The 142908-nt window shown below is 36.2% G+C and overlaps 12 protein-coding genes and 2 long non-coding RNA genes across 17 annotated transcripts in view; 8 read left to right on the plus strand and 6 right to left on the minus strand.

The window, feature by feature from the left end:
- Nucleotides 1-12403: 12403 nt before the first annotated feature.
- Nucleotides 12404-16380, plus strand: LOC125474983 (probable cinnamyl alcohol dehydrogenase 1). 2 transcript variants are annotated; one of them, XM_048579283.1, is made up of 6 exons: nt 12404-12656; nt 14408-14521; nt 14616-14846; nt 15239-15524; nt 15692-15842; nt 15930-16380. In XM_048579283.1, the coding sequence occupies exons 1-6, from the start codon at nt 12562-12564 to the stop codon at nt 16124-16126; spliced, it is 1074 nt and encodes a 357-aa protein (XP_048435240.1). In that variant the 5' UTR covers nt 12404-12561; the 3' UTR covers nt 16127-16380. The 2 variants fall into 2 exon arrangements, with proteins under 2 accessions (XP_048435240.1, XP_048435241.1); XM_048579284.1 differs by lacking the exon at nt 12404-12656 and adding an exon at nt 12717-13176.
- A 12588-nt stretch (nt 16381-28968) lies between these two features.
- On the plus strand, nt 28969-30446 carry LOC103951817 (cytochrome P450 724B1-like). Its single transcript, XM_048578743.1, has 4 exons — nt 28969-29375; nt 29490-29814; nt 29932-30084; nt 30378-30446. The coding sequence occupies exons 1-4, from the start codon at nt 29155-29157 to the stop codon at nt 30444-30446; spliced, it is 768 nt and encodes a 255-aa protein (XP_048434700.1). The 5' UTR covers nt 28969-29154.
- Nucleotides 30447-39547: 9101 nt separating this feature from the next.
- LOC103951786 (probable cinnamyl alcohol dehydrogenase 1) lies at nt 39548-42808 on the plus strand. Its single transcript, XM_048579285.1, has 6 exons — nt 39548-39790; nt 40831-40944; nt 41039-41269; nt 41662-41947; nt 42115-42265; nt 42353-42808. Exons 1-6 carry the CDS (start codon nt 39696-39698, stop codon nt 42547-42549), a joined length of 1074 nt encoding a protein of 357 aa, XP_048435242.1. The 5' UTR covers nt 39548-39695; the 3' UTR covers nt 42550-42808.
- An 841-nt stretch (nt 42809-43649) lies between these two features.
- Nucleotides 43650-46089, plus strand: LOC103951815 (probable cinnamyl alcohol dehydrogenase 1). Its single transcript, XM_048578744.1, has 4 exons — nt 43650-43708; nt 45177-45407; nt 45617-45902; nt 46048-46089. Exons 1-4 carry the CDS (start codon nt 43650-43652, stop codon nt 46087-46089), a joined length of 618 nt encoding a protein of 205 aa, XP_048434701.1.
- A 6095-nt stretch (nt 46090-52184) lies between these two features.
- On the plus strand, nt 52185-65368 carry LOC125474767. The gene is made up of 2 exons (XM_048578745.1): nt 52185-52340; nt 64961-65368. The coding sequence occupies exons 1-2, from the start codon at nt 52185-52187 to the stop codon at nt 65366-65368; spliced, it is 564 nt and encodes a 187-aa protein (XP_048434702.1).
- A 10013-nt stretch (nt 65369-75381) lies between these two features.
- Nucleotides 75382-79147, plus strand: LOC103951781 (cytochrome P450 724B1-like). Of its 2 annotated transcripts, XM_009363232.2 has the most exons (9): nt 75382-75656; nt 75775-76099; nt 76217-76369; nt 76654-76908; nt 77077-77163; nt 77682-77760; nt 77903-78009; nt 78433-78563; nt 78808-79147. In XM_009363232.2, exons 1-9 carry the CDS (start codon nt 75439-75441, stop codon nt 78899-78901), a joined length of 1449 nt encoding a protein of 482 aa, XP_009361507.2. In that variant the 5' UTR covers nt 75382-75438; the 3' UTR covers nt 78902-79147. The 2 variants fall into 2 exon arrangements, with proteins under 2 accessions (XP_009361507.2, XP_048434667.1); XM_048578710.1 differs by lacking the exons at nt 78433-78563; nt 78808-79147 and adding an exon at nt 78191-78351.
- Nucleotides 79148-81232: 2085 nt separating this feature from the next.
- Nucleotides 81233-91560, minus strand: LOC103951780 (subtilisin-like protease SBT5.3). The gene is made up of 11 exons (XM_009363230.3): nt 91335-91560; nt 91104-91213; nt 90923-91020; nt 90674-90838; nt 89797-89905; nt 87254-87788; nt 82911-83014; nt 82577-82822; nt 82325-82439; nt 82013-82226; nt 81233-81899 (listed from the first exon to the last, which is right to left on the minus strand). The coding sequence occupies exons 1-11, from the start codon at nt 91515-91517 to the stop codon at nt 81361-81363; spliced, it is 2418 nt and encodes an 805-aa protein (XP_009361505.2). The 5' UTR covers nt 91518-91560; the 3' UTR covers nt 81233-81360.
- Nucleotides 91561-100357: 8797 nt separating this feature from the next.
- On the minus strand, nt 100358-101211 carry LOC103951779. The gene is made up of 3 exons (XM_018648538.2): nt 101052-101211; nt 100860-100938; nt 100358-100742 (listed from the first exon to the last, which is right to left on the minus strand). The coding sequence occupies exons 1-3, from the start codon at nt 101055-101057 to the stop codon at nt 100498-100500; spliced, it is 330 nt and encodes a 109-aa protein (XP_018504054.1). The 5' UTR covers nt 101058-101211; the 3' UTR covers nt 100358-100497.
- Nucleotides 101212-105704: 4493 nt separating this feature from the next.
- Nucleotides 105705-107477, minus strand: LOC125474985. The gene is made up of 3 exons (XR_007256338.1): nt 107454-107477; nt 106939-106989; nt 105705-106369 (listed from the first exon to the last, which is right to left on the minus strand). It is a non-coding gene; the product is annotated as an uncharacterized LOC125474985 (long non-coding RNA).
- Nucleotides 107478-107795: 318 nt separating this feature from the next.
- LOC103951777 lies at nt 107796-109325 on the minus strand. The gene is made up of 4 exons (XR_667823.3): nt 109000-109325; nt 108456-108501; nt 108014-108085; nt 107796-107889 (listed from the first exon to the last, which is right to left on the minus strand). It is a non-coding gene; the product is annotated as an uncharacterized LOC103951777 (long non-coding RNA).
- Nucleotides 109326-119461: 10136 nt separating this feature from the next.
- On the minus strand, nt 119462-122601 carry LOC103951776 (probable glycosyltransferase At3g07620). The gene is given in 6 exon segments (XM_048579286.1): nt 119462-120242; nt 120482-120645; nt 120648-120795; nt 120937-121158; nt 121289-121384; nt 122053-122601. Coding segments are annotated over 6 exon segments (1350 nt in total). The 5' UTR covers nt 122116-122601; the 3' UTR covers nt 119462-119585.
- Nucleotides 122602-125551: 2950 nt separating this feature from the next.
- On the plus strand, nt 125552-127964 carry LOC103951774. The gene is made up of 4 exons (XM_048578746.1): nt 125552-125633; nt 126186-126512; nt 126816-126892; nt 127362-127964. The coding sequence occupies exons 1-4, from the start codon at nt 125552-125554 to the stop codon at nt 127443-127445; spliced, it is 570 nt and encodes a 189-aa protein (XP_048434703.1). The 3' UTR covers nt 127446-127964.
- Nucleotides 127965-128866: 902 nt separating this feature from the next.
- On the minus strand, nt 128867-131118 carry LOC103951775 (uncharacterized protein At4g26485). Its single transcript, XM_009363227.3, has 4 exons — nt 130646-131118; nt 130333-130537; nt 129394-130077; nt 128867-129181 (listed from the first exon to the last, which is right to left on the minus strand). The coding sequence occupies exons 1-4, from the start codon at nt 130791-130793 to the stop codon at nt 129094-129096; spliced, it is 1125 nt and encodes a 374-aa protein (XP_009361502.2). The 5' UTR covers nt 130794-131118; the 3' UTR covers nt 128867-129093.
- A 10243-nt stretch (nt 131119-141361) lies between these two features.
- The window catches only part of LOC103951814 (uncharacterized membrane protein At3g27390), a 3472-nt gene continuing 1925 nt past the window's right edge, over nt 141362-142908 (plus strand). The window contains exons 1-5 of one of the 2 annotated variants that reach the window (XM_018648537.2): nt 141362-141516; nt 141845-141953; nt 142081-142273; nt 142487-142623; nt 142715-142908. The exon at nt 142715-142908 is cut by the window's right edge and continues 95 nt beyond it. In XM_018648537.2, the coding sequence (XP_018504053.2) occupies nt 141423-141516; nt 141845-141953; nt 142081-142273; nt 142487-142623; nt 142715-142908 (727 nt within the window). In that variant the 5' untranslated portion in view covers nt 141362-141422. The remainder of the gene's footprint in view (nt 141517-141844; nt 141954-142080; nt 142274-142486; nt 142624-142714) is intronic. The other variant, XM_048578711.1, reaches the window with a different exon arrangement.

Genomic DNA, 142908 nt, shown 5'->3' on the forward strand with positions numbered 1-142908 from the left:
GTGTACCGAAATATTTGTACCTAAACTTATTATACTAACCCAGTGTACCAAAATATTCATATCTAAATATATTACAATGAATTAGTGGCAGATAAGAAAATATGCAAAAACAAAAGTGTACCGAAAAATGTCTACGAAAATATTTTCTTATATAAGATGCTTACCATAATGAGAATTAAAATTTATAATATTTTCATAAAATTTAAATTCATAAAATTATAAATAAATAAAAAAGACATTGAATACATATGCTGACATTAAATAGAGTCTAGGGACTAAAATCAATTTTTAATCTTGTATAAGACATTTTTCTAAACTTCATCTTATTTAGGGATTAAAAACTAGTTTGTTATAAAATAAACCGTTTTAAAATAAAATAATTAAGTGTTTGATAAAATGTACTTGTAAAGGTACTTTTAACAAAAAAAGTAGTGTAAGAATGTTTGATAAACTTTTATGTAAAAGTGTTGTGATTGTGTAAAATGACCATGAACGCAAGTACCCAGATTGCAATTTGTTCAATTCGTCCATTGAATTATTGAGTCTTAACTCAAGTAAAAAATTTACATGCAATTGAGATGTTACGACGACATTATATTAGGCCAATCACATGCCTCTAGGTATTTTTAATTTCCCCAGTTGACATCACATAGTTTTTTAGATAACATCACACTTACATCTTAGTTACATGTTCTTCTTTGAAATTTAAGGCACATGCAATCAAAGAGGCAACAAGAAAAGAAAGAAATCTTGTGTAATCCAAGAGGCAAACAAGAAAGAAAGAAATCTTGTCTATAATATGCAGTTACTGACAATTTTTTAGGAAAAATTAATATTAGATAAGTTCATTTTATACATTATTATTCACAAAGTCAAAACCAACTCTTAAAATATATATTTTTTGTTCTTATTAAAATTAGAGTAAATTATATTTTGCCCATTTAGGTTTGGATGTAATTGCAACTTCATACATTATCTTTAAAACATTAAAATTTCACATACAAACTTTAATTTTATTACAATTTCATACATCCGTTAGTCAAACTGTCAATTTAATCGTTAAATGATGACATGTCACTACATTTTTGCTAACGTGGATGTCACTAACATGCCACATAAGAAAAAAATTATTAAAAATAATAAATAACTTTTTATGCTAATATTTTTTAAAACATGGGCCCCGCCACCATTACTATTCATCTTCAACCTCCTTTCCCTCACCGCAACCAAACCCCCCACCCACCCAAAAAACCCGCAACCCAAAAAGACCCCCCTCAACCAACCCCTCCCCCGCAACCTAAACCCCCAAACCCCACCTCCCCTGCAACCCCCCAACCCAAAACCCCAAAAAACCCAGATTATTTGTGATCAACCAAGAAACCCAGATTTGTATCAACCAAAAAATATATGTATATGTGTGTGTGTGTGTTCTAAAATAGATTACCCATAAAAAAAAAATAGAGGAAAGGTCGGAACCTATTGCCCCCTATGCCGCCCTCCCACCTATTTCCAGCGACCTCTTCCATCTCTTTCTCTCATTTTAACCCCAAATTGGCGTCGATCGAACCAATGAGACGCAGCCAGCAACAAAATCAAAAGGGGATTTTGGTATTTGACAATCTAAGGAGTGATGATGTGGAAGAATAACGATGGGTCAGTGCTGTGGTAAAAGAATAGCGGTGGTGCGGTTTGGAGGATGTATGACTCCATTGGTCGCTATGGTGGAGATGTTGAGAGAGACGAAGGGTTTTGGGTTTTGGATTATGGATTGGATCTAAGGTTGCTGGAGTTGGGGATTGTGAATGGTGTCTTGTCGGATCTAGATTACGAGGGAAGGGATTTCTAAGATAAGTTTCAAGATGGGTTTGTGAATGTTCAAGATAGGTTTCGAAATGGGTTTCGACTATGCAGATGATGTTCTGGGTACTGATATGAAGGTGGCAATGGCGGGACGAGGGATGAAGGACGGCGAGACGTTGGACGGGAGATAGAAAAGAATGTTATTTTATTTTTATATTTTCCAAAATTTCAATTATACAAAAAACTGTTTTTTATTAATTAATATTTATTTCTTTTTTATTCACATGGTGCAAAATTGGCTGCCATCCTCATATTTGCCACATCATCACCTAACCATTAACTTAACAAATTTTCTAATGATGGTATGAAATTGAAATGAAATAAAAGTAAATATATGTGATTGAAATGTTTTTAAAATGTTGGATGAAGTTGTAATTGACCTTAAACTTAAGGGTGAAAATGTAATTTACCTCTAAAATTATGTTAACAAAAAACTGTTAGACTTCGTTACCTAACTTGTGGTTATGGCCAAAGAGGTCTAGTTTAGGCTAGAAGGTCATGGTCTCGTATTTACAAACAAGTCAATTGACTAATTTGAATACCAATCAATTGGTCATATTAATGTGATAAATTATTGGGTTACACTTGTGTTAACACGGGATCCTTTTAGGTGTGCATAATGGTGCAGATCAGAAAAGAAGTCACGGAAAACTCATGCGAGATCGAGAAGTTCAAGAAAGATCAAGAAGCTCAAGGTCCAAGGGGCTTAAAAGAGAATACTACCTAGCACTAAAGCCAACTACCTTTGAGCTTAACTCGACCAAAACATGTAAAAAAGCTTTTTGACCGCCAGGAGCACACTGACAATGTTATGCCACAAGTTACCATGAATAGGCGCTAGACGTCAATTAGGCCACGTGACGGCTCAGAAACCTAAAATGGGACGTAAAGGTGCTTAGAACAAAGCTCGAAGGGACGACATTGGACTAAAGGCCGAGCTAGATGCTTGGCCCATATCACTCTAAAAAGACGCGTCATCTCAACTGAACACATGACACTTCCACTGTTAAATGTCTGATTGATAAGTGAAAAGATGTAAGTGCTAGTCCGCGTAGGTGGTGCATTAAATGCAAAGTTAGGTAGACTCAAGGTTGTTTTAGGGCAGGGGATGATCATTGAAAGCCTAAATAAAATGGTGGGAACCTCCTGTAAGAGCGTCGACTGAAGGGAGAGATAGCTTGTGTATTAAAAAACATTATTTTTAGACTTGAAATGAATATAATTTGAGCCAGTGATGAAGCTACATAGGAGCAAGGAGGGGCGGCCGCCCCCTCCGTTCATTGGAAGTCGCCATTAAGAGTGAAGATTATGCCCCTTCGATCTTCTGAACCCGCTGGCATTTGGGGTTGGTGCGTTGCGTTGCTGGGTTTTAATGTTTTCAAGGGAAGAAGACGACTTAAAACCAGACGACATCGTTTACTTTGTTTTGTGCTATTAGTTATAACTTTTTTTCCATTAAATGAAACGGTGTGGTTTGGTGGTTGGCTCCTTTAGTTTCTTCTTTATTTTTTTATTTTACTAATGTGGGCTTATTTTCCAATCGCACTATGGTTTAGTTGATTAAATATGATTTCCCAAAGAACCCACCATTTCAATTCTCTTTCCCCTCTCTCATTTGTTTAGAATAAAGAAATAGGTGTGATATCCACACATCTTTTTTTACTTCTCACACACCCTTCTAATTTTTATCCGTGCTAGGAACACAAACCACGCAATGTCATCCCTCAGTATTATAGTAAGGGTTAATGATATGACTTATATGTCCTATAAAAAAAATTAATGTTATACAGTAAAAAATAATCCCAAAAAAAGAGGAAATGACACGTGGATTTTTGGATAAGAATGACGAGATTACCCTAGAGGCACACCAGAATTCTCACGCGCATGCAACAGACAATAACGACTTAATCAAGAGAGAGTCAAATGTGATCAATATGGAATTTATTTCATATTCCTCTCATCACTCCTCCTTAATCCTTTATTGATTTTATTCAAAAGGTAACTCCCAAAACTTCCTATTTAAATTAGGAATAATTGTCATGTTAATTGCAAGATATTATTCCACATAATACCTTGCAATTATTCACCCAACTACACCATATATGGTTGGCCACTCTCCTATAAATACTCCTCTTATCCAGCTAAAATGCTAAGCCATTTGCTACCCGAAAACTCTTAAACACATTTTTTTGGCATCTAAGATTCTTCAATCAAAGGCCCCCCTAATTCATCATGGGTGCATAAGGCTTTTTTTCCTTAATCAAAGGTGTTATTATTTTGCAAGTGCATTTTCATCAAAGGAAGAGATGACGGAAATTTGCAATCACAAATTGGTGTTTTCATTGAGAGTTTGATTCACACACTCGAAGAAGACTCTCGCATTCAAAGTTTCTCATTTCTCGTTCATACGTAAATTTTTCATACGTTCTTATTCCTAGAATTTTTTTGTTCTTTGAATAGACATAGGAGAAAAATACAATGGCAAGAAATTCGGAAACCACGACGAACAGAACTTCTTACTTTCAAAGATCTAGATCAAATGATGGAGTTTGTGACATAGCCCTACCACAACGATCAATGAAGCTCAACACGATGGCAAGATGAGTAACTTTGCCACCACGGAGCACCATCACCATGGCGGCCATATGAACCACTGTGGCAATGGGGAGTGGACCAACTCCATGGCAACAAACCATAACCATATGATTTGCCACTACAACAACCTAAACCTAGGACCAAGCCCGGGCCCAAGTGTTGGCAGCAGTGGCGTAAGCAGCCTAGGAGGCTGCCCAATTCTCTACAGCCCACACCGCAAGGTAGCCGAGCCAGGCCCAGGCAAGCTGGCCTAAAACACTGCCCCAACAACGCAAATCCAAAGCACTCCCATCGTCATACCACTTTCGCGGTCCAATCTACTCCCACGACCTACTTGGTGATCCCATTGGTCCAAGACAAGTTCAACCATCTCGGTTTCAGATTTCTGGACCGACAATTGAACCGGGGTCATTTTCACCTCGAGTTTCTAAGGATTTGACTTATCTAAGCTCAAATTTTGCACCTAAAGTCCACTACACTTCTATCACCTATGGAGAAACTTACCATCCAAGCTCTTCCATCCTGTATGGCGAACAACAATTGTCTCAACAAGTCATAAAGTTGATAAGTGCCCTCGCGCAGTAGACGACCTTGGGGTAACACTCCAATAATCAACATGGACAACCTTCCAAGCGAAGTGTTTATTTGTGGAAAAGCCCACAATGAGCATCATCCACCTCACAATGGAGTAGGCAACACATCAGAAGGAGAGAAGTAGTTACTTAATCCAGCTGAAGTTCAATCGGCAACCAGCGAGTAACTCGCTCGCTTGCTAGGAATGTACCACATACACTATAATCGCGACATTGATTAGCCAAGCACAGGGAATAACAACTTAGACCAACAGCTCACAACTGGGGGCAACCTGAGGCTCTGCTGCCTTAGTAGAGGCAAATTCAAGAAGAAGTTGAAAAGCTTCCAACCGAATGATTGCATGATTTCTAACGCAACAAAGCAACTAACAGGATGCTCCGACGAGACATGACTAACATAATCAGGTCACCTTTCATCAACAAGATTGAGCAGATGGAACAATCTCACATACACTGGCAGATACAAAGATTACTTCTATTTCGAAAAATGCATCAACTCAACCTAATAGCACGCTGGAGGCAGACGGGTACTAGAATGACACATCAACCCAACCACTAAGAACCAGGGGAAGGTTTTATTTTCATGACTCCAGATTATTCAATACTGGAGCAGCACATCACTAGTAGTTGAGCACCGTAAACTTAATGGTCCAATTCTTTTTACTGCGCGCAAGCTAGCCCCGACTCCGTGTTTACAGTCGTGCCTACCTGTTTCACGACTCCCGACCACCCTCAATTTATCACCATGGCTCACAGCCGTGCCAATCTTGCACCATAACTCACAGCCGTGCCGATCTTGCCATACAGCTCTTAACCGTATCAATCAAGCTCACGATACTTCAAACTTCAAAGCATTCAATGACAAAGTAGAATACGAGGCTCTACTAGTAGCCCTTGCTAGCGAAAGACTTAGCGGTGAAGAAACTTCCAATCTATTCAGATTCTTAATTGACCACTAACCAAGCCTCAGAAGATCACACGATGAAACATCTAAGGATAGTGCAATACTTGGAAAAGGTCTGGGAGCAACTCACTGCACTTCCTACTTACACTCTTACGCGGGTTCCACAAGTAGTTCGAAGTCTTAAGTAGATCGATGAACAAGACCTCACAGGCTGAGGATTATTTCAGTTGTCTAGCAGTCCAGTTTTCCTCAGCTGTGCTCATAACAACGACTTATATGCTCTCTAGTGCGATAAGGTAAACTAATTGCTCTCAAGCGTGAAAGGGTAAGCTAAGTCCTTAACACCCATTTGGGTAAGCTCTTTAGTGCAAGAGGGTAAACCAATCCCTCGACATCCATATGGGTAAGCTCTTCAGTGCGAGAGGGTAAACTAATTGCTCCCAATGCGAGATGGTAAACTAATTCCTCGACACCCATCTAGGTAAACTCTCCAGTGCGAGAGGGTAAACCAATCCCCTGACACCTATCTAGGTCTGCTCTTCAATGCAAAAAGGTAAACTAATTGCTTTTAAGCGCGAGAGGGTAAACTAATTCTCCGACATCCATCTGGGTAAACTCTCCAGTGTGAAAGGGTAAACTAATTGCTCTCCAGTGCGAGAGGGTAAACTAATTCCCTAACAACCATCTGGGTCTGCACTCCAAAACGAGAGAATAAACCAATTCCCCGACACCCAACTGGGTCTGCTCTCTAGTGTGAGAGGATAAACTAGTTCCTCGATACCCATCTAGGTAAGCTCTCCAGTACGAGAGGGTAAACCAATTCCCCAACATCCATCTGGGTAAGCTCTCTGGTGCGAAAGGATAAACCAATTCTCTAACACCAATCTAGGTCTACTCTTCACCGGAAATGGGCAAACTGCCCATGAATTTCCATACAACTACTCATTTTGATGTGATTTGTTAACAATTTTCATATTCCACAGATCTTTATCATGTTATGATATAGGCGACACAGCTCAAATGATCAAATACTTGAATATTAGATAAGCAGCAAATGGTCAAGAGGTAGCAGCCGACGACGAACTCAACATCTCGATGCCCCAATAAGCCAAAACTCATGGCCATAATGACTCTGTGGGTTCATCAGCCTTTTCTGAAGCAACGTGCCCAACAAACGGTTTTATGGCTAAAAGTTTTGCGAGACACTTCAACCAAGCTGAGCAGCCTAAACTATGGCCCCTGCCACGCTACTTCCTTGACCCATGCTGAGTCATCCCTTAGCTCCAGCCAATCTGTGGCCCTTGCCACACCACCTCCTCAGCCCACGCTGAGCTAACTTTTGGCCCCTGCCAACCAACGTGCCGCACCACCCTAAAGGTTGCCTTGCGACAGCACCACGCAAGAAGAAGACAAAGAAAATTAAGTTTTTCTTACCTTGGTGCGACACAGAGAAGACAAAGAAATCAACGGAAGACGATTCTTTGCACGAGCAAGCGAAGAAAAATACTAGGGGAGTGAGAACAAATATCTTCTAGTTTTCTCACTTTCTTGTAAGGATAAATGATTGCCTTCTGAAGTTGATTTAATCCCCTACTTAAGGTAGGCTTACATAAGCTTTGGTAACGATTTATTTCCCTTTCCTAGAAAAATCTAATTCCAAGTCCAAGTGGGAATCTACATCAAAGTTGGGGATCTCTACACCTACTGCCATTTCCTGCGAGCAGCCTAGCATGTGTGGGAGCATTTGTAGAGCCAAAAATAATCCTAAAAATCATGGAAGTGGCACGTGGATTTTTGGACAATAAGGACGAGATTACCCTTGGCACATTAGAATTCCCACGCTAATGCAATGGATAATAACGGCTCAATCAAGGAAGAGTAAAAGGTGATCAATATGGACTTTATTTCATATTCCTCTTATCACTCCTCATCAATCCCATATTGATTTTATTCAAAAGGTAACTCTCAATACTTCTTGTTTAAATTAGGAGTAATTGCTATATTAATTGCGAGATATTATACCACAATCTCCACCCAAAGGGCTGGCCATTCTCCTATAAATACCCTTCTTATCCTACTAAAATGCTAAGTCATTTACTACCCAAAAACTCCTAAACACATTCTTTTCATAATTCTAACTTTGGCATTGGAGATTCTTTGGCCAAAGCCTCCCCATTCATCATGGGTGCATGAGGCTTTTGGCCTTAATCAAATGTGTTATTATTTTGCAGGTGCATTTTCGTCAAAGGAATAGATGACGGAAATTTGCATCCATAAATATGTTATAATTTGAGTCAAATACTAATGTCACGTGACTGTGTTTATGGTAAACCGAAAAATTGCTCGTGAATCTGTTTAAGGATGCTGGCAAATTGCAAAATGATCACGTTAAATTTAATAAGTATCAACTAACAAGCACTATATAGCACACAACTTGATTGACTGGAAAAAAAGGTCTCCTAGATTGTTATGTAAATGTAATATATATATATATATATATATATATATATATATATGTTGCTCATGCTTTGCACGATTCGACTCGAAATGTAGTTGTTTTTGTTGTTTTAGAACTAATAGTTAAGTTGAATCCAGAACTTTTGTGTGGAAGAGAAAAGAGTGATAGATCAAACTAAGAGATGAAAAAAATGTTTGATGCGCAAAAATGAACGATGAAGAGGGAGAATAGGATAGGCATATTGAAAATTCATAAACGGCTACTATTCGGCGGTGTTTGTCCAAAAACTATTTTTTTACTGCTTCTGATTTCTGCTTTGAATTGTCATGATTTAAAAAAATAAAAAAACAAAGTTTGCTCGAGTTACCAAACACAAATTGGAGTCTAACTTTTTTTACCCCTACTTACAAAAAAAGTTAAGTAGTCCCAAATTAGAACTTAATAAATTGTGTATATATATATATATATATATATATATATATATATATTTATAGTAAGTTAGTGAATAAATTTTCAAAAATCTGGTACATGACATCATATATGATAAAATTCCCGACTTTTAAAGATGAAAATAAGAATCTTGGGTGTTTATGGACTCAACAAAATCTTCTCAGTGAACAGATAGTGAAAAGAGGGCTTTGAGAATGGAAAATGCTTGGAAAAAGTTTCATGCCTATGAGGCTGTTGGAACATGAAACCCTTTACCATTTAATTAGAATGGGATCAGGGACGACCCAAGGGCAGGCCATGAATTGTGATCGCCAATGAAGAAAGTATATGTAGTCTAACTTCTTTTGGATTATTTCATTTTTCTTATATTCATTTATGTATATCGTTTAATTGAGATAGTCTTAATAAGTGACTTTACCCAATTTGTTATATTAGACATAATTAAACATTGAAACATTATTCTGAAAGGCTTAGTTTTGAGAATGACTTTTAGGACATATCTCCAATAACAATGTCACATAGCTTGTGCGGAACGCAACTATGCACTTGTTTCATGCAAGTCATTTTGTAAATTCAAGTATGTAGCTGGTTGAAATAAATTTTGTTTACAATTACACAAACAAAACATGACAAAAATAAATAAAATGGTTGTTAACATAAATGGTTATTGAAATTGAAGATCGATTAATGTCGCAAATCAATGTGGCCACATCATAATTCTATCAAAATTTCTTGTTATGTGTTGATTGACACACAACTAAGTTCCACAAGCCTAATTTTAGGTTTTGCTAGTTTTGGTGCTTGATGTTTGGCTTTCTTTAAGGGGTAAGGTACTTGCCCTTCCACTCTTTGTTTGTACTTTTATTCTTTTTAATAAATTTATGCATGTCCTTCCATAATAGCATGTTAGAATGAACAAAAAAAAACATAATAGCATGTTAGAATGAACAAGAAAAAAAACCCGCGCGATGCAACGGGTTTATAACAATGATTAGCAACTAAAATTGGTCCACAAATTAATAATAAAAAAAAAGATCAAGTGAAAATCTGAACACTAATAGCAAATATATACATGGCGGTTCCATAATTTTGTGGGCAACATGCAAAACTTGCCAACATATTTTGTAGAACATATACCCTTAAAAATTAGAACATACTACTATACTTCATAATTAAACCAAATTTAAATCAATACCCTACGCGACTTATTGTTATCACTTTTTATGATCAATGCTTTCTACTTTTTTTTTTCCCTTTCTGTTGGTCAATTTCTTTGCAGCTTCTTTCTCAAACACAAATGTTTTTCAAATCTTCTCAATTTCATACCTAAAATGTCGACTTAGATCATAAAATTTCAGGATAGTATAACTATGAAAATACTATTATTGTGGAAGAGACGACATAAGGAAATAACAGCAGGGCAAGGGAGCAAGACATCGTCGTTTAGGCTTAGGGTGTTTAAAAAAAAAAAATTCCATTCTTCCTCCCGTAGCTTCTGGATGGCCAAACTGAGTTCCGGTCAAGGGGTTTTGCGGCTTCTAATGGCCACAAAACATGTTGACAGAGTGATAGCATAACTGACAAAGTGAGTGAGTGAGTTTTGGGTTTGCTGAAGATTGAAACGATGTGGAGGAATTTGGTGGTGAATTGATTTGGATGAGCAAATAGGGATGTGGGTTTGGAAGGATCTAGAGAAGTATGACGGTGAAATTTCTTGTCTTGATGGTGTGAACGTTTAGATGAGCTTTTTCGGTTTCGATTTGGATTGGAGTAAAAAGCAAGCGATGCAGACTGTAGAGGAAGGAAGCGGTGGGGGAGAGAAATCTCGCTAGCGCACCACGTGTGCAACATGGCTTTTCGTCTTTTTACTGTAGCAGCATGAAGTATAGGAAGGAAAAGACAAATTGAATGGGGGTATTTTAGTCTTTACACTGTGCTTAGGAACAATGTTCTTCTCATTGCGCGTTAGTATATATAATTTGACTTTGTTGTTTATTAAAAAAAAAAGTTGAAAAGGTCAAACAAGTTGGAAATAAGAGGAAATTACAAATTAATAATGGAAATCTCTTCCACTAAGACTACTAAATCAAGTGATTCAAACCTTTGAAATTTTATCCAATAGTAAAAAATTATTATAACTTTTAAGAGATCAAAACAGATGAGCCGTTAGATAAAATTTTAAAGGCTCAGATCACTTGATCTAGTGGCCTTGGTGGAAAAGATCTGGAGATGATCTCCTTCCATTAATAATGGTATCTACTTCCTTCCTTCTGGGATCATCTATGGATAGTGATGTGTTCATGTTGAGAAGTTTTTCATTGTGACAAGAATATGGGTGATAGACTACGTGTTTTTATGTAAATGATGGAAATTTTTATTTTTTAAGTTATTAACTTTTTTATAGTAACACATGGTGTACCACCCCGTATACCGATCATACTAAAAAATCTCTCGTTCAGGTCAATCACAACATATTGAATTAGTACAAATTTTGGCACGAAGAAGTAATATTTTCTCTCCTCCTATTGTCATTTCATTCCCTTTCTTTCTCTCATACTTTGCTTTTTGTCATATTGTTTATATAAAATATTAATATAAGATATCATGTAGGAATATAGGAAAGATAAGATAGATTAGAAAATGAGAGAATCATCGTCTGCAAGTGAACCTGTTGAACTGTGCTTAGAAACAGTGTTTTTCTCATTGCGTTTTAGTATATATAATTTGACTTTGTTGTTTATTAAAAAGAAAAAGTTGAAAAGGTCAAACAAGTTGGAAATAAGAGGAAATTACAAATTAATAATGAAAAGTGATCATTTCCGGATCTCTTCCACTAAGATTACCAAATTAAGTGATCTGAACCTTTGAAATTTCATCCAATAATAAAAAATTATTATAGCTTTTAAGGGATCAAAACAGATGATACGTTGGATAAAATTTCAAAGGTTTGGATCACTTGATTTAGTGACATTCGTAAAAAAGATCTGGAGATGATCTCTTTCCATTGATAATGGTATCTACATCCTTCCTTCTGGGATCATCTTGAGAAATTTTTCATTATGACGAGAATATGAGTAATATACTACGTGTTTTTATGTAAATGATGAAAAATTTTATTTTTTAAGTTATTAACTTTTTTATAGTAACACATGATGTACCACCTTGTATACCTGTCATACTAAAAAAATTTCTCGTTTAGGTTAATCATGGTATATTGAATTAGTACAAATTTTGGCACGAAGAAGTAAGATTCTCTCTCCTCCTATTTTCATTTCATTTCCCTTCTTTCTCTCATACTTTACTTTTTATCTTATTATTTTTATAAAATATCAATATAATATATCATGTAGGTAGATAAGAAAGATAAAATAGATTAGAAAATGATAGAATCCTCGTTTGCAACTGCAAGTTAACCTGTTGAAAGGTACCCATGAACCGAAGTTATAACCGCGTACATTAATGGAGGTGATCACGCATGCTCTTGCGTCACCCAAAAACCTGCACGTAAGTCTATAAATAGTAAAATAGCATCTCCCATGACAACCAAAACCCAAAAACTTAAAACTGTTCACCAAGATAAAAAGCCCAAAAACCTAGAGCAAAACGACTTTTTTTCTCAACAATCTCTTTAATTTCTTCCCAATTTCTGGGGAGCCCTCTCCATATTTACAACAAATTATTAAGGGTCCCAGTTATTAAGCATGAGCTCACAGACGAGTAGTGTCATTGGAAACTGCTTGGGATGGGCTGCAACTGATGAATCTGGAGTTCTCTCGCCGTACAAGTTTGCCCGAAGGTAACTAAATTTCTATCAGTTTAATGTGTTTTTAACAAAACAGAAACGGAAACATGTGAACTGAGGTTTTTTTTTTTTTTTTTTTTTTTTTTTTTTTTTGAATATGTCGATATTAAGCTACATAGGCGCAAGGAGGGGCGGTCGCCCCTCCTCTCGCCGGAAATGATGCCCAGCAGCAACTTGCTGCCCCCTTTAGATCGTCGGAAAACCTGCAAACCATCCCTTTTCCTTCCTGCTGCTGCGCTGCGGGTCTGTTCTTTTGAACCTGGGTTTATGAAAAAGAAATCTTAAGCAGAACGGCATCGTTTCGGCGTACTAAAAGAATAGTAAAAAGCTAAAAACGGCGCCGTGTGATCATTGAAAGTTAAAAAGATAAGGGGAGGGGACCACCTTCCATTCGTCCGTGTCCCCTTCCATTCCAGCTTCAAGCCTTCAAGCCTTAGCCAGCGGCTTCCACCTTCCATTCCAAGGAGCCTCGAAGCCAACATCTTCCAAGCCAACTTCCATAGCCACTTTTAATGTAAAGATCTATTTTTTATTTTATTTATTTTATACATTTAATTATCCCTAATTGATAGTTTAATATAAAATTTTGTTTAATTGATATGAATTGTATGGTTATTGATGAATTTAACTGTTGATTATTGATTAATTGAATTGTTGATTTTTTATTAAATTAATTGTTAACTATTAATAATTTTATATAATTATTAATATTAATTAACTAAATTGTTGGTCTAATTAGTTATTACTCGTAGTAGACTCTACTCAAGGATTAAGTGACTTTTTTTCTTTCCATTATACATTTAGGTAATGGAATGATACTATAAGTTATGGGGAAGGACAATCGATGTTTTATCTCCCGTTAGTTTGATAATTTTGAGTGATTGAAATATAGTATAGCAAAAGATGTAACATTTTGCCATTATTGAGACTTTTCAATGTGATTTTGATAAAATGAGAAATGATGGAAGTAATGTCTTCATTGAGAAACGGTTTACTAATTGGAGGTAAGGATTCGGAAAATTTCGCCCCTCCACCCAACAATTCCTAGCTTCGCCACTGCCATCTACGAGATTCGAACTTAAGACCTCTAACTTCTGAATGAAGAAAAATACCATCAAATTGTAATACTGAATAGTTGTAAACTGAGTTATATATGTACGTTATTGGATGGCTAGATAAGCGTAACTTGCAAGACTAGCCATAATTAGGCATACAACTCACATAAAATACATATTGTTCTTGTATTAACTAGAGACAACTACCATTACGTCAACGACTAGTAGGCGTGTGTGTCTATACATACATACATGCATACATATATACATACATATATATATATATATATATATATATATATATATTGCTTGATTTCACCTGGTTGATACCAAAACTTTAGTGGTATCCACTCCTTTGAAGTGATCTGCTAGAAGTAGAAAGAAGTATAGTGCCATTCCTTTTTATAAACACAACGCCCTTAATTGGTTATACTAATATGCAGCTTGTGATATCTTCCCCGAAGTTAGTGGCAATGCAGTCTTTGAAATAATATAAAATTTTGATGGAAAATAATTAAGAAATAAATCTCTCATCCTTAGGCCTAATAAAGTTCGATGCAGCTAGATCACGAATTTGAAATCCGGATACAATTATCTAAAGTACACTAAATGACTAGTATATTGAATTTACATGCTATATATGTAATATTGATAGTTTTAATTAAACAAAGGTTGAGTTAATGTATTCAGGAATCTTCAAAACGATGATGTTTCGATAAGAATTACGCACTGCGGAATTTGTTATGCTGATGTGGTTTTTCCAAGGAACAAGCATGGCAACGCCATGTATCCAATGGTGCCTGGGTATGTCGAATGATTTATTATGTTACATATATGATTGTTATTACATATATTTCCTTGAACTGACCTATTTTGTCTATGATTGATTGTACAACAGACATGAGATTGCTGGCATTGTTCAAGAGGTTGGTCCAAATGTTCACGGCTTCAAAGTTGGTGATCATGTTGGAGTGGGAACTTTTGTTAATTCTTGTAGAGATTGCGACTATTGTAGAGATGGCATAGAGATTTGCTGTGAAAAGGGAGCAATTTTGACTTATAACCATGTTGATGCTGATGGCACGATTACAAAAGGAGGGTTTTCCAGTTACATTGTTGCTCATGAAAGGTTAGTATTCTCCATGTCAAATGTAATGTGTCAACCTGTACTTCTGTATCATCATCTATTAGGATATGTTTAGTTTATGGTTTTAGATTTTGTGACCATCGACCCTGCGTATTTGCAATAACTGCAATGTGAGTGCCTAGACTTATAGTGTCTTAATGCTCAAGAAATCCGGAAACAGTACGAATCTATCCGGAAACAGTATGATATGTTAAATTTATGGTTTTAGATTTTGTGACTGTCGAGTGTCGACCCTGCGTATTTGCAATAACTGCAATGCGAGTGCCTAGATTTATAGTGTCTGCATAATTAATTGCTTAATGCTTAAGAAATTCGGAAATAGTACGAATCTGTCATAGATGAGGACGTTAACTTTGTTCTTGAAATTATTATAGGTACTGCTTCAAGATACCAGAGGGCTACCCCTTGGCTTCTGCAGCACCTCTGCTTTGTGCCGGCATTACTGTTTACTCTCCAATGATCCGCCATAAAATGAACCAGGACGGTAAATCACTAGGTGTGATTGGCCTTGGTGGTCTCGGACACTTGGCAGTGAAATTTGGGAAGGCTTTTGGACTAAACGTGACAGTTTTCAGCACAAGCTTATCAAAGAAGGAGGAAGCTCTAAGTCTGCTTGGTGCAGACAATTTCGTTGTCTCATCCAACCAAGAGGAAATGACGGTAAAATTTCACAAGTTGATATAATTGTTTACGGAAAATTGATTCGTGCAATTTAGTTTTGTGTGTACATTCCGTTTTGTTTCCCATTCCAGTCTTTCGCGACACTTAGCATACGAATTTTTATTCATCTGATTTTGTTACATCGACAATTTTTACTGTTTATGCAGGCCCTGGCTAAGTCGCTTGACTTCATCATCGACACAGCATCTGGTGATCATCCATTTGATTTGTATATGTCTCTGCTGAAGACTGCTGGTGTTCTAGTCTTGGTTGGGGTGCCAAGTGAAGTTAAATTAAGTCCCATGAGCTTGATTATTGGTATGTTAACACTTTTAATACTCACAACTTTCTTTTTTAAGACAAGAATTATAGATCGTTTTACAAAATATATTGACTATTTGTCAGGTATGAAGTCAATTTCTGGTAGCGGAACGGGAGGTACAAAACAGACGCAGGAAATGTTAGACTTTTGTGCTGCTCACAAAATTTATCCAAACATAGAAATAGTTCCAATTCAGTATGTGAATGAAGCTCTTGAGAGGCTGATCAAGAGGGATGTGAAGTACCGTTTTGTTATAGATGTGGAGAACTCCCTAAAATGATGAGGAATCGATATTTCTCTTTGAATTCATTGAGAACTTGGTATGAGGATGAAGAAGTTGGTATGCAACATGGTTGCGGTTAATTTTTCGGTTTTTTTTCTTTTTTTTTTTTTTTTTGCTAAGAAGCGAATGTTGTCCTACTTTGATATTTGTTATAGGTGGAAGTGTTTGTACTCAATTTTTAATTAACATGTGATGTGAGTGAGTTAGAACTTTAAAGAATTATATGAAATAAATAAATGAGTTTAGCCATATATCACAATAAATTCTTGTTTTTAGCTTGAATAGATTGGCACCACTACGTGTATCGCCCACGCCAACAACGTACTCATGTATTACATTGAGTTTTCCATTTTTTTATCACTTTAAAATTTACCTTGAGATATGATTTCATTTTGCTTTCGGTCCATGGATTAATTAGAGGAAATTTCAGAAGCCCAGTTAAGCAACTGTTCTTCAAGTAGAGGATAAGCAGTCCATGTTAGGAAAACGGGCATTTGGGCTGATATGTCCTGTAATCCTCCTGTTTGTAACTGAGCGCCAAAGTTGAAATTATAAATATGCCTCATACAATTTTCTTTTTGTTTGACTTTCAATTCTTCCTTAGCCCTCTAATTATTTAAAGCGTGACAATTGGCTTTAAACTATCAAATTGTCATGTAGACCGAATAATGAAGAGCTAACTACGTTTTTTTAGTGGATGCGGGGGTGTCAACTTGAGACTGAGTTCGATCAAGTGAGTAGAATAGATGTGGTGGTGGTGTCGAATGCGTTGCTGACTTTTGTATTCAAGCGATCACGGGCGAGGAAGGAACATGTCTTGGCCTTGGGTTTTAGAACCTAAATACAAGGTTGCTAGTCACTATGAAGTTCAAATAAGGTTCAACTTTAAATGTGCTGAACACTGAGAAATCTGGTAACACCTCATCACCAAGAGGGTAGTGAGATGATCTATTTCACTAAGAAAACCAATGGCTCCTCGATGGCAGAGACTTGGATAAGTAACTAGCCAAACTCAAAGTAGTGCTATTAATCTAAACTGAAGGAATTTCTCAGTCCCCTGATTCTACAGCTCCAGCGTTGTTAATCCAAATTGAAGATGTCATCAGTTGTCAACATAGTGTTGTTACTCCAACCTGAAGTTGATGAAGGAGTTAGGTGAGTTAGTGACATCTCATAGTACAAGAAGGATTAGCATAGAGCGAGGTTTTGCGCATGGCATTTGTGTGTTGAGTTGAAGAACCAATTCGTGGTGACCAAGCTAGCTGAAGTAGAATCCTAATAGAACTATATTTCTTCGGTGCTTTTCTAGATATCTATGATATTATCCTTTCACTAAACAAAACCAATCCGCACATGGTCTCAGCCACTTCGACTTGAACTAGGATTCTGAACCTAGCCGTCTTATGGATTAAATTCACTTGTTATTTGATCAGTCACAAGTCTTGACTCTTGTAATAATTCGAATCTTATCAATATCTACCATGATCCTTAGCAATTTCAATTTAATTAGAACTCAATCGAATCATTCCTTCCATGGCTGAACTTCACTTGACTTGAGAAATCAGTATTGGGCAGAGAACCACAACCTTTTAACCCAGTCATCTCTCTTTTGACCAAACCTAATATTTAAGGCCCAAACAGGTATGTGTTGAGAAATATGAGTAATCAATGATCCAATCATATTAGATAACAATAGCCTCAATTTTCTCTTCTATTGCATGATTGTGCATTAGCCTGGTGGTTGGAAAATAACCATCTTCAGGTGTGAAGGTGAGTGGGTAGACAAAAAAAGGACAGACTGAAATAATGGCTGCATCACATTTTTTTTTTTGAACAAACGATAATATGCTACGGGAGTAGGGGAGTGGGCTAATCCTCACACTGGGGCTGGTCATAATAATGTGGTTCAAATTCCCTTTTGGCAAGAATCGAAACTATGACCTTTCACTTACAAGTGAAGGGAAATATTGCTAGACCGTAGTAGTAATTGGCAAGGGCCTAACTTAGTTTTTGCCCTAGGATCCTTAATTAGCCATAACCAGCCCTAGATGGGATGGCAAACAATAACTACGTTTTTCTTATGATCAATGCCCCTATTAATTGCATATTTAGAATTTGAAATTTGGGCTTTTGTGTGAATGGGTAGACCGATATCATGGTGTCATGAACTAATCATACAATGTTACATAACTTGTGCAGGGCTTCACGTTAACACTGCACTTGTTTCAAGCAAGTCATTTTGTAAATTCAAGTATGCAATTGGAAATGAAATAAATTTTGTTTTCAATTTACACATACGAAATATGGGAAAAAAAAAGAAAATGGTACGGGTAATTACCAAAGGCGGGTAAAGAATCTTACATTTCTCAACTCCTGGGAAGAGACATGGGAATTACCAAACCCAACCTTAGTATTCTCCATGTCAAATGTAATGTGTCAACCCGTACTTCTGTATCATCATCTATTAGGATATGTTTAGTTTATTGTTTTAGATTTTGTGACCATCCACACTGCGTATTTGCAATAACTGCAACGCGAGTGCCTAGACTTATAGTGTCTTAATGCTCAAGAAATCCGGAAACAGTACGAATCTATCACAAATGAGGATGTTAACTTTGTTCTTGAAATTATTATAGGTACTGCTTCAAGATACCAGAGAGCTACCCCTTGGCTTCTGCAGCACCTCTGCTTTGCGCCGGCATTACTGTTTATGCTCCAATGATCCGCCATAAAATGAACCAGGCCGGAAATTCACCGGGTGTGATTGGCCTTGGTGGTCTCGGACACTTGGCAGTGAAATTTGGGAAGGCGTTCGGACTAAACGTGACAGTTTTCAGCACAAGCTTATCAAAGAAAGAGGAAGCTCTAACTCTGCTTGGTGCAAACAATTTCGTTGTCTCATCCAACCAAGAAAAAAAGACGGTAAAATTTCACAAAGCTGATACAACTCTTTACGACAAAATGTTTCGTGGAATTTAGTTTCGTGTATACAAAATTGTGCTTAGCATACGAACTTTTGTTCATCTGATATTGTTATATCTAGGGTTTTTACTATTTAATTATGCAGGCCCTGGCTAAGTTACTTGACTTCATCATCGACATAAATTGATATTTCGCTTCGAATTCATTGAGAATTGATACGAGGATGAAGAAGGTGTGTAACAGGGTTGTGGTTAATTTTCAGTTTCTGTTTTTGCTAAGAAGGGTTGTGGTTAAATCACAGGCCACAGAATATCAACCACAGAATTTCATTAAAGTCAAATCTAACGGTCAAGAGGGTGTCCTTATTTTTTTTTTAAATGGAGATCTCTTCCCTTAATGGCTGCCTATATATATGATTTTTAATAGTATGTGAGTGAGTTTGAACTTCAGAGAATCTAATAAAAATAAATAATGAGTTTAATCATATATCACGATAAATTCTTGTTCATTGAATGAATTAGTACCATCACGTGCAACGGTCATGCCAATAATATACTCATGTATCACATTCGTTCTTATATTTGAGCTTTCATTTCGTTCTTAGCTCTCTAATTATTTAACGCGTACCAATTAGTCTCAAATAACTGTCATATTTTTTATTTGTTCTCCTCACTTGAATGAACAAAAATAACTCTTAATTTGATGAAAAAATGTAGCACTATAAAGCAAATTGACACATTCTAAAAGATTAGTAATTGTCATAACCAAATTGAAAGTAGAGAGAACAAATCTGAAGATTCAAGGTCATGTTGCATCCCTAAACTTTTCCCTTTTAAAGCAGAAAATAATTCGAAACTATTTTGTTTAGAAGTATAGGGTACCAGCTTCTGCCTATTTTGATTTCAATCCAACCCCAACCCCAACCCCAACCCCCACCCCTTATCTCTTTTTGTTGTTCGCCCCACCCTGGCAACCCTTGGATAAAGACCATTTTCCACCATACACGCACGGGTGTGACCTGCATAAAATTTCCTTCATATTAGTTTTGCCCACGGGTAATGATTCTCTCATTTTTTTGGGACCACAAGGATTGCACGTGCAATCACTGCCTTCATTACTTCTAAATGCTGTCACAACTTCACATTATGTTTGGATAAGAGAAATAAACTTATAATTTAAGTAAAAATCAGAATTTGTAAATTGACAAGCATTAATTTCCTTATTTGGATTCATAAATATAGAAATTTAAAATTTCAGCGTGGAAAAAAAACTTGGAGTTTGGAACCTCCAATTTCCAAGTTTAAATTATATGTAAATAGGCGTCATTTCTTAATTTTTATGATTGAGAGTTTAAAATAACAAATTTTGTATTCAATTCATTGTTCTTTTAGATTAACCAAACAAAAAAATTCACAAATTCTAGAAAATAAAATCTCGTCATTTCAATTTCTCTCATTTTAAAATTCCTTAGTAATCTTAAATTTCTTCATCCAAACATAGTGTAAGTGTTCAATTGATAATTATTTTGTTTCTTATTTTTTTATTTTACTCTTTGTGCTAGCTAATGATAGATGAAATATTTGAAAAAAAAAAAGGATAATGTTAGGAAGATTAAATTTTTAAATCAAATTTGCAAACCAAATCATGGGTCACTAATAAGAAATAAGCACGTTAATCGACATTTAAGTAACAATTCAATCATCAACATCCACATTATTTGATTTACAAAATTTGGTTTAGAAATTTGGTTTCCCTAACATTACACAAATTGGATAGAAAAAAACTCAAGGGCTTGATATAGTGAAAAGCGACTATAGGTTAGAATCTCTAACTCGAGTTCAAACTCTAGGGATGCATTCTTTGGTGCCACTGACTTTGCTTTGGCGGCGTACAGTTTGACCCGGAGGATAAAAATATGATGTCGACTCATGTGGTATCGAGAGGTTAGTCCGACACTAATATGTTGTGCAATACCTCTTATATTAAAGAAACTCGAAAACTATTTTAAAGTTGTTTTCACTTTTTAAGTTTTGTTTTCATTCTTACTTAATACTTCTTCCCTTAGCAATTAAATGAAAAACTTTAATGCTACTAACTTTACCAAAACAAAACAAAAAGAGTAGTGATATCCATATACCCATTTTAACTCCTCTCACACCTCTCTCAATTTCTGGCCATGAGATCAAATGAATTGAAAAAGATCAATGGTAAAAAATTAACAAGGATGTGTGAAAGGTAAAACATGTGCGTGAATAGCACTTTCCAACAAAAAGAACACTACAACATTACCAATAATGTTACATAACCCAAATAAACTACATTTTGTTAGACTTAAGTCACAAATATTCATTTGTAAAAAGCTAACCCTAAAGTTTAATAGACAAGAAATACAAATACTTTTGGGTCACAAAAAACCCTTAAGATTTGAAAACGAAAATTCCCTTACACTACAATAAACTAAATTGCTAACTAATTAATTTTTTCAACACATTGAAGATGCAAATAAAAAATATAAACAAAATAGTTGTTAAACAAGCCCTAAACTATCTATGTTAACATTATCAGAAATTATCGATGACTTGTTGGCAAGTTTGTTGTCGAATATGATATCAAGACATATATTTGATATCAAAACATAATTGATGGTATTAATATTGACAGTCGTTCAATAGTGGGACTAAATACGATATCAAGACATATATTATCTGGATGAGACATCAAAGCTCCATTCCTTGAAGGGCGCATCTTGAAGTTAACTTGAGATTTATTAGCATTTATTTTCTTCAATATGGTACATGCATGGGGGAAGTATCTGCTAACACCTTAGCTTGGGGAGCACATACATGGTTTAGCAAGTTCTAGTTGTATACATGCATATGGTCCTAAGTACTTCCAGTGCTGGCACATAATCCTAAATGTGGCTTCGACTCTTTTAATTAGGGTTTATTGGGGTAAAGATTAAGAAACAACACCAATTAGGGTTACCTAAATATTTAAATGTCACCTCCAAGTTTTTGAACTTCATGTAACAAAGGTTATTTTGATGTATGAAGTGTTTAATCAATCAATGTACTCGTTTGAAAATCAGGAAAAAAATAAAAAATATTTGGCCGTAGTTTGGAATTTTTCTCCGGGTGACACATGAAAGTCTCTCATAAAGAGGCAGATTCCACAAGACAATTGTATGACAATTTTGTACTCTGTCTTAGTAGGGAAAGGGATAACTTCTTATTAATATATGATTGGATTCTTCGAGTTATATAGTCACAATCACAAGATTGCAAGGAGGATAGTGCTGTATAGATATCTTTGACATGATATTGATTTGATGTACGCGTGAGAGAGATTTTTATCTCCTCTATATAAAATTTGATCATCTGCAACTTTATTTCATCAGGAACAGATGGGGCAAGATAATCTGAAGTTTGAATAGAAAGATGATGTTGGTGTTACTTGTTAGTGTATAAGACATACATATACATATTATCTATAAGACCAACTCCAATGATTGAAGTAAAAATTTAAATTTTTAGCCTAAAAAATTTAGATTGTAACTTAGAAACAGTTTATTTTTTTATTTTTTTATTTTTATTTAAATAAGAACCCGAAGTTATTGAAGAATGATTTTTAACCTTTTTTGTAACTTTTTTAAAAATAAAATTCATGCAGATTATCCTAATTTATTTTTATAGACATTTTGTCCTAAAAATATTTATATTATAATAAATAATAAAAAATCACTAAAAACCTACCTCATTGTTTCACATTTGTCCATGTTATTTGCCACATGAAATAACATGGACAAATACACAACCTACCCATTCTTAAACACAAATACATAGGTGGGTAGAAAGAAAAAGAAGAAGAATTGTTTGACAAAAGTGAATTTTGTGTGGATGTTTAAACAAACATATAGGTATTTATAGAGTTTCTGAGTGATTTATGATTTATATAATGTTTTTAATTGTTTTCACCATTGAACTTAACTTTGGGTTATTAGATCTTTTCTTTACTATTAGATTTGCTAATATTCAATCTCCATCATTGATAAATTTGATTTTTCTAAAAAAATTGAATTTGAATCGCTGGTTGAATCAATGGTCCAACCATGTAGGCCGTCTGATAAACAAAAAATTGTTGATTTTTTTCACAAGTCGCCAACTGGTTTTAGTCACTAACCGTGACTCATTTTCCGGATTAATGTTGGCTCTACGTGCAAAATTTTTTCCATCTTTTCTAGTCAAGAGTCAAGAATCAGACAGAAAGGAAGGCAGACGTGGGCACAACACAAGTAGAATGGAGTCAAAATATTTCAAACAAACAAGAAAAGATGAAAACAAGTGCATACTTCATGATGCTTCTGCACTTGATGATCCTTGGTTCAACTGACATGCCCTTGTGCCATCTCGAGTATCGTGGAGAGAGAGAGAGAGAGAGAGAGAGAAGATGACAATTACAAATATATGTGAAAATTAAAAAAGCTCTCTACTTAATCGATTTGCATGTGTTTTTCAAGCGTAATATTGATGAATTAAATCCTTATGAGGATTTCTTGTTTCATAAGTATGCTAATTGAATGTAAATTAGTTGTTTTTTTCTTTTCTAAACAATAGTATTAGTGAGTTAAAGAAATACTAATCATTAAAGGCCAAGGCTTGTAATGTATATGTAAAGGAATTTATTCTATGAATGTACTCAGTTCAATATTTTACATCATTAGATTGAACAAAACAAAAGATAGCTAAATGATATAATCAAGACTGAAGAGGTAATACGTAGAATATAAAAAAAATTAAAATTGTACAAAAATGACTTTCCAAAAAGTAATGCGTATAATGCTTATGGAATGGTGATCAATATAAAAATATCAAATTTAATAAAAACGACTTTGTTCTAGACAAATTTGGAATCACATCAAGGATTTATCCAGATCATTAGAAGATGATTCAAATTTAATTTTGTTTGTTAACCTACCTATATTAATGTACGTAACTTGACAAGAAAATAAATGAAAACTAAGAGGACGTCATCGATATCATTAATCTGTGCAATGCCATCTTTGGGAAAACAGTCGAACATTATTTGGGGATTATGCCTCAGATCTTTTGGTGCCCACGAGTGAAATGATGTAGAAAGAAACAACGAAAAGGGTCCCTTTATATAAGAAATAATACAATTGAGGAACCCAAGAAGCATATATTGCAATCTGTGCTTTGCCTCAGTGGAATCACCCCAACAATACTACAAACTAGATTACAAATCTTTGAATAAAAAAAAAAAAGATTAAAAATCTTCTTGTTCTTTCGGCCTGAAATTGTTTCTTTCCTCTTTGGATCCATGCCAATTGCATGCCAAAAGCAAGTTGAGCCACGGCTTGCGTACGTGGTCCACTATTTTATTTGTAACTTGTCCTACACAATCGAAGTAAATTCTTTCTTCTGCAACTAGTTTCTTTTTTTAATTTTTTTTATTACGTACCTTGTGTTAGTTTACTGCAATTGTATGCAATGCTCGAATCCCATATGTATCACAGCAACTAAGTACGTAGCGGACGCAGGTTTTTAGTTTTGTTCTTGTGTTTGGGGCAAATTGAAGTTTATATGTCATTATTAAGAAGAAAATATTAGAGTGAAAACTCAAATATATATTTTATTACATTTAATCTCCAAAATTGTGCCTTTCAATCAAAATAATCTTTAAATTTTCTATTAGTATGGTGATGTGGCAACCAAATAAATTTCAAGTAACCAATAATATGACGCCACATTAATTAATCATAAAAATCAATTTTATTAATATTTTAAAACTAAAATACACAAAACAAAAATAAAAAACGGAAAACAAAAACAAGAAAACACCACCAGCAAGTCAGCAACCCCATATTCAGATCCAATCACAAGAACCCCAATTCCCCTGGGAAAACTACCACTAGCAGCAAGTTTCTCAGCCGTTGTCTCACACCCTCAGCTTCCTCAGCCCCAAGACCATCACGATGACACAGGTGATCTCCGCTGGTTCAGCACCTAAACCCACCAAGCTTTAGATGTGAGGCAATGCCGGATCCAGGATATATGTGGTCAATCAGACAAGGGTGCACATCACACAAATTTTTATTGGACAAAATAGCATTTCATTGAGTTTTGGTAGGCTTGAGGTCATTTGCTAAATCATACTGTAAGCTTGACGACATATGCCACCAACTTTCAAACGAGCATGTCGACTGATGACAATAGTTTTTGAGTGAGCATGTCGAAAAATGCCAACACATGCCGAGTGAGCCCATTGAAAGATGTCATAGCAATGCATACAAAAGCATGAGGTTTGCAACTACCCTACCCAATGCCCATAAAGGCAGTTCGCCGAGCAGGTAGTGGGCAACTTTCAAGGGCATCTCAGATTCTCAAAGGCAACACCCAACTATTCTATGCAAAATTTCTGAGCTGGGGGAAGGGGGGGGGGAGGGTCAGCTGACCCACCTTGTCCCAGGTAGATCGGTCCTTGCTAACGAAAAAAATTAATAGCAAGTTAACAAAAAGACCAAATTGATTTGTGAGAGCTTACAAATGAAATTGATAAATTTTTTATTTTTAATTTCAGGGACCAATCTTGATAAAAATCCCTGAATTTGAGCTAGTGCATTATCGACATGGTTTGAGTTGAAACTTAAATGCCATCTTGCTTGTTGGCATAGACTTCATTTCTATAACTAAAATTGAAACTTATAATTTTTTTGGTGCATTTATAGTTACATGCAAATAAGATAGAGCTTTTGGTACGTGAACGAATACTTTTTTTTTTCCTCCAAAAGTAAAATATAAAAATTGTTTGGTAGGCAAAAAAGTTACAAATATACTAAAGATCAGCTTCTTCCACAATACTACACAATCTGTTCTAGTGTTGTGGATGACTTTTTATATACTACTCTAATCCCAACAGATTTAAGACGAAGAAATCAAAGACAGTCCATTATATTTTACTTTGTTAATTGTTGTACTTTTGTGGCCAGGAATATATAGGATTAATTTTTCTACTTGTACATTTTGTTTTTGTTAACATCACAATAATTGCATCTTAATATATAACTTATTACAAAAGGTAAAACTTTTAATTTTATTTTGTTTTTGGTTGAAAAAGGATAAAACTTAGAACTTGCAACATCAATACAGGTTCTTCCAATAGGGTGTCCATGTGCTGCTCAATCTAGCTAGCTAGGTTCATCCATGTATTGGTTATAAAAAGAAAAGAAAAGAAAAGAAGAAGAAATAAATGAAGGAGCACCAAATATAAAGGTTGGGTTTGCACGTCTGTGACCTCGATGATAAGAATATATTATAACTGTGGTGGATCTGTAACACTATTTTTTCTTTACACAAATTTTTATACTTATTTTTGTGGGCTCTACTTTGTAATATATTTTAATGGTTCGAATCGTCTATCTTTTACGTCTTCGCTCAAATATCACAAAAAATCATCTAAATTTGAATTAAGAGTTTAAGGTTTTTTTGTAGAATCGTATTCGTCAATTTCTTTTACTACAAATGAATGTCTTCATAGTTTAAGATTTGTCTAATTTTTAGCAATGATGATCTATAAACAATGTTTCAAAAGATAGACGATTCATATCGTTGAAATACATTACGCAGCAGTGACCCCACAAAAATGTCTCAAAAATTGTGTAAAAAAATAGTACCACAAATCTGCACCCATTTAATTATAAACACATTGAACAACAATTAAAGGTAACCTTTTATAATTAAACATCGTTGATGTGACTTAATTCTAATAGCATGCATATGTTAAAGACTTTTGTATTAGGGCGTAAACGCCGCACTAACAGATATGATACATGTGAATCTTTCCCTTCCCGGTCATGTGCAGCAAAAGGAGGCAAAAAAGAAAGGAGATGACTATATTAGATTAAAGGGGAGCGTTATTTGCAATTTTCAGAAAACTTCATGCCTCTTTGGAAGTAGTATACGTATAAATAATATATTTTTTAACACTTTTCAGAGAAGGGCAAGAAGCTTTTTGGGAGTGAAAATAGCAGTGCCCTAAAAATACTGGTATCAGATTTCAAGTTTCAATTTAATTCTTCGTTTTTGCAAGAGTATATATATATATATATATATATATATATATATATGATGATTAGCTCTTCTCCTCCCCAGTGCTTTTGTTTGGAATGCTAAACTGACGTTCTATGAAGATCTATTTGTCTTTTTACATCCATGTGTTTGTAATTAGGCATTTTTATAAGTACTAAATATATAAAATAAGCATATGCTCTTAATCAGTGTAGCTAACAAACTTCACAAATAATCTACGGGGGCTTTGAATTTTAGTCGACCTTGATCCTTGATACAATATGATAAGTCAAAGTAGAAACGTGGATTAGCCGACCTTGATCCTTGAAAGATACTGTAACTTGTGTTATCATGCAATGACATTGATCAATATAGCTTTCTTTATGTGCTTAGGTATAAGCCTAATTGTCGCCCTATTAAATATGCGAAGCTCCTTCTCTCCTGCCCAGCAGGTGGGTAGGTATGTCGCAGACGAGAGATTTAAGCACCTTTTACATGCTATAATACTTGTGGAGAAAATCATAGATTTAAGCATTGAGTGTTTAAACGGTATTTCACATGTTATAATACATGTGAAAAAAATAATAGATTGTTTTGTTCCTTCATTTATTTTATGATACGTGAAGTACCTGCTTAAATACCTAACACTATGAAAAATTTTACGTCGCAAACAAAGACTCAAAGCTTTTGTGTGACAGAAATTTGGGTGGTGTGACTGGTGTTTGTATGTAACAATGAAAAAAAAATGTAACAGAGAGCATGCGTAAGCATGTATGTCGGGAACGTTGATTTGGCAATTAAGTAAACTTTTTAATTTTATGTAGAGAATTGTTAAGAAGGTTCTTTTAAAAATTGGATTCTCGACTCTCTGTAATTTCATATTTTTTTATCAAAATATTTATAAGATGGACACAAAAATTAATGTTAAATTGTGAAGTGACAAAAAGTATTATACTTTTGAGTCTCTAGTTGGCATTCTCTTTTATGTATTAAAGTGTGCAACATTTTTTGTTTTTTTTTTGAAGAACAAATGTGCAACGTTTTGTCAGATTTCAAATCCATGGAAAATCGAACTAGACCTCTAACATAAGAAAATGATATATGCACTCAATTTCTTCTTTTTGCACATATTTATTTATGTCCCTTAACTTTTTTGTTTATTTAATTTAAAAATCAATAATAAACAAATATGTGTAAAAAGAAAATAAATTATGTGCTGAAATTACTTTCCTTAACATATGCTTGAACCCATAATCATAAAAGCATCTCTAATGTATTAGAGATTTAGAACTCCAAATATAAAGTAAAACATCTCCAATGCACGGAATACTTAAAAGTTAGGACTCATATTTGAATTTCTAGCGAAATAAGATTGAATTTTGATTCCAACCATTTCAAATGTGCATACCCAAATGGTTAAAACTGAAATTTAGAACTCAAAATATAAGAATAGGTCTAAAATTGGATACCGCCTTATAAATATTATATGTATTTTTTATAATCACTATCTCGATAATAAAATGACCATTGTATCAAACATATATATATATATGTATATATATTCACATAACTATATATACTCGTCAGATAATAATGCATTAAAAACATATAACTAAATATAAGATTTTGAATTGGAGATGAAAACCAAAAGCGACGACCTTTTTAAAACGCGAATATAAGAATATAAATTGCGAAATGCTCTAATTCTTTTTTACCTTATTAATACAATAATCGTTGTTGTAACAAAGTTGATGGGATTACAATCTCTCCCTCTTCTCTCCTCTCCTCTGTATCCCTAGACTGTGGGTCTAGATCCTAGACCAGCTTACCTCACTGACAAAGTTGATTCAACCGACAGTAATAATCTATGGTATATAGACGTCTAACATATGTACCCTCTCTCTTTACTCTCTCTATATATTATCCGCTTAGTGTAGAGTTGGACACCCATCACCAACTTAGTTCACTATATACTGAACAAGAATCAAACCCCCGTCACTCGAGCTTACAACTTTGTCCATGGCAGGAAGCACTTTTTGGCTTGTTCTTCTAATTGGCTTTTTTGGCTTTCTTTTGGGTCTAATTCTAAACCACTTCTTGCCCTTAACGTTGTTAAGGCTTAATGGTACTGCTCCACCTAGGGGCTCTTTTGGGTGGCCTCTGTTGGGAGAAACTCTTAGCTTCTTGAAGCCTCATCCTTCTAATTCTCTTGGTGCCTTCCTTAAACACCATTGTTCTAGGTAATCGAACATCAATATTGCTTAATTCATATATGTTTAAAAATTATTTGTTTAGTTTATACATAACTAATTAAAGGGTTAGAGTTAAATATGGTTAGTTATGTTTTAATTCAGGTATGGGAAAGTGTTCAAATCCCATTTGTTCTTGTCTCCCACAATTGTGTCATGTGATCAAGAGCTGAACTACTTCATACTTCAGAATGAAGGTAAGTTATTTGAATGCAGCTATCCAAAGCCTATCCTTGGCATCCTTGGAAAATCCTCCATGCTTGTGGCTGTGGGTGACACTCACAAAAGGCTCAGAAATGTGGCTGTCTCCTTGGTCACCATCACCAAGACCAAGCCTGAGTTTCTTAGTGACATTGAAGCCACAGCCATTGGCATACTTCACTCTTGGAAAGATAAATCACAAGTCATCTTCTGTGAGGAAGCCAGAAAGGTATTTTTGAGTTATATATTATCATGGATTGGTATATATTTTTCTCTCTTTCTTTTATGTTGATCATATGGTTTAATTACACAAATATTAATTATTTTTGGTTCCACATGCATGCAGTTCACATTTAATGTAATAGTGAAGCAAGTGCTAGGTTTAACCCCAGATGAGCCACAGACTACACAAATTCTTGAAGATTTCCTGACTTTCATGAGAGGGCTCATTTCTCTTCCTCTCTATATTCCTGGAACTCCATATGCTAGAGCTGTTAAGGTACCTAATATACGAATAATGTTTTATGCGAACTTGTTTTGCAAAACAATGTTTATTTTGCCAAACTGTGAATCAGAATCATAAATTTAAATAAAAATCAACATAATTAATGATTGTAAGTATGTTTATATATATTGTTAAATAGTCTAACAAGAGAACATTTTCCTCCAAAATAAAAGTCTCTATATCTTTTTAATACAAAACCAGCTACGTGTATGGGCTCTCTTCTTGTTTATTACAAAAAAGCAGCTAGGCATGTAGTGTGAGAATTATTATTTCTCTTTACAGGCTAGAAAGAGGATATCTTCAACTGTGAAAGTAATCATAGAGGAAAGAAGAAGAAATGCAGATGGGAGCACTAATTATTGTACTAAAAGAAGTGATTTCCTTGAGGTACTTCTGGAAGTTGATACCATATCTGAAGATGAGAAAGCGAGTTTTGTCTTGGATTCTCCATTGGGTGGCTATGAAACCACCTCTCTCTTGATGGCCATGGTAGTTTATTTTCTAGCCCAATCACCATCTGCTTTACAACGATTAAAGGTAATTAATTACCCAAAAACACTTATCTCCTCTTTCATACAAAGCTTAATTAATAAGTTACATTTGATTAACTTTCTTTAATATATCAATTATTTATAATTAATTTCTCGTTTTTGGCTTAGACAAAATGATATTAATTTTTTAATATTTTATTTTTTGATATACAGGTAGAGGATCAGAACATTAGAAGAGTGAAGCAGAAAGATGAGTATCTGACCTGGGAAGACTATAAAAAAAATCGAATTCACCCAAAATGTAGGACAAAAAATCTCATTAATTTTTTTAGTATTTTATTATATAATTGTTCAAGCTTTATTCTTTGTCAGAGATTTAATTTGCACATTTTTTTTTATAATACTTGCATCCCTCTCACAGGGGATGATCTCATTCCCCACTTACAAATAACGTATCTTTATAGTTGAAATTTCATAATTGGCATGTTAAATCTCTTGACCTTCATTTGAAGATCATCTCTATAAAAAAATCATGCGAATTGGATATCGTTCACTCATCTAAATGTATCAAATAAATTAACGGTGTAGGTACCAAGTAGCATATTCATGAAGAAACCGTTGATTTATTTCATACATTTAAATGACAAAACGATATCCAATTAAAATAATTTTTGTAGAGATGATTTTCAAATGACGATTAGAAGAGTGAACAGTCCTGGTTAGAAAACTTTTATAGTAAAAATATGTTATAAGTAAGTGGGAGAATGAGCCCACCCCCAATTGAAGAATGCAAGCATTTACATGTATGTCATTTGCAGGTCATTAACGAAGCTCTCAGATGTGGAAACGTTGTAAAATTTGTGCACCGAAAAGCTCTCAAAGATGTGAAATTTAGAGGTACTAGTACTAAAAAAATGTGATGACACACAATCGAGCATGCAAACATTTTATACTTTATACTTGCAGTGTGTGACGATCGATCTGTTAATTAATTAAACAAAAAATAAGTGGTTTTTTTGTGCAACTTTCTGCAAATTATTTAATTCCATCTGGCTGGAAAGTTTTACCGGTTTTAAGTGGATCTCATTTAGACCCTTCTCTTCATGCAAGTGCTCTTGAGTTTGATCCTTGGAGATGGGAGGTATGATACATATTAAACTCATGAGTCAATCTAATAGGACTTTTCTACAATGGACCATCCAATTTTCATTAATATGATGTTGTCATCACTACATTGTTGATTGCATCTCTCTTATAAGGGTGAGGTGCATAATTCAAGACTACAAGGACATGAAATTAGTCTATTTGTTACTTTGGCCAGTTTCCATTTAATTTTATAGATGAATTATTTTCCATTCAACAACTTTTGTCAACGAATTAATTTGAACTAGGGACCTCATCAAATAGAGTCAAAACAAGGTGCTATTGGATGTAACGATCGTTGACTACTTATACATGAGCATATGGGCCATAAACAACATGAAGTGTAATTGGTAATGTTTGTAGTATATTCTTATTGATATATTATCTATAAACACAATAATGATAATGTGAAAAACATAATTTAGGCAGAAAATAGATCGCCGAACAAGACCTCACAGGTTAAGGATTATTCAGTTGTCTAGCGGTCCAGTTTTCCTCAGCTGTGCTCACAACAAATTATATGCTCTACAGTGCAATTGGGTAAACTAATTGCTCTCAAATGCGAGAGGGTAAACTAATTCCCCGACACCCATCTGGGTAAGCTTTTCAGTGCAAGAGGGTAAACTAATTGTTCTTTAGTGCGAAAGGGTAAACCAATCCCTCGACACCCATATGGGTAAGCTCTTTAGTGCGAAAGGGTAAACTAATTGCTCCCAGTGTGAAAGGCTAAACTAATTCCTCGACACCCATCTGGGTAAGCTCTCCAGTGCAAGAGGGTAAGCCAGTCCCCCGACACCTATCTAGGTAAGCTCTCTAGTGCAAAAGGGTTAACTAATTGCTCTTAAGCACGAGAGGGTAAACTAATTCTCAGACATCCATCTAGGTAAACTTTTCAGTGCAAAAGGGTAAACTAATTGCTCTCCAGTGCGAGAGGGTAAACTAATTCTCCAACGACCATCTGGGTCTGCTCTCCAGAACGAGAGGATAAACTAATTCCCTGACACCCAACTGAGTCTGCTCTCCAGTGCTAGAGGATAAACCAGTTCCTCGATACCCATCTGGGTAAGCTCTCCAGTGCGAGAGGGTAAACCAATTCCCTAACACCCATCTGGGTAAGCTCTCCGATGCAAAAGGATAAACCAATTCTCCGACACCCACCTAGGTCTACTTTTCACCGGAAATGGGCAAACTGCCCATGAATTTCCACACAACTACTCATTTTGATGTGATTAGTTAACGATTTTCATATTCCACAGATCTTTATCATGTTGTGATGTAGGCGACACAGCTCAAATGATCAAATACTCGAATACTAGCTAAGCAACAAATGGTCAGGGGGGTAGCAGCCGACAACGAACTCAACATCTCGACGCCCCAAGAAGCCAAAACTCACGACCATAGTGACTTTGTGGGTTTATCAGCCTTTTTTGAAGCAACGTGCCCAATAGACGGTTTTATGGCTAAAAGTTTTGCGAGACACTTCAACCAAGCTGAGCAGCCTAAACCGTGGCTCGTGCCACGCTACTTCCTCGACCCATGCTGAGCCATCCCTTGGCTCTAGCCAATTTGTGGCCCTTGCCATACCACCTCCTTGGCCCACGCCGAGTTGACTCTTTGCCCTTGCTAGCCAACATGCCGCACCATCCCAAAGGTTACCCCGCGACAACACCACCCTAAAGGTTTCCCCGCGACAGCACCACCCAAGAAGAAGACAAAGAAAATTAAGTTTTTATTACCTTGGTGTGACACAGAGAAGACAAAGAAATCAACGGAAGACGATTCTTTGCATGGGCAAGCGAAGAAAAATATTAGGGGAGGGGGAACAAATATCCTCTTGCTTTCTCTCTTTCTTGTAGTGATAAATGATTGCCCTCTAAAGTTGATTTAATCCCCTACTTGAGGTAGGCTTAAATAGGCTTTAGTGACGATTTATTTCCCTTTCCTAGAAACATCTAATTCCAAGTCCAAGTATATGCATCAAAGTTGGGGATCTCTACATTTACTGCCCTTTCCTGCTAGCAACCCAGCATGTGTGGGGGCATTTGTAGAGCCAAAAATAATCCCAAAAATCGTGGAAGTGACATGTGGAATTTTTGGACAAGAATGACGAGATTACCTTTGGAACACCAGAATTCCCACGCGCATGCAATGGCTAATAACAGATCAATCAAGGAAAAGTAAAAGGTGATCAATATGGAATTTATTTCATATTCCTTTCACCACTCCTCATCAATCCTGTATTGATTTTATTCAAAAGGTAACTCCCAATACTTCTTGTTTAAATTAGGAGTAATTGCTATGTTAACCATTCTCCTAATAATACCCCTCTTATCCCACTAAAATGCTAAGTCATTTACTACCCGAAAACTCCTAAACACATTCTTTTCATAATTCTAACTTTGGCATCGGAGATTCTTTGGCCAAACCACCCCCCCCCAAAATTCATCATGGGTGCGTGAGGCTTTTGGCCTTAATCACATGTGTTATTATTTTGCAGGTGCATTTTTGTCAAAGGAATAGATGACAAAAATTTACATCCACAAATATGTTCTAATTTAAGTCAAATGGTAATGTCACGTGACTGTGTTTATGGTAAACTGAAAAATTGCTTGTGAGTCTGTTTAAGGATGCTGGCAAATTGCAAAATGATCACGCTAAATTTAATAAGTATCAACTAACAAGCATTGTATAGCACACAACTTGATTGACTGGAAAAAAAAGGTCTCTTATGTTGTTATGTAAATGTAATATATATGTTGCTCATGCTTTGTACGATTCGACTCGAAATGTAGTTGTTTTTGTTGTTTTAGAACTAATAGTTAAGTTGAATCCAAAACTTATGTGAGGAAGACAAGAGAGGGAGAGATCAAACTAAGAGATGGAAAAAATGTTTGATGCGCAAAAAGGAACGATGAAGAGGGAGGACAGGATAGTCATATTGAAAACTCATTAACGGCTACTGTTCGGCGGTGTTTGTGCAAAAGCTATTTTTTTACTGCTTTCGATTTTTGCTTTGAATTGTCATGATTTAAAAAAAAAAAAAAAAAACACACACACACACACACACACACAAAGTTTGCTCGAGTTACCAAACACAAATTGGAGTTAACTTTTTTTTACCCCTACTTACAAAAAAAGTTAAGCAGTCCCAAATCAGTACTTAATAAGTTTTATATTTTTTTATAGTAAGTTAGTGAATAAATTTTCAAAATTTGGTACATGACATCATATATGATAAAATTTTTGACTTTTAAAGATGAAAATAAGAATCTTGGGTGTTTATGGACTCAACAAAACTTCTTTTCTCAGTGAACAAACAGTGAAAAGAGGGCTTTGAGAATGGAAAATGCTTGGAAAAAGTTTCATGGCTATAAGGCTGTTGGAAAATGAAACCCTCTACCATTTAATTAGAATGGGATCAGGGACGGCCCAAGGGCAGGCCATGAATTGCGACCGCCAATGAAGAAGGTATATGTAGTCTAACTTCTTTTAGATTATTTCTTCCATTATTTCATTTTTCATATATTCATGTATGTATATCGTTTAATTGAGATAGTCCTAATAAATGACTTTACCCAATTTGTTATATTAGACATAATTAAACATTGAAACATTATTGTGACAGCCCGTTCCGAATTATTTGTACTGTAGGTGTGAAATGACTATTTTGCCCTTGGTAGTTATTTGTCATTTTGGGGTGATTGTTTTGTGGTTTTGTTGGTTGCATCTGGACCACACACTCACCCACATCCACATCATCTCCTTCCCCCATGTATCTCTCTCTGTCTCGAACTCTCTCTCTCTCTTTCTCTCATTCTCACTTATATGGACGAGACTTAAAACCTTTGCAAACGTGACGGATCAAGGTGGAAAATGGTGCCTTTGTGTTCATGAGGATCATACGAGTTCAACCATACCAATTTCAGGTAAGGAATCCTTCGATTTCACGTCGAACCAGGAATCTCCGATTTGATCACTGTTTATGCACACGTGAACTATTGACTTTCAGGGAATTTGAAGCTTTTAGGAAGCTTAGTGAGGTTCTTAGGAAGCTCAGGGTGGTTCGTTTGGTGGAATTGGATGTCGGGATCGTGAGTTGCAAGTTTGGCCGATTTTTCTTGAATTTCTCCGACGACATCTCGTGATCTTTGGGGCTTTAAACAGGTAAGGAAATGTTCTACAAGTTAAGAGCTTCAATTTGGTACTGGTTTCTTGAAATTTGGTTGAAAAACAAGTAAAATATAAAGATTTGAAAATTTTCCAGTTTTTCGGCGACGGCGATAGTACCAGAAGGGTGCCGGAGAAGATAAGGGAATATTTTGTTAAGTTAACAGAATATTCTTAACGGCACCAGGTTAGTTTTAATGGAATCTGTTAGTTTTCACGGAATATTGCCTAACGGCGGTTAGGGAATCCGTTAGTTTTGGCCGCGTGTGGGGGCGCATAGGGCCGTGCCCTCGTGGCGTGTGGTGCCTCGAAAAATTATTTTAAAAATATGGGGATGTTCATGAGGTTGAGTAGATCATGTTGGTGTATCCAAACATCCCATTTGAGCATTGTATGAGAAGTTATTACCTAGTTTTGGTTATGTGCTTTAAATTGACGATTTTATAGTTGTTTCGCATATAGGTAAGACCTATCCTGAGGAGGAGCGCAGTCACTCGAGTCTTGGGGGCTACGACCCTTCCACATACCAGTGAGTGGGCTTTTGGTTTTCCGTAAATACCTATATACTTGTGGTTTTTCCTAGAAAATGAAATGGAATGTATATATGTTTTAAATGCCATGCATAGCATTTGCCTATTTATTTATGCATTAGTAGTTGCATATATGTTTTATTAGTGCTGCGGACGCACAAGTAAGTGCTAGGTAAGTTTATGGTTTATGATTGTGAATTAGTGGATATATGAGATGCATTGAGAGCTCATAACCTGCACCCCCGGTGTTAATGCTCTCGTCCAGAGTAGGGCACAATCCTTCACATGATGTTCACCTCCTGCACCACACGCTCATCTTGGATCCAAGTTAGGTGCACAGTCCTATCGTACAGACTACTATAGGTGGTTCCGACTTGTTGGTGACCCGCAATTATTCGCCCAGTCTTCACGTGATCATAGCACTTGAGCGTATTTATTTACACCCAGTCCTGTCATACAGACCACTTTAGGTGGTTCCGACTCGTGTGCAGGTATAGTTAGTGAGTTGGGGATTTGAGCTCTAGATTCAGCCGTACAGGTCACATTAGGTAACTCCGGCTGACATGTTACTTGCATTGATTGACATTACCTGGGCTACTTACATTTTATGTGGAGGCAATCAACATGGCATATTTCTGAACATGTTTTCGATATATGTGTATATTCTATTTTCTAGGAAACTATACAGGTTTTACATCGAGGGGTTATAACTTTTGATAATGATATGATTTTGAAAAACTTTGTTTTTGCCTACTCACACTTTCTGTTTTGCGTCCTTCCAGGTTCTAGTTAGAAGCAGCTTTGGTGGTTCACGAGGACTTGACGGTGGTTCTGAGAGAACATCACAAATGTAGGATCACCTTTGGGTGTTGTGTATTTAGTATTTGTTCTTCTGGACTGCACTTAGGTTTTCTGTGCTCTGATTATGTTTGTCACACTTAGTCTCACACTAGTGTATTACTTTAATTATTCGTACTTTAATTGTTATCTTTTGCTTCCACACTGTTCACATGGCTACGTCACCCTCACGCCTTGATTTCGGTCAGGACGTGTCATTATCCTGAAAGGCTTATTTTCAAGATTGACTTTTAGGACAGATCTCCAATAACAATGTCATATAGCTTGTGCAGAACACAACTATGCACTTGTTTCATGCAAGTCATTTTGTAGATTCAAGTATGCAACTGGTTGATATAAATTTTGTTTACAATTACACAAACAAAACATGAGAAAAATAAATAAAAGGGTTGTTAACACAAATGGTCATTGAAATTGAAGATCGATTAAAGTCGCAAATCAATATGATCACGTCATAATTCTATCAAACTTTTTTAGTTATGTGTTGATTTGACACATAACTAAGTTCCAACAAGCCTAATTTTAGGTTTTGCTAGTTTTGGTGCTTGACGTTTTGCTTTCTTTCAGGGGTAAGGTACTTGCCCTTCCACTCTTTGTTTATACTTTTATTCTATTTAATAAATTTATTCCCATCTTTCCATTATCGCATGTTAGAATGAATTTGACTTTGTTGTTTATTAAAAAAAAAAAAGTTGAAAAGGTCATACAAATTGGAAATAAGAGGAAACAGATCCTTTTCGGATCTCTTCCATTAAGATTACCAGATTAAGTGATCTAGATCTTTAAAATTTTATCCAACGGTAAAAAATTATTATAGCTTTTAAGGAATCAAAATAGGTGAGCCGTTAGATAAAATTTCAAAGGTTCGGATTACTTAATTTGATGGCCTTAGTGGAAAACATCTGGAGATGATCTTTTTCCATTAATAATGATATCTACTTCCTTCCATATGGGGTCATCTATGGATAGTGATGTGTTCAGGTTGAGAAATTTTTCATTGTGATGAGAATATGAATGGTACACTACGTGTTTTTATGTAAATGATGAGAAATTTTATTTTTTAAGTTGTTAACTTTTTTATAGTAACACATGGTGTACCACCCCGTATACCGATCATATTGAAAAATCTTCCGTTCAGGTCAATCACGACATATTGAATTAGTACAAATGGCATGAAGAAGTAAGATTTTCTTTCCTCTTATTTTCATTTCCTTCCCTTTCTGCCTCTCATACTTTGCTTTTTGTCTTATTGTTTCTATAAAATATCAATATAAAATATCAATATAAGATATCATGTAGGAAGATAGGAAAGATAAGATAGATTAGAAAATGAGAGAATCCTTGTCCGCAAGTGAACCTGTTGAACTTTGCTTAGGAACAGTGTTTTTCTCATTGCGCTTTAGTATATATAATTTGACTTTGTTGTTTATTAAAAAAAAAAAGTTGAAAAGGTCAAACAAGTTGGAAATAAGAGGAAATTAAAAATTAATAATGGAAAGAAATCCTTACCGGATTTCTTCCATTAAGACTACAGGATCAAGTGATCTGAACCTTTGAAATTTTATCCAACAGTAAAAAATTATTATAGCTTTTAAGGGATCAAAATAGGTGATCCGTTAGATAAAATTTCAAATGTTCGGATCACTTGATCTGATGGCCTTGGTGGAAAAGATTTGGAGAGGATCTCTTTCCATTAATAATGGTATCTACTTCCTTCCTTCTAGGATCATCTATGGATAATGATGTGTTCAGGTTGAGAAATTTTTCATTGTGACGAGAATATGGATGATATACTACGTGTTTTTATCTAAATGATGAAAAATTTTATTTTTTAAGTTATTAACTTTTTTATAGTAACACATGGTGTACCACCCCGTATACTGGTCATACTAAAAAATATCTCGTTCAGGATAATCACGACATATTCAATTAGTACAAATTTTGGCATAAAGAAGTAAGATTGTCTCTCCTCCTATTTTCATTTCCTTCCCTTTCTTTCTCTCATACTTTACTTTTTGTCTTATTGTTTTTATAAAATCTCAATATAAAATATCAATATAAGATATCATGTAGGAAGATAGGAAAGATAAGATAGATTAGAAAAAGAGAGAATCCCCGTCCCCAAGTGAACATGTTGAAAGGTACCCAAGTACAGAAGTCGTCACTACGTACGTTAACGGAGGTGATCACGCATGCTCTTGCGTCACCCAAAAACCTGCATGTAAGTCTATAAATAGTGAAATAGCGTCTCCTATGACAACCAAAACCCAAAAACTTAAACTGTTCACCAAGATAAAAAACCCAAAAACCTAGAGCAAAACGACTTTTTTCTCAACAATCTCTTTAATTTCTTCCCAATTTCTGGGGAGCCCTCTGCATATTTACAACAAATTATTAAGGGTCCCAATTATTAAGCATGAGCTCACAGACGAGTAGTGTGAATGAAAACTGCTTGGGATGGGCTGCAACTGATGAATCTGGAGTTCTCTCGCCGTACAAGTTTACCCGAAGGTAACTAAATTTGTTTCAGTTTTAACAAAACAGAAACCGAAAAATGTGAACAGGATTTTTTTTTTTTTTTTTTTTTTTTTTTTTTGTGGAGTACGTCGATATTTTTACACTAAAAAGAGGAAAAGTTTGGCCTAAGCCACAAAGTGGGTAGCTTAAGTTGGTATTGAATTCATTATCTACGAGATTCAAACTTAAGATCTCTCACTTCCTAGTGAAGAGAAATACCATCAGACTGTAATACTAAGTGGCTGTGAACTGAGTTATATATGTACGTTATTGGATGGCTAGATAAGCATAACTTGCAAGACTAGCCATAATTAGGCATACAACTCACATAAAATACATATTGTTCTTGTATTAATTAAAGACAACTACCATTACGTCAATGACTAGTAGGAGTGTGTATCTATATATATATATATATATTTTGGCTGCGAACTGAGTTATATATGTACGTTATTGGATGGCTAGATAAGCGTAACTTGCAAGACTAGCCATAATTAGGCATACAACTCACATAAAATACATATTGTTCTTGTATTAACTAGAGACAACTACCATTACGTCAACAACTAGTAGGAGTGTGTATCTACATATATATATATATATATATTTTTTTTTTTTTTTCTTTGCTTGATTTCACCTGGTTGATACCAAAACTTTAGTGGTATTCACTCCTTTGAAGTGATCTGCTAGAAGTAGAAAGAAGTATAGTGCCATTCGTTTTTATAAACACAACGCCCTTAATTTGTTATACTGATAGCAATGCAGTCTTTGAACTAATATAAAACATTGGTGTGATATCTTCCCCAAAGTTAGTGGCAATGCAGTCTTTGAACTAATATAAAATATTGATGGAAAATAATTAAGAAATAAATCTCTCATCCTTAGGCCTAATAAAGTTCGATGCAGCTAGATCACGAATTGAAATCCGGATACAATTATCTAAAGTACGCTAAATGACTACTATATTGAATTTACATGCTATATATGTAATATTGATAGTTTTAATTAAACGAAGGTTGAGTTAATGTATTCAGGAATCTTCAAAACGATGATGTTTCGATAAGAATTACGCACTGCGGAATTTGTTATGCTGATGTGGGTTTTCCAAGGAACAAGGCTGGCAACGCCATGTATCCAATGGTGCCTGGGTATGTCGAATGATTTATTATGTTACATATATGATTGTCATTACGTATATTTCCTTGAACTGACCTATGTTGTCTATGATTGATTGTACAACAGACATGAGATTGCTGGCATTGTTCAAGAGGTTGGTCCAAATGTTCACGGCTTCAAAGTTGGTGATCATGTTGGAGTGGGAACTTTTGTTAATTCTTGTAGAGATTGCGACTATTGTAGAGATGGCCAAGAGATTTCCTGTGAAAAGGGAGCAATTTACACTTATAACCATGTTGATGCTGATGGCACGATTACAAAAGGAGGGTTTTCCAGTTACATTGTTGCTCATGAAAGGTTAGTATTCTCCATGTCAAATGTAATGTGTCAACCTGTACTTCTGTATCATCATCTATTAGGATATGTTTAGTTTATGGTTTTAGATTTTGTGACCATCGACCCTGCGTATTTGCAATAACTGCAATGCGAGTGCCTAGACTTACAGTGTCTTAATGCTCAAGAAATCCGGAAACAGTACGAATCTATCCGGAAACAGTATGATATGTTAAATTTATGGTTTTAGATTTTGTGACTGTCGAGTGTCGACCCTGCGTATTTGCAATAACTGCAATGCGAGTGCCTAGATTTATAGTGTCTACATAATTAATGGCTTAATGCTTAAGAAATTCGGAAATAGTACGAATCTGTCATAGATGAGGACGTTAACTTTGTTCTTGAAATTATTATAGGTACTGCTTCAAGATACCAGAGGGCTACCCCTTGGCTTCTGCAGCACCTCTGCTTTGTGCCGGCATTACTGTTTACTCTCCAATGATCCGCCATAAAATGAACCAGGACGGTAAATCACTAGGTGTGATTGGCCTTGGTGGTCTCGGACACTTGGCAGTGAAATTTGGGAAGGCTTTTGGACTAAACGTGACAGTTTTCAGCACAAGCTTATCAAAGAAGGAGGAAGCTCTAAGTCTGCTTGGTGCAGACAATTTCGTTGTCTCATCCAACCAAGAGGAAATGACGGTAAAATTTCACAAGTTGATATAATTGTTTACGGCAAATTGATTCGTGCAATTTAGTTTTGTGTGTGCATTCCGTTTTGTTTCCCATTCCAGTCTTTCGCGACACTTAGCATACGAATTTTTATTCATCTGATTTTGTTATATCGACGATTTTTACTGTTTATGCAGGCCCTGGCTAAGTCGCTTGACTTCATCATCGATACAGCATCTGGTGATCATCCATTTGATTTGTATATGTCTCTGCTGAAGACTGCTGGTGTTCTAGTCTTGGTTGGGGCACCAACCGAAGTTAAATTAAGTCCCATGAGCTTGATTATTGGTATGTTAACACTTTTAATACTCACAACTTTCTTTTTTAAGACAAAAATTATAGATCGTTTTACAAAATATATTGACTATTTATCAGGTATGAAGTCAATTTCTGGTAGCGTAACGGGAGGTACAAAACAGACGCAGGAAATGTTAGACTTTTGTGCTGCTCACAAAATTTATCCAAACATAGAAATAGTTCCAATTCAGTATGTGAATGAAGCTCTTGAGAGGCTGATCAAGAGGGATGTGAAGTACCGTTTTGTTATAGATGTTGAAAACTCCCTAAAATGATGAGGAATCGATATTTCTCTTTGAATTCATTGAGAACTTGGTATGAGGATGAAGAAGTTGGTATGCAACAGGGTTGCGGTTAATTTTTCAGTTTTTGTATTTTTTTATTTTTTTTCTTTTGTTGCTAAGAAGCGAATGTTGCCCTACTTTGATATTTGTTATACGTGGAAGTGTTTGTACTCAATTTTAAGTAACATGTGATGTGAGTGAGTTAGAACTTTAAAGAATTATATGAAATAAATAAATGAGTTTAGCCATATATCACAATAAATTCTTGTTTTTAGCTTGAATAGATTGGCACCACTACGTGTATCGCCAACAATGTACTCATGTATCACATTGAGTTTTCCATTTTTTTTATCACTTTAAAATTTACCTTGAGATTTGATTTCATTTTGCTTTCGGTCCATGGATTAATTAGAGGAAATTTAAAAAGCCCAGTTAAGCAATTGTTCTTCAAGTAGAGGATAAGCAATCCATGTTAGGAAAAGCGGGCATTTGGGCTGATATGTCTTGTAATCCTCCTATTTGTAACTGAGCGCCAGAGTTGAAATTATAAATATGCCTCATACAATTTTCTTTTTGTTTGACTTTCAATTCTTCCTTAGCCCTCTAATTATTTAAAGCGTGACAATTGGCTTTAAACTATCAAATTGTCATGTAGACCGAATAATGAAGAGCTAACTACGTTTTTTTAGTGGATGCGGGTGTGTCAACTTGAGACTGAGTTCGATCGAGTGAGTAGAATAGATGTGGTGGTGGTGTTGAATGCGTTGCTAACTTTTGTATTCAAGCGATCACGGGTGAGGAAGGAACATGTCTTGGCCTTGGGTTTTAGAACCTAAATACAAGGTTGCTAGTCACTGCGAAGTTCAAATAAGGTTCAACTTTAAATGTGCTGAACACTGAGAAATCTGGTAACACCTCATCACCAAGAGGGTAGTGAGATGATCTCTTTCACTAAGAAAACCAATGGCTCCTCGATGGCAAAGACTTGGATAAGTAACTAGCCAAACTCAAAGTAGTGCTATTAATCTAAACTGAAGGAATTTCTCAGTCCCCTGATTCTATAGCTCCAGTGTTATTAATCCAAATTGAAGATGTCGTCAGTTGTCAACATAGTGTTGTTACTCCAATCTGAAGTTGACGAAGCAGTTAGGTGAGTTAGTGACTTCTCAGAGTACGAGAAGTATTAGCATAGAGCGAGGTTTTGCGCATGGTGTTTGTGTGTTGAGTTGAAGAACCACTTCCATTTATAAGGTAGGATTTCATGGTGACCAAGCTAGCTGAAGTAGAATCCTAATAGAACTATATTTCTTCGGTGCTTTTCTAGATATCTATGATATTATCCTTTCACTAAACAAAACAAATCCGCACATGGTCTCGACCACTTCAACTTGAACTAGGATTCTGAACCTAGCCGTCTTATGGATTAAATTCACTTGTTATTTGATCAGTCACAAGTCTTGACTCTTGTAATAATTCGAATCTTACCAATATCTACCATGATCCTTAGCAATTTCAATTTAATTAGAACTCGATCGAATCATTCCTTCCATGGCTGAACATCACCTGACTTGAGAAATCAGTATTGGGCAGAGAACCACAACCTTTTAACCCAGTCATCTCTCTTTTGCCCAAACCTAATATTTAAGGCCAAAACAGGTATGCGTTGAGAAATATGAGTAATCAATGATCCAATCATATTAGATAACAATAGCCTCAATTTTCTCTTCTATTGCATGATTGTGCATCAACCTGGTGGTTGGAAAATAACCATCTTCAGGTGTGAAGGTGAGAGGGGAGACAAAAAAAGGACAGACTGAAATAATGGCTGCATCACATTTTTTTTTTTTGAACAAACGATAATATGCTATGGGAGTGGGGGAGTGGGCTAATCTTCACACTGGGGCTAGTCATAATAATGTGGTTCAAATTCCCTTTTGGCAAGAATCGAAACTAAGACCTTTCACTTACAAGTGAAGAGAAATACTGCTAGACTGTAGTAGTAATTGGCAATGATTGCGTCACATTTGAGTGTTTATGAAAATTTTGTATTGCCAAGGGCCTAACTTAGTTTTTGCCCTAGGATCCTTAATTAGCCGTAACCAGCCCTAGATGGGATGGCAAACAATAACTACGTTTTTCTTATGATCAATGCCCCTATTAATTGCATATTTAGAATTTGAAATTTGGGCTTTTGTGTGAATGGGTACACCGATATCATGGTGTCATGAACTAATCATACAATGTTACATAGCTTGTGCGGGGCTTCACGATAACACTGCACTTGTTTCAAGCAAGTCATTTTGTAAATTCAAATATGCAACTGGAAATGAAATAAATTTTGTTTTCAATTTACACATACGAAATATGGGAAAAAAAAGAAAAGAAAATGATACGGGTAATTACCAAAGGCGGGTAAAGAATCTTACATTTCTCAACTCCTGGGAAGAGACACGGGAATTTGTTATGCTGATGTGGTTTTTCCAAGGAACAAGCATGGCAACGCCATGTATCCAATGGTGCCTGTGTATGTCGAATGATTTATTATGTTACATATATGATTGTCATTACGTATATTTCCTTGAACTGACCTATGTTGTCTATGATTGATTGTACAACAGACATGAGATTGCTGGCATTGTTCAAGAGGTTGGTCCAAATGTTCACGGCTTCAAAGTTGGTGATCATGTTGGAGTGGGAACTTTTGTTAATTCTTGTAGAGATTGCGACTATTGTAGAGATGGCCAAGAGATTTCCTGTGAAAAAGGAGCAATTTTCACTTATAACCATGTTGATGCTGATGGCACGATTACAAAAGGAGGGTTTTCCAGTTACATTGTTGCTCATGAGAGGTTAGTATTCTCCATGTCAAATGTAATGTGTCAACCTGTACTTCTGTATCATCATCTATTAGGATATGTTTAGTTTATTGTTTTAGATTTTGTGACCATCGACCCTGCGTATTTGCAATAACTGCAACGTCTTAATGCTCAAGAAATCCGGAAACAGTACGAATCTATCACAAATGAGGATGTTAACTTTGTTCTTGAAATTATTATAGGTACTGCTTCAAGATACCAGAGGGCTACCCCTTGGCTTCTGCAGCACCTCTGCTTTGCGCCGGCATTACTGTTTATGCTCCAATGATCCGCCATAAAATGAACCAGGCCGGAAAATCACTTGGTGTGATTGGCCTTGGTGGTCTCGGACACTTGGCAGTGAAATTTGGGAAGGCGTTCGGACTAAACGTGACAGTTTTCAGCACAAGCTTATCAAAGAAAGAGGAAGCTCTAACTCTGCTTGGTGCAAACAATTTCGTTGTCTCATCCAACCAAGAAAAAAAGACGGTAAAATTTGACAAAGCTGATACAACTCTTTACGACAAAATGTTTCGTGGAATTTAGTTTCGTGTTTACAAAATTTGTCTTAGCATACGAACTTTTGTTCATCTGATATTGTTATATCTAAGGTTTTTACTATTTAATTATGCAGGCCCTGGCTAAGTCACTTGACTTCATCGTCGACATAAATTGATATTTCGCTTCGAATTCATTGAGAATTGATACGAGGAAGAAGAAGGTGTGTAACAGGGTTGTGGTTAATTTTCAGTTTCTGTTTTTGCTAAGAAGGGTTGTGGTTAAATCACAGGCCACAGAATCTCAACAACAGAATTTCATTAAAGCCGAATCTAACGGTCAAGAGGGTGTCCCCATTTTTTTTGACAAATGGAGATCTCTCCCTTAATGGCTTCCTATATATATGATTTTTAATAGTATGTGAGTGAGTTTGAACTTCAGAGAATCTAATAAAAATAAATAATGAGTTTAATCATATATCACGATAAATTCTTGTTCATTGAATGAATTAGTAACATCACGTGCAACGGTCATGCCAATAATATACTCATGTATCACATTCGTTCTTATATTTGAGCTTTCCATTTTTTAGTCACTTTTATATCGACCTCAAGATTTGATTTTATTTTTGACTTCGGTCTAGGGATTAATTACATGAAATTTCAGGAGCCCAGTCCAGCAATGGTTCATAGGGCAGAGGATGAGCAGTCCATGTTAGGAAAATAGGCATTTGGGGTGATGTGTCCTATAATCCTCCTGCTTGTATCTGAAGCCTTCCACAAATTACTTATTTAAGAAAGTTGAAATTAGAAATGCTTCATGAACTTACAACTTTCTTTCGATTTGCTTGTTCAACTTTTATTTTATTCTTAACTCTCTAATTATTTAACGCGTACCAATTGGTCCCAAACAACTGTCATATTTTTTATTTGTTCTCCCCACTTGAATGAACAAAAATAACTCTTAATTTGATGAAAAAATGTAGCACTATAAAGCAAATTGACACATTCTAAAAGATTAGTAATTGTCATAACCAAATTGAAAGTAGAGAGAACAAATCTGAAGACTCAAGGTCATGTTGCATCCCTAAACTTTTCCCTTTTAAAGCAGAAAATAATTCGAAACTATTTTGTTTAGAAGTATAGTGTACCAGCTTCTGCCTATTTTGATTTCAATCCAACCCCAACCCCAACCCCCACCCCTTAACTCTTTTTGTTGTTCGACCCCACCCTGGCAACCCTTGGATAAAGACCATTTTCCACCATACACGCACGGGTGTGACCTGCATAAAATTTCCTTCATATTAGTTTTGCCCACGAGTAATGATTCTCTCATCTTTCTGGGACCACAAGGATTGCACGTGCAATCACTCACTTCATTACTTCTAATCGTTGTCACAACGTGCAATCACTCACTTCATTACTTCTAATCACTGTCACAACTTAACATTATGTTTGGACAAAGGGAAATAAACTTAGAATTTAAGTAAAAATCAGAATTTATAAATTGACATGTATCAATTCCCTTGTTTGGATTCATAAACATAGAAATTTAAAATTTCAGCTTGGAAAAAAAAACTTAGAGTTTGGAATCTCCAATTTCCGAGTTTAAATTATATGTAAATAAGCGCCATTTCTTAATTTTTATGATTGAGAGTTTAAAATAACAAATTTCGTATTCAATTCATTGTTCTTTTAGGTTAACCAAACAAGAAAATTCACAAATTCTAGAAAATAAAATCTCGTCATTTCAATTTCTCTCATTTTAAAATTCCTTAGTAATCTTAAATTTCTTCATCCAAACATAGTGTAAGTGTTCAATTGATAATTATTTTGTTTCTTATTTTTTGATTTTACTATTTGTGCTAGCTAATGATAGATGAAATATTTGAAAAAAAAAAAAAGGAAAATGTTAGGAAGACTAAATTTTTAAATCAAATTTGTAAACTAAATCACAGGTCACCAATAAGAAATAAGCACGTTAATCGAGATTTAAGTAACAATTCAATCATCAACATCCACATTATTTGGTTTACAAAATTTGGTTTAGAAATTTGGTCTCCCTAACATTACACAAATTGGATAGAAAAAAACTCAAGGGGTTGATATAGTGAAAAGTGACTATAGGTTAGAATCTCTAACTCGAGTTCAAACTCTAGGGATGCATTCTTTGGTGCCACTGACTTTGCTTTGGCGGCATACCGTTTGACCCGGAGGATAAAAATATGATGTCGACTCATGTGGTATCGAGAGATTAGTCCGACACTAATATGTTGTGCAATACCTCTTATATTAAAGAAACTCGAAAACTATTTTAAAGTTGTTTTCACTTTTTAATTTTTGTTTTCATTCTTTCTTAATACTTCTTCCCTTAGCAATTAAATGAAAAACTTTAATGCTACTAACTTTACCAAAACAAAACAAAAAGAGTAGTGATATCCATATACCCATTTTTACTCCTCTCACACCTCTCTCAATTTCTGGTCATGAGATCAAATGAATTAAAAAAGATTAATGGTAAAAAATTAACAAGGATGTGTGAAAGGTAAAAACATGTGCGTGAATAGCACTTTCCAACAAAAAGAACACTACAACATTACCAATAATGTTACATAACCCAAATAAACTACATTTTGTTAGACTTAAGTCACAAATATTCATTTGTAAAAAACTTACCCTAAAGTTTAATAGACAAGAAATAAAAATACTTATGGGTCACAAAAATCCCCTAAGATTTGAAAACGAAAATTCCCTTACACTTCAATAAACTAAATTGCTAACTAATTAACTTTTTCAACACATTGAAGATGCAAATAAAAAATATAAACAAAATAGTTATTAAACAAGCCCTAAACTATCTATGTTAACATTATCAGAAATTATCGATGACATGTTGGCAAGTTTGTTGTCAAATATCAAGACATATATTTGATATCAAAACATAATTGATGGTATTAATATTGACAGTCGTTCAATAGTGGGACTAAATACGATATCAAGACATATATTATCTGGATGAGACATCAAAGCTCCATTCCTTGAAGGGCGCATCTTGAAGTTAACTTGAGATTTATTAGCATTTATTTTCTTCAATATGGTACATGCATGGGGAAGTATCTGCTAACACCTTAGCTTGGGGAGCACATACATGCATATGGTCCTAAGTACTTCCAGTGCTGGCACATAATCCTAAATGTGGCTTCGACTCTTTTAATTAGGGTTTATTGAGGTAAAGATTAAGAAACAACACCAATTAGGGTTACCTAAATATTTAAAGGGGTTTTTGTATCTAGATCCAAAAACATAGGTAGTTTTTGGGACTGAGTCCAGTTATCTAATTACATATTTTGATATCAATTTTGCCCCTTCAGATAAATATATTTAATTTCTTTAAATTTTTTTTTTATCATTTATTCAGTTTTTAAATTTTGAATATTTAAATACTTAAACTAAAATATTATCTAGTAACTACCTACGATTTATGAAGAAAACAAAACCGATATAATCTAGTAACTACCTATTGTATAGGAAGAAAAATGCTTTATACCTACAAAGCAGATATAATCTACCTGCAAAACAAAAATAAACTACCTATTGTATTGGAAGAAGCGGAACATATATAGAAATATAAATATGATATGATGTATCTCCATTAAAGGAACGAATTTAGAGAGAAGAACACAAAAATATCACCCATGAAAAGAAGAGACAAAAAAGAGGAGGATTGATTCCATGATCTAACAGAGAGAATTGTTTGGAAGAAGGGAAAGAGGGGGGATGAAACAGACTGGTGGTTGAGGTGATTATATGCCTATAGCTAATCCTACAATTAAGGAATTAGTTAAACCACAAATAATCCCATAATTAAGAAATTTTGTGTATTTACTATAATTCATAAGTCTAAGGGGTAAATATGGTATAAACCACAAATAAGCATACGTGGAATCTCAATTATTGGACCTATTTCAATGGAGTGGACTAATCCTACTAATGGCTCACAAAATTGGATTTATATCCAGTTATCCCATATTTTTTAAATGTCACCTCCAAGTTTTTGAACTTCATGTGACAAAGGTTATTTTGATGTATGAAGTGTTTAATCAATCAATGTACTCGTTTGAAAATCAGGAAAAAAATAAAAAATATTTGGCCGTAGTTTGGAATTTTTCTCCGGGTGACACATGAAAATCTCTCATAGAGAGGCAGATTCCACAAGACAATTGTATGACAATTTTGTACTCTGTCTTAATAGGGAAACGGATTACTTCTTATTAATATATGATTGGATTCTTCGAGTTATATAGTCACAATCACAAGATTGCAAGGAGGATAGTGTTGTATAGATATCTATGACAGGATAGTGTTGTATAGATATCTATGACATGATATGGATCTGATGTACGCGTGAGAGAGATTTTTATCTCCTCTATATAAAAATTTGATTATCTGCAACTTTATTTCATCAAGAACAGATGGGGCAAGATAATCTGAAGTTTGAATAGAAAGATGATGCTGGTGTTACTTGTTAGTGTATAAGACATACATATACATATTAACTCTATAAGACCAACTCCAATGATTGAAGTAAAAATTTAAATTTTTAGCCCAAAAAATTTAGGTTGTAACTTAAAAACAGTTTTTTTTTATTTTATTTTTTATTTAAATAAGAATCCGAAGTTGTTGAAGAATGATTTTTAACCTTTTTTTTGTAGCTTTTTTTTTTTTAAGTAAAATTTATGTAGATTATCCTAATTTATTTTTATAGACATTTTGTCCCAAAAATATTTAGATTATAATAAAAAATAAAAAATCACTAAACCTACCTCATTCTTTCACATTTGTCCATGTTATTTGCCACATGAAATAACATGGACAAATACACAACCTACCCATTCTTAAACACAAATACATAGGTGGGTAGAAAGAAAAAGAAGAAGAATCGTTTGACAAAAGTGAATTTTGTGTGGATGTTTGAACAAATACATAGGTATTTATAGAATTTCTAAGTGATTATGATTTATATAATGTTTTTAATTGTTTTCGCTATTGGACTTAACTTTGGGTTATTAGATCTTTTCTTTACTATTAGATTTGCTAATATTCAATCTCCATCATTGATAAATTTGATTTTTCTAAAAAAATTGAATTTGACCCGCTGGTTGAATCAACAGTCCAACCATGTAAGCCGTCTGATAAAAAAAAATCGTTGATTTTTTTCAAAAGTCACCAACAACGTCGACAATGTTGTAAATAGTGGGTATGTTTGCCCACATGTGTATGGTAAAGACTCATATCCTAAATAGTAACCCGTTTGTAAGTTTCCTTTGAAGTGGCTCTATAAATAAGAGCACTTCGATTGTTCAAAGTGGAAAAACACAGAAAAGAGAAAAGAAAGAAATATCCTACCTTCAGTAACTCTTATTTTCACACTTGCAATAATTTTGTGGTAGTATTAAAAAAACTAAACAGTGTAATATTTGCACCCGCTTCACCCTTGCTCTTAGCAAAGGTTATTTCTCTAACTTTTGCCTATTTATAACGCGTTATCAACACGAGTCTCTAACCATTTCTCATTTCTCTTCGCCGAAAGAAAAGAAAAAAAATGTTTCCTCTAAGAATTTTACTGTTCTTCATTTTCCTCTGCCTCAACTGTTGGATATATCCTCGCGAAGAACTGTTTGCACCATGCTTGCTTTTAGTTCTTAACATAACAGTTATTTATATCTTTGATTTCTTATTTGGTGTAGTTATTGACTACTAACCCAGTGTTTATTTATGCAATCAAAGATGGTGCGGTATCATTGCCTATCTTGGACTGCAGATTTAATTTTACTGTAATTTTAGATGAAGCGATATGATTGCCCATCCTGTCCTGCATATTTAATTTTATTGCAATTTTAGGTGGTGTGGAATAATCACCCACCCTGCTCTGCACATTTAAATTTTATCGCAATTTTAGGTGGTGCGGTATAATTGTGCACCCTGCTTTGTATATTTAAATTCTCCTGTTGTTTAAAGTGGTGTGGAATAATCGCCTTTCTCATTAATCATGTAAATCTCGAGCCTGAAGTTTCGAGTACTTACCATTTTGGCATGAAGATCAAAATGAAAAATTTGTAAGATCTAAAAGTTCTAACAAAATATTCCTCCATAATACATATTATTGTAAGTTTTTACACACCTCAATTTTCTTTTAGAAAAGAAAATAGCGAACTTGGCAAAACTTGATTTTGTTACCCTGAATATTACTGGAAAGAATTACCTTACCTGGGTAATGGATGCCAAGATTCATCTGGAGGCAGGAAATCTTGGGGAAACCATTAAGGAGGATAACAGTGCATCCTCTCAAGATCAGGCGAATGCCATAATCTTTCTCCGTCGCCACCTTGATGAAGGACTGAATATCAAGTACCTCATTGTGAACACGAAAGTTCCTTGAAACAAGAAACAAGAATAACGTGTACAAAATAATATTTTTTGGTTTGATGATTTTGGGGTTACGATCTCTCTCAAATTTGGTCCTCTGATTCTATCTTCGTAGGGTGTAGGTTTGTGGATGAGTTGTTGATCCAAAGGGCCGTCGGGGCTTGATCTAAGGATGAACAGTTGATGAACGGATGAACACTTTCTTCAAGGGCCGTCGGGGCTTGATCTTGAATAATGGTTGTGTGGATTTGTTGAGGTTGTTGATCCAAAGGGCCGTTGGGGCTTGATCTTAGGATGAACGGAGGATGAACAATGAACACTTTCTTCAAGGGCCGTCGGGGCTTGATCTTGAGTTGGTGGAAGTTCTTCAAGGGCCGTTGGGGCTTGATCTTGAAGGAGGATTTGCAAAGAACGAAGAGTGCTTTCTTGATCCTTCGGGATTTTCTTGAGAGCTTTAGAACTTAAGGCTTCAAGGTTTTGGTGTGTAGAGAAATGTATTTGTGAATTGGTTGATGCTTGATACCTTGATGGAGAAGCCTATTTATAGGCTTTGAGAATGAATCACCACCACAAAATATTTTTTTCCTTTCCAAGCACCATTGCCTAATTTTCCCACTTAATGCAATATTGAAATTGAAGTGGTGTAACTTATGGCCTAATTTCCCACTTAATACCATTTTAAACTTGAAGTGGTGTAACTTATGGCCTAATTTCCCACTTAACACCATTTTAAACTTGAAATGTGTATGCTTTGTCATTGCCCAAATGAGAAAAACTTGCTTTGATCCATAATGGATTGAAGTGTGCTTGCCTTGTCATTGCCCAACATGAGAAGAAAAACTTGTTTTGATCCTAATGGATTGAAATGTACTTGCCTTGTCATTGCCCAAAATGAGAAGAAAAACTTGTTTAATCCTTCAAGGGTATTTCTTCCTATTTTGTTGAGTCACACGCCATGTGTACAATTTGTACAACACGTGGCGTATGCCATGTATGCCTTGACACGTCAAAACTTTAATGCATTGGTGAACATTTGTTTTTTTTTTTACTGAAATTTTGATGTCTACAAATGCCCCCACTTCAAGGTGCGTCGTAGACATGTGCTTGACACGTGTAGAAGATGCGTTTTGAAGTCCCTTAATGTAGATGTCAACCCAAGGGCCGTCGAGGCTTGATCTTGAATTGGGCTGGAAATTTCTTCAAGGGCCATTGAGGCTTGATCTTGAGTTCGACTGGAAGATTTTCTGGTTTCCTCCAATCGTTGATTTTTCGCAGGCTTACTCTTGAACTGGGTGCAAGATTCTTTTGGTCTCCTCCACTCGTTGATTTTCCTTTGTGCTACTCTTGAACTGGGTAGCAGGATTCTTTTGGTCTCCTCCGAAGGTCTGAGCTTACTCCTTTTTTCTGTTTCTTTGTTCAATCTCTCCAATTCGTATTGAAGAGGGTTAGATGATAGCTCAGCATATGCAGTTGTAGCTTGTCTCCACATGCTTCAATGTATCATTTTCACTTGCCTTACTTGCTCCCCTTTGCAGAAGTGGTATTTCCTTATGCAGGTTTAGCATCTTCTTTTGTAGTATTTGTTCCTGATGCAGGAGTTGAATGCAAACCTTGCATTTGAATGGACCATCACTTCTTGGTGGCAGCGCAAGTTTGAGTGGAGGTTCCGACATATTGCTTTCTCTGTCCTTGTCTTGGCAGGTGAGAACAAGGGCAAAGGAAAAGGGGGAAAAGCATGATATGAGATACCTTTGCTTTCGCCCTTGATGATATGAGATACTTTTGCCTTGGTGTCATTTGTTTGCAAGGGCATTCTCGGAGAGGAAGAAAACTGAGCATTTTGAGATGCTTTGCTGGGAGTGTACTCTCGGAGGTGAGGAAGAGTTGGGCATTTTTTTTTTTTTTTTTTGTTTGCAGGTCTGCCTTGCCATAAAAGATGAAGGTCGACATATATAGGGATTTCCCAATAGCAAGTGGTGGTACTGTTCTTTTACCCTTGTCGACAAACGTTTTGATCCCGCAAATCCGGCTTTTTGAAATAGTGACGACTCTTTGATCTTTGAATACGCCTCTTTGATTTCTGAACGACGCCTCTTCGATTTCTGAACGAGCGCCTCTTTTGACAAAGCTGCACGCGTTTTCTGAAAAGCAGAGAAAGCGCCACTGAACTTTGCGCTTGTTGGCTAAAGATGTGTAGCTGCGATGATGACCTCCACGTGATCTTTTGACAAAGTGGCACCCGTGCTCTGAAAAGCCGAGAAAGCGTCGCCAACTTACGCCGGAAAATCCAACTTTTGAGATTTGCAGAGCGATGTCTCTTCACTTTTGAATAAGCGGCCCTTCGATTTCTGAACCAACGCCTCTTTGATTTCTGAGCAAGCGCCTCTTCCTTTTTATAGAGGTATTGATCACCTCTAACATGCACACTTTGAAGGTTGCTCATTCCTGAAAATCATCTCCGGCCTTTTGAGTTTTAACTCCATCCACCCATCTCTTTTAACACCTTTGAAAAATGGCTAACCCATCGAACCTTAGCTTAGAATTGAGTCTCAGCAGTGATCCGGTTGCGCCGTGTCAAGGTAATGTATGGTGCCCGTCTTTCTTATCTTCTAACGGTCCTCTTACAAGTGAAGACTCAGTGATGCAGAATGCAACAACAGCTACAATAGTAGCTAGGAACCTCCTCACACCAAAAGATAGTAGGCTGCTTTCAGGACGGTCCGATGAGTTGGCCGTTCAAGAGTCCCTCGCTCTCAGTGTTCAGTGTGCGAGCTCTGTGTCCAACATGGGCCAACGCCTGCTTGCTCAGTCTCGTCAAGTGGAATCATTGATGGCAGAGGTGGAAGATCTTAAGCAGGAGATTAAACAGCTTAAGTACGAGAATAGAAGTTTGCATGTGCTTGCAAATAACTATTCATCGGGCATGAAGAGGAAGCTTGATGAGATGCAAGAATCTCAAGGTCGAATGCAAAGTGACCATCAAAGGCTTGCGTCTTTCTTCCAGAGGCACCTTTTTCCTGGGTCATCCAGCGTTCCGCCAAGTATTGAGGCCTCGAATGCTCTATCTCCGATGCCTCTTGCTCCGATGCCTTCTGCTCCGATGCCTCCTGCTCCGAGAGTGTTGCCACGTAGTGGGGCTTCACGTACACATCCTTTGTGAAAGCTTCATCTTTTTTTTTTTTTTTTTTTTTTTTTTTACGCACTTGTAATTTCTCGGAGATCAATGAACATGCTTTATTTTATTCAGTGTATTGTGCTAAATACAGATAAAACATATACATCACCAAGATGTGTTATTTCCCTTTTTTTTTATTTTTTATTTTTATTTTGATGATGTGACTGTACTTGAAGTTTTGAAGTTTCAAGTTGCCTACGTACCCTTGGTTGAGGAGGGATCAAGTCATGACGTAGTTCAAATGAGTGATGGTTTTTTTTTTATGATTTTGCCGTACACAGTTTATGCTCTTGCGGGCCAGGAGCATTTGGTGCCGTTTGCTTTAGGGGTAGTAGCGCTTCAAAAATCTGCCGTTGATGGGGCCGATCTTCAACCCGTCTTCTGCCATGATTAAGTAGGTGCCATTGGTGTAGATCTCTTGTATTACGTAGGGTCCATCCCACTTTGATGTGAACTTGCTTTTTGTCTTATGAGTTGTAATGATAGGCCTACGCAATGCCAGCACGAGATCTCCGGCTTGGAAAGACCTTGGGCGGACTTTCTTGTTGAATGCCTTGGATAACCGTGCTTGGTAGCATTCTAAGTGTTGTTGAGCTTCGAGCCTTCTCTCATCCAGCGCTTCCAACTCCTGAAGGCGCAACTTTGCATTTTCTTCATCAGTCAAGCCTTCTTGTATAGCCATCCTTAGTGAGGGAATTTGACTTTCGAGTGGTAGAACAGCTTCTACGCCATATACGAGAGAATAAGGTGTAGCTTGGGTAGGAGTTCTATGTGTAGTCCTATATGCCCAAAGTGCTTCACTTATTCTTTCATGCCAATCTCTCTTTGTTCGGCCGATTACCTTTTTCAGGAGGTTGCACAGCGTTTTGTTGAATGCTTCCGCGAGGCCGTTGGCCGGAGCATGATACATGGAAGACTTGTGCTGCTTGAACTTGTATTTGTCGCAAAGCTCGTCCACGAGTCGGTTGGAGAACTGCTTTCCGTTGTCAGTGATAATGTAGCAAGGCACCCTATATCGGTGGATGATATGCTCCTTGATGAAACGAACAACAGTTTCCTTTTTTACTTCCCTTAAAGGGATGGCTTCAGCCCACTTGGAGAAGTAATCTGTTGCAGCTAGGATGTAAGCTTCCCCTGCAGATGACTTTGGCGTAATTGGTCCTACAACGTCCAATCCCCATGCGTCGAACGGCCATGAAGCAACTGTAGGGTGTAATGGTTCAGGCGGTTGATGTATGAAGTTGGCGTGGAATTGGCAGGCTTGGCACCTTTTGGCGTGTTCCAGGCAGTCCTTCACCATGCTCGGCCAGTAGTAACCCATTCTTTTAAGCCGGAAATGTAGCTTTGGTCCAGACTGATGTGCCCCACACACACCTGAATGTGCTTCTTCCATGGCTAGATTAACTTCTTCCTCACCTAGGCATCTCAGGAGCACTCCTTCAAAAGAGTGTCGATAGAGTGTTCCTTTGTAGTAAAGGAAGCGAGGTGCTCGTCGATGTATTTCGGAACGGTGTCTGAGATCATCTGGAAGCTTTCCGTGCTCTAAGTAGTCGATCAGCGGCTGTCTCCACTCTTCAGCATCAACTGGAAGTACTGAGATGACATTTGTATCATCTAGTGACATTTCATTAACGAGCGGAATCACCCATCTTTGGCAAACTGGCACGTCTGCAACTTCATCTTTTCCTAGTGTCATACTCGAGGCTAGATTGGCGAGAGCATCTGCCATTTGATTTTCCTTTCTTGGCACATGTTCCAGTGTCACAGCTTCGAACTTTTGTAGCAGTTGGGTCGCTAGCCGGAAGTATGGGACGAGATCATCTTTCCTCACCTCATATTCAGTTAAGAGTTGATTGATTATGAGCTTGGAATCGCCATATACCTCAAGAGCTGTGATTTCCATGTTGATCGCCATTTGGAGCCCGATGATCAATGCTTGGTACTCAGCAACATTGTTGGAGCATAGCTCATTCAGTTGGAAGGAGTAAGGTAGTATTTGCCTTTGTGGCGACATGAATACTACTCCTGCCCCCGCTCCGTCTGCTCGTGCGGATCCGTCGAAGAACATCGTCCATGTTGGGAAGATGTCGATGTAGAACACCTCCTCGTCAGGCAAGTCGTCTGAGATTTTCCAATCAGCCGGGATTGGATGATCGGCAAGGAAGTCTGCTAGCGCTTGTCCCTTGACGGCTTTAGCTGGGACGTAGATGATCTCATATTGATTAAGAAGAAAAGCCCATTTAGCGAGTCGCCCTGTCAAGATTGGCTTAGTCATAACGTATTTGACAGGGTCGGCTTTAGCAACCAAGTGGATGGTGTAAGCATGCATGTAATGTCTGAGTTTCTGAATGGTAAACACCAAAGTGAGGCACATCTTTTCTATTGCGGAATAGTTCAACTTAGCGCCGGTGAGAGTTCGACTGAGGTAGTAAAGTGCTCCTTCTTTTTGGGATTCATTCTTTTGTGCCAAGAGTGCTCCGATTGAACTTTCCTGAGCAGCAATATACAATATGAGTGGTTTCCCGGGCACAGGTGCCCCCAGGACAGGTGGACTTGACAAATATTTCTTTATGCTTTCAAAAGCATTATGGCATGCTTTGTCCCATACGAATGGAACATCTTTCTTCATAAGGCGACTAAACGGTTGACAACGCCCTGCGAGGTTGGAGATGAAGCGTCTGATGAAGGCTAGCCGTCCTTGTAGACTTTTCAGCTCGTGCAGGTTTCTTGGCTCGGGCATGCTTTGAATGGCCTTGATCTTTGATTGGTCTACTTCAATATCACGGTGCTTGACGATGAAGCCGAGGAATTTTCCAGAGGTGACGCCAAACGCACATTTTAACGGGTTCATCTTGAGGTTGTATTTTCGCAACCTTTCGAACACTATTCGCAGATCCTTCAAGTGGTCTGATCTTTTCTTCGTCTTAACCACCACATCATCTAGGTAACATTCTATGTTTTTGTGTAGCATGTCATTGAAGATTTTCTGCATTGCGCGTTGATACGTAGCTCCAGCGTTCTTTAGACCAAAGGGCATCACCTTGTAGCAGTAGATACCTTTTGGAGTACGAAAGGATGTTAGTTCCTCGTCTTCGAGGGCCATGCGAATTTGATTGTACCTAGAAGAGCCATCCATGAATGATAATGCCTCATGGCCAGTGGTTGCATCCACCATGATTTCAATGATTGGCAAGGGGAAGTCGTCCTTTGGGCAAGCATCGTTGAGGTCCCGGAAGTCTATGCAAACACGTATTTGTCCTGATTTCTTAAGGACAATGACGATGTTGGAGATCCATTTGGGGTATTGCACTTCTCGAATAAAGCCTGCTTCGATTAGCTTGTCGATCTCGACCTCGATTTGTGGGATAAGCTCAGATCGATAGCGTCTTTGAGTTTGCTTTATCGGTCGTGTTCCAGGCCTGACCGCAAGATGATGAACAGCGATGATAGGGTCCAGGCCGGGCATTTCTTTGTAGGTCCAGGCAAAGACGTCTTTGTACTCTAACAACAGCTGATAATACTCCTCTATCTCATCTGTACTTAATAATGCACTTACGAAGATAGGCTTTGGTTCCTTGCCTGTACCTAAGTTGAGTTCCTTGAGATCATCGACCGTGGCTTGCCCCCCATCTTCGAGCTGTGGTGGTGCAGCAGTGACATCTTCCTCGGGGATTTTGTCTTCTTTACCTTCTTGAACCGTGATGTGGAAAACATCTTGGATCTCCTCTTCACTGTTGTCTTATCGGGCTTGTCGGTATAAGGATTGTCTGGTGTTCTGGGAGAGGCGTTCCTCGCAATCTTCATAGGAATGAGCCTTGACCGAGTAATTGAAGAAGTCTTCTGGGAAGAGGTCGCACATTGTGATGGGGATGGATGATCTTTGTGTCGAAATTTCATTATCTCCAACACTTTCACATTGTTCTGGAGGTTGACAAGAGCTGTTTTGCCCTATTTTTGACTGATAAACTTGTGGACAAGATGGTTGCTGCTTGTCCAATTTCTTCGAAGCGATCTTCGAACTGCATTCCTCACAATCTTCATAGCAAGGAGCCTTGATCGAGTAATTGAAGACGTCTTCGAGGAAGAAAAGATCCCGCATGAGCGATCTTTGTGCTGTAATTTCATCATCCTCAACATTTTCATGTAGCTTTGAAGGTTGACGGTAGCTGCTTTGCCCCCTTTCTGATTGGTGCACTTGTGGAGAAGACATATGTTTCTCGTGCAGTTTCTTCGGAGTGACATGAGTCCATCCTTCAATTTCACTTGACTTGGAGCATGCCCCCAACAGTCGAGGTGAAGACTTTGAGTCGAAAGAGCCAGGAGTGACATCTTTCTTAGGGATTTCATCTTCAGTGCCGTCCTCTTGGGTTTGTTGGCATGAAGATTTGCCAGTGTGGACGATGATGCGCCTCCTTACCTTCAGTGGTCCTTTTGTGTCGACCTCTAGGATTGCTTGGCGCTTCATCCTTGAAGGAATCAAGCTTCGAACGTCGCATTTTTCTGCTAACCCATCAAACTTTTCTTCCGTTGGTGTTGTCTTCCTCTTTCCAAAAGGCTTCTCATTATCTTCAAATCTTTCCGAAGCTGATCGTCGCAGATGAGAGACTGTTGTGTTGCTTTGTTTCTTAGGCTTTAACAACCTTTCAAAAACAGAGCTTTGGGATGTTGGCGCGCTAAGCCTCTTGAAGACAGAGGTTCGGTCTTGACTACCAATGCAATTAAGCACTGAAATTTTGGAGCTTGAATGGCTTATCCTATCGAAGACCGACGTCCGAGGGGTGGATTTAGGCTCTTTTTTGGTCTTGTTCAATGCTCACGTTGATGTGTTGAGCGCTAGCTTTCTTCACTTTGCTTGAAATCTTCACGGGTGCATTTGGTGTGAAGCCAAGTCCGGCTTTGTTGTTGTCAACTCCGTAACCATGCTCCTTCAACTTCTTTTGAGTTTTGGTGAGGTTACGTTCTTTGTCATTGACAGTGTTTGAAACCTTCTTTCCAGCCGCCTCAGAAGAAGCGAAGTCGTACCCGGCCTTTGACATGAGTTTGTAGGCGTTTGGGTCGAAACCTTCCTCGGTCCTCTTGGTTGGAAGAAAGCTTGATTCCACCTTCTTTGGTAGAGCTTTTATGAAGCCTTGTGGTAGTCTTGCGGCCTTAGCACCCCCTAACTGTGTCAGAGGTAAAACTGCATTCGTCTTGAGCAACTTTACATTATCCGTGTGCCACTGTGTATCGGCTTTTCTTGTTCCAGTTTCGAATGGAGATTGACCATTCTTTCTTCTTGACATCGGGATATACCGGAATATGGGTGCGTTCGGTCCTTCTGACGGCATCCTACTCCCTTTGGTTGTTGCAGGTTTAGCAAACTCATCGCCGTCTTTGCTTGAAGATGGCACGGCCTGCTCTTTTTGCTTTTTAGGCATGGCTTGCCACTCCTGCTTTTTAGGTACTGCTTTGCCCGTGGATTTGATCTCTTCCGGAAGAGCTTCAGGTACCATGTCTTCGTCCATGTAGAACTTGGCGTCTGCAAAGTGTGATTCAGCTTCGGTGAATGGCTTGGTGTCACCTTGGATCACCTTCACTCCTTCTCGGTAAAATTTTAGGCATTGGTGAAGGGTGGACGGCACTACCCCATTTGCGTGGATCCAAGGTCTTCCTAAGAGCAAACTGTAGGAAGTTCTTGCCTCACGTGGAATATCGTGCTTGATTTGAGCTCACCAATGGTCATCTCTACTCGGATCATGCCCATCGCCCTTTGTCCTCCTTGGTTAAAACCCTGGATCAGCAAACGGCTCAGGGATAGTTCATTCACCTTGATGCCGATTATGCTCATTGTTGATTTTGGCATGATGTTTATGGCCGACCCACCATCCACAAGCATGCGGTTGACTTTGTATTCCCTTACGTACCCTGAGACGAAGAGAGGACGGTTGTGAGGCTTTGATCCCAGCAGTAGGTCTTCGTCAGTGAAGTTAATTGCGTCATGGGTGGCACAACATGTGGCACATTCATGTGGCTGAAGCTTCGAGCCTTCGTCGTTACTTTCTTGCACTTCGTGGTCGCCGGGACTTGCCAGGACTGCTGCTAGTGCTCTTCGTATCTTTTTTGGCAATGGTAGCGCTTCCTCGATGCTAAAGTGTGTTGGTAGACCTTATTCGGGTGTGAGGGTCTTTTCTACCTCAGTAGCGATAGCTTTGCCTTTTGAGGGCTTTTCTATTTCTACTTCAACCATGTGACAGGCCATGGTAGTGCACTGTTGGAAAAAGTCATTCGGGAAGTATTCACGCAAGGAAACGGGAATGCGTGGCTCCTGCTCCGTAGGTTCCCCAGCATATGTTGTCTTATCATGCTTTATGTTTCTTTTAGGCTTTGCATTGTTGCGGCCGTGGTGATTTCTTCTTTGTTCCACCTTTGGCTGTATGACTCGTGGTCTTGGTTTCCTTGTCTTTTTGTAGGTTACCAATATCCATCCTTCTTTATCATCAGCATGTGCATCTTGGTCGCTTCTCTCCAGTGATGGTTGTGTAGGAGGTGTCGTGCAACTTGAGCATTCACGGGAACGGTCAGGTGTCGTTTGGAGAGGCACAGGATTAAACGATCCAAACGCAATTGTAGTGGTATGCGTTGCGGCCGTGTCCTCAAGGTCGAGCTCAATTTGCCCTTGTTGTGCTAGCTTCATGATGAGTTCTTTAAGAACGAAGCACTTGCCAACAGGATGGCTCACGATACGATGGTACTTGCAGTACCTAGGATCGTTTGTGCGATTCATTTCTTCAGGATGCTTGCATTCGGGTAGCTCAATCACCTTTTTTTCCAGCAAGTCATCTAACATGGCAGCCATGTCAGAGTCAGAAAAAGGGTACGTTTTCTGTTCCAACTCTCTCAAAGTGCTCTTGTATCTATCTTGGGTGCGAGAAGGCTCACTTGTCTTTATCTCCTTCGCTTTTTTCTTGGAGGAGATCTTGATGGGCGCTGAGGAGGTCTTGATGAGTGCTGAGGAGGTCTTGATGGGGGTAGTGTTGACGATGAAAGCTTCCTTAGCGGGCTTCTTCCCAGTCTTGTCTATATTTGAGGCGAATACTTTATCCTTATTGAAGTTAGTAATCGGCTCCTTTTTCCCGTGATTAGCGATACTCAGCTCCATGTCGTGGGAACGAGTTGCTAGCTTTTCGAATGTTCTTGGTTTTATGCCTTGGAGGATGTAATGTAACCCCCAGTGCATGCCTTGAACGCACATCTCAATGGCAGAGGTTTCAGAAAGCCGATCTTTGCAATCCAGACTTAAGGAGCGCCATCTATTTATGTAGTCGACGACAGGTTCATCTCTCCACTGTTTCGTACTGGTCAGCTCTAGCATGCTTACAGTACGACGAGTGCTGTAGAAACGGTTGAGGAATTCCCTTTCTAGCTGGTCCCAACCGTTGATAGACTCAGGTTCGAGGTCAGTGTACCAGTCAAAAGCGTTACTTTTTAGCGAACGCACGAACTGTTTGACGAGGTAGTCTCCCTCTATCCCAGCATTGTTGCAAGTTTCAATGAAATGGGCGACATGTTGCTTCGGGTTGCCTTTTCCATCGAACTGCATGAACTTTGGGGGCTAATAACCCCTTGGCATTTTCAAAGCATCAATCTTCTTGGAGTAAGGCTTTGAGTACAGTACGGAGTCATACGAGCTTCCTTCGTACTGTGTCTTGATAGTGCTTGCGATCATCTCCTGTAGCTGCTGGATAGAGAGAGATCCCATGAATGCCGTTGCTTGGTCTAGCTTCGGCTTCTCTTCAACTTTCTCCGCTGATGGCTCCTCTTCTTCGTCGACTTCTTTCTTTAATAGGCCAACATTTGGGTCGACTTTCACGTCGGGCAGCGCATCTAGTTGGTTGACAAGTGCGGCAATCTGCAAGTCCTTCTCTTCCACAGTCCGTGTGAGCTTTGCAATTGCTTCATTCATCTGAGCTAGCTGCTCCTCGATTGAAGTTGCTCCAGTGGTCATGACTTGCATGGTTGTACAGCCGCTCGAATCAGCGTTGGAGAGTAGGGACTCTGAGTATTTCCTCGGGCTTTCTCCCCTTGATGCCCTTAGCGAGGCTAGGGTGATCATAGGCTCGTACCTCAGGTGCTCTTGTTCCTTTGACAGAGTTAATGCAGGGGCGGAAGCCGCGGCAAAAAGAGCTCTTGCTTTACTTCGGGTTGTGATGCCCGAAATACCACCACTTGCGGCGATGATGTTCTTGTTCTTTGCTTTGATTGCAGGAACAGCTTGATCCTTTCTTGATGCCATTTGCGTTTTTTTCGATGATTTGAGGATAGAAATGAGAGGTAGAGAGGTCCCACTGGGCGTGCCAAATTTGTGAACACGAAAGTTCCTTGAAACAAGAAACAAGAATAACGTGTACAAAATAATATTTTTTGGTTTGATGATTTTGGGGTTACGATCTCTCTCAAATTTGGTCCTCTGATTCTATCTTCGTAGGGTGTAGGTTTGTGGATGAGTTGTTGATCCAAAGGGCCGTCGGGGCTTGATCTAAGGATGAACAGTTGATGAACGGATGAACACTTTCTTCAAGGGCCGTCGGGGCTTGACTTGAATAATGGTTGTGTGGATTTGTTGAGGTTGTTGATCCAAATGGCCGTTGGGGCTTGATCTTAGGATGAACGGATGATGAACAATGAACACTTTCTTTAAGGGCCGTCGGGGCTTGATCTTGAGTTGGTGGAAGTTCTTCAAGGGCCGTTGGGGCTTGATCTTGAAGGAGGATTTGACGAAGAACGAAGAGTGCTTTCTTGATCCTTCGGGATTTTCTTGAGAGCTTTAGAACTTAAGGCTTCAAGGTTTTGGTGTGTAGAGAAATGTATTTGTGAATTGGTTGATGCTTGATACCTTGATGGAGAAGCCTATTTATAGGCTTTGAGAATGAATCACCACCACAAAATATTTTTTTCCTTTCCAAGCACCATTGCCTAATTTTCCCACTTAATGCAATATTGAAATTGAAGTGGTGTAACTTATGGCCTAATTTCCCACTTAATACCATTTTAAACTTGAAGTGGTGTAACTTATGGCCTAATTTCCCACTTAACACCATTTTAAACTTGAAATGTGTATGCTTTGTCATTGCCCAAATGAGAAAAACTTGCTTTGATCCGTAATGGATTGAAGTGTGCTTGCCTTGTCATTGCCCAACATGAGAAGAAAAACTTGTTTTGATCCTCAATGGATTGAAATGTACTTGCCTTGTCATTGCCCAAAATGAGAAGAAAAACTTGTTTAATCCTTCAAGGGTATTTCTTCCTATTTTGTTGAGTCACACGCCATGTGTACAATTTGTACAACACGTGGCGTATGCCATGTATGCCTTGACACGTCAAAACTTTAATGCATTGGTGAACATTTGTTTTTTTTTTTTACTGAAATTTCGATGTCTACACTCATGGTTGAAGATCTACTAACCCTCTAGAAGGCACTGAAAGATAGATGCAATCACCAGAAGACAGTGATTCTTCCAAGGGCTCGTTATGAGTGGGCTCACCTAAGGATTCAGGATTTCAAGACGGTGGCTAAGCACAATTCTGCTATGTTCAGAATTACTTCCCAGTTTAAGCTCTGTGGAGAAATGATCACTGAGGAAGATATACTGGAAAAGACTTTCAGCACTTTTCATGCCTCTAACGTGCTCCTGCAGCAACAGTATAGAGAAAGAAGTTTTACTGAGTATAACCAGTTGATATTTGTACTCCTCGTGGCTGAACAACACAATGAGCTTCTGATGAAGAATCATCAGTCCCAGCCTACTGGATCTGCACCATTCCTAGAAGTGAATGCTGTTTCGCTTAAAGGGAATACCACATCCTCTTCGTGGCAATAATTACAAACGAAGACATGGCCACAAGCAAGGCCGGTGGAATGGGAAAGGCAAGAACCATGGTGTCCAGGTTCCAAGGCATAATATAGGCCCGAGCTTTAAGAATGCATATCGCCAGAAAGGCATAGCTCATATGAATACTCCTAAAAATCTTGAAGGAGTTTGCCATAGGTGTGGTGGCAATGGGCACTGGGGGCGTACCTGTCGTACTGTAAAACATCTGGTGGATCTGTATCAAGCCTCCCTCAAGAAGAAGGGTGTCGAGACCAATTTCCTCGACCAGGCTAAACCGATTGATATACCTGATCCAGTGACTGATTTATTGGGACAGTTGAACACAAACCACCTAGATGTTTCAGATTTTATTATTGAAAGAGGGAATGAAGTTTATGGATCTGATTGAATCATTTATGTTTAATATACTCTTGTTATTTGTACTTGTGGTTTAATGCTCGCATTTTCAATTCAATAAAAGTAGTATTCCAGTATGAATAAACTGTTTTTAACTGTCATTTCCATTACTTAGAGAGCATGGATAAAAATTATGGTTGTTTTCAAAACAAGAGCAATGACAGAGACCTTTGTCTTGCAGATAGCTCAACCACGCATTCAATACTTCGAGATTGAAAGTATTTCTCGAATTTGGTACTTGCAAAAGTACATGTAACAACAATATCAGGGGCATCAGATGTAATTGAAGGCTCAGGAAAAGCCTAGATCATGTTACCAAATGGAACAATATTGTCTATACATAATGTGTTGTACATTACTCGATCCACTGGAAATTTGTTGAGTTATAAAGACATAGTCTAAATGGATACCACATTGAAACAAAAAGTACAGAAAATGTGGAATATATATGCATTACCTCCAATGATACCCAGAAGCATATATTGGAGAAGTTGCATGGTTTATCGAGTGGATTGTATTATACATACATAAAGACAATTGAGGCATATAATGTTGTGAACCAGAAGTTCATGAACTCAAAAGTTTATATGCTTTGGCATGACCGTTTGGGTCATCCAGGATCCACCATGATGCATATGATCATTACCAACTCTAATGGATATCCATTATTAAACAGACATATTGTTGTCTCAAATGATAACCCTTGCAAGGCTTGTTCCCAAGGGAAGTTGGTAATTAGACCATCACAACTAAAGATTGATGTTGAATCCCCATCATTTTTACAAAGGATCCAAGGGGATATTTGTAGACCTATTCAACCACCTTGTGGACCATTTCGATATTTTATGATTTTGGTTGATGCATCTACCCAATAGTCACATGTTTTCCTGTTGTCTACTCGAAATGTAGCTTTTGCAAGACTTCTTGCTCAGATAATTAAGTTGCGAGCACAGTTCCTAGATCATCCCATTAAGTCAATCCGACTTGATAACACTAGTGAATTTATGTCTCAAACATTTGATGATTACTGTATGGCACTGGGCATTGATGTTGAACATCTTGTTCCTCATATCCATGCTCAAAATGGTTTAGTAAAGGCATTTATTAAGCGGCTTTAATTAATAGCCAGCACTCTGCTTAAGAAAACAAAATTTCTAGTATCTGCATAGGGACATGCCATATTACATGCTGCATCATTGGTTAGATTGAGACCCATAACCAACCACCAATATTCACCAATACAACTCGTGTTTGGGCATCAGCCAAACATTTCACATTTACGAGTTTGTGGTTGTGCTGTTTATGTGCCTGTTGCACCGCCACAACGCACTAAAATGGGACCTCAGTGCAAACTGGGAATTTATGTGTGTTTTGATTCACCATCTATCATTAGATATTTTGAACCCTTGACAAGTGATATGTTTACGGCTCGTTTTGCTAATTGTCACTTTGATGAGACCATCTTCCTGTCGTTAGGAGGATAAAAGACCGTTCCAGAAGAACGGCAAGAGCTGACATGGGTTGTTCCCACTTTGTCTCATTTTGATCTACGAAGTATTCAATGTGAAAATGAAATGAAAAGGATCATTCATCTTCAAAGTATTGCTAATCAAATGCCAGATGCATTTAATGATGCTTCGAAAGTGATAAAGTCACATATACCAGCTGCAAATGCACATGCAAAAATTGATGTCCTTGTTGGACAAAATAAAGTGGCAGTGAATGATTCATCTAGTCGCCTAAAGCGTGGTAGACCCCCATGTTCAAAAGATTCAGCCCCTCAAAAGAGAAAGATGAGAGCACAGTTGAACCTAAGTGAAATCATTCAGGAACAGAAAATGAATGATAAATCCACAATTCATGATTTTGTACTTCCAGAAAAAGAAAATGTCATTTATGAGACACATGTCCCTGAAGAGACAGAAGTACATGAAAGCAAAGAAATATCCATAAATTATGCATGTCCTAATGAATTGTGGGATCGAAATGAAATAATCATCGATGACATGTTTGCATTTGCAATAGCTACTGAAATTATATTAAACGATGACATTGAGCTCCGCTCTATTGATGAATGCAAACAGAGACATGATTGGCCTAAGTGGAAAGATGCAATCCAGGCAAATTAAATTCTTTGGAAAGGCGAAGTGTTTTTGAACCAGTAGTCCAAACTCTGCCTGGTGTAAACCCCGCAGGTTACAAATAGGTATTCATAAGGAAACTCAACGAGAAAAATGAGATTGCAAGATACAAAGTAAGACTCATTGCACAAGGTTTTTCACAAAGACCTGAAATTGATTATGAAGAGACATACTCTCCTGTAATGGACGCAATTACATTCCGTTACTTAATAAGTTTGGTGGTTTCAAAAAAACTTGACATGCGACTTATGGATGTCATTACCGCGTATCTATATAGAAAATTAGATACTGACATACATATTAAAGTCCCAGAAGGACTTAAGTTGCCTGAAGCAACTAACAAACCACGAGTTATGTTCTCAATTAAATTAAGGTGATCAATATAGGGGCTGAAACAATTTGGACGAATGTAGTACAATCGTTTGAGTGAGTATTTGATTAAAGAAGGATATGCCAACAATGTCATCTGCCCTTGTGTATTCATTAAGGAATCAACTACTGGATTTGCTGTAGTGGCAGTATATGTCAATGATATAAACCTAGTTGGAATCCCTGAAGAGCTCAATAAAACTGCTAAATATCTGAAAAGAGAATTTGAAATGAAAGACCTTGGGAAAACAAAATATTTTCTCGGTCTGCAGATCGAGCATTGTGTTAATGGAATTTTGGTCCATCAATCAACTTACATTGAAAAAATACTGAAGCGATTTGGTATGGGCAAGGCACCCCAATGGTCGTTCGTTCTTTGGACATTAAGAAAGATCCATTCCGTCCAAAAGAAGAGGATGAATTGGTTCTTGTCCAAAAGTACCATATTTGAGTGCAATAGATGCTTTATTGTATTTAGCACAATGTACTAGACCATATATAGCTTTTTCAGTCAACTTGTTAGCAAGATATAGCTCTTCTCCAACAATTCGTCATTGGAATGGAGTCAAAGATGTTCTACGATACCTTCGTGGGACAACAGACATGGGCCTTTTCTACTCAGACAAGTTCACAAATGACCAAATCCTTGTTGGATATGCAGACGCTGGTTTCCTCTCTGATTCGCACAAAGCCCGCTCACAAACTGGATATGTGTTCAATAATGGAGAGACTGCAATTTCATGGCGCTTAACAAAGCAAACATTAGTTGCTACATCTTCCAATCGCTCGGAAATAATTGCTTTGCATGAAGCAAGTCGTGAATGTTCTTGGTTAAGATCAATGATCCATCACATCCGAAATTCATGTGGTCTACCTTCAAAGACAGACATTCCAACTGTCATCCATGAAGATAATGTAGTCTGTGTTGCCCAAATGAAAGAAGGATTCATCAAGGACGATAAGACTAAACACATATCTCCAAGATTTTTCAGTACACATGAGCTTTAGAAGGCTAAGGTTATTGAAGTCAGACAAATCTGTTCCAATGAAAATTTGGCAAACATATTCACCAAGTCTCTACCAAGGTGCACATTTCAGAAGTTAGTGCAGGGAATCGGATTATGTCGGCTTACCAATTTGAAGAATGCAGAATCAGAGGGAGATACAATTCTGGGGGATCATCCATGACACATGCATGTTGTACTCTTTTTCCTTCGATTAGGATTTTTTCCCACTAGTTTTTTTTCCTATCAACGTTTTCACGAGGCAACGTAAACATGCTTAACACCATATCAACAATCCGGGTAGAGTTGTACTCTTTTTCCTTCGCTGTGGCTTTTTCCCACTGGGTTTTCTAAGCAAGGTTTTAACGAAGCAACTGATGTTGATATGTGGGCATCCAAGGGAGAGTGTTGTAAATAGTGGGTATGTTTGCCCACATGTGTATAGTAAAAGTCATATGCTAAATAGTAACCCTTTTGTAAGTTTCCCTTGAAGTGGCTCTATAAATAAGAGCACTTCAATTGTTCAAAGTGGAAAAACACAGAAAAGAGAAAGGAAGGAAATATACTACTTTCAGTATCTCTTATTTTCACACTTGCAATAATTTTGTGGTAGTATTAAAAAAACTAAACAGTGTAATATTTGCACCCGCTTCGCCCTCGCTCTTAGCAAAGGTTATTTCTCTAACTTTTGCCTATTTATAACAGACCACTGGTTTTAGTTACCAACCGTGACTCATTTTCCGGATTAATGTTGGCTCTACGTGCAAAATTCTTTCCATCTTTTCTAGTCAAAAGCATGGACGGAGGGAGGTAAGGCCCAGTGGGGGCACATGCCCCCTCTCATCCTTTTTTTAAAAAAAAAATTACAAATTAATCAATTAATCATTCCCTTTTTTTTTTTTTTTTTGCTGTGCATATTATTCAATTAATAATATTAAAATAGTGAAAATCCTCTTTTAGTTTTGAAATGCCCGTTCGTCTTGCATATTTTTCTCACTCACTAATGCCTAAACCTTGTTGAGTTGCATGTATTTGGTTAATTAGTACAAATGAGCATTAGATTGTCAACAATTAAAGACAAAATTAGACAATAGAGTAATAAAATTAGGGATTTTGTAATTAATTTTTTCAGCATTTGTAAAAGAACTAACTTTATTTGTCCAAAAAAGAAGCTCAAATTTTTTAAGGTGCCCCTCTCTTAGTTAAATTTCTAGCTTCGTCCCTGGTCAAGAGTCAAGAATCAGACAGAAAGGAAGGCAAACATGGGCACAACACAAGTAGAATAGAGTCAAAATATTTCAAACAAACAAGAAAAGATGAAAACAAGTGCATACTTCATGATTCTTCTGCACTTGATGATCCTTGGTTCAACTGACATGCCCTCGTGCCATCTCGAGTATTGTGGAGAGAGAGAGAGAGAGGAGATGGCAATTACAAATATATGTGAAAATTAAAAAAGCTCTCTACTTAATCGATTTGCATGTGTTTTTCAAGCGTAATATTGATGAATTAAATCCTAGTGAGGATTTCTTGTTTCACAAGTATGCTAATTGAATGTAAATTAGTTTTTTTTTCTTAAACAATAGTATTAGTGTGTTAAAGAAATACTAATCATTAAAGATCAAGGCTTGTGATGTATATGTAAAGGAATTTATTCTATGAATGTACTCAGTTCAATACTTTACAGCATTAGATTGAACAAAACAAAAGATAACTAAATGTTACAATCAAGATTGAAGAAGTAGTAGGTAGAATATAAAATAAAAAAATAAAAAAAACTGTACAAAAATGACTTTCCAAAAAGTAATGCGTATAATGCTTATGGAATGGTGATCAATATAAAAATATCAAATTTTAAAAAAAAACGACTTTGTTCTAGACAAATTTGGAATCACATCAAGGATTTATCCAGTAGATGATTCAAATTTAATTTTGTTTGTTAACCTACCTATATTAATGTACTAATTTGACAAGAAAATAAATGAAAATTAAGAGGACGTCATCAATATCATTAATCTGTGCAATGCCATCTCTGGAAAAGCAGTCGAACATTATTTGAAGAAATTTTTAGTTGTGACGGGAACACAAATGGTGTACCACGTGTTTTAATAAGAATGATGAGAAATTTTATTTTTTAAGTTATTAACATTTGAACATACATGTCCTACTATTTGTATAATAATACGTGGTGTACTATCTCATACACCGATCACATTGAAAAATCTCTTCATTATATTGGGATTATGCCTCAGATCTTTTGGTGCCCACGAGTGAAATGATGTAGAAAGAAACAACAAAAATGGTCCCTGTATATAAGAAATAATACAATTGAGGAACCCAAGAAGCATATATTGCAATCTGTGCTTTGACTCAGTGGAATCACCGCAACAATACTACAAACTAGATTACAAATCTTTGAAAAAAAAAAAAAAAAAAGATTAAAAATCTTCTTGTTCTTTCGCCCCGCCACGGCCCCGGGGGGGGGGGGGAATTTTTAGGTGTACCGGGTACCCCAAATTTTTTTGGTGTACCCTCACTCATTAGAATTTTTTTGGTGTACAAAAAGTGAGGGTGCACCAAATTTTTTTGGTGCACCCTCACCATTATGAGTGAGGGTACACCAAAAAAATTTGGTGTGCCGGGTACACCGAAAAATTACTCCGGGGGGGGGGGGTTGAAAGGGAGGTAGATCGGTCCTTGCTCGTACAAAAAGATCAAATTGATTTGTGAGAGCCATTTCACAAATGAAATTGATAAATTTTTTATTTTTAATTTCAGGGACCAATCTTGATAAAAATCCCTGAATTTGAGCCATTGCATTATCAACATGGTTTGAGTTGAAACTTAAATGTCATCTTGCTTGTTGGTATAGACTTCATTTCTATAACTAAAATTGAAACTTTTAATTTTTTTGGTGCATTTATAGTTTCATGCAAATAAGATAGAGCTTTTGGTACGTGAGCGAATACTTTTTTTTTTTTCCCTCCAAAAGTAAAATATAAAAATTGTTTGGTAGGCAAAAAAGTTACAAATATACTAAAGACCAGCTTCTTCCACAATACTACACAATCTGTTCTAGTGTTGTGGATGACTTTATATACTACTCTAATCCCAACAGATTTAAGAAGAAGAAATCAAAGACAATCCATCATATGTTACTTTGTTAATTGATGTACTTTTGTGGCCAGGAATATATAGGATTAATTTTTCTACTTGTACATTTTTTTTTTTTGTTAACATCACAATAATTGCATCTTAATATATAATTTATTACAAAAGGTAAAACTTTTAATTTTATTTTGTTTTTGGTTGATAAAGGATAAAACTTAGAACTTGCAACATCAATAAAGGTTCTTCCAATAGGGTGTCCATGTGCTGCTCAATCTAGCTAGCTAGTTCATCCATGTATTGGTTATAAAAAGAAAAGAAAAGAAGAAGAAATAAATGAAAGAGCACCAAATATAAAGGTTGGGTTTGCACGTCTGTGACCTCGATGATAAGTAGTAATTTATATATTATAACTATGGCGGATCTGTAACACTATTTTTTTTACATAAATTTTTATACTTATTTTTGTGGGCTCTACTTTGTAATGTATTTTAATGGTTCAAATCGTCTATCTTTTAAGTCTTCGCTCAAATGTCACAAAAAATCATTCAAATTCGAAATCGTATGACTGTTGATTAAGAGTTTAGGGTTTTTTTTGTAGAATCGTATTCGTCAATTTCCTTCACTACAAATGAATGTCTTCATAGTTTAAGATTTGTCTAATTTTTAGCAATGCTCCAAAAAATGGACAATTCAGATCGTTGAATATACATTACGCAGTAGTGGCCCCACAAAAATATGTCAAAAATTGTGTAAAAAAATAGTCCCACAAATCCGCACCCATTTAATTATAAACACATTGAACAACAAGTAAAGGTAACCTTTTATAATTAAACATCGTTGATGTGGCTTAATTCTAATCGCATGCATATATTAATGACTTTTGTATTAGGGCCTAAACGCCGCACTAACAGATATGATACATGTGAATCTCTCCCTTCCCGGTCATGTGCAGCAAAAGGAGGCAAAAAAGAAAAGAGATGACTATATTAGATTAAAGGGGAGCGTTATTTGCAATTTTCAGAAAACTTCATGCCTCTTTGGAAGTAGTATACATATAAATAATACTTTTTTAACACTTTTCAGAGAAGGGCAAGAAGCTTTTTGGGAGTGAAAATAGCACTGCCGTAAAAGTACTGGTATCAGATTTCAAGTTTCAATTTAATTCTTCGTTTTTGCAAGAATATATATATGATGATTAGTTCTTCTCCTCCCCATTAGTTCTTCTCCTCCCCAGTGCTTTTGTTTGGAATGCTAAACTGACGTTACATGAAGATCTATTTGTCTTTTTACATCAATGTGTTTGTAATTAGGCATTTTTATAAGTACTAAATATATAAAATAAGCATATGCTCTTAATCAGTGTAGCTAACAAACTTCACTAATAATCTACGGGGGCTTTGAATTTTAGTCGACCTTGATCCTTGAAAGATACTGTAACTTGTGTTATCATGCAATGACTTTGATCAATATAGCTTTCTTTATGTGCTTAGGTATAAGCCTAATTGTCGCCCTATTAAATATGCGAAGCTCCTTCTCTCCTGCGCAGCAGGTGGGTATGTATGTCGCAGACGAGAGATTTAAGCATTGAGTGTTTAAACGGTATTTCACATATTCTAATACACATGAAAAAAATGATATATTTTTTTGTTCCTTCATTTATTTTATGATACGTAAAGTACCTGCTTAAATACCTAACACTTTGAAAATTTTTACGTCGCAAACAAAGACTCAAAGCTTTTGTGTGACAGAAATTTGGGTGGTGTGACTGGTGTTTGTATGTAACTATGAAAAAAAAAATGTAACAGAGAGCATGCATAAGCATGTATGTCGGGAACGTTGATTTGGCAATTAAGTAAACTTTTTAATTTTATGTAGAGAAATGTTAAGAAGGTTCTTTTAAAAATTGGATTCTCGACTCTCTGTAATTTCATATTTTTTTATCAAAATATTTATAAGACGGACACAAAAATTAATGTTAAATTGTGAAATGACAGAAAGTATCGTACTTTTGAGTCTCTAGTTGGCATTCTCTTTTATGTATTAAAGTGTGCAACGTTTTGTAAGATTTCAAATCCATGGAAAATACATAAGAAAATGATGTATGCACCCAATTTCTTCTTTTTGCACATATTTATTTATGTCCCTTAACTTTTTTGTTTATTCAATTTAAAAATCAAGAATAAACAAATATGTGTAAAAAGAAAATAAATTATGTGCTGAAATTACTTTCCTTAACATACGCTTGAACCCATAATCATAAAAGCATCTCTAATGTATTGGAGATTTAGAACTCCAAATATGAAGTAAAACATCTCCAATGCACGGAATACTTAAAAATTGGGACTCATATTTGAATTTCTAGCGAAATAAGATTGAATTTTGATTCCAACCATTTCGAATGTGCATGCCCAAATGGTTCAAACCGAAATTTAGAACTCAAAATACAAGAATAGGTCTAAAATTGGATACTGCTTTATAAATATTATATGTATTTTTTATAATCACTATCTCAATAATAAAATGTCTATTGTATCAAACATATATATGTATATATATTCACATAACTATATATACTCGTAAGATAATAATGTATTAAAAACATATAACTAATATTGTAGTCAAATCTCCAAACAAACATAAGATTTTGAATTGGAGACGAAAACCAAAAGCGACGACCTTTTTAAAACTCGAACATAAGAATATAAATTGCGAAATGCTCTAATTCTTTTTTACCTTATTAATACAATAATCGTTGCTGTAACAAAGTTGATGGGATTACAATCTCTCCCTCTTCTCTCCTCTACTCTGTATCCCTAGACTGTGGGTCTAGATCCTAGACCAGCTGACCTCTCTGACAAAGTTGATTCAACCGACAGCAATAATCTATGGTATATAGACGTGTAACATATGTACCCTCTCTCTTTCCTCTCTATATATATTATCCCCGTGGTGTAGAGTTGGACACCCATCACCATCTTAGTTCACTATACACTGAACAAGAATCAAACCCCAGTCGCTCGAGCTTACAACTTTGTCCATGGCAGAAAGCACTTTTTGGCTTGTTCTTCTAATTGGCCTTTTTGGTTTTCTTTTGGGTCTAATTCTAAACCACTTCTTGCCCTTAACGTTGTTAAGGCTTAATGGTACTCCACCTAAGGGCTCTTTTGGGTGGCCTCTGTTGGGAGAAACTCTTAGCTTCTTGAAGCCTCATCCTTCTAATTCTCTTGGTGCCTTCCTTAAACACCATTGTTCTAGGTAATCGAACATCAATATTGTTTAATTCATATATGTTTAAAAATTATTTGTTTAGTTTATACATAATTAACTAATTAAAGGGTTAGAGTTAAATATGGTTAGTTATGTTTTAATTCAGGTATGGGAAAGTTTTCAAATCCCATTTGTTCTTGTCTCCCACAATTGTGTCATGTGATCAAGAGCTGAACTACTTCATACTTCAGAATGAAGGTAAGTTATTTGAATGCAGCTATCCAAAGCCTATCCATGGCATCCTTGGAAAATCCTCCATGCTTGTGGCTGTGGGTGACACTCACAAAAGGCTCAGAAATGTGGCTGTCTCCTTGGTCACCATCACCAAGACCAAGCCTGAGTTTCTTAGTGACATTGAAGCCATAGCCACTGGCATACTTCACTCTTGGAAAGATAAATCACAAGTCATCTTCTGTGAGGAAGCCAGAAAGGTATTTTTGAGTTATATATTATCATGGATTAGTATATATTTTTCTCTCTTTCTTTTATGTTGATCATATGGTTTAATTACACAAATATTAATTATTTTTTGTTCCACTTGCACGCAGTTCACATTTAATGTAATAGTGAAGCAAGTGCTAGGTTTAACCCCAGATGAGCCACAGACTACACAAATTCTTGAAGACTTCCTGACTTTCATGAGAGGGCTCATTTCTCTTCCTCTCTATATTCCTGGAACTCCATATGCAAGAGCTGTTAAGGTACCTAATATACGAATAATGTTTTACGCAAACTTGTTTTGTAAAACAATGTTTATTTTGCCAATGAATCAGAATCATAAATTTAAATAAAAATCAACATAATTAATGATTGTAAGTATGTTTATATATATTGTTAGATAGTCTGACAAGAGAACATTTTCCTCCAAAATAAAAGTCTCTATATCTTTTTAATACAAAACCAGCTACGTGTATGGGCTCTCTTCTTGTTTATTACAAAAAAGCAGCTAGGCATATAGTGTGACAATTATTATTTCTCTTTACAGGCTAGAAGGAGGATATCTTCAACTGTGAAAGCAATCATAGAGGAAAGAAGAAGAAATGCAGATGGGAGCACTAATTCTTGTACTAAAAGAAGTGATTTCCTTGAGATACTTCTGGATGTTGATACCTTATCTGAAGATGAGAAAGTGAGTTTTATCTTGGATTCTCTATTGGGTGGCTATGAAACCACCTCTCTCTTGATGGCCATGGTAGTTTATTTTCTAGCCCAATCACCATCTGCATTACAACGATTAAAGGTAATTAATTACCCCAAAAACTCTTATCTCCTCTTTCATACAAAGCTTAATTAATAAGTTACATTTGATTAACTTTCTTTAATATATCAATTATTTATAATTAATTTCTCTTTTTTGGCTTAGACAAAATGATATTAATTTTTTAATATTTTATTTTTTGATATACAGGTAGAGCATCAGAACATTAGAAGAGTGAAGCAGAAAGATGAGTATCTGAACTGGGAAGACTATAAAAAAATGGAATTCACCCAAAATGTAAGACAAAAAATCTCATTAATTTTTTTAGTATTTTATTATATAATTGCCCAAGCTTTATTCTTTGTCATAGATTTAATTTGCACATTTTTTTTTATAATACTTGCATCCCTCTCACAGGGGATGATCTCATTCCCCACTTACAAGTAGCGTATCTTTATAGTCGAAATTTCATAATTGGCATGTTAAATCTCTTAACCTTCATTTGAAGATCATTTTTATAAAAAAAATCATACGAATTGGATATCGTTTACTCATCTAAATGTATCAAATAAATTAACGGTGTAAGAACCAAGTAGCATATTCATGATAAAACCATTGATTTATTTCATACATTTAAATGACAAAACAATATCCAATTCGAATAATTTTTGTAGAGATGATCTTCAAATGACGATTAGAAGAGTGAACAGTCCCGGTTAGAAAACTTTTATAGTAAAAATATGTTATAAGTAAGTGGGAGAATGAGCCCACCCCCAATTGAAGAATGCAAGTATTTACAAGTATGTCATTTGCAGGTCATTAACGAAGCTCTCAGATGTGGAAACGTTGTAAAATTCGTGCACCGAAAGGCTCTCAAAGATGTGAAATTTAGAGGTAAAAGTAGTACTAAAAAAATGCGATGACACACAATCGAGCATGCAAACTTTTTATACTTTGCACTTGCAGTGTGTGTGACGATCGATCTGTTAATTAATTAAACAAAAAATAAGTGGTTTTTTTGTGCAACTTTCTGCAGATTATTTAATTCCATCTGGCTGGAAAGTTTTACCAGTTTTTAGTGCAGCTCATTTAGACCCTTCTCTTCATGCAAGTGCTCTTGAGTTTGATCCTTGGAGATGGGAGGTAATGACACATATTAAACTCATGATTCAACCTAATAGGACTTTTCTACAATGGACCATCCAATTTTCATTAATATAATGTTGTCATCACTACATTGTTGATCGCATCTCTCTTATAAGGGTGAGGTGCATAATTCAAGACTACAAGGACATGAAATTAGTCTATTTGTTACTTTGGCCAGTTTCCAGTTAATTTTATAGATGAATCATTTTCCATTCAACAACTTTCGTCAACAAAATTGGACCTCATCAAATAGAGTCAAAACAAGGTGTTATTGGATGTAACGATCGTTGGCTACTTATACATGAGCATATGGGCCATAAACAACATGAAGTGTAATTGGTAATGTTTGTAATATATTCTTATTGATATATTATCTATAAGCACAATAATGATACTGTGAAAAACATGAGACTTGGGCAGAAAATACCAAGCCAAGACCAAGTATGCAAGAAATTTACTCCCTTCGGTGGAGGGTCTAGATGCTGTCCTGGATCTGAACTTGGGAAGCTTGAAGTTGCAGTTTTTCTCCACCACCTTGTACAGAATTTCAGGTAATCAGATCCATATTGTTTTTCCTAGTCATGTCAGATTAATCTAAACCATTCAATATGTTATAATCTACGGGCTAATAAATTGTGTCAAAACTTTGTCACAGATCCACCCCTCTATACATATACATATATATATATACATATACATATACATATACATATATATATATATATCCCTCTTTTGCACTATATAGTTGGGCTATAAAAGCAAATGGAATTAAGTTGAGCCAACTTTCATGTGTAGGTGGAGGACTGAGGACGACGACCAACCCATAGCGTTTCCATACGTAGAATTTCAAAGAGGATTGCCACTGTACCTGGAGCATTGCCCCCATTAATTGATGCATGGCAAGCTTGCGGTGGCTATCTCTCTCTCTCTCTCTCTCTCTCTCTCTCTCTCTCTCTCTCTCTGTGTTGCTGTTTGGAGTCTTGGAGATGGGCACTTACCCGAGTATATTTTTGGAGGAGCTACGCCTCTGATTCCATATGCTACATAAATTTCAGATCGAAAAGTTCTAATTCTGTAAATTCCAATTCTTCCAATTGTTTCTTTACATAAATGATGATAATCTCTCCTTCTCGCTCTTCCTTTTTTTTTTTCTTTTTTATAATAAACAATATTATCTATACTAAGAAGGTGAGGGAGTGGGCTAAGCCTCACACTGGGCTGCCCTCCCATTATCATCTCATGTATGATAATTTATATATGGCAACACCAATTTCAATAGGGGTTCTTTTAACATGCTAGTTTTAATAGTGTTTATCACAAAACTCTGTAAAGCATGAGGGGTAATCTGAAAATATGATTTCAAAACAACCTTAGGGGTGTGTGTAATTTGGAGATTTTTTTTGCTAACATTGATAATCTATGGACGGAATTTAACAGAGTTTTGTGAAAATGATTTAAAACCTCAAGAGTATTATTTCGATACTTATGTGTGTAGGGTGGGCGTTGTGAAAACACAAGGGGTATCATAATTACTAATTGGGTAAAATACAAAAAACTACCTCAATTATTGGTGTCGTGACACTTTTATATCTCATCTTTTAAAATTGACAATGTCATACCTCATATTTAGAATTTGGTCCAATGTTATACCTTCCGTTACTTGGCCGTTTACTTTTCAATTAAATGCTGACGTGACTTGATTCGGGATCTACTTTCTATTAAAAAAATCATTAAAATATTATTAAAAACTAAAAAAAATTTATTTAAAATTATTTAAATATTAAAATAATAATAAAAAGTAAATAAAATAAAATTAAATTAAATTAAAAAAAAAAAAAAAGCATTAGTTCATCCCTCCCCTCCCCCTCCCCCTCCCTCCTCCTCTCTCTTTCTCCCTATGTTCATTTTCTTCCCCCCACCTGCAAACCCAAAAAAAAAAACAAAAAAATTTTGAAAACCAAACAACCACCCCTGCGGAAGAACAAGAAGGAGATGGAGGAGGAGAAGGAAGAAGAACAAGAAGAAGAGGAGGGAAAAAAGGAGGAAGGAAAAAAAAAAATTTCACCCCCCCTGGGTTGGCGCGGAAGAAGAAGAAGGGAGAAGGAGAAGGAGAAGGAGAAGGAGGAAGAAGAAGAAGAAGAGGAAGAAAAGGAGGAGGAGGAAGAAGAAGAGGAAGAAAAAAAAAATGAAAACACATCAACACCCCCCTGCAGAAGAAGGAGAAGGAGAAGGAGGAAGAAGAAGAAGAGGAAAAAAAGGAGGAAGGAAAAAAAAAAAAATTTGAAAACCATCAACTCCCCTGCGGAAGAAGAAGAAGAAGAGGAAAAAAAAAAAAAAAATTTTTGAAAACCCATCAAACCCCAAATCCACCACTCTCATCCATTCTCCACATCCTCTTCTGCACCCATCATCCACCTTCTCTGCGCACCCAAGATCCCATCGACGGGATATGGGTTTTTTTTTTTTTTTTTTTTTTTTTGGGTTGCAGGAGGGAAAAGAGTGTGGGTGTGGGTGTGGGTGTGGGGGAAACTGAGTGTGGGTGTGGGTGTGGGGGAAGACAAATTGGATTTTTTTTTTTTTTTTTTTTTTTTTTTTGGGATTTGCAGGTGGGGGAAGAAGATGAAGATGGGGAGAGGAGGGAGGAGGGAGGAGGGAGGAGGGGAGGGACGAAATGAGGGTTTTTTTTTCTACTTTTTATTATTATTTTAATATTTAAAAAATATTAAATAATTATTTTTTAGTTTTTAATAATTTTTAATAGAAAGTAGGTCCTGAATTAAGCCACGTCAGCACTTAACAGAAAAATTGACGAAGGTATGATATTGTCACAAATTCGTAAGATGCGGTATGACATTGTCAATTTTAAAATATGAGTTATGAAACTGTCGTGATCCTAATAGTTGAGATAGTTTTTTGTACTTTACCCTTACTAATTAGATTAAATAAACTAGTCAAATTAGTTAAAGCCTGCAGATAATCCCATTTTTGTATCAAAGTATAACCTTTGGCTTCTTTTCTGTTTTTGCTTTGAAATATATTTATGATTTTTAATCCCATCCAATACAAGTTCAAATGAGTAATAACATTAGTAGTCATATATATAGTGGCATGTGGCCAGTATCCTAGTGGATATGGTATTGAAATTCTACGCATGCGTCCCTGGTCTGAAACTTTTCTCTCCCTTAAATTATTGTAATAGTTTAGCTAGAACTCTCCCCTCTCCCCATAATAATAGTAATATTTTCATTGCCAATAATTATTGTAACTCATTAGCTTAGTACACAAGAAACGTGAAACTAAGTGAGGTGAAGTAAAATAAGCTGAAGCAATATGCCTACTATTCTAGCTTTAGGCAGCCTTGACAACAATTGGACTCCTCACATAGTGTTTACCATCTGACCATATCAACTTCCCAAACACGTAGTTTTTATCTTGTTTTGCTTCTCTAACCTGCAGGAGTACCTTAAAGCTTTTCTCTTCACCAATTTTCTTGAACTTCAACTCCTTCGGCTCAACAGAAACTGATATACCATCTGGATTTTGGATACGCGCCTTATATGTTCCTGGAGAGCCAACATTTTTCACTGTTCTAGTCACCTCAAGGGAACCAGAGATTTTAGGGACAGTGATTGAGGGGTAGTTGAGGTTAGTGAGACTTATAGCTGGTTTGGAGCACTTATACATCTCCTCTGAAAACATTTCAATTTGTGTTTCATTGTAGCCAATTGCGCACAGGAAGTTCAAGTAATCGTTAAGGGATAAGTCATAAACCAATCCAGGATCCATAGCACTGTTTGGGTTAACATGTCCTGCGCCGTAACTAAATGGTGTTGCTTCATAGAAAGAAGCATTGAGCAATGGTTCCATACTGTTATCTTGTGTCACCGCTGTGTAACACAAGATTTGAAAAAAAAAAATTATCATACAGATGAGTAATGCTCTCTTGACAGACATTAATGTGAAGCGAATGCATAAACTAATGTGCGTAGGGACTTCTTACCAGTGGTCATGATTGCAGACTTAATGGCTGCAGGACTCCAATGAGGATAGAGGGTTTTAAGAAGGCCACAAATACCGGAAATATGTGGACATGACATTGATGTGCCTGACACTGAGTTGAATGGAATTCGCCGTTTGTCAAACATTTGATTTGTTGGCCCTTGTGCTTCTGTGTAGGCTGCTATGACACTCACTCCAGGTGCAGTGATATCAGGCTGAATTAATGTAAAACAACAGTTACCGAATACTTAAAACGAGCAAAAAACTTGGGGAGTCTGTTCAATGAACAGAAATTGTTTTGCTAATAAAAAACCTTAAGGATGCCTGGTGTAATGGCGTTGGGTCCCTTCGATGAAAATGCTGCCATGAATGGAGATGGCTTCGTTCCCAGTTCCGTTATTGCGCGCTTTATGTAAGCCCGTGGAGACCTATCAAAATATGTAAGTCTCTCAATTAGTAATTTTACCAAAAAACTTGATACTGCTGACACTGAAATGAAGCATCCTAACATGTGAAACAAATGCAGTCTAAAACTGGTAATTTGGAGGTACTTCATCCATCTTACTTAGTTGAATAAATATAAGCAAAGACAAGGTTCCCGTCGGTGAAATTGATATGTGAAGCAGGGAGAACATGTGGATCAGCAATAATTTCATTCCCGGTAAGCTCATTGTTAGCAAGAATCATTCCCACGGCGCCAGCCAAGAAGGCTTGCTCACCTTTGTCCACCCTTGCATTGTCCCCTCGAAGACAGGCCAATATCTTTCCCTTCACTTTTTTAGGATCAAGCGTGTTGGGCTTGCATAGCAAACTGCAGCATCATATAAGCAGATTACTTAGAGAACTTGAATATGGTTTTAGTACAATGAAAATCGAAAGTTTAATGTTTTTATCCTTACGCTTCTTGAGCTGATGCATTAGCTGCTTTAGCATCTGCAGCACTAATAAGTTGGTAGAATTTCTTTTTCTTACTCCGCAAAGCAACAGCCGATAAGCTTTGTCCCTTCAGAACAAAGTGGATAAAAATTACGGAAAATTTCATTTTAATCCTTGGTAAAGATGACTTTTAGATTAAAACCATAAGTAAGATCGAAATCTAATTTTAGTCCCTTGATACATTAATAACCTCATTTATTAATTATATTTTGATTCTTTTAATTATTTCTCTTTTTCTTCCTAATTTTTAATGTATTAATTTTATTTCATTTTCATTTCATTTATCGTGATATATTTTGTTGTAAACATTTAGATAAACTAATTTTTGTTATACAATATATTTCAATGTACGTTGTCTTCTTCATTTAGGTACATTAAATTTATTATATTACATTTCAGTACATAGATTTAGGTACACACATTTCGGTACATACATTTCGATATAAACATGTAGGTATATTAATTCAATATAATATATTTCGGTACTAACATTTCGGTGCATACATTTTGGTACACACATTTAGGTACATTAATTTAATATAATACATTTCGGTGCATATATTTTAATACATATATTTCGGTACTAATTAACATTTAAGTACGTTAATTGAGTCTTTCAAGTTTGAAAAATGTTAAATAAAATTAATAAATTAAAAACTTTTTTGGTAAAAAATTAAAATTAAAATTAAAATTTGTATACTAATAAATTTAAATATTTAATGGGGAGACATTAAATAAAATGCAAAATAATTATTTTGAATTAAGGACACATCAAGGGATTATAATCAATATGTAATCTAACACTAGGTTTATTTTAAATTTCAATCTTCTTGAATGATTAAAGTGAAAAAAAAAAAAAACCCTAGAAAACTTCATTTTAATCCTTAAAAATGATGAGTTTTAGACCATAACCTTATGTAAGATTAAGATCCAATTTTAGTCCCAAGTACATTTAATCATCTCATTGATTAGTTATATTTTGATGTTTTATTTATCTTTTTATTTTTATTTTAATGTACTAATTACATTTAAATTTAATTTTTATTTCATTCATCATAATATATTTTAATGTCCACATTTAGGCAACTCATTTTTTTATAATATATATTCTGATAACAATTTTGTATGTTCTTCATTTAGGTACATTAATACATTTGAATATTTCGGTATATCCATCGATACAAACATATAGGTACATTAATTCAATATAATGCATTTCAGTACGTACATTTTGGTACACACATTTGAGTATTGACTTTTTGTCACATCCCGGCCCGGGGGGGACCACTTCCAGGACCCGCTCCATCACCGTAGCACAATATTGTCCGCTTTAGGCCCCGACCACGCCCTCACGGTTTTGTTTCTGGGAACTCACACGGAACTTCCCGATGAGTCACCCATCCTGGGAATGCTCTCGTGCGCTACTCGCTTAACTTCGGAGTTCCCATGGAACCTGAAGCCAGTGAGCTCCCAAAAGGCCTCGTGCTAGGTAGAAATGAGAATATACATATAAGGTTCACTCCCCTGGGCGATGTGGGATGTCACACTTTTAGGTACATTAATTCAATATACTATATTTCGGTGCATACATTTCGGTATGTATATTTTGGTACATACATTTCGATATTGACATTTAGGTGCATTAATTCAATATAATACATTCCGGTGTATACATTTAGGTTCATTATAATATATTTCTGTGACATCCTACATCGCCCAGGGAAGTGATCCTTAAATGTATATTCTCATCCTTACCTAGCACGAGGCCTTTTGGGAGCTCACTGGCTTCGGGTTCCGTAGGAACTCCGAAGTTAAGCGAGAATTGGGCTAGAGCACTCCCAGGATGGGTGACCCTCTGGGAAGTTGCTCATGAGTTCCCAAAAACAAAACCGTGAGGGAATGGTAAGCCCAAAGGGGACAATATCGTGCTACGGTAATGGAGTGGGCCCGGGAAGTCGTCCCACCCGGGCCGGGATGTGACAAATTGGTATCAAAGCCTAACCCTGGCCGTGGTGTGCCGACGAGGACGTCGGGCCCCTAAGGGGGGTGGATTGTGACATCCCACATCGCCCAAGGAAGTGATCCTTAAATGTATATTCCAATCCTTACCTAGCACGAGGCCTTTTGGGAGCTCACTGGCTTCGGGTTCTGTAGGAACTCCGAAGTTAAGCGATAATTGGGCTAGAGCACTCCCAGGATGGGTGACCCTCTGGGAAGTTGCTCGTGAGTTCCCAAAAACAAAACCGTGAGGGAATGGTAAGCCCAAAGCGGACAATATCGTGCTACGGTAATGGAGCAGGCCCGGGAAGTCGTCCCACCCGGGCCGGGATGTGACAATTTCGATACAATCATGTAGGTACAAATAATTCGGTACAAAAAAGTCAATTTTATATATTTTGGCACAGTCATTTCTGTATACTTATGTATTTATATATTTTTGTATCACAAATTTCTTTTAATATTTTCTCATTTATGTTCATTTATAATTAAAGACCGAAATATGTGCATATTAATAAAATTAAAATTTAATGTGGAGAGATTAGATAAAAATACACATTAAATAACAAAAATTGAATATAAATTTTGATAAAAGTACACTTTAAGAGATTAAATTAAATATGTAATCTAGCGTCAAGTTTTTTTTTTTTTTTTAATTTTAATCTTTTACAAGAACTGTTGAAAAACCCGAGGGATTTGAGTAGTTTTGCAGGATATATATAACGTAATCTCCCCTCAAACACTCTTAACATGTCTAATTTATGTTAGAATAAAAAAGGACGCTAACTATTTTGGTACTCCACTCTTCTCTCTGTCTGCATTTCGGACTGAATATTTAACGAATTATATTTTCTGCACTCATGGATATGAGTGCAGGGCATAAACGAGAATGTTATTTTTATCATATTTTTATACCATGTTTTTATACTATTTTAGGTGGTATTTGATGTGGACAGCCACATCATTTGAATTAATCAGATTTTTAAATTTAGTTCATTATTTAATAAGGGAATTGTTATTAGCATTCCAAAAATCTCATTCTATACTCCAAACTTTCTATATTAGGAAACAAAAATACATTTGTTAAGAGTGTAGAATGAGATTTTTGAAGTGTCAATAACATTTTCCTTTAATAAACTAATAATTAACAAAAACTAGTTAATTAAATGATGATTGTTGTATACGAGCAAAGACGAAGCTACAGAGGCACAAGGAGGGGTGCCCCTCCCCTCGCCGGAAATCTAGCCTTGGAGCAATGGTTTCGCCCCTCTGGTCCCTTCGGAAATTATGAAATGCTGCTTGTTTCTGGTTTTTCCCTGCTACTATGCGCAGGGTTGTAATTCTTTTTAGAAAAACCAGGCCAGAAAACGAAGGCATTTTGGTCCTGCTTGAAAATTAAAAAATCCTTCCTTTAGTGGACGACGTCGTTCTATTATTGAGTTAAAGAAAAAATAAATTATTTAAACAGGGACAAGTCATCACTCGTATCGCTTCTTTTCCTTTTTAATTTGGGCCCGCCACATTTCGTTTTTAACTCCACCATCTTCTATTTTGTTGACTTTTTGTTTGTATTATCTTTTTTTTTTTTTAACGTTTTAATTTCCTCATCATTTTCTCTATTCCACCATCTTCCCCTTTCTCAATTGTATTCCATATAACAATATTTACCTAAAACACCCAAATAGCAGGTGTCAGATTCGATTATCGTCAAAAGTAAATTTGAACCATTTTATTATAACTAACCCAATATAAAGTTTAGCTAATTCCCCTTTAAGATAAATAATATTGTTTGTTAATAAAAAAAACCTCCCAAATAACGTGTAAACATTTTGTTACCCTTTTTCTAAAAAAAAATAACGTAAGTATGGTTCAACGTTTATTTATAGAATATAGTACATTTATTAAGTGCAAAATGTACTTATTTATATGATATATAATAAATTTACGTAAATCCGCGTCTAGACTAGATTCTAACCCGCCGTCCGGCTAGTGTCTAACGTTTTTTAACCTTGGTTTGTATTGATAAATTATGAATGACATTAACATTGTCTACTCTGATTTGGTTGTCTACATTTTTGAGATATTTTACCCTTTTAAGTTTCGCCCCTCCCCCTGACGATTTTTGGCTTCGCCACAGTATACGAGGAGTCTTTTTCCTTCATTTCCTTGGGTTTTGCAAATTTTTCAAATGATGTGGCTGTCCACATCAAATGCCATCTAAAGTGGTATAGAAATATCGTATAAAAACATAGTATGAATAGCATTACTCTTGTTAAAATCACTAGCGGAAAAAGGGACTATAACTAACCTTGAAGTGCTTCCAGTTTCCAAGGGTGACATAACTAGGAAACTCCCTATCCATTGTACTGGCGCCGACCGTGATCTGCCATGGCGATATATTGGAGACAGTACCTTCAGCCGGACCAGAATTCCCCGCCGAGCAAACCACCACAATGCCACGCTTAACAGCATGGAAAGCACCAATTGAAACACTGTCATTGAAGAATGTGGTGGGATTTCCACCCAATGAAACGGACAACACATCAACGCCGTCATCGATGGCCACATCAAATGCAGCCAATATGTCTGCATCAAAGCATCCACCTCCTCCCATTGGAGGCCAGCAGACCTTATAGGCTGCAACCCTGGATTTTGGTGATCCACCCTTTGCTGTTCCATTACCAAAGCCGAACACGCTTGCACCGGTTACGAAATTTCCACCAGCTGTTGACAAGGTATGGGAGCCATGGCCATCGTTGTCGCGCGGCGAATTGAAGGAGGAGTTGAGGGGGCCAGCAACTGCAGCAAAGCCCTTGTTGAAGTATCTTGCTCCAATTAGCTTCCTTTCATGGCAAAAAGTTTGTTACCGAATGGGTTACAAAGTTACCACTATATAACAAGTCAAAACCTTAATTTACAATATGAAAAATATGTTGGAAGTATATAAAATCCAGCGTCGAAAACTTTTTCAGATAAAATGCAACATACAATGAGTGATTTCATTATTAATAACATTGAGACTTTTTGCATAAATGTCACAACCTTTTATATATATATATATATAAAATATTAAGCTAAAGACAATATCAATATTAACTAATAGTGAGCCGTTATACTACTCCTACCAAAATACGCTTTTGTAAACTGCTGAGGGACTACCGCATACATGCAGATAACAAACTATATTAAAACAACAGTCATGTTCTGGACCTGTCTTCTCTCTCATTATTATAACGTAATTTGTTTTCTTAATCTAAAGAAGTTGCCTTGTAATATATGGTTCCGGCTTCTCTGCCCTTCCAGATCCCATACATTCTCATTCCTTTTTGTTTTGTGCGGTCACGGTTAAGCCATGTCGATATTTTATATTGATTTTTTTTTATAGAGATAATAAGACAAAAACCAATAATGATATAAAATATTGACGTGACTTAACCGTGACCGTACAAATAAGAAATGATAAGAATATATAAGAACTAGAAGGGCAGAGAAATCAAGTCCGTAATATATATGTTTTCTTTTACTGTCTTTCTTTTGGACTACAAGCGGTGAAAGAGTCTAATAGAATAGTGAATAGAAGTTAGATTTCCAATGAAGGATTAAATTTATATTGATATGGATGGGAGCATGAGGCATCTTCTTTCATGCTAGCTGTTGGACAAAGAGTTTGACTTCAATAGCTTGGTAGGTTAATTTATTGTCCTAGAGAAGATGTCTTTTTCAAATATTAAGCAAGCTGATTTGGGGGGAAAGAGATCCTCAAAACCACCAAATCAAGTCATCCAAACTTTTAAAATTTGATCAAACAGTTAAAAATAAAGAAGTTAGTAAAAACTTTTATAAGTTATAATAATTTTTTGCCGTTGAATTAAATTTTAAGGACCTGGATCACTTGATTTGATGGCTTTAGAGAAAGAGATACGAAGAGGATCTCTTTCTGATTTGAAAAGGCATTTTTCGTACTACCAATAATAGAAAGATTTTTATAATCCACTCAGTGCCACAATAAAATACATCGTCTAGATGAAACTAACCATCTGAGACTTCTTTTATGTTGAGAGTGTGAATCTAACATTGAGGAAAACAAGGACTTTGCGTGTGCTAATAAGTAATTAGGTTACTTTTCATATTATCAATTGGTTTTAAGGTGAAACCTCAACTGTCTTCGCTTTGAAAGAGTAAAGATAAATTTCACTATAGCACATGCTAGCAGGTGATTTGAAAAACCTTATAAATAAGATAGTTGATTAGGACCTTAGATGTAGTGTTCAATTAATAAAAAAATGAATCAAATTATAATCTAATTACATGAATTTTGAGAAATGGGATCATATACAAGGCATTGACGCAGATTTATATTCTCAATTTGTACGGTGTTCTAGGTTTCTAGAATATGAACGACCACAACTTTATGAGAAAGTTTCAAATGAATCCTCTTTATAGGTACCATTTTCCCCACTACTAAGGGGGATCACTCAGTTGGACCATCCAAGTTTGGATAAAACTGGGCCTGATTACAATGACCGAAGAAGAGTCTCTTGTTTTCTTGCTTCAATTTCAACAAGCGTGTTTTAGCAATGAGTGTATCTTTACTTTTCTGATAAGGTAATGTTCTAAACCACTTAATTTACAAAAAATGAATTTGAACTCAAATACAAGGGGCCAGCCCACTACAGTTCTTGCCTAACTCGAATATGCATTGGCAACGAGCCTATCCTGTTTAACCGTTACCAAGACACTTTAATTACACCATGAAATTTAACATTTGATTATTCTTGGTATTATAGAACAGCAAACATAAGAGTAAACTAAACTTGCTTAGAAAATAATCATAAAATTAAGAGTGGGTACCTGTTGCAGTGAAATTTTGGATCTGTCTGATTTTGACAGATTCCTTTCCACTTGGATGGAATCGGTCCATACCCTTCATCACTAAAGCTCTTGGATTTTGGCCATGCGCCTACATTCCATTCAACAACACTAGGGTTAAGAGTGCTCAACAAAACAATCGGAATTCTTTTTAAACTTACATCCGTCTTATGTTTCCATCCGAACTGATAATGTTAGAGTGAATTATGTAAAAATCAAGCTAAAACAAACTTTACCAATGTTGCAAATAAGGACAATTAAATACAATAACAGTCGAGTCTACAGTCTTTTTCTTTAAAACAAAAAATATCTCTTACTATAAAAAAATAGTTTTTGGATACTTATTTGTGAAAAACCAAAAGGTAATAAAATAAGAGGAAGCCAGGTAATGCCAAGATCTTTTCTAGTTAAATGGTGATCCAAAACTACATAAAAAAACCTTAAATTAGAGTTGAACCTTCCTGAGGGAAGCGTTGCACAATACTAATAATTAATTTTGTAGAAGGAATGCCTCCCTCAATGTCCATGAATTTTTGTCATATGCATCACGTGTATCAGTGGGAACCAATAAAATTGGTAGAATATATCAGAGCACCAAATTAATGGTTTCAAGAAAATGAAAATCAAATTGTGAACATTATTATGTTGAGAAGTACTCATTTAAACGAGTGACAATAACTAATAAAAGAGTCAACGATCCAAATCAAAATTATTGGGCACATGACATTGAGCTGATTGATGCCTTCCTATAATATTTGAGTGCATGAACATGACCTGGAAGTGAAGAAATTCGATTTTTAAATTTGAGAAGGAAAAAAAAAAAAGAAAAAAAGAAAAACAGAGATCAAGAAAACCTAACCGGTATCAAGGTTTCCTATGATCGAATCTTCACCATATCTTGCCTTCTTCCAGATTGAATTGGGTGGAACAACACCCTCTTGCTCAAGTCCCAAGAAATCCCACGATCGAGTTGTGTGTAATTTTCTTCCCTGGTTCAAGAATAATGAGACTACCTTTGGATGCTCTGCAGTATTTCAACGGCACCATATATAATTAAGAAGAGGATAAAAAGAACAGAGAAAAAAAGAAGATAAGAAAATAGTCTCACTTGCAATCTGAGCCGCCTCTTCTTCTTCTAGGGTGGCAGCAAAGCCATTGATGTGCCTTGTGTAGGAGTAAAAGAGGGATTCTTTTGCAGCTTCATGGCTGCATTTTGCAGAAAAAATTCAAACATTTAATCCGCGAAAGGCGGTGATTATGTATTTTAGTTGGAAATATGTGTTAAGTACCTGCCCAAGAAGGAGCCAAGAAACTCATAGTGATTGTCTGTGACTTGGTTTAGTTCAAGTTCCAATAAGTTTGGGGGATGTGAATGTGATCCCAAGTACACCACATATGACTGCAAAAACAGTAGAAAGGAGAAAGAAAAATGAAAAATTAGCACAAGTGCTAGTGAAATGCAAAGGAAGTTACTTTGGTTTTTTTGCAATTTTTAATGGAGGCAGAGATTGAATGCTTACCTTTTTGATGGCAAAGGTGGGAGTATGGAGTACTAGAGAGGAGAAAAGGAAGGAGAGGAGGCAAAGGGCTGTGGTTGGCGGCCTCATTGCTTGGTTCATTGACCCTTGTTTCCCTGCCTCTTCTGCAACACAGACTTGGGGTTTTAAAGACTTCCAATAGATGTTGGCAAAAGAAGCCTCCATGAACTTTGCAATGCCCAATATGGTATAGTTTAGCCTAGCTGGATAATGTAAATGTAATATATAAAATGAGGAGTTGTTATATTAGGATGGAGGGCAAGGTCCACTTGTTTCATATAGATCTTAACTTTCACATCATAACATGATTTTGTTATTACGAGTAATAATATAAGTAAACGACATGGTTGATATATTATAAATCTGTGATACAATATTAAAAAGTAATACACATGTTAGAATATAACCAATGAATTGATAATATCACGTGACAATGTGATCATCAAACCGAAATAGTACTCAATATTTTTAGTATTTAAGTTCCCAAATTATGTTAATGTGGACCCTCCTATTACAATAATTGAATATTTGGAGATGAAGGAACTATGAGTGCACAAAGAAAAAGGGGTTGGTAGATTGGGGGAAATTGAGTTTTGAACCTTGTGAAGTAGCCCATCAAGTGGCCGAGGAGATAATACAGCGAATTTTACAAATGAGAAGCCTGCACGTTTATAAGACATTGGACTCTTCCATAATTACATAAGCCAGTCCAATGCCGGCTGATGACAATGCCTAGTGTTGTTAGCTACAAGAGGGAACCTCCTTTGAGCCATGAGATACATTTGGCCCTTTTTTTTTTTTTTTTTTTTTTTTTTTTTTGGTACAAGGTAAACATTTTCATTACCAACAACCCACGTTTACACAACAAAGGTCCAAAGTCACATAAGTACAAGTAAAATTGGACCAACAAAGTTAAACAAAAAAGAATTCAAACCCAAATAAGAAACTAACAAAAGCAAAATTGGAGGTGTGAAAGCTTGCAGATCGTGTAGCTATATTTGGTTTTCACCAAAGCTAACCATCTGTTGAACTTTGAACATTGAACTTTGTATATGATATCCACTAGTTGTTAACTTACAATAAAATCATCCTTTCTTTTTTTTAGATTAATGTATCCATCGTTAACATATTAGCATACAAGGATTCAATCGTAGGTTTTTTATTAAGAAAAATTATATATATACTAGAAGGCGATAAATAATGAGTGCTAAAAAACACACCTTTCCCTTCCTCCCTCCCTCCTCTCTATGTGAATTTCTTTTACCATCTTGAAGAAACCCTCAAGGGTTGCAGCATTTACAAATCTAATTTGAATTTCCAAGACTCCAGTTAGTGAAGAAAAGCCGAAAGCGAGGGAATTGGTTTTATCTTGGATGCTTGGTTGTGAGAGAGAATGGCGTTATTTTTTAATGAAGAAAGCTTCGACAGCTGAGTTTGATGCCTTCTATCCAATTAGACCAGAATTCCTCAGATGGCATGCTGCCTTCTCTGAAGATGGTCATTTGGATATAGTTAAAGTGCTTGGACGAATCCAACGGCGGGGTGTCCATCCTCCGATCAAAAGTGGAGTCTGGGAATTCTTGTTAGGTTGATTTATTCCAAATAGCACCTTCAAAGAACGAAATCAGCTCAGGTGGCACTGGAGGTAATACATAAAAAAAAATAATTATTTTAGGGAAAATAATGGGTAGAAAAATAGCATTTTAATTTCATGGGATGAGATTATAATTTGGGTGAGAAAATAGTACTATTCATTCAATAGTGTTTTGATTGTTTTGCCTCTGTTTTAATGGTTGTTTTTTCCAGCCTAGTATTAAAATGTCCAAAATGCCCTTGCGATACATGCGTGGGTTGTCTGATATTCAGTTCATGAGCCATCATTCTCTCGTTTCGACAACATTCCTTTTCCCCCGACGGAAACCTTCTCAACGAAAGAAAAAACCTTCTGAATGATAACTCTGTAAATTGCTTCACTAGTTCACCCACAGCCACACCACCGCCGCCACCAACCTCTCTCCCCTCTTTCCTCTCTCTCATGCCGATTGCTGCGGAGAACTAGGCCCCAGAGAAGGTGAAATCAAAACAAAAACCTTTCAAGTTTCATTTTTTTAGTTGTTGGGGATTCTTGAGTCCCCCATTTCGAATTCACGGTTTTCATTTCTTTTTCAATTATTTAGTTTTTCTCTGAGAAAGAAATTTTTAGGATTTTTTTTTTTTAAAAGATAAACGGGCTACTCTGTAGAGGGATTTAATTTTCTTTATTTCTGGAGCAGAGTATTTGATCATCAAAGAAATAGGGCTACTCTAGAGAGGTATTCTTGAGGTTTTGTGGCTTGGGAACGGGAGGGAGTGAAAATTGTTACACTCAAAATTTGCAGGTTAACAATAGAACTCTTGATCTTAGTGGGCTTGGGCTTCAGGCTATAAATAAAATGAACTTAAGATTTAAGTAGTTCATTTTCCAAAGATGGATTACATTCAATGTGTTGTTCATAATATATTGATATAAAGGTAACAAGTGTCACTCGGCTATAGACTAAATTCTCTCTTTTCTCCATCGTCCGACCCTTTTATAAGAGGTGCCCACCCCTTTATATAGACCCTTAATGGATGCAAAAAGTCTTGGATTCACCTACTTTACTATTTTGGCCTATGTAGATTGGCGGGCTAACAATCTTTTTCGTTCATTAGTCATTCAGCGGTTAAGTGACAATTGTTCATTTGATAGGCCAACACGTACCGAATCTTGCTCAATGTTGACTAGTCAATGATGTTCTTTCCGAGTAGTGATCTGACTATTATCCTAAACTTTTGCCTTTGATTGGTGACGAACACATGGTCTAAGTTGGTGTCTATGTAGGTGTGTTCCTAATGCCTTGTCGGTCCAAAAGTGCTTTACGTTGCTTAATCAAAACAGACTGGTGAGCAGTCGGCTATAGTGCACAGTAGAAACCCCTTTCTATTCCATTAGGCTTTTAGACTTCCTGTTCATGCCTGTACTATTTTGAGGGTCGAAAAGAACCATATGTCAACAAAAATGAGTAGCAATAAGTGGAAGCATTTGTTTACGAATTTTTAGCGTAAACTAAGTGTTTTTGCATGGAAGTATCAAATTAATGTTTGTGACTCATTTGAAGAATGTGTTTTTTTTTTTTACTGCAATTGAGCAGATATTCTAAATCGTAGGTAAAATACTATTACAATAACAAATTTTAAAATTTACAAGTTGGTGCTTACTTCAAGGCATTCGGACTTGGAGCTTTGAACATTTCTCCTTCTTGTTCCGTGGGACTCACACAATATGCTAACTATATTTAGTATTGAACTTGTTATTTATAAAAATTGAACCTACATGTGAAAGATAATATCACTACACTGTATTACTAATAACAATTTTACTCATCTTTAAAAGGACAATAAGTTGGTAACAGGGGGTTGTTTGAGATTACTGATCTTTAAAAGGGCAATAAGTTTGAAACCCGGGCCCTGCCGCCCCGCCGCCGGGGGGGGGGGGCGCGCGGGGGGTGGGGGTTGTTTAGTTTGTTTCAGATTCAACCTACACCGAGTTATGGCAGATTTGGGTCAGGCTCTTTCTGGGCTAACCCAAGTCTAGTCATCCACCACAAATCCAACTGCTAACCAATCAGACACCATGAAACATGGCCCAAATACTATATGTACTGATATTTGCTCCCTTTTTCAGAACTGTAATCGGCATTTCATAGAAGTCATCATATAATTCTTCAATTTCTCCTCTACATTTTACAATAAATGAATGCTTGCTAATTTAAAAAAATTAATTACTTTTTTTGGTAAATCATGTTTACTGATTAATTGTTAAATTAGAAATAAGACTGAAAATGATTTGTAACACAAGTGGTAAAATGCTTCCACTCCTTTCCCCTAACTATTGCTTGAATTTGAGAGGAAAAAAAAGAAGAGAAATAAGACTCATTTATGCAAGTCACTTATAAATTGAATCAAGAACGTGATTCATAAATATGGTACAAAATATAAGCGTGTAGTTATCGAGATACACAATAGGGATGTGTCATTATATGTTTTACAAGTTGTTCACGTGTTTAATTTAAATCATATTGCAAAAAATGATGGTGAGAAAATATGAAGCCTTATCTTCCAGCGTGTATTGTTCAAATCTCTCTATCTATCTCCTATTAATTTAGATTATACACACTAATTGTAACATGTGCCGCATCTCCTACCTCCTACCTTGTAAGTACCCTTGGTAACAAATGTCCCACAAACGGCCGTAAGACAGTACGTTAGACCACCTAAAGCAAGGCTGTGATTTGTCTCATGCGGTGACTTTGGCGCCGTCTAATACCGGTCAACAAGGCGGTTGGCTCTCTCCTATCAACAGCTGCCCACTTACCTGGAAACTATTTTTAAAATTTTATGGGTGATGGGAAATAATAGGTCACCATATCCAACGCCAGAAACATCCAAACTTTCCACACTCCTGCAGAGCAAAGCTCAAGGCCGCCGTTTTTGGCATTATTAAGCTACTAATAACATTATAATGATACACATCAATATTTACCACTGATATCTGAGAAGATAAATGTTAATTTTGTTGCAGAAAAATAGAGAGTGAGAAATAATGTTGAAGAAAAAACCTGTTTCTGCCGTCTGCTGTTTGAGAAGGAGCAGTGCTATCTAATCTCTCATATCTGCAGTTGGATGTTCTGTTGTCTTTGCCTACTTCTATCACTTCCATCTTTCCTTATAAATCCCACTTCTCTGCACACTTCCCATGCAGTCAAGTAAATTCGAGCAAGAGAGAACAAAGCTAGACTTGAATACAATTGCTATTTTCTAGTAACTTCCTCCAATTTCTTTGTCATGCATAGTTTATGATTCAGATTCAGTACTCTAACTATCGGGTAAGCAATGTAATTAAGCTTCTTGAACACCGTGGACTCATCTCCTGTTGTCGTTGACACTTATAGAAGTAGGACTGTCTGATTGCTATACATTGTTGACTCATCTCCTACGCTTACACTTTCGCATTTAGGGTTGTTTAATCCCACGGTTCTTTACCTGTTGGAAACTAATGCAGTTAAACTTCTTATACATTGTTACTTTTCCTGTAACTTTCGTGTTTTTAGAGTTATTTGCTATCTAATATGGTCTAGGAACCAGGTAAGAATTGAGATCTGATAAAATTTCTCACCTGGATGACTTCTTTTCTTGCAAATCATTAACTGTCATAATTGCGGATAATTGGGTTGGATTATTTAGTTTATTGAGCTTCTTATTATTGTGCAGGCCAATTATGATGAGATGCACGATGATTAAGGATCAACCTATCCACCAGTCAAGAGGCACGACGTGCCTGGCTCCCTGGATGCCATCTAAGCAAATTGTCAATAACAATGTTGATTTTTCTTAGTTGGCATTAAGGGAGTCATGCATGTCTAGCTGTTAGACTGACCGACCGATCAATCCTCATCATATAATGCGAAGTTTAAACCAATCATTTCTTACAGTGTTAAGTACACAGCTACATAGAAGTGTGCTATTTTGTTGAGAGGAGGTTGGCTCTTAAGATTGATGAGGAGTTCTTTCTTAATTTATTATGCATTCAATTTACAAATATTTATTGGGAATCTTTATGAAACTTTTTATAATTGGAATCTTTTTTATTATAAATTATTTTATAAAAATTGTGAATCGTTTAGTCAATCAAATATAACAAATAAATAGACATTTCATAATAATTTTACTATATTCATCTATATTTGTTTTTGTATAGTTTGATGACGAAAGGTTCTCTTTTTTGTTTGTTACAAAAATGATCTTTATAAAATAATTTATAATATTCATAATTCCGATAATAAGTTTAAAATTTCATAAACTGGTCATGAAATGATGAAATGAGGAGGAACTCCTCCTCAACCATTGAAGCAAAACTCCACCTCAATTATTAAGAAGCCAAGTTAATTTCCTTTTTTGTTGATCCGCTAAAAAGCCTCTCTCCTTTCTGTTTTCTTGCTTTTCCCTCTTGTTCTTGTTTTTCTATTTTTTTTTTCCTTGTTTAAGATCAAGCCAAGGGGAATTGCAGTTCAAGTTGTCATCTATCACCATCTTGATTTGTAATTTAACAACCATGGTGAAAGGTACATTAGGCAGTAGCAGCACAATGCCTTATTTGTGTCTTTTTGTTTTATTATTAGGCCAATTTTTTTTTGTGTTTACTGTGGTGGCACAGCACAATCAATGTGACCTTTGTGTAAAAAAGTTGTTAATCAAACCTCTATGGTGAGTCCTGTTTGCAATTGAACTTCAAACCCAAACTTCCATTAGTATTTCGTTAAGCAAACTCACGTGAATATTACATAGAGGGGTCAAATTCATCATTTCAATTTAAATTATATTTTATGTCTGATTTGGTGATTGATCCCGTGAAAATTTGGGGGCTGACCTCTTTTTTCTCCTCCATCACCTGGCAGTGGTTGCTTCCTTCTGCTCTTGAAATATCGAGTATTCAAATGGTGAGTGTGTTTGTATTAGGAAATGAGTGTGTCGTGTGTTTGTATTAGGAAATGAGTGTGTCATGTGTTTGTATTAGGAAATGAGTGTGTCGTTTTGTACTTTAGCAAAAGAAAGGTGTGTTTCTTAAAAATAATAAAAAAAATTGCTCAACCAGTGAAACATATTTTGATATTAAAAAGGAAAAAAATTCAATTGCATGTTTAGATCTAGGAGATACAATTGCCAGGGATTCATTGCCAAGTGATGGATGAGTAGAAAAAGGTAGTCCACCAAATTTCTACGGGATCAATCACCAAATCAAACATAAAATGTAATTTTGATTGAAATGACAAATTTGACCTGTTCACGTGATAGTCAAGTGAGTTTGATTAACAAAAGATCAACATAAGTTTGGATTTAGACTTCAATTGTTAATAGAGCTCATTAACAATTTTTTTACCACATATGTTACATTGAAAGTGTCGTATCACCACACAGACCACTAAAAAAATGTAGCCATATTTTTATAATAATTTACCCCTTAGATTACCCCTTGCTTTTGTAATATAATTAATGACCTAACCTAAATAATTCATGAAGAGTATGTCATGTTACTAAGTGTGTGCATGATCGCGTGACTCTTACTAAGTGATTATAGTCATGGGAATGTGCACCTTGAGGCATCAAAATTTCCGCCCTAACTCGTAACACTTCAGCATAAGGCACATCACAACACAAAAAGAAAAATTTGAAGAGTAAATCACGCAAATTAAAGAATGTGTTAGCAGTGTGCAGTATATAATTGCAGACTAAAAAAATGTCAACTTTCTATATATAATTTATGGATAATGTTAAGGAGACTAACTTTTTAAATTAAATTGTGTAAACCAAATGATGTGTTTGTTGACGATTGGATTACTAATTAAGTGTCGATTACATGCTTATTTTTTATTGGTGACACATAATTTGATTTGTAAATTTAGTTTAAAATTTTAATCTCGCTAGCATTATCTATAATTTATATACTAATAGGTTAATAGCACAAAAGAGATTATGAACTATATAGTTTCACACATATAGCTAAGTAATAATTAGAATAGTGCAATTACAGGAGGGGTCTTGGAATGGTGGATGGGCTGTCCAGTTGTCGCCATATTTGTCCTTTAACCAGTTATATGAAGGGTACATGTGGGCCACTTGATGTGGCAATGCCTTACTTGTGTCTGTTTTGTAATTTTAAATTTACCCCTTTATTATTCAACACACTTGCAGCTTAAGGCAATCTCCAATTACGGCAGGATATGTACATGGCACGATGTAGGAATGAAGTGTAATTTTGAGGCTTTTGAATGTCTGTATATAGTAGGATGTAGGGATGGACAAATGTTATTTTGTGGTGCGGAATTGACGGTATGGATTATCGGCCATTTTTTATTTCAACAAGCTGAGGCAGTCATCTATCACCAAAGTTTTTAGGGGTTTTTTTTTTTTTTTTTTTTTTCACTAGCTACTATTGGGCCTCTGTGGAGGATTTTTCTTTTTGAGCTTAAAAGTATTTATGTTTTTTTTCATTTATGTATTACTTTTTAAGTTTATGGTGAATAATTATTACTCATGTTTTGTTTGCATAAGTGACATCTTCTTTCTATATGTGACATCTTCTTTCTATATGTTAATCCATTCTAGGGCGCAAGCCGTATTTCTACCATTTAGACTTTGTTTAATGAATGTTCTCTCCATGGAAGAAAAAGGCAATCTCCAATGCTTATTATTTCTCTCCAATGCACATGAATCAAATGTTTGGAGTTTTAGATGGTTGTGACTGCTACTTTCCTTTTCTTTCTCTCTTCGGGTTGATCATTTGGGGTTTTAAGTTGAAGCAAATTGATATATGGGTTTGAGTTTGAGATAATGTTAAATTTGAGTTCACAACTTTTATCATCACTAGTTTCTTTTACGAGTTGTGGGCGGGTATTCGTAGCAAAAAAGAAACTAGTTTTCTGGGCGACAGAAACTACAAGAATTTTGGGCAAAAGACACTGCAGAATAATTGAAGAATATTGGAAAATACCAATTTCCTTATAACACTATGACCTTAGCAGAAAACTAAACATATTATGAAAATATGGGAAAGAAATACCATTCAGGCAATATTTCAATTGTAATTACAATTCATTTGATCTCTAAATGATGGTGCGGAAAATGAAATAAAGGGTAAGAACTACTATTACTGTTTTGCTTTTCTCTCATAATAATACTACGATGGATAAGACGAAGCCCTATTGCTTTTCTCTCATAATAATACTATTACTGTTTTGCTTTTTTATGTTTGGTAAACATTCAGTTTCAGCTTTTTTTCACAGTTTTGGGTGAAAAAAAAAAGCCAAAAACACAAAGCTGCAAAATCCAGCTTTGAAAAACCAGTTTTTTTTCACATCTGTTTTACATAAAAGTTTATCAAACACTATAATACTGTTTTTTTTTTTTTTAAAAGCACTTTTACAAAAAAATTATACCAAACACTCTGCTGCTTTATTTCACAGCTGCTTATTCTCACAGCACATTATAATTAGTTTTTTTTAAAGTACAGCAATACCAAATCAGCTTGAAAACAAGTGTGGAGAAGCTAGTACATACAATTAGTTATCAATCACAGAATGGTGCATATACTGGCGGGTTCTTCATACGAAGGATAAGCCACCACGTATTGAGGGTAACCCATGGCACACTCCTCCTTCTTTTCCTCTTTCTTTTTCTCCTCCACAGGGATCACACTCAGCACATCAGCATACTTCAAGCTTTTTCTAAGCGAAGTTGTGAGCACAACTACATCAACCCCTTCCCCCGTTACCTCTATTTGTTCCTTGTCACGTTGATAACTTGCTGAGTTCACACCTGCATTATTAAACTTTAATTAGTAATAATTTGTAACTAAAGCTGCTAAATTGGGATTAGAGTTAATTTCTGGTATTTGATTAAATTATTGTAGAACACAGTTAATAAGTAAATTACCATCTACCCCAACTGCAGTTTTCATAGCTTTGGCTTTGGTCCTTTCATCGTGCACAGACAACTTGATCACGACCTTTTGCTGCAAACCAAAAAGAGCGATCGATTAGCATAGAACACAAATTTTGAATCAAATAATTTGTCTTTTCTGTTTCCAATGCATGTTTTTGCATGGACCTCAAATCTCAAACATACCTTCATGATCCTGGTTCTTGATTAACGGTGACGAAGATGAACCGAAGGTCTTTGAAGGCCTTCGGCCGGCTTTGAGAGATTGATGGGTCTAGAAGGATAGGGGTGTGTACTATTATGTTGTGTGTGAAAATTTGGTGAAAAGTGAGAAGGCACTTCGATATTTATAGGCCTCTTGGTAGTCTCAGCCAAGTGCGTTTCTGAAGAGAAATGAGAACATCATAGGCGGAAACTGATCCAGCGAGGGATCTCATGATCGTCGTCGTTTATCGCACATCTTGTGATCAGAAATCGTTTAAAATTTAAAATTTAAAATTAAATATAAATAATACCTAACGAAAACTGACCACACGATGTACGATGAACGACCACGATCACAAGATTTCTTACTTCCTAGTGCCTGTTGGTCACATGTTTTTATTTTATTTTATTTTGGTCAAAGGGTTATTGATCGCATCATGATATGAAAATTGGCTCTATCTTAAATGTGAGATTGACTTTTGCTTTTTTTATTTTTGTTTTTTCGTTCTGGAAAGTCAATTTCATTAATTCAATAGAAGGTTACAAGTCAACACAAAGGAAGGTAAAATAATTCAAGTACATTATGAGGAAAATAAATACATAAAAGTCCAGCCTAATTAAATAAATTAAAACGGAAATCCAAATCCCTAATCTTCACCAGCAGAAAGCAATGTTCGCCATCGTCATCACCACGAAAGTTTTGTCAGCAGTTACCGAAACAGCAACACTAGAGAAAACGATTGAGTGGTGAAAACGAACAAGACATTGCAGCATAAAAGTACCAAACCCGCAACTAGAAGCACACCACATCCAGATTTCTTCACCAATGACACAGAACCAAAAGATAGTCACTAGATCCAAATCTCATTTACGAATCCCTGCAAATATATACAAACACAATAACACATGGATAGAAGGTGAGGCTAAGGGGATATGTAAAATACCCTTACTTTGGCTGAAGCCGCAGTACACTTGGCCTCGAGGGAAATCTGGCATGCCAGTTGGGGGACAAACAATGAGGGAGAGAAATAAAATTGGCAACCATATTCAATCCAGAGTCTACAGATTAGAGCAAAGGATGGGATGGGGATGTTACTATGGATTTTTGTAGGAAGGACTTCACTTGTCAATATATGAGCAAGAATTCATGTCGTGTATGAATGTATAAACGCAGTTGTCACTTCGTTTTCTATTGAAAACCTTTCATTCTATAAAACTTATCCGATATATAGAAAGCTAGTTGTTACATCTCACCTTTCCGTTACTCAACTGGTTTTCTCATGCCCATGAATTGGGAAAGTTCATGAATAATCTTCCACACAAACTTTCTAGAAGGGAAAATAAAAATTTGTCATCAAAAGTGCTTGTAAAACATGAGTCCATCACACGATTAGTCCTAATATCTCCACTTTATATGCTTATGAAAGAACATAAGTGGCACAAATGTTAAAATAAAATTAAAAAAAAAAAAGAAGAAAAACCTAGTGCTAGATTATATATTCAATTTAAGCTCTTGAAGTGTACTTCCATTAAAATTTATATTCTATTTTTGTTATTTTTGTTATTTAATGTCTCCACATTAAAATTTTAATTTTATTAATATGCACAAATTAATTCTTTAATTATAAATGAACATAAATGAGAAAATATTAAAAGAAAGGGTAAATTAGGGACACAAATGACATACTGAAATATGTAAAATTGACTTCTTTGTACCGAAATATTTGTACATAAATATATTATAAAGAATCAAAATGTATATACCGAAATGTATTATATTGAACTAATGTACCTAAATGTCAATATCGAAATGTATGTAACGAGATGTATTATATTGAATTAGTGGATGCACGATACTATGTGGAGTAATGCTGAAGACTTCTAAGGCTTTTCAACTAAAGTATTTTATACAAGAAGAGAAAAAAGGAAGAAAAATATGATAGAAGAAAATAGAAGAAGTATGACAAGGATATTGTAGTTTATTTTACCTTAACTGTTTATAAGAGTCAAATACAATATACACACAAATATATACAAGGTTGAGGCCAAAAACAACCGATGACTTAATTCTGATTCCGACACTAATTGATGATGAAGGTCAATATGAGCATGCTCATGGGCTAATACGACTTATACATTCACAGTCACTTTCTAATTTCTAGAGAGAACTTTGAAAAGTAAAGCGACAATCAATGAACTTACAATTAAAGAAATTCCAGACAGCAGACGCACCAGTTATTGATAAGCAATTTCCAACTGTTCGAAAATTATTTTTGGCGTTCATGAAAGATAAAGCCACCCTTAATCAGGAGAAATTCTGGATTCAGCAACCAGATTACATGTTCGTCTGAATCCAGGAATAAAAATGGAAGTACCTCTCTCTCCTAACCTTTTGATCCTATTCCCTCTCATAAATTCTCTAATCCGACACGCACAGAAGACCTTGACCTTAATTAGCCCCAATTTACCGTGGTGGTCGTCTACCGATTCGTCGTTTTCAGTTTGTCTTTGTCCACGGGCTCCCCTTTCTTAAAAGCCGTGACGTGCTTACGAAAGTTCTGCCTTGACCCAATTACTTGTCAAAAGGAGAATATTGTTTTCTTGGATCACATGTTGTGGACTATCTTCCAGATGAAAGAATTCTTTATAGATCATCTGTCATTTTATTTTTTTGATATATTATTTTATAATATTAGACAAAAATTGTGCTACAAACATGAAAAGAGCCAGGCCAGACCCCAATAGAACCCCCCTTTCCCTCTTAGTTGTAATCTTATATTTTATCAATAACGTCTTTTTTTTTAATTAAAAAAGACCAACTAACGTCTTGTTAAAATCGCATTAGCCTACCTTGAAATCGACAATGTAAAAATGTTCTTGGAATTATCCTCATCATGATTCCTTCATATACCCAATAGGAGTATTTCATTCAATATGAAGAAAAGCAAGCATATATGAAAAATGCGAAAGTAAACAAGTACTAACAACGTCACACTCTTTATTGTTGTAATATTATGATTATGGTGTAATCAAGACATCTCCTGTGGGGATTTGTACACATTTTCCCTCTAAAAGCTATTGAATTAGTAAACTTCGGTAATTATATATGCCAAAGATGATAGGTCAATCTCTTTGCCCACATTTAATCTACTCCAATTTTTAGAGTTAAAATCAAATTTTAGGTTTTAAACTTACCTCAACTTGCTCCAACTCTTGGGCCAAATATGAGTTTTAACCCAAAACTCATTTCTACGGCAAATTTAGCCCAGAATTCTTACATGAGTTAGTCGGCTGGCCCACCATATATGTGTATATTTTTTCTAATTTTATATTTAAAATTTCATTTAATTCAATAGTTAAGATCTAATATGATCAAATCTAACAATAAAAAAAAAATTCTAATGGTCCAAATTTAAATCCAACGGCTAAAATAATTTAAAAAAAAATATTTCATTTGTTTCATATTCTTTCATATTGTCCATGAGTTTCATGGTTTCAGTTTAGTTTGATTTTTCAATATTTATCGGAATCTTATTTATAGATTAAAATGTTTATACAATAAAATTTGGATAGTCTACATAATTTTTTTTAAAAGTTACTTTAAGAAAAAATTATCCTAAATTCGTTATTTAATAATCTTAACTTAAAAATATAACTCAAAAGGATTGGAGCATAAAATTGTTCCTAGATTAAAACCTAAACTTTTTGAGTTTAAAGTTTTAGGTTTTACGAGTTAGAGACTGTCTAAGAAAACCTCGACCATGCAACAAGATTAATTAATCAGCAAAAGGTTCAGTCCTGTTAGTTAGGGATTGTTACTGGGAATCTCATAAAAATTGTAGTGACTGCACCAAGTTGAAAAAAAAAGTTTTAACCACGTGAACGATTTCATGTAATCGACTTTTGGTTTGGAAGGTGCAAAGAAAAAACAAGTTGGAAATAAGAGTTATTATTCCGGCAAACTACAAATTATTAAGAGAGTTTTAACGAAACAGTTTTGGTATTATTCACTATTAACGAAAAATCACATTTTTACTTTTCTCTGATACTATTTACTATATCTTTATTTGTCATTTTTCATTAAAATTAAAGTTTTTTTAGACTTTTCATTAACATTCCTAATTAATAATTGTCTCTACTTCCTTTTGGGGTCATCTATGGACAATGATGCGTTTAAGTCATTAGGGGGCAAATTGGATTAGTCGAAATTTTGACCAAAGTGTGAACCCCTTGCAAGGTACCCCATTACGTGGTTCACTGTTTGTGTGCTTGATAAATAATAAAAATAAATAAATAAATAAATATAACATATTGTATACGGTAGATTTATGATTCGTTTAAGAGTACTTTTAAAATGATTCAAAACTGTTTTAGAGAAAATATTTTTGCGTTTCAAAAACACTTAGATTGCTTCCTGAAATAATACACTAGTTATGTGTTTTTTTTTTTTAGGAATAAGTTTAAGTGTTTTTTCATGATTCACTTACGTTTTTATTAAGAGTTAGTTTCAAAAATATTTTCATAAAAAACCATTTTAATAATTTTAAAGGCATTTTCAAACAAATCCTTAAGCATCAACTCGTTGTCCTTCTTCTCATTCAGACAAAAAAAAAAAAAAAAAAAAAAACCTCAATGTTGAAGAACTAGCTACTACTAGAAAATATTATTTTACCGATAATTTCCAAGCCGACTAAGTAAGAGTGTGTCGGCACAACAACTTTCACCCGACAAATTTTTTGCTTTGTCAGCTAAACGTGCGTACCATGGTTAAGATTTTGAGGCAAACTCTTCCAGACGACATAGTGTTATTGCCTACAAAATATTTTGTCGGTAGTGAAGTTCCTAGCCGAGAACTTGGCTTCGTTGTGTAGGATTTGGTGGGATTTTTCCTACCTTCTTAAAACTTACATTTGAATACTAAATTTTTTACGGTTAGGGCTTTTTAAATTCCTAAGCCTAATTAATTAACGAAATAAATTGCGATAACTCTCTTTAACTTTCACGCTGCTTCTCTCTCAATCTATCACGCTTCTCTCTCTATCTGGTTTTTCACATCCCTCTTGCCGCCTCGTCTCTCTCGCTATGTCGTCCTTCACTCATGGACTCGAATTTACGCTCTCTTTCCTTCGAAAGGTAGGTGGCTTTCAATTGGTCTTTCTCATCTCTCACTCACATCTTTGTCGCTCATCTCTTTCCCGTTCTCATATTTATCATTGTGCACCTTGTTGTTGCAGTGCGTGGCCCAAAATTTCTCGCCAAATTTGATAATAGAAGGTACTATAAATTGTGCCCGCGCGTTGCTGCAGAATTGAAAATTGTATGAAGAATTATGCAACTGTATTCTCTTCGTAAAACAAAAATAACAGAAAGTTTTAAATAATTAGATAATGGAAATTGGGTACAAAAATATTAAAGTGGCAAAGTAAATGTAAGTGGTGAGAAAAGCTATACTAATTATGCCCCCCATCTTTCTTGAACATAGGTTTGAACAAAGAAGCAACCATTTCTACTTTTGGTGATTGAACATAAACTCCAACATAAAATACATGACATGATAAAACATTAAACTTTGTAGGTGACATCGTACGAAAATTGCTAGTCCAGACGCAACAAACTAATACATGACATGATAAAGCAACAAACTTTATAGGTGAGATCGTATGAAAATTGCTAGACCAGACGCAATAGTGTAATATAACGGAATATAAAAGGATTTAGAAAAGTTCAATTTCCATATCAACTAAGTTTCTAAAATTAAAATTAAAATCAATTCAGTTACAATTCATCTAGCAGGATAATCATCAATTAAGTTGCATTTCAACAAAAATTAGACATGCGACCTGTAAGTGAAGAAAAAGAAGAATCTTACTACTATAAGGCCACTTTTCTTGTCGAGCTCATACTTAACCTTGTAGTAGGTCTGGAAATTATAAAAATCCATCCAGTCAATTGACAGAATACAATAGTTGTGAGTAGGTGAATATGCAACCAAGAATCTAAGATATACTTGACAAATTTGCGATTCCATTGTGCCTAAATGATAACAAATAATTTGCCCGTTATAGACAGTACAATTTATATACAAACTCATCATGAATGAAACAAATTTAAACACCAAAACAGAAATTTATTCCTCCAGAGTAGAGGGGGGAAATAATTTTTTACTTGAAAAGTTGGAGTAGCACTACTACATAAATTACAAATGCAAATTGAGGGAATACCTATCAAATAAAGTTGACTGCATTCTAAGCAATGCTAAAGAAGATTCTTAATCTTTTCAAGTGCTACATGCAGCGAACATAAAGTTTGGATACCAGACTTGCTCCTAGTTGTTTCCAAAGAACGAAAAATTGACGTGATTTTGGAATAAATTGCAGAGTGTACCTTACACAGCTCTCCATGCAACTGCATAAGAAAACAAAGACAATCAACCAACGATGTACGATGATAAAACTATAAGACGAAATAAAAGGCTGATATTCAGATGACCCATGGTGATACTGATCCAAAAAAAAAATATATATATATGGAGGACAACTTCAAAATTGAGTTTCAGAGAGAGTGAGAGGTGAAGTCACCTTGTAACTAGAGACCAAATCCTTTTTTTTTTTTTTTTTCTCATTACCCACGTTGCAATTCAACTTGAGAAACCCGAAACCAAACACCCAAACAAAATTCAATCAAATATCAGCACGAAATATTAATTGGAAGCTAAAAAGATTGAAACTTGCCTAATGTGATGTGTACAGTTTGGGCATCTGCTTGTGGGACTGTTGTGACATGCTGATCTCAGCTCCTTTAAAGTAACATCAGCCATTGTCTGCCAAGTAGGTAAAATCCATAAGATATCTTATAATCCATGAGATAAATTATTGCGTCAAAGTTATATGCTAAAAGAAAATTCATACTTCTATATGAACCCAAAGAATGATTTTTGTATATACCTTGGTGGGTTCATTCTCCAGATGAGTTTCTCTACTCATCATCCATGTCATGTGAAAATCTCATGCTAACTTCTGCAGAAAGCCACCAAATAAATGAAAAATAAAATTAGACAAAAAGGTTGGAGAGAATATGAAATAACTAATTAGAGAGAGAAGAACCATAGTAACCAATCGGGAAAGATGCTTTTAAATTCCAGAAAAAACATTTAAGACAAAGTGAAAAAAAAAACCATCATTTTTCAATTATTTTTCAGTCTTACAGCGGGATTACACAGAAAATATAAATAAAATCCCCAACTTTCTCAGAAAACTACAACTATTTTTACAAATTTCCATCACCCAACATTGAAAAATGAAAATTAAGAAGCAACACGAAAGCAGGCAAACAACAGAACAAAAGAATGAAATATGTGAGAAACGAAACGTTAAAAACAGCACATACCCGTTCAAAAACAAAAAATCCCAAAAAATCTGTATATTAGCACTCCCTGCAATACCCCAAAATCAGAAAATTAGAAAAATTGAGTTTGGTAACATTGTACCTTAAGAAACCTCTAAATTTCTAGTCAAAGGAAAATTAATACCACCTCTGCATAAAAAATAATCAAAAGATAAAAACTCAAATTCATACAGCATTTGTTCAAAGTATTTATTAGAGAAACTTGCATATGGATGAAGGTGTCGATCTCTTGTATCATGTAGAGCAGCATTGCCTGGACTTCGCGAATAGAATAGGTTATCAGCATTTAAATGATTTTCATACACTTCGCGAATTTATTGTACTATAGATACAAAGAAACTAAACAAAATATATAGCTTTCTCTTTTTTGGGATTTGAAATTTTCGAGAGCCCCATCCTCATTTTCTTTAGTCCAGACAACAGATTGAGAAGCCTCTTTACAGAATACACACATGCATGAGTCAGAGTCGCTTGATTTGAAATTCGGCCATGAAAACGAAGAAATGGAGAGGTGGTCGTGCTTTACCTTTATCGGTGATGGGATTTGCGGAGTCCTCCGTGAAGGCAAAGTCATCGATGATGAGTGCAGAGCCGATCTGAGCAAGGCACCGCGAGATGGTGATGGATCCTGATCCAGTTTGGGGGTTGAACTTTTGGAGATCGATTTAATTTCTTGTTTCAAAAGTGTTAATCGAAGAAGACGCAGCAGAGATTTTTGCAGGAGGTGTGTTCGGGAAGGAGAGGGCTAGAGTTTTTTAGAAAGAAGCAGACGTCTGAGAGCTTGGCTTCGAAATGAAACGAAGAGTCCAGAAGGACCAGAATTTCTAGAACCACATCAACGCGTCGAGATCCCGTAGAAGCAGGTTTCTTTTCCATGATGACCAACACATGTATACAAAGGGTATAATTGTAAATTCACTGTACAACAGGTTAAAAATAGCTGTGAATGGGCAGCAGCTCAAGGGTAGTTCCACCAAAACACTGCTCATGAACAGTGCTTTCTACCGGGTTTTAGTATGTAGATAATGTGATGGAGATTTGGATAACTACATTGTTTGTGGAGTTTTGTTTTTGGTCCTATTTTGATTATTGACCTAGAATTGGATATTGAATTGAATGGTTTGTTTTTTTTTTTTTTCCTAATTTTTTTGTATTGGGTATAAATTGAATGATATATTTTACATTTTGATTGGGTATGGAATTGATGGTATGTTTGGAGTACGAGGGTGAGGCGTGTTGTGCATTCACCTATTGCTTGTTTTTTTCCCTCAATTGATGCTATATTATTTGTTCAAATTGTTAAATTTAAGGGTTGGGTAAATTGATTTTAGGGATTTTGATTGTGGCCTAGGTTCTGATTTTTTTTAGAGAGATGGGGCTTGACTGTGGCTTAAGTTTAATTTTTTTTTTTTTTTTTTTTTTTTTTTTGTATATTCTTTGCACATTGAAAAATTCTGGTACTATTTGGGGGGTTTTGGTGTTGCAAGTTCAGCGGTTGGCTTCTGCGTGGCTTTATTAAGCTAAAACAAGTGCAAGCCCAGTGTGTGATATTCCTCTTCACTTGTAAGTGAGAAGTCTCATGTCGAATCTTGTGTATGGAAAATTCGATGTCAAATTAGATTGTCCATTGTGTGGCTTAGCCTCTCCCTCCCATTAGTGTAAAATATTTCGTTGTACTAAGAAGAAGAATAAAAAAAAAATTATTGTGTAACTTTTTGTACCTCCTTTTGTTCATTGTGATTTACATCTTATTCAGGGACTAAAGAGAACTTCTCAAATGGGAGGTGGTTTGAAATGCTGATTGCAAGGTTTGGATGAGTTGTTGTCTTGGCCTCTAAGAATATATGTGTCTGGTACATGCTTTCTCATCCAAGATGCAAGTGAAATTCAAGTTTGATACAAAAAGAAATACCTTATTACAAATATCACTGCGAGTAGAAATATTTATTTATAATCTGTTTCACGGTACTTGCTATTAGGAATACATAATGAATAAGGCTATCTAATTTTGAATTTGAGAAATCATAATCTATGAACTCTTTAGATTAGGTATTTTTAAATCAATTATGATGTTATGATTTTAATTGTATGCTAGTTGATGTGTAAGATTGGATTTGGAGACAATTTGTTGCTGTTGTTTAGAATGGTCTGAATTGTTTTCAATTGCCATTTGTGTTGAAATTTATCCTTCGTCTTTTATTCTTTTCAGGTGAACTTTGATATAGACACCAAATTTATGAATACTATGACTACCTCAACAGACTCAGGCTCGTTTGATACAAGAAGTTCATGTTTGAGTTACATGAGAGTTTCATATCTCGGCCCTTGCTATTAGGAATATTTATTTATAATCTGTTTTACGGTACTTGCTATTAGGAATACATAATGAATAAGACTATCTTACTCTGAATTTGAGAAATCAGAATCTATGAACTTTTTAGATTAGGTATTTTTAAATCAATTATGATGGTCTGATTTTAATTGCATGCTAGTTGATGTGTAAGATTTGGATTTGGAGACAATTTGTTGTTGTTGTTTAGAATGGTCTGAATTGTTTTCAATTGCCATTTGTGTTGAAATTTATCCTTCCGTCTTTTATTCTTTTCAGGTGAACTTTGACATAGACACCAAAATTTATGAATACTATGACTACCTCAACAGACTTAGGCTAGTTTGATACAAGAAGTTCATGTTTGAGTTACATGAGAGTTTCACATTCCGGCCCAGGTCCCCACCACATCTCAGGCCTGTTTTACCACCGTAGCACGATATTGTCTGCTTTGGACCCCGACCATGCCCTCACGGTTTTGTTTCTGAGAACTCACACGAGAACTTCCCAATGGGTTGTCTGCTTTGAACCCCGACCATGCCCTCACGGTTTTGTTTCTGAGAACTCACACGAGAACTTTCCAGCGGGTCATCCATCATGGGATCGCACGTTACTCGCTTAACTTCGGAGTTCCCATGAAACTCGAAGCCAATGAGCTCCCAAAAGGCCTCGTGCTAGGTAAAGATGGGAATATACATATAAGGCATACATGATCCACTCCCCTGGATGATGTGGGATGTGACAAGTTACATGAGAGTTTGGACGAGAGAACCAGGGCAATAAGAGCTTTTGTATGAACATTTTCAGGCAGAGTGATTTTTGATATATGTTGGTTGGTTCATTTGTAACATTCCTTCAATTTTGTTTTTATAATTTCACATATGATGCTTTTGTATAAGCACTGTAAATATGCTTTTGTACATTCAACATTTAAAATTCAATAAAACATAACTTCTTAACAATTTTGTGCATTGTGTTTTGATATGCATATGTAATAGCTGACAATTAAAGCATTTTTTTATTTCATTTTTTATAAATCAAATGTATTCCCAACAAAACAAATTTGTAAGGAGAGAGAAGACTGTGCCGACGAAATAGCCATAGCGACAAACACATTTTGTAGGTTGAAATGTATTATTTGTCAGCTAAAAAGGCTTGTACGGACAAAAATATTTGTCGAAAGATGGAAATGCTAACAAAAAGGATTTTGTCGGGAAGTTGATTCATAGCCGACGTAATACCAAATTTTGTCGGAAAAATTCTCAGGCGACACGCTTTTAGCGACAAAATTGCCGACAAACTTTTTCGTCGGGAAAAACACTTTGGCGACAAATTTTGACTTTTGCCTACAAATTAATTTTGTCGGTAAAGTCAAAATTTCTAGTAGAGAGATAACATACATGTGAGATTTAAAGATTGTATTCAATTCTTTAAGTTATCCTCCAGGGGTGTGCTATCCACACGTTCATTTTTTACTTCATACACATATTTTTAATTTGCAGCCGTCATATCAACTGAATTTAAAAAAAATCAAATGACAAAAATTAATAAAGGGTATGTAAGAAGTAAAAATAAATGTGCTACACACCCCATCCTCCAAGTTAGATTTTTAGAGGGAATAATATCAAAGTACCGTTTCAATTGGGTTGTGTCTAATGAAGACAAATTGCTTTGTTTACCGAACAAACACGTCGGTTTCCAAACAGTGCCTATATACGAGCAGTAGCAACTGCTTCATGTAACCCATGTGAACGGATGTGCCTTCACCAAAATGAAAAGGCACATTTGTTCATCCAATTCAAACTGACAACAAATGAAAAAGCAAGTTTATAAACAAACTACCAGCACATGGTAACCACTCATTCATAATCAAAGGACATGACCATCAAGATTCTTAGTGTTTATAGGTATAGGTTTTCTAGTACGATTAAGTTTGATTTACTTCATGTTTTGGATTATTGCATCTTGTTTTCCTTTGGAAGAGAATAATAAAGGATTGTGATTTGTGAGTGTGTCTGAAATTATGAGAGAATTCTCAAATACTTTGTTTAACTTGGTATAAGCATAGTTCCATTATTAGTTGAACCATGATGTGCTTGCTTCACTGTGTGTGTACAAATCTAGCTAGGTTTCTTCATGCACCCACATGCCCGACACTTGAGAATGATGATTATGCTTGCGCTTCCTTTGCCCTTGAACCATGATGTGCTCGCTTCACTGTTTTGTCTTTGCCTTTACCTTGTCTTCCTTTTCCGTGGATTGCTTTACTTTTGTCTTGCCCTAAAGTTTATGTTTTAGGTTTTGCCCTTTGCCCTAAAATTTGTTGCAGTTTGCTTTTGTTGCCTTGCGCGCTGAGTTGTTTTGCCCTTCTTGTTCTTGCCTTGATATTGCTTTGCCATTGTGATCGTACTGTGTCATTATCTTGCTAGTGTTTGTGGCTTGTGCTAGTTGCGATTATGTTTGTTGTTTCTTAATGACCTCGCCCCCTTATTGTCATCACGCAAATATTTAAATTCAATCTTATAAGCAAAAACTGTGTTTGCACAAGTGCTCAAATTTGAAGGGAAAATCAAAAAATTTTGTTATGTAATATTTATATGTAATAATGCTATATATTAAAAAAATTATTTTTATTAGTACTATAAAATCGCATTGTGCACTCCTTATAAATGTAATTTTTTTCTTCTAAGGGTTGTTTGGTATTGCCGTATTTTTTAAAAAGACTGCTTCTGTTGTGCTGTGAGAATAACAACTGTAAAATAAAGTTATTGAGTGTTTGGTAAACTTTTTTTTTTTTTTTTTTTTTTTTTTTTGTAAAAGTGCTTTTAACAAAAAAAAAAAAATAGTGTCTGAGTGTTTAGAAAACTTTTATATAAATTGCTCTGAATTTATTAAATGAGTAAAAATGATATGCTATTTAATGTGATATAATAATTGTCAAAGAGAATAATGTAGAAGCAATAATTGTAATTTTGTGAAAAAAATGTAGAGATATATTTGCTATTTGAAAATTTCATTAAATATGCACTGATTACTATGCTTTGAAAAAATAAGCACTTTTTTTAGAAGCAAAGTAGACTCTGTTTCTGCTTTTCTATGTTTTTTTGTTGTCATTAACATCAATTAAAAAAAACATTTTTTTTTTGTGTTACCAAACACATTTTTGTCACATCCCCGCCCAGGCTCCCATCACATCCCAAGTTCGACTCTACCGTAGCACGATATTGTTCGCTTTGGGCCCCAACCATGCCTTCACGATTTTGTTTTTGGGAACTCACGCGAGCATAACTTCCCAATAGGTCACCCATCCTGGGAATGTTTTGGCCCCTTTCTCGCTTAGCTTCGAAGTTCATACAGAACCCGAAGCCAGTGAGCTCCCAAAAGGCCTCGTGCTAGGTAGAGATGAGAATATACATATAAGGCTTACATGATCCACTCCCCTGGGCGATGTGGAATGTTACAATTTTGAAGTTTCAGATTTTCTAATAACCTATTTTTTTTTTTAAAGAACCACTATCCCAAACCAGCCATAAATATAAAAAATTGGAGTGTACATTGATATATTTAGAGTGTCAATAACAATTTTTTTTTTTTTTTTTTTGCAATTTGATTATATAATAATGATGTATATTCAAGGGAAACCTTCAAATTAGAGTATTTAAAGCTTTTTTTCTTGTTTGTTTGTTTAAGATTGAACCACTTTGATTATGTAGTGAAAGTTATGTTTGTAGTTTTTTTTATTACATATTATTTAATAACATTTATAAACTTACAATCAGTGAATTCTAAATTTTGTTTTGATTTAAGTTATTTTTTTAGCTTTAATATATTGTGCTACTTTTTGAAAAAACTATTTTAACGAGAAGTAACTTTTATAAACCCCGCACATCAATCCCAAAATCTTGGAGATCGCCAAGATTAATCAAATATTTTCTTAATTTCTACTAATATATGCGCACACATAAAATGTGAAATTTTGTACTTTGGTTCTTAAAATTGAAATAGAGAGGGGGGAGAGAGTGAAAGAAAACGTGGGAGTGAGGAGAGATGGAGAGAGGTTTTTTTTTTTTTTTTTTTTTTTTTTTTTTTTTTTTTTTTTTTTTGTAAATTAGAGATGATAAACTAACATGTAGGTGGAGTTAAAAAAAAAAAGTAATTTTGTAAAATTACATTATTTTCTTTAATTTTTTTGTTGTGATAGAAAATAAATATGTTTTTTTTATCCTCTTTTAATTGAGAAAAAGAATTTTATTAATGTAGTTGTAAACCATGGAAGTTGATATGATATCTTCCCAGACATCAATGGCCTACTTTCTGGACTCAAACAATCGTCTTTGTGGAAGGGTAATCATTGTCCATTGATATGATATCAGATGATGTAATTGAGTCATGATGACAAAGTGCTTATACAATATGTAGATGAAAAAGGTATGATTAAATTTGGATTATATAGAATAAGTGGTACCTTAAATCACTACGAGATGGTTCAGTAGTTAAAACGAATTTCAAGTTTGTATTCTAAAACGAGACGTTTTGTGTTCGATTCCTTGCACAGAATCATACAGTGGTGGTCAGGGAATGCTGAAATGCTTTTATGAATTTTTCCGATTCAAAATGGTGAACTATTTTGACAAAGCAACTAGCTATTTCCTTTTCAAGAATAAGACAAGTGGAGCCTTCATTTTGCCTGAAAACTTCACTTTGTGCATTTGATTTTAACAATGTGAAATTATCAGTAATTTGATAAACCAATTAGTTTGCTGAATCACATAATAAAATTGGTCTTTTAATTTCGTTCTACATTCTATTGAATTTACATTAAGAATAGAGAAAATAATGGTTAATAAATAACTGATTAAATCACATTATTGCTAGTCTATTGTGAGGTACTAATTATGTAACAACCCGTCCCTAACTTTAAAATTTATTAATTTTAAATGAGTGAATTGACGAAAATGCCCCTAGAGGCAAGGACTTCGACTTCTGTTGACCATCGGGGCGTCACGGTCGACTTTTTAGGGTTGACTGTTGACTTTTCATTGACTTTTTACAAAATTTACCCGGGACCCCTCTTAGCGTATTTTTACGCTCTGGTTCCAAATTCGCACTTTGTTTTTTTTTTTTTCAAATTTAGTCGTTTAGGTTGAGTTTTACTAATGGGTTCCAATATTATGCTTAGGTGCAATTATTATCGGAGACTCCGACTATCCTAGCTCGAATGGATGCGGCCTTGTAAGTATCTGTGAGTGGGTCTTTACTTTTAAATATTATATATTCATTCAGTTTCTATTTATACATTTGAAAAAGAATTTCCTACTTATGCCTATATTAGACTAATGTTTATAAGAATTAGCGAAATAGCGAAAATTACGAAATTATCCTAAATCCTACGGGATGCACAAGTATGCATACTTTCATGTGGTTTTAATTACAGCCATGATTAATATTTTACTTATTACTATTATGTGGATATGAATTATCGAATTACTGTGGCACGACTATATTTATGTTATCTGCTCATCGTTTGCTGCACCGGTGTTAGTACTCGCCCGAGTCAAGGCCAGTCTTTCACGTGTATGTTCACATCGCACTGTATGTTAGACCTGGCATTCATGTCGTGTTTTTTGTGTTCGTGTCGTTTTCATGTCATACCTAATAGCTTAATGGATTGTGTCGTGTAATACCCGTTAAAGTAAACGGGTAATATGACCCGACCCGAAATCAACCCGTTAATATTATCAGGTAATATGACCTGACCTCTTACCCGTTAAGAAAAATATATTTTAAATCAATAAAAATGAAAATGAAAAACATAATTTGACCCAAAAAAATGTAAAACATAGTACTAAATTTCGGAGTTGACCCCTTCATGAAAGTTGTAAAGCTTTTTATTACGAGTGATTACATATTTCACACTTCTACAATAATTATTATTAATTTTATTAATTTTTCACTCAAATAAAAAAACACTCATGAGATTTGGAGGGTTTTAAAAATCTAAACGACCATGTAATCATCGTCTAAGCGTTGAGGATGCAATTATGAACATTTATTATGCTTTCATATCTTTCAAACTTATACATTAATGATTATGAATTTTGTTTATTTTGAACTCCCTTAAAAATACTATTCATGAGAGTTGGTATGGTTTTAAAAATTCAAATGATCATATACCCATCCTCAAAGTGTAGAGGATACGACTACGAGCGTTTGCATATTTTTTTCATATTTTTCGCACATGTAAATTAATTATCATAATTTTTTTTAATGTGTTTGGTATTTTTAAATTACTTGATTTTTTTTTATTTTTAATGTGTTTTATGATTTTTAATCTCAATCTTTGCCTATAATATACTACAAAAATAAATAAATAAACAAAACTTAAATTTTAAATTTCATATAGAATAATAATTAATAAACAATATATACATATTCATTATATCTATTGTACTTTATAGTAAATTTTTTTTAGTAGTTTAAAAAATTAAATCATCAAAAGAACTTTTTTCTTATCGTGTCAAAACAAGTTACCCACGTGTCACTCTCGTGTAAACCTATTAAGGACCCGTTATTAACGGGTTATTATTGTGTGACCCGATAATAACCCGATTAGTTATCGCGTTGACTCGAAACCCATTATTTTCTTGTCGTTTACGTGTCGTGTAAGAAATTGCTAGGTTTACCGTACGTTCACTTTGGATCCATTGCAGGTGCCAGTCATTTCCTACATTGCTATAGGCAATTATGACTCGTATGTGCTGTGCATAACGCCAATCTTTATGTGATTGTAATACTAGAGCGTAAATCATTGTTACACCCAGTCATGTTCATGTCAAAATACCTCTACATGAACTCATGTGTCAGCATGTGTCGATGAGTACTCGATATGATATGTTTGCTTATGCGAGATTATGTTATTCCAGACGTCATGTACTTATTTACGAAATATTGTGCTGTATTGAATTCTTGAGATTTTGCAGGCTACAGTAGGTATTTTCTAACTATACGCAATATGTATATTTTGGAAATTATACTTGTTTTACGGCGAGGGGTTATTATGTTTTCACAAAGGTTTTTACAAAGCTTTGTTTTTAGGCCCACTAACCCTTGTTTTTCGCCCCTCCAGGTTTAGTAGCTGCGCATTTGTGTCGATGAGGATTCTTGGTAAATCTTGGTATAAGTGGTGACCTTCGATAGTATGATTCTTATCCTACCTTACTATATTTTTTTTATGCTCTGACATGACATGTGAAATAGGTTTATTCCCGCTCATAAGCGCACTCTTGTATTTAGGCACTTTTAGATTTAAATTTATACACATTTTCCACATCACTACACTTTATGGCTTCGTCACCCTCTTGGTATCGGCCATCATAGCTCGATTCGGAGTCGAAGTGTACATTCTAAGTCGGGGTGTAACAAATTATAAAAAATAAGAATAATAAAATAAAATAAAATACTGTATAGGAAAAAGTTAAATATTTAAAACATTGTTTATCACTGTTTACCACTGTACAATAAATAGTTAAATATTAAAAACACTGTTTATATGATGAAAATACCCTTGCTATATTTGACGCATTATTTTGGGTTGCTTTTGAAGTTTTTTGTTAGATGGCTGTCCAAATTTTTTTGGTGAAGCCCGTGACCCCAAAAACACTACTCACCAAGTTGTTGGCTTTATATATATTAGCCTTCATGCACGCGTGCTACGCACGACTGACATGTTTTAAATGAATAATATTAGACCATGCTAGAAGAAACCCCTCATAAACCAATCAAAGGAGCTGAATCCACATAATAAAATCGGTCTTTCAATTTCGATCTACATTCTATTGAATTTACATTAAGAATAGAGAAAATAATAGTTAATAAACAAATGATTGAATTACATAATTGCTAGCCCATTGTGAAGTATTAATTATAAGAAATAATAAATAAATAAAACACTGTACATGAACAAGTTAAATATTAAAAGCACAATTTATCACTGTTTACTACTGTACTGTAAATAGTTAAATATTTAAAACACTGTTTATCACTGTTTATATGACGAAAATACTCTTGCCACATTTGATACATTATTTTGGGTTGCTTTTGAAGTTTTTTGTTTGAGGGGCATTGCTGTCCATTTCTTTTTGGTGAAGCATGTGAAGTATTAATTATAAGAAATAATAAATAAATAAAACACTGTACAGAAACAAGTTAAATATTTAAAACACTGTTTATCACTGTTTCTATGACGAAAATACTCTTGCCACATTTGATGCATTATTTTGAATTGCTTTTGAAGTTTTTTGTTTGAGGGGCATTTCTGTCTAATTCCTTTTGGTGAAGCATGTGACCCCAAAAAACACTGTTTACTGGGCTGTTGACTTTATATATAAGATGGAGTGGGATCAGTTGCGGCTGTCAGATATTAAGCAAGTCCCCAAAATACCAAAAAAAAAAAAAAAAAAAGTTACAAATGTCAGCCAGATTTTCTATCTCTGTATTCTCACTTGGTATGGTGTAATAGAGCTAATTTTAAATTTTTGAATAAAAAGCTTCAAGAGAGAACTTTAGTAAAAACAACCCTCAATTTAACGGAACAATTGGCACAACTAAGTTAAGAGGGAAATTGACATGAATGTAAGTCTATGGGGGCCTCGGAACCAAATTGAGAGTTCATAAAGTGGGACAATACCTTCAGGGGGTATTGCTACATTTTGCACTTTGTATTTAAACAAATTTTTTTAAAACAATATCGTGATGTACTTGGTAACTTGGGAAAGAAATCAACTCTAAATCTGTACATTCAATCTTCTAAGCCAGATTGAATGAATAATCATATGGAAAACATCAAATCTCTTGGGAGGATTATTCACTACAAAATGCCTTTGCACCTGCTTCACTCTTTCCTGCATTCTTCTATATTGCTCTTCAGGTATTTCCATTAAGATTTCTTTAAGTTTTGGAATTTCACTCACTGAAACTTGAACAGAAAACGAGTCCCAGTTAAGCACATCACTGAAAGGCAGCACATAGTGTTGTGATATCAAAACTGGAACACACTCCGCATAAATTGCCTCCACAATTCTTGGGCTGGCAACTTCATGTCCACTAGGGCAAATGCAATACTTGCTTTTCTTCAGCATGTCATGGTATGAAAGCTCTTCAGGGAGTTTTTCATAGACCAGTAAATCTCTGTCTTTTCCTTTCCAATGCTCGAAAAGAAATGGCCTAATTCGACCGTGCATTCGCCCTGCAAAAAATGCTAGGATTGTACGTTTGGACGGATGCAAGCCGCCAATTAGACCTGTTATTTCACCAGTTTCCAGATTGATTTCAGGAAATGATGCATCTTTCTTAGGGTTAAAGTGCTCGGATGTATTCGCATTGCATAGCACGCGGATGGCAACGAAGTACAGTTGTTTAACATACCATGTAGCCCTTGGCCCCTATACAAAAGCCAGTAGCAAATTAGTTACTCGACTGTGGATCTGAACAACTGATCATGTGAAACCATACTTTCATACAATATCTTAATTCAATTATATGTAATGATCAATAAATTCTGTTTAATTCTACGTCTACATGTATAAAAATTCTAGTAGTCTATAATATTTGTTTGAATATGTGATCCAAATTAGCAATATGGCAATGTGATATGTCGCAGTACTACTAGTAAGAAATTTACCCAATCATGGCAAGAAAGCATGACATGATCAGCTCCAAGGCTTCTGTTCCAGTATGGATACCTATTAGAGATGATACGAACGTAATCAACCACAGTGCGCTCAAGAACAGCTTTGTCACGGATAATCGGGTGAAACAAATACTCGACGATCATCACAAGAACAACTGATTATCGCCTTTTGGTATATAATCTGCATCTTTAAGAGGTGTTGTATGGTTAGGATTTTTTATGGCTTCCCCAATCAATGCTCTAGCAGCAGCAAGACCAGCTTCAAGTTTCTTCAGGTTTTCATCTCCCTTCATCCTTGTTGCATCCTACAAGATTAAATTGGTCAAGACATAAGTGGTAACATCAACCCCAAAAAAAAAAATGGAAGAACAAAATTGGTTACACAAGTTTACACCATAACGAAATTTTACAGAAATTCAAGGACCAAACTTGAATAAGTAGAATACCTTGTATGATGAACTATAGTTGATTCTGAATGTGGAACCAGAAATCATATCCACGCCGGTACCCAACCATGGAAATTGAGACGGCGAAAAATTAAACCAAGACGTTCCTTTCGAACCATTTGTCACAAGACTCACAACCATATAAACTATAGCAACGGAAGCCATAGCAAACACAATAGAATTTTGATATCTTCTGTAAACCTGCTTCATCTTTCTCTTCCTCTATCAGAAACACACAAGCACACATTACCTTTCAGAACACATAATTCTGTAAATGTCTGGGAAATATATGTATGATTATGAGTAGTTATAAGGTTTTCGCCTTATCAATTTTCACTTGAATAAAATATACCTGATTAACGGCATTTTCTCTCTGAGGTAATGCTATACTGGAATAGAATATGTATCCAGAGCGTTTAAAAGATGCTATACTGGTATCTTCTAACAACTGGTAACCGACATGGAATTTTTGGAGTGAACGGTAAGATTATTGTATACAAAATTTGTACACTTCAACAAATCAAGGGGAACAAAAAAATCACAGAACGAGTAATGATTTGTATAAATGACCTTAATTATACATTAAGAATTTGGTTACAATACATAGATGTATTTAATACAATAATCATCTGACAGTCAGATATAAATCATGTGAATATATGGACAAATGGACGAAGGGATTAGTATGGTCCATTCCCATCCTCACATTATTACTTACGGTTCAATCCAGAGACTCCAAAGTTATTCTCGTTCCCTTCATATATTTTGTCAATCTCAAATAACAAATCAATTCAACAAACAATAAGATTTATAAAAGTATTGGCCATAAATGTTTTGGTTTCTCCTCTGCTCTACCTCTTACTTGAGTGCTAGGGTTTCTATATTTTTTATTGATAGAATTTTCCTATTAACCTTAATAAGTCTTTCAAATGGTTAATAAATAATTTTGTAAATACTCTCCTTTTAATTTTTTTTTTATATTTGGGAGAAGTTCATTCTCACATAAAATTTTAGCTCCGCCACTATATAAATATATGTATTTAATACAACACCATTGAAAACTTAATTTCAGTCATTTGGTATCATGCAAGAATTAAAGAAGGTTTTGTTATTTACTCCTGGTCCTGATTCTTCAAGCCCAAGATAATCAGATTTGAAGATGCTCGAGACCACTGTCATTTGCATCAAGAACAAAGAACATAAATAAATTATTATCTTCATGAAAACTAGACAACACAAACAGTCGTCCAAGCAAAGGGCAACTCAATAATTTACATTTCAAATAATTTTAAGCATCATAAACTGTTAGAAAACGAGATTCCCTAGCGTCGTTCACCTCCACGGTATTGGATCTCGTACCAATTAAATGATTCACAGTCATCAACGTACATCAGTAATTTCTTCAATATTAAGAATCTACACACCTGATAAGTAGAGATCTGATAAGTGGACCGGGCAGGAACATAGACGTCTGGGCAGATGCCTTTTACTTCATGCATACTTAAAAAATCTGACACACACTTGTACGACAACAAGGCAAGGAGATAGCAACAAGAGATAATAATAGAGTTTATTATTCAACGACTAGCCCAAATGTTGATGAAGACCTGGCTTCAAGTCTTTCTATTATTTGTGGCTCTTCTCTTACTATGAATCTTGGCAAGCTTTCATGCACGCGTCTGAAAGACTTGGCTTTAAATCTTTCTATTATTTGTGGTTCTCCTCTTACAACAAATCTTGTGCTCACGCACGTGCAAAAGATATTTTTTGAATCACGACATGCTACGCACGACTTATACGTTTTAAATGTATTTATATGTATAAATTGACAAAAGAAAAGTCATATATTTGAAGTAAATGAATCATCTTAGATTATGCTAGAAGAAACTCCTCATAAATCAATTAAAACAGCTAAATCCATATAATAAAATCGGTTTCTATTGAATTTATCTTAAGAATATAGAAAATAATATTTAATAAATAACTGATTAAATCACATTATTGGTAGCCCATTGTGAGGCTAAGCTCACTTCCATCTCCCTTAGTGTTGATAATATTGTTGGTTAAAAAAAAACAATCATTTGATAACTAATTTAATCACATTATTATCCGCATGCGAAAGACCTTTTTTATAACCGGTATTACATGCCTCTTAACATGTTTTAAACATGTTTAAAAATAGAGGAAATAATATTTAAAGAACAACTGATTGAATCACATTATTGCTAGCATATTGTCAAGTACTAATTATTAAAAAAAAAAAAACTGTACAAAAAAAATTTAATTATTAAAAAGACACTGTTAAAATGACGAAAATACCCTGCCACATTTGATGCATTATTTTGAGTTGCTTTTGAAGTTTTTTGTTCGAGGGACATTTTTGTCCTTTTATTTATTTATTTATTTATTTTTTAATGAAGTTTATGACACAAAAAATATTGTTCATTAAGCCCTCGACTTCATATATAAAGATAAGTCCTAAAACAAAAGGGAATATGAGAGAACTCAAAACTCCATTGTATATGAGAACAAGTAACAACCATAAAAGATGTTTAAATAACTACTACCATTAATTGATGATGTCATTAATGGTAAGTAAGGGTGTGAACAAATATTGAAGCTATTTTCACTAACAGGTCATTTTAGGGTGCGTTTGTTGCACCGCATTATTTCAAACTAGACTAACTTCAGGAATTAAACTGGATTGGCTTGACATGAATTAAGTAGTATAAAGATAATGAAATGTTTAGTGCAGTGTTGGACTAAATCATAGATTAAATTATTTTAGAGTTAAAATACTTTTTTTTGTCATTTTTTTAATATTTTATTATTGTTAATACACCCTTTTTTTATTTGACTCTCTCCCCCAGTCTCTCCACTTTTCTTCTCTGCTTTGCATTCTATTATTCGAAAGCGCAGATTTGCTCCCACTAATAATCAAACCCAGAAAACTCTTTCTTCTTTTCATTTGTTTTCTCTTCAATTAAAACCCATATTTCTCTTCTTTTAATTTACTTTCCCTTCAAATCAAACCCAGAAAAATCCCAATTTTTTTTTTTTCATTTTGCAGGGGCTCGGATTGTCAGATCTGCAAATCGGCGACAAACTTGCGAACACATCTTCTTGGAGGAGCGCTTGGCGGCCTCAAGGAGGAAGTGACGGTTGGTGGCGCGTAATCTGGAGCTTCGGGCAGGGCATGTGAGAGAGCTGGAGCTACCGAATCTCAATTCGAAGGAAATTATGAAGAAGCTTTACAGAATTATTATGAAGCTATGCGATTAGAAATTTATCCTTATGATTGAAGTTATATACTATAACATAGGCCTTATCCACACAAATAATCGAGAAAAGTAACTAATGTGGAGAGTAGCCATCGTGTCATAAAATTGAGATTACTTCATTTATTTCTTTGTCAGAGAGTGGCCCTTAGAAAGCGAGGCCTTTTTTATTGAAATGGGGGAGTTTCGGGAACAAAGCCCAGCCCAGATTTTAAAGAAAAGCCCTACCCTATGTGTAGGGTTAGTATATTTTCCCTATCTAAGCTATATCAACACATCCAACTAGAAAACTCATCTGCTTGTCAATTAATTCTTGGTGTAATACACACTCAGTAAATGATTAGTGTTAGAATTTTTGACTGATCAGGTGTGATCGGTCTCATCCCTGTGATTGCAAGCCGAGGAAGAAGAAAAGCTTAATGGCGGAAGGTTGGGGATCTGTCGAAGACAAAGAGGAATATGACTGAGGAAGTTAAAGCCTCAGCACAATGATGAAGCGAATCGATGGTCTTAGAAATCTCATCCTTCTTGTCTGGCCTCGCTAAGCCTAGCTAGTGAAAGGTTTAGTCGGAACGAGTCTGAGCTAGTCCCATTAAACTTAGTCCTGGCATGCACCAAACACGGATTAATATTCTTAGCTAAGCCAGCCCTGTGAGGCTTAGTGAGTGCAAACAAACACGCTCACCAAATGGAGTCCATAGTCAACACTAACTTTGTCTAGTTAAACGCGATCAATTTAGAAATTTAGAGCTCTATAAATGACGTGGGAGTTAAATCCCTCTTCAATACTTGTCCAGGTTATCATTTAATATTGGTGACCTAACAAGTCTTCATTTTTAAAACATTACATAATTATTTGAAATGTTTTACAAATATGAGACCAATTTAAAATCATCTCTAGAAGTTGAGTTGTTATTTGTACTTAACCCTAGAATTAAAATGAGCAATTCAAAATATCGCCAAAATTTAAAAATCAAATAATGCCAATGCAGGGGGTGTAGTTTGTTTTTGCCGTATAAGCCCAAATCGAAAACCAGAGCCCAATTTCAGATTTCTGAGAACCATTTTTCTTGGACTTACACCTACCAGCTGCCACCAAAATCTTGTCCACACCAAATAGGCAAATACAATGCTGCATCTCTAAAATCTAATGCAGGAAACATGGCATCTCAAAGTTTCAACAATAAAAGAAGAGTAATGCTAGGTAGATGTTGATTGAAACATTAAAACCACCATTAATGTATATCAGTTTGTACACATATTATGAATAAAAAATTGTAACTTATCGTTTAAATTTTCAAAGTTATATTTCATCTAATATTTTTTAGAGCATTTATATGGAAAAAGGATCCTTGCTGGATCTTTTTCATAGGAATCCTAGGGATCCTGTGATCGTAACTGATCATCGTATATTGTACGGTAAAAATTCATTTCAAAATTTAAAATTTAAAATTAAATATAAATTGTATTTAACGAAAACTAATCGCACGATGTACGATGAACGATCACTATTACGGGATTCCTAGGAAAAGGAATCGGATCATTTTCCCATTTATATTGGGATTACCTAATATTAAAATCCTAAATCCGCCACTGACAACATTTTCATAATATATGCAATTTGATTGGAACTAGAGACCTGATAAATCACCAACTCTTTCTTATGAACATGCTTGGGAATGAAATGGACATCCACCACGATGTGTGTTCTACGACTATGAAAGATGGGATTATGAGCTTAGTCAATTGCGGGGATATTTACAGCTCATTACATATAGACCTGCTACACTTCATTTTATGGCTCTCAAACTAGGAAGAGGATCCTCTCCTGAGCTTAGGATGAGGATCCTCTTGACCACGAAATTCAGATCGTTTAAAATTAATTTAACGGTTTCAAACAGGAGATTCTTTAAAAATTATAATAATTGTAATCGTTGGATTAAAATTGAACGATCCGAATTTCGTGATCAGAAGGATCCCCATCTTGTGCTCTGGAGAGGATCCTCTTCCCTCAAACTATACTCAAGTATCTTTTTGTTTGGCAGGCTTTATCAGACATTCTTTTACGAACCAATTTGCAAATTTCAAGGCTTCATTTTTCCGCTTTAAAATCTCGTTTGGCACATCGTATAAGATACCAAATAATATTAATAATACGAAATACGGTATACCCGCTTCCTTATACTCTCCAAACCCACGGACGATTTAGTCGCTCTCTCCTTCCTCTCCAGACGGACACTCGTCCTCTCCAGACGCTCTCTCTGCCTCTCGCGCGCTTGCTTTCTCATCTGAATCCAGGTTCGTCTTCTCAAATGCCTTCTTCTTCTTCGTTTTCCATCTAATCCAGTTCAGCTTCTCATTTTTCTTCTTCTTCCCAAGTTCCGCCCCTCCCTCTGTTCTTCCCTCGCCTCCTATTTTTCTTGTAATTTTCTTTCAATTGATTGAATCTAGTTATTGTTTTCTCTCTAATTAAGGAATTGATTATGTAATTTTGTGTTTTAATTAGAATTTTCGAATTTTAGGGTTTGCTGTTGGGGTCGAATTTTAGATTTGTTGTTGGGTTTTTCAGGTTGTGTTTTGTGTGATTGTGTGTGTTTGTAGGTGTTGTCATGGCATCTAAACGCATCATGAAGGAGCTCAAGGATTTGCAGAAGGACCCTCTACCTCATGCAGCGCTGGTATTTGCTCCTTTTCCTTGAACAAATCCCTTGTCTTTTTATTAAATTTGGATCCCATATATAAAATTGTCTTAGAATTGTATATGGTAGTTCTAATTGCAGCTAATTAGCGGGGTTTTTTCGACGATTTCAACTGTTCGCAGCTCAGAATTTTAGCCAAAAATTGGCCCCTTTTCATCAATTGAACAGAAAAGAAAAAAACTGAAATTTTAACCCTTTGCTTTATCGATTAGGAAATAAAGATGTAGCAAATTTGTGGATGGTCCATTTGGGAGCGAAACGATCCTCCTTTAATGGTTTAACTGATGTAAAAGAGTGATGGTAAGATATTCTCACAATGTAGCTGGTTTTGTATAGGTCTCTTATGCTGGCTCATGCATCTTATGTTTCTTGGGTACATGCATATTTTGATCACTTTACTGAACTTGGCGTACATTCTTCTTGTGGGTTTCTCTTTCATGGATTATAGGTCCTGTGGCCGAGGACATGTTCCATTGTCCAGCGACAATTATGGGACCTGGTGATAGCCCATACACAGGTGCTGTTTTTCTAGGTTCAATTCATTTCCCTCCGGATTATCCATTCAAGCCTTCAAAGGTACAAATAGAAAAACCGGGTCCTCATGTTTCTATATGTTGTTGTGGTCATTTTCTTCCTTACATTATCATTATTGAAACATGAGCTTTTGTGAGTCATATAATGGGTGAAATGGATACCTGCACATAGTCTTTAGTTATCTATTCATACATGCAGGTGATGCATATTTTGGGTACTTGGAAAACAACAACAATATATTTTGTTAAAAGCAGCATGCTGCATGCATATCTTCTGTTAAAAGCTGCAGCATGTATGTATTTTGGGTACTTGGACAAATTGCTTCTTACTGAAAGCAAAGCAGCAGCATGCATGATTTTGGCTATCTGGACAAACTGTTTCTTACTGAAACCAACTTGCATTTGTATATTTTGTGAACTTGGATATATGGTTGGATTAATCTATAAAACGTAATGACCGTAGTTGTGTTTTGTGAACCTTCTTTTATGTTATTGGAAAATATTTTGAATTTGATGTATGGAATTTACTATTTTTCTTTGTTATTTGAAATTTTGTGTGGTTTTGAATAGGTATAAATATGAGAAAAGTTCAACAAACAAACACATATTTGTCAAATTTTTTTCTTCCCTTTTCTTATCTTGTTCAGTACCAAACACAGTATAAATAATACGGTCATTAGTCCGATACTGCACCAAATACCCTACTAATTTAGTTAGTCTATCCGGTGGCTATTTATCATATCCGACATAAATGGTTTCTACAGTCCGAGCTGTCAAACAAGGCCTAAGATTTATTAAAGTATAATGTTAGAGATATTAAATTTTTATATCAAATTTTTCGATAATAAAATATAAATACATTAAACAACACTCATTTAATAATTTAATTATCTATAATCATATAATTTGATTTGCAAATTTGATAGAAAATTTTTGGTAGTAGTAGTACCTTATCAAAGACACTTCGATGTCTCTGGTTTTTTATCTGGGTTTTGCTTGTTTTGTGATTTACGATTCTCTTTCTCATCCGGGTAAGTGCGAAATCACACTTGGAGGGCTCCAACGGCGATGACAAGCTCAACCACCCACAAACTCTCTCTCTCACACATCTATTCCGACTGATTCTCACAGCTCGGGGTCCGATTGTAGCTTTCTTACGAAATTGTAATTTTGGTTAATTTACTTCAATCTAGAATTTGAGGATAAATTTGAAGAGTTCAAATCTGCAAGGGGACGGCGACCCCAGGAAGACCCACTACACGCTGGGGTCTGTAAGACGAGGTGCCGTGAGAGGTAGTCTCAAGGGCGGCGCCTGAGTATAGGAACTTGCATGAAACGGCGGAAAGGTAGGAGAAGGAGGAGGAGGGTTTTGATAGGCGGGTAAGGGCCTCCATTGAAATGGCGATCGAAGTTTGCAGGGTGTGGTTAAGAGACCGTGACGAAGGTGTTATTGGAATGTAGAAAGTTTCATTAGACATCACTATGCGTCCGCATGTTTTAGAAAAAAAGAAAAACAGCCCTAAACCAGTACTAAATGTAAGATATTGCAATCCTCCTACCAAGCTCCGAAACAAGAACGGATCAGCAAGAGGTTCTCCTGAGTTGTTGCTTCTGGAAGAAGAGGAGTTGCACAAGGTTTGCACTCGGTCATACCAGCTTTCGACAGTAACAAAAAAAATTGCCTAAAGCGGTGAGCGTCCAATATCCAGCCATCAGCGAAAAAATTGCAAACAAACTGCAAATTTAAACAAGAGATAGCCGAGGTCAGTGAAGCAGTGGAAGAAAAACGGAATACAGAAAGTAATTTTAGTTGTCCTATATGGCATTAAAAAATAGTTCAATCGCAACAAATCCTAAGCTGTTCATCCTGTTCACTGTTTGTATGCTTAATCTGCAGATAATCATCGAAGAGTATTCTAGGTTGGGACAAGGACAGCATGCGCATACCAGCCTCCAAGGATTGAGCAGCAGCCGTTGTCATCATCTACTTGGCGTGAAGGACGTGGGGTTGGGGGAGCTGGAGGTTCATCATCGTCTTGGCAGGAAGGAGGTAAGGGTGGAGAAATTCTTTCCTCCCGAACCCGGAGGCAGTGGGCCATGGAGAGCGAGGGCGGGTTGGGGCCATTACATGGGCTAGTGGTGGGTCTCAAAACAAGAGGTGATGGGTCGTGCGGGGGGTTTTGTGTCTTAGGTTCGCACCGGCTCGTGGTCTGGATGCCAGACCCAAGAATCTCTCGTAAGGGTGGGCTTGTAGGAGCTGGAGGACAAAGGTAACCCTGATAGCCAGGTGGTGAAGGGACATCACTAACAATGCTGGTTGTCGAATCACAAACAGAAATTTCAGAACTTGCACGGTTGAGAGAGAATTTGAAGGTGTAACTTTCCTTGTTTTTTAGAGGAAACATTTTGTTGCTCTGGATGCCGCCACCTCTCTTATTGTGGTAGCCAGGGTAGTCCGATTTGTCGAACCGCACTTTCTCCTTCAAAAACAGGCCTGCTTTCTCAGCAAGCTCCTTCAACTTCCATTGATCATACGGGTAGTCTACCCTGTGTGAAACATGAATTTCACCACCTTTGCTAAGCATCCCGCGGGCGCTTTTGAAAAATGCTTTTAACAAATGTCTGTGCAATCTAGCTCCATTGAAGCTCCAAATTAATCACTTACGACAAAATAATCCAGTAACTAATAGTTATAAGAGCTTATGATAATATGGATAGAGATTAGAGAGAGATTAAAGGATCGGCATTATGCTATGTAACTGCTCCTGCAGCCTCACCATTGCATAAACATTAACCAGTTTTGTCTTTTTGGTTACACAGGCATCACTGGAGAGCATGTCGGAACAAGGCATGGTACAAAAGATGAAGGCAAATTTGGTCACTTACTCTATAAGCTCCTCGTCGGTTTCGACTAGCCGATGGTAATGACCTGCATGAGGAAAGTTGAATATGATAACATCAAATTTCATAGACCTAAGTGTGGGATGACGGTCCATGACATATACGTTGACTTCATACAACACCAAGCACCCTCTTCTCTCCAACTCCTCCAAATGTGCCTCACTGCTGCCATGCTCAACCAATATAGTATCTGAAAAGTTCTCAAGAAAATTAGTTAATTCATGTAAAACAAATTTAAAAAGATGAAGGTAATGGTTTTCTGTTTGTTGCGTGCATCCAAGGAGTCCATATATTTTACCTTCCGATTCGAGAGTCGTAGCAACCATGTTCGCGGCGGAGCAAAATGCTCTAGCCAAACAGGCAGAAAATGAGAAGTCTCCCTCACCAACCAAGAGTATTTTATGAGAGCTAGAGTAGTGTCCTATCCATCTCTGTTTCTTACCCATGCTTGATTTTTGCTCAACTTCCTTTAAAAATTATCTGCTTTCTCTTTGAACCATTTCGCTTACTCTCTTAAAGGTGATACCAGATACAGAGGGTATCTCTTGACAAAGATGAAGTAAGAAACAAAAGTAAAAGCTCTTTATTCTTTTATTATTCGAAGAGTTTATGTGCTCAGCCTAATCTTTGCTGCCAAACAACGCTAACTTAATTAGCTTGCAAATAAAGCTGCCTTGACAGCTCATTAACATGTCAGTGAGTGACACTTGTACTCATGCTTACAAAATGGACTGTACGGTTAAAGGATCATACTTGAGTACTGACTAGGTTGAGTACACCACTTCGCAGAAAAGGAGAATTTTTCGGTGCAAAATGGTTGAGTTTGGTGGAAAAGTGTGCAAATAATTGAATTTTTAAATGATTTCAGTTGGAGCTTTCCAAGAACATCTCATTCATCCTTTCGGCTAGGCAGATAAAAAAATATATATAAGCAGCATGATGTGGCAAGGCCACAAATCAAATGATTGAAGCGATATGGTTGGATGTGATCTGGACAACCGGATATTTAGCAGAAAGTTTTAATAAAATGTTTACGGTATTATTTACTTTAACGAAAAATCATATTTTTAAATTAAAAAATTAATCTTAATACTATTTACTTTACTTTTTATTTTATTATTATCATTAAAACTCAAAAATTTCAAATTATTTTTATTAGTTTTTCTTATTTAATGCTGAAAAAGGACAGTGAAATAGGATTAGTAGTGGAATGGTGGGAACTTGCCCTCTGTTAAAGGCAACGGACAAATTAGAGAAAAAAGAATGGGGGGAGTGACACGGACAGGTTAGAGAAAGTTGAGAGCAAGTGGAGCAGAAAAAGAAAGGAGTTGTTGTGGGAGTTGGCAGAAGAGGAATAGACGGATTGGAGTTTCTTCCGGAGAGTGCGGAAAAGAAAACAGAGGGAGAGCAGAGAGCAGAAAATGGAAGGGGTGCCGCAGCTCTAAATTTGAAGAGAAGAAGAAGCATGCTCCTCTCTTTGAGGAGAAGATGATCAGAGAGCTCATCTTGTAAAACAGGGTTGTTTTATTTCTTTGATTTTTAATGGATAATTCCTTATGTATTAAAACAAATATGTGTAACTAATTTTCTTTTGCTAAAATAAGGCTATGAGCCTTAATATGGTTACATAGATTGTTTAAGTGTTGTTACACGCTTATTTTGATATTTTCAATCATTGAATTTAACTATCTATGTGCCTTGATGCTTGATCATCATTAGGATACTTAGAAAAGTCATCGAATGCAATTTTGAATGAATTTCACCTTAAAATTGGCTATGCTTTTTGTGATTGAGAATTGTAATTTGTCCTAAGGTAAATATCATACTCCTAGGGATTACATGGTTTATCAAAAGGATTTTCACCAAGATTAATGAATCACACATGTTTATATTTAATCCAAATGTCATGGATGAATTGCATGTGGTGGCATGCGTTTTAGCTTGAATGTCACAAGTAAAACTACATAAGAAAAAACCCAACCTTCAAAGCATGTGTTTTCGATTACTTAAGCAATTGGAAGAGCTACGTAGGAGTGTTGTTGATAAATGTCAAACTCTAGTGCCTTGTCAATCTAATTTTCTTCAACTCTTTATATATATATATATATATATATATATATTTTTTTTTTTTTTTTTTTATCTTGAGTTTCTACATTTACTTGTTTTATTTAGTTGAATCATTATTTTTGTAAGCCAATTCCCATTTTATATATTTGTTTAAGTTACGTACAATAGGATTAAGTTTTGTCAAATTAGTGTAGTTCTTAGAGTTAATTAAGTTAAGTAATCCAAAAACTCGTAAATTGTTTATACCAGTCCCTGAGGAGATCGACCTTGCTTGAGCTATTCTATACTACAACACTTGTTCTCTTGCAAGAATTTTCTATGGTTTAACCCTTGTTTTACAGGTGGTAAAATCTCTATCACCCAACAAGTAGTATCTCTTGGGAGCTTGACTATTGTTCAACTCCATTTTTGCTTTGTTGCAGATTTTGTAGTCAAACAAGGTCAATGTTGGTGAAAAGAAGAACTCGCAAGTGAACAACCTAAAACCCATGAGAGCACACACCTTCTGAAAGAAGTGCAATAGTTGGTAAACCATACTTCTATTAGAGAAATGATACAAATAATGATATAAATAGATGATTGTGGAACAAAAAATTATCAAGAAAATTATGGAGGCGACACATGAACTTTTGGGCAAAAAGCACATTCTGAAAGAAGTGCAACAATTGGTAGACCATACCTCTATTAGAGAAATGATACAAATAATGATATAAACAGATGATTGTGGAGCAAAAAATTATCAAGAAAATTATAGAGGCGACACCTGGACTTTTGGATAAAAAGATAAAATTACCCTTGAGGCACACCGGGATTCCCATGCGCATGCAACAAACAATAACGGCTCAATCAAGGTCAAAGGTGATCCAAATGGTATTTAATCAAACTCTCTCATGACTCCTCATCAAATCATCACCCACAAGGTAATTCCCAATTATTCTTTTCAAATTAGGACTAATTACCAAATTAATTGCAATATAGTATCTGACATAATGTCTTGCAATTATATTCAAAATACCACTATAAGTGGCCGGTCCCTATTTCTCCAAATAGGGCTGGCCACACCCCTATATATAGCTCCATCTTCACACCAAAATGCAAGTTCATTTCTCTCCCTAAAATTTTCTAAACACTTTTTCTCTCAAATTCTAACTTTGGCATCAGAGATTCTTCGGCTAAAGCCTCCTCATTTATCGTGGACGCGTAAGGCTCTTGGCCTTGATTTTAGGTGTTATTATTTTGCAGGTGCATTTTCATCAAATGAGAAGAATGCGGAATTTTGCATCCACAAATAGGTGTTTTCATTGAGAGTTTTGATTCCAACGCTCGAAAAAAGACTTTCGCATTCAACATTTCTAATTTTTCGTTCATTCATAGATTTTCCCAAATGTTCCAATTCTTAGAATTTTTTTATAAATTCTTTGAAATAGCCCCGGGGAAGAAATACGATGGCGAATAATTTTGGAACCACAACGAACGGTACTCTCAATGGATTTTTCACCTACACGAAGGACCGATGAATGGAGGAATGACAGCCACCATCGCTACCAACAACGGCCCACATGGAGGCAACGTGTAGCAGCAAGCCTCCTAGGCTATTTCTAACCATGCAGCCCTTGCTGCCCAATCGGAAATCAATGATCTAGGAGCCCACTTGTAGGCCCAAGATGCTGATCTCAAACAAAAGCAGGTGAAAACATTTCCAGTGAGTCTAGCTTTCCAAATCAGGAGCCCAAGCTCTAGGCGCAGCAGACCTCTCCACGCACGAGCCCAACAACGGCTGAAGCAGCAACCCACGTGGAAGCAGCCCATTTCAGCAGCTTCTTAGGCCCAATCCGCACGCATTGCAATAGCCCAGAGGGTTGACCTGTGCTCCAGAGCCGCGCCCGAGCCCCCTGACCCATATCTGTGCCTCTTTGCGCCTGGGTCAACTCATTTTTTGGTGATTTGGACCCTTTTTTTCAATGTTTTAACCTATTTTATGTAGATTTGGCCTATTTTAGCTCAAATCTCACGCCCAGAGTTCATTACACTTCCACCACTTATTGAGACAAATGTCGTTTAAGCTCTTCCAACCCAAATGGCGAACAACACTTGTCTTGACAAGTCATAGAGTTTGACAAGCACTCTTGCGCAGCAGACAACCTTGGTTAATCAACTCTTGCAGCATACTGAGCTGTAGTGTGCCCTAAACGAGGTGTCCCCGAAGTAGGATAAGGACAGACAATAAACCTCTCCAACAGTGTCCCAGCAAGTAACCACTCGACCAGTGGCAAACTGAGCGTTCTGGTAGTGTACACTCCCGATTAAGCCATCGAGATAGCATATACTCTCATCTTAGCGCACGTATGAGTGTGCACTATCGGTTAGGGCCACGAATGAGCATACATTCACGATTGGGGCCACACTCCGATAATTAACATGAGCAATCTTCCAGGCAAAATGTTCATTTGCGGCCAGGCCTGCAAGGGGAATCATTCGCCTGATTCTCGACTGCCTTAAGAAATCCCTCTCTGACAAGAAGGGAAAATGGCTAGACGAACTCCCCAGATGTCCATGGGCGTATGTCACAACCAAACAACGAGTAACCGATGATACTCCTTTCTCTTTGGCATTTGGTTTATAAGCAATCATTCCTCCCAATGTCATCATTCCAAGTATCAGCACTCTATTGCCAAGCATCGAGCAGAACAGAAATGAGATGGCCACAAACTTAGATTTGGCAGAGGAGAAACACGAGAATCTCATCACCCGCATCGCAGCCTACCAATAGCAACGCCTCTCCAGCTACAACAAAAGGGCCAATATCATGTAGTTCCAACCCCGATATCTAATCCTACGAAAAGCCTTGTTCACTGCCTGCAGAGAAGGCTCTAAAAAGATGGATCATATCTGGGAAGGTCCGTACAAGATCAACAGAATAGGCGACAAGGGTAGTTACACCCTTACCACCATGAACGAAAAATATATAAAAAAGCAGTGGAACTCTTACAATATAAGGAACTTCCATGAGTAAACCTCCAGCTACATCAAAGCCTGAAGACTCAAGCAGCTCGACGGGCACTACCTCGCAAGCCGATGATTATCCAGTTGTTATGTAGTTCCTACCTTATAGCTAAGTTTTTGTTTGTTTCACTCATTTTTCAATGAGGAATTCAGAAGTAATTTACAACTTGGCTCGGCTGTATGCTTACAATAAATGATCACTTGTGCACTTCAAAGGAAAACCGCACCCTTCTTAAGGACTTATCACATGAATTGAACCCCTTGGGGACCAACCATGCTCTCTAGTGTGAGAGGGTAAACCAATTCTTCGACATCTACATGGGTTTGCTCTCCAATGCGGGAGGATAAACTTACACTCCAAATATCTAAATGTGGATGAGTCGAGCTGCCCTAGTGTAATTAGGTGCATGATGGCTTGCACCAGGATTCCTAAAAGTAGCCACGATGGTCTTTTTCAAGGCTTAGCTAACTGAAGGATTTTGGATCTCTTGGCCTAATCTGTGTGGAATAGGGCCTTAGAGACGTAGAAGGCACATTACACAGTGAGCCCTACAGACAGCTGCCTTAGAACCCTAAAGTTGCTACTAAGTGCACTAAGGTAGCCTACAGTTTCTAGAAGAGTGTTTACGGCTTGCCTTCAAGCGGTAAGCCGCACTAAACTTATACAACTGCACATTTTTTTGTGAAAGGTTAAACAAGTTAGCGTGCATATACGAAGCTTTGTCCACTGCCAACATGCTACACAGTCGACAAGCTTCACCTCTGCTAAGCGCAGAATGATCGTTTAGATCTATACTAATTCATAAAGTGTTGTGATACTTGCTACACAACCCATGAAATTGGTTACATAAAAGGAAAAAGGTTTCTTGGACCTTTGCTTACGAAATTCCGTACAACCGCGTACTTATGATATGAAAGGTTAGTGAATTTCATAACCCAAAAATCTTTAGTATGTTGTGATGTAGGTCACACAGCTCAAAGGATTGAAGAAAGCAGGGGTTAATAGCCAAGTAGTCATGCAGACTCATCTGCTTCTGTAAGTAAGGCGTCTGGCTGCCGACCCTATGGCTAACAACTTTGCAAAAGTTCTACACCAACACCTACAGCTGCATAGGCTACGTGGGCCTATCTACTTATAGAAAAGTAGCACATCTGCTGCTGGTCTAAATGTCAAAGGTTGGTTGTGAACAAAAGAAGCGAAGATGAAGAAAAACGAAGGAAGCAAGTTTATTAAATTTTATAGAAAAAATGATAAACAACTAGCAAAGGCTCAAAGAGTTCAAGCAAAGCAAAAAATAACAAGGAAAACAAAGAAAATCCTAAAGGCTACTTAGAAGACTACTCTTCAGCAGCTTGGACATCCTATGACTACTCAGTCGCCACACCTTCAGCAGTCGCGACGCTCTCAGCAGTGACATTATCTGACGTTTCACCCCCGGCTCCCTCAGCTTAAGCACCAACTTCTCCGACTACTTCACCAATGGAAGCCTCAAAAGTAAAGACAAACAAGTCTTCCGGAGAAATAGAGATGGTATCAAAGTTTTTCCTAGCATACTCAGACGCCCTACCAAAGAGATGATCTACCTAACCCAGCTTGTAGAAATAGGCCTGACTCTGAACAAGCGAAACCTCGAGCCCAGCCTTCTTACCATTCAGCTACTCGTTCTCCTCAAGCAGACCAACACAGACGTGCCACAACTCATCCACTTCTTTCTTCAGACTTTTGTTGATCTTCAGTGCACCTTGGAGTTCCAACACTTAAGGTTCAAACTTATCGACGATATTCTTGAAGTGGATCACTTGATTATAAGTAGCAATCAGCTCTTCATCCTTTACGTAAGCAACAGAACAAAGCTCAGAAATGATACGCTCAAGATATTAAATATGAGGTATGTAACATCTAATCTCATTCTCTATACTTTCATACTTAACTTGGAAAGCGTCAAACCTAGTTTTCAAGTCAACAATCTTTTGGCGAGCGGTATTAAGCTGTAGAGAAGTGAGGGCAGACATATTAGACCTTTTCAAAGTGACGAGCTCAGATTCCAACCTCTTGATATTCTCGGTAGAAGAATAAGCTTTAGCTTCCATAGTTTTTGTCACCCCCTTGGCAGCCTTGGTATTATCTTGGTCAAGGAGCATAGGCGCGGTTGCCAAAATCGTCGATTTCTGCATCATAGCAAGCAGAGTAGTCATTCTATATTCGATCGTATGCTTTGCAAAGGAACTTGGGCAAACAACCCCTTTAACGTCATCAATAAGCTTGGCACACGTGTTCATGTCTTCAAGCAAATCTGGTTTCAAGAGCGCATAAATATCAGCAGCTTCCTTATAAATAGGCTTGGTGGATTTCTCACAACTACCCACGTGAGCAGTCTTCTCTTTCTAGGCAGGTGAATCAGCCTTAGTAGCGAGGGAAGTGGGCTTTGGCGTCACTTTAGCAGTAGAGTCCACCTTATCACTCTTTATAGTGGCAAACCTCTTTGAAAGTGAACCAGACTTAGCTTCTGACATACGTTTTGGCACAAATTTTAGCATTGGGGGCATGACAAAACCTCTACGCTGAGCAATCCTATTAGCAATTGTACTAACCACTTTTGGCATGACTAGCATCACTAGCTTAAATCTAGCAGCCCTATCTTTCTTCCCCTTGAAGAAGTCAAATTAATCACAAGCCTATCGGCAGCAGGCGGACCTTCATAAGTAGTGGAGAAAGTCTTCGACTTTTTCCCATCCGGCATCTCTTGAGCAAGCGAGGAAGATCTCTTTTTTCCACCTTCATTCACAACAAGCTCCACGATAGTGATCGGATGAGCCAATGTCTCCCCCTTGATCCATTTTATCTCTTCTCTCGGAGGCAGCCTACCTTTTTCCCAACGAAGAGGACTAAGTAGCCAACGTCATTCATGGAACTCAAAAGGGATACCTAAAGCAACATGCACCTTCTTCATATTTGGAGAAGTCTTGGGAGTTGAGCCAAATTCCAAATCTATATAAGTAGAGGAGGACAATCAATAAATCGGAGAGTAGCTCAGCCAAAAATACAAAGCAACCTAGAGACTAAGCAACCTACTTACTGGAAATGAAAATTGTCGAAACACATAGCTTAAGGGAAAAATTAGACTTCCATTCTCCACTTATCTCCAAAGTCTCCTTGGCCCAGTCATGATCTCCTTTGCTCGAATGATTGAAGAGCCTATAGCGGGATCGCAGCTGCCCAACTCCTTTAATATGGCCTATGTCAAAGAAGTATCAAATTCGTTGACAATCAAATCCAAGTCGAAGATTTGTCTTAGATTGAGGAACCCCACCATCACACAAACTGCATTTGAAGAACATTGAGAGAGGGCACACGTCATGGAGCGAAGCAGTTATTGAAAGAAACACGGTATGAGAAAAGTAAATCCCAACATAAAGTAGTAGGGGTGAAACTTGATGGCTTTCAGAGCCCTACTACATGGCTCACGGTTGCTATATTCCTTGACACACTTCACATACACTCCCAACAGAATGGTGTGCCTATATGCCTTTAGAAAGTCTCAGAATCGTTAGATGGCTGCCGCACGCACACACGCACATACACACACACACACAAAAGGATCAGCGTGCCAGGCCCTATTCCCTAAAACCGCAGAAACGCAGTAAGCCGTGCCAGGCCTCATGGCATGGACCTTTTCTCCTTTCTTGGCCCAAACCCGCAAGAAGGGGGGTAGACACCCCATCACACCTCTTAGCCCACTCAAACGGCCCTAGCCCAGTGGCCCGAAGACTCTCGGCCCTTCTCACTTCCCTTCACACACGAGCCCAAGCCCAGCAAAAAAGGAGCCCCGTGCCTCCTTGGCCAGCCTAGCGCCCTATCAGCTTGGCCCAAGCTGAGCTGCACCTAGCCCAGCCAGTCGTCGTCGCACCGAGCCACCTATGGTAACAGCCCAACCGTGATTTTCTAGCCATCTTTTTACACATCCTCAACCCTCGTCGAGCCAAATTTCAAGCCCCGAGGCTCCCAAAAATTACGAAGACAAGGAAAAATTAATTTTTTCTTACCTTAGTGCGACGTGAAAACGAAGAAAACAATGAAATACCATCTTTTGCACGGGCAAATGTAGAAGATTGCTAGGGGAAGGGGAACAAATATCATCTAGCTTTCTCTCTCTTGTAGGGTAGAATGAATTGCTCTCTGAAGTTGATTTAATCATCTACTTTAGGTAGACTTCAATGGACTTTAGAAGTAATTTCTTTCCCTTTCCTAGAAGGATTTAATTTCCAATTAAAGATGGAATCTACACTAAAATAGGAAACAATCCTATGTTTCCTAAAACAAGAGAAAATCTCTACACCTGATGTCCTTTCCTGCGAGTAGCCCAACATGTGTGGGGGTATTCGTGAAGCCAAAAATAATCAAGAAAATTATGAAGGAGACATGTGGACTTTTGAGTGAAAAAGACAAAATTACCCTTAAGGCACACTAGGATTTTCACACACATGCAACATAAATAAAAGCTCAATCAAGGTCAAAGATGATCAAAATAGTATTTATTCAAACCCTCTCACCACTCATCATCAAATCCTCACCCACAAGATAACTCCCAATTATTCTTTTCAAATTGGGATTAATTACCAAATTAATTGCAATATATTATTTCATAATATCTTGCAATTATATTCAAAATACCACCATAAGTGGCCGGTCCCTATTTCTCCAGATAGGGCCGGCCACACCCCTATATATAGCACCATCACACCAAAATGATAGTTCATTTCTCTCCCTAAAATTCCCTAAACACTTTTTCTCTCAAATTTTAACCTTGGCATCAGAGATTCTTCGACCAAAGCACCCCCATTTATCATGGATGTGTGAGGCTCTTGGCCTTGATCTTACGTGTTATTATTTTGCAGGTGCATTTTCTTCAAAGGAAAAGAAGACGGAAATTTGCATCCATAATGATAAGTATATTGCTGCTCTTTATTTATTCGATAGAAGAGAGTTTGGGATTTTGGGCTTATGGATCTGTTGAGCCTTTTGACATGTTGGTCTTTTTAGTCTGTTCCTGAAGGAAGCGCCATACGACCACGAAAGTGATGTCATGTGTGTCGTTTCTCAAGTACTTGTAGACAGTGCTGAAAAATGTTGAATGGTTGGATTTGATATAATGGTATTTGGTCATTATGTTCAATTTGTTCAATTTATTGGATTAAATTTAATATTAAATATATATATATATATATATATATATACACACACACGTTGTAACTTAATATTATGAGCTAGTGGTATTGTTTTTAAATAATTAATATCAAGGAAATGAAAGCATTCAAAACTATTACAATAACTTAAGTGAGATGGAGTTTTGAATCCAGAACGCATAGGTGGAAACTAAAGACCTTATGCACTAGGATATTAAACTATATGTAACGATTTAATATATTTCTCTTCATTTATAAATGATAAATTGTAGATTTGAGTCTCATAAATAACGAGTTCAATACCAATTTATTTTTCAAACCTTCTTTTTTACTAAAGAAAGTATCCCACCATACATTTGTGACAAACTAATCTCTCTGGATATAGTTTGATGCTGCATAAAACGGTAAGCTTTTGCCTTTCAAGTAAAACGGTATGCCAAAACTAAGTTGGTAGCTCATATGATGCATGAGTGGGAGTCAGTGCAAAATTATCTCGTTTGCTTCTCTTTTTCAGTAGAGATGTTTGTCTTTGGGCTTTGCAGGTCATCTGGGCCTTTTGGGGCTCTTCCTTTTTGTTCCCGCCGAACGCGTGACGATACCCCAAGAAAGCGGTGTCGCGTGTTGACGTGCGTGTCGTTGTCTCAACGCTCTCCCTCACGAACCCATCGTTTGCCACGTGCCCGCCTCACATACCCTTTGTCCCGCCACGTAACGTCTCCTCACCTGCACTCCGTCAAATCATACACTTTTTCTTTCACTCTCTCTCTCTCTCGTTTTATTAAATTCAGTTTTTTTCCATAAAGTATTACTTCAACGGTGGAATGGAGGTTCCTGTGGATTTTGTTGGGAAGCTATGGAGTTTCATCTCCTTTCTGCCCTTCTTTTTCTTGCTTCTCATCCTTGGCCTTGTCAAAGGTAATTAACCACACAGAGTTATTGCTAATCACTGTGTTTACATCTTATATGAACGATATGTACATATTAAAACTACAATTTCCCTTCTAATTCAGCGTTGCTATTATTCGTTCTATGACCTTATAGGGTGATATAATTGATAATGTTGATATTTTAACCGTTGGAGCGTCTCAGTATATTGTCCATATTGTTGATAAGTGGAACTCTTCTTTTTATAAGTGTAGTTCAACTTGACAAGAAAAACCCTTATCATGGGTTTGCCAATTTACAGGTGATATATACATATGTGTTTTAGTAAATTAGTAATAGTGTAGGTTTTGCTTGGCAGCTACAATCATTGGGCCAGTGGCGGCGGGAATTATCGTGATTGGAAATTTATCTGTAATTGCTGGCCTTTGGATAGCTCATTTCATCTGGACTTACTACTGTGTAGCAAAGTATGCTTACCTTTTACTAATCTTTATGATTATGAACCGACATTATAAATGTTTTTATCGTTCTTTATACTATGTGCTTTGACATTTCCAACTTTTCATAGCCCTACTATTTCCCTAATTATTTCAGGAGCAAGAGGCTTGGGCTTGTGTTGAAAATCCTTGTGCTGTTATTGCTTCCACTGCCTCTAGTCCTTTGGCCGGTCCTCGGAGTTGTTGGAAGTGTTTTAGGTGGAATCGGATATGGGTTTTTTGCTCCCCTTCTTGCAACATTTGAGGCTGTTGGCGAGAATATAACCGACAAGTTCTATCATTGCTTTGTTGTATGTTTCCTTTCTCCTTGGATTTTTATTTATTTATTTTTTGATAATGTATTCCGAGGGGCCATTTGAACAATAATAACATCCAGCGCTATGGGGGATTTTCATGATTTGTATCAAATGCATGTCCCTAACAAATTGTTTGATGGAGCTTTCATTATCGATTATAGTAAGGTCTTAGCAATTCATGTTAGCAGCTTATGTTTTGTGTACTAGGATGGTTCTTGGTCGACAATCAAAGGAAGCTTCGTGGTTGTGCAGGATCTCACAGATTTCTGCTTCCACTCTTACTTCTCCTTCATGGATGAGCTAATTGAGCAGATACCTGCGGATGAAAAGCCATTGGATATCGAGTGAGAAACTTTACTTTTGAAACTCGTCAATTACTTGGTAAAAGAAATTACATAGATGGATTTTTTGAAAAATTTTGGTTTCACTTGGTAGGTTATTGAAATTGCCAGCTTCTTTGCTGGTGAGTCTGATTGGAGTGCCGGTGGATGTGCCTTTGATTACAATGGTTGCGATATGGAAAAGCCCGTACATGTTGTTCAGAGGATGGAAGAGATTATTTGAAGACTTGATAGGCAGAGAAGGACCATTCTTGGAAACAGTATGTGTACCATTTGCTGGTCTTGCCA

This window comes from the organism of the source record quoted next, unplaced genomic scaffold, assembly GCF_019419815.1.
Source record: "Pyrus x bretschneideri cultivar Hongxiangsu unplaced genomic scaffold, Pyrus_bretschneideri_v1 Contig13, whole genome shotgun sequence".
In the NCBI taxonomy this organism is placed as follows: domain Eukaryota; kingdom Viridiplantae; phylum Streptophyta; class Magnoliopsida; order Rosales; family Rosaceae; genus Pyrus; species Pyrus x bretschneideri.

Bases quoted from the DNA above. Each gene is read 5' to 3' on its own strand.
- LOC125474983 (XM_048579283.1), top strand. From the start codon at position 12,562: ATGAGCTCACAGACGAGTAGTGTCATTGGAAACTGCTTGGGATGGGCT. The intron at 14,522-14,615 runs GTATGTCGAATG...ATTGTACAACAG, and splicing joins ATGTATCCAATGGTGCCTGG to ACATGAGATTGCTGGCATTG. The intron at 15,843-15,929 runs GTATGTTAACAC...ACTATTTGTCAG, and splicing joins TCCCATGAGCTTGATTATTG to GTATGAAGTCAATTTCTGGT.
- LOC103951817 (XM_048578743.1), top strand. From the start codon at position 29,155: ATGGCAGGAAGCACTTTTTGGCTTGTTCTTCTAATTGGCTTTTTTGGC. The intron at 29,376-29,489 runs GTAATCGAACAT...GTTTTAATTCAG, and splicing joins CTTAAACACCATTGTTCTAG to GTATGGGAAAGTGTTCAAAT. The intron at 30,085-30,377 runs GTACCTAATATA...TTTACAGGCTAG, and splicing joins CATATGCTAGAGCTGTTAAG to AAAGAGGATATCTTCAACTG.
- LOC103951786 (XM_048579285.1), top strand. From the start codon at position 39,696: ATGAGCTCACAGACGAGTAGTGTGAATGAAAACTGCTTGGGATGGGCT. The intron at 40,945-41,038 runs GTATGTCGAATG...ATTGTACAACAG, and splicing joins ATGTATCCAATGGTGCCTGG to ACATGAGATTGCTGGCATTG. The intron at 41,270-41,661 runs GTTAGTATTCTC...AAATTATTATAG, and splicing joins TACATTGTTGCTCATGAAAG to GTACTGCTTCAAGATACCAG.
- LOC103951815 (XM_048578744.1), top strand. From the start codon at position 43,650: ATGTCGTCAGTTGTCAACATAGTGTTGTTACTCCAATCTGAAGTTGAC. The intron at 43,709-45,176 runs GTGAGTTAGTGA...ATTGTACAACAG, and splicing joins GAAGTTGACGAAGCAGTTAG to ACATGAGATTGCTGGCATTG. The intron at 45,903-46,047 runs GTAAAATTTGAC...TTAATTATGCAG, and splicing joins CCAACCAAGAAAAAAAGACG to GCCCTGGCTAAGTCACTTGA.
- LOC125474767 (XM_048578745.1), top strand. From the start codon at position 52,185: ATGGATGCCAAGATTCATCTGGAGGCAGGAAATCTTGGGGAAACCATT. The intron at 52,341-64,960 runs GTTCCTTGAAAC...CTAACCCTCTAG, and splicing joins ACCTCATTGTGAACACGAAA to AAGGCACTGAAAGATAGATG.
- LOC103951781 (XM_009363232.2), top strand. From the start codon at position 75,439: ATGGCAGAAAGCACTTTTTGGCTTGTTCTTCTAATTGGCCTTTTTGGT. The intron at 76,909-77,076 runs GTAATTAATTAC...TTTGATATACAG, and splicing joins CTGCATTACAACGATTAAAG to GTAGAGCATCAGAACATTAG. The intron at 77,164-77,681 runs GTAAGACAAAAA...TGTCATTTGCAG, and splicing joins AAATGGAATTCACCCAAAAT to GTCATTAACGAAGCTCTCAG.
- LOC103951780 (XM_009363230.3), bottom strand. From the start codon at position 91,517: ATGGAGGCTTCTTTTGCCAACATCTATTGGAAGTCTTTAAAACCCCAA. The intron at 90,839-90,922 runs GTGAGACTATTT...GAAATACTGCAG, and splicing joins AGAGGCGGCTCAGATTGCAA to AGCATCCAAAGGTAGTCTCA. The intron at 83,015-87,253 runs GTTAGTTATAGT...TTTGTTCTGAAG, and splicing joins GAAACTGGAAGCACTTCAAG to GGACAAAGCTTATCGGCTGT.
- LOC103951779 (XM_018648538.2), bottom strand. The intron at 100,743-100,859 runs GTAATTTACTTA...TTAATAATGCAG, and splicing joins AACTGCAGTTGGGGTAGATG to GTGTGAACTCAGCAAGTTAT.
- LOC103951774 (XM_048578746.1), top strand. From the start codon at position 125,552: ATGGAAAAAGGATCCTTGCTGGATCTTTTTCATAGGAATCCTAGGGAT. The intron at 125,634-126,185 runs GTAAAAATTCAT...TTTCGTGATCAG, and splicing joins TGATCATCGTATATTGTACG to AAGGATCCCCATCTTGTGCT. The intron at 126,893-127,361 runs GTATTTGCTCCT...CATGGATTATAG, and splicing joins CTCTACCTCATGCAGCGCTG to GTCCTGTGGCCGAGGACATG.
- LOC103951775 (XM_009363227.3), bottom strand. From the start codon at position 130,793: ATGGGTAAGAAACAGAGATGGATAGGACACTACTCTAGCTCTCATAAA. The intron at 130,078-130,332 runs GTAAGTGACCAA...CAATGGAGCTAG, and splicing joins ACCGACGAGGAGCTTATAGA to ATTGCACAGACATTTGTTAA. The intron at 129,182-129,393 runs GTATGCGCATGC...TTAAATTTGCAG, and splicing joins TGCTCAATCCTTGGAGGCTG to TTTGTTTGCAATTTTTTCGC.